The sequence below is a fragment of the Chinchilla lanigera genome, unplaced genomic scaffold (genome assembly GCF_000276665.1).
Source record: "Chinchilla lanigera isolate Chin_1 unplaced genomic scaffold, ChiLan1.0 scaffold00104, whole genome shotgun sequence".
NCBI classification, from domain to species: domain Eukaryota; kingdom Metazoa; phylum Chordata; class Mammalia; order Rodentia; family Chinchillidae; genus Chinchilla; species Chinchilla lanigera.
Genome location: NW_004955505.1, coordinates 669,071 through 813,249, shown reverse-complemented (window position 1 = coordinate 813,249; position 144,179 = coordinate 669,071). Strand labels below are relative to the sequence as shown.

Sequence of the window (144,179 nt, the reverse complement as noted above, 5' to 3'; positions counted from 1 at the left end):
CCATACTTGCTCTCCTTTAATGTTATCAAACTGTAAAAAGATTACCAATGCGGATGGTTTACTAACGAGTAAACCAGGTTCAAAAATATTCCTAGCTTAACACAGACCCATGCATTCAGAGGAGGAAATTGCGGTATCGTGTGTTGATATGTCCCAGTCAGATTGTTTCCTGTTTTGGAAACCACTGTGCTCGATCACCACTAAGATTATTCTATTCATTCCCTGTGGGAGAAATTGGCCAGCTCAGTGAAAATTGCTTACAGGTTTTTAATCCAGCTGAAGTTCAGTTTGTAAGAGTCACTAGATACCTGAATATGGGACATGAGGCTCTTTTTCTAGAAATTAAAAGTATTTTTTTTCATATGCTCTGATTTTTTTAACCTTTATTGGGGGAATGAGGAACCAATTTTTTAAATGCGCTCTTTAACCAACCACTTTAAAGGCTTTTTCCTGTCTGCCAAGTTAACAGAGTCCTACACATTTCCCGTTTTCTTGTTGTCATCAACCTTAATTAGGTTGACTTGTTGGTGTTCAGCATGAAGAGCTTCCAACAGCCTGACAAACAGGCTCATCACAGGTGCAACCTGACAAAGATGAACTTGGTGCTCATCCCCAGCTTTGGCAGCTTCGCAAATTCCACATGCAAGGCGATTGTGGATGACGGCAGTTTTCAGCACCTCTGGAAAAGCAGTTTGAATGCGCATTCCTCCTCCAGCAGCACTTGCCCAGCCATGGTAGTGGGTTAAGCGTGAGGCACAGCCATGCCTCTAACCCCCCTGCGACTTGTCAGAGGAAGGCAAAATGCAATTGTGTTGATCGATTGTATGTTCACACCAAGAAAACTTAGACTTTTGATTTCAATTTCTATCTATACTATCACGCCATCAGCCTTATTAAATTCCTTCTAGTAAGATGAGATATAACTTTTTGTTGTTTTTTGGTGCTGGGAATCAGACCCAGTGCCTTGCAGTGTGTTGCTTGGCAAGTGATGTACCACTGAGATACATGCCCAGCCTGACAGATAATATTATAGTCACAGGAAGTCTTGGTTACTCTCATTAGTAGACATGCAAAAGTTCGGGAAATAACATTTTAGCCAGCAACTTCATTTTCCTAGTCACTCTTTCTATATGATCAGCTACTAATAATTAAACTAAGTGATCTAAATGCAATGTTATTCTAAATTTTATTGTACTAGTTATATTTGCATCCAACATTCTAATCTCCCTTTTCTCTGGTAGAACTTTTTCCCTAACCACCTCTTCCCAGTAGGAGCTGCCAGGGTTACTATTAAATACCTCCAGTCGCAGTTTTATTTAGAGACAAGGTCTTGCTATGCCACTGAACTGCTCGTGGTGGGCTCAGACTTTCCATCCTCCTGCCTCTGATGCCGAGTGCTGGGAGTGTAAGTGTGCACCACCACACCCAGCTGGAAATTAACATTTCTAGCCAAACATGTTTTATGCTTTTCTGCTAAGGTTGCAGGTTCTCTAGTCCAGAGTTTGATTAGTAACAGATCCCAAAAATTCTCACACAGTTTTGTACACTCGCTCTGCCCAAACACCAGCTCATCCATATTAGACAATGCCAATTGTTTTTGCTGCATTAATTCTGGAAAGGAATTCAGTTTCCTCACTGCAGAGATTTGTTTGTTTCAGTACCACCTACTGAGAAGTGGGTGAAGACAGAAAGACTTCTCGCAAGTGTTTAAAGAGATAAAGGCCGTGCACCTGTTGCACAGCTGTAGCGACAGCTTAACAAGGACAAAGCATGCAGGGAGTGTGCTCAGCAGTTAATTTTCTCACAGGAGGTGTAAATTCTCCGCTGTTTCAAAAATGCCTGCGCAAAGGATCTGGCCCAGCAGAATTTTCAATGAGCTGGTCTGTAATTCCATGCTGTTATCTTCCTTAGTTAGTAGGAAGCTATAAAAGCAAGCTGATCTCTAAAGGCATAAAAGCTTGATACAGTCTCAGAGAATGAAAATCATCAAAAACAGTGAAGAAAGTAATATGTTCTACACTGAACACTACTCAGGTAACATAAGTGTTTACTTTGTGATTTTTCATTTTGTCCTACGTTTTTCTTCAACCATGCCCAACTGTGCTGTATTTTGCAATGAACATGGACTGAATGTTAATGTCATAAGTAACTGAACATACCTGCTTCTTTCAAATGAAATCATTTTAAAACTGGTACAATTGAAGGATTATTCAAAACTACATGGAATCTAGACATGAAGGTACGCATTTTTAATGAATGAACTAGGGATTTACCTTCTGGTAATGAAAGGAAATCTTTAATTTAAAAAATGTTGGCAGTAGACTAAAGTAAACATTCTCCAAAAAATAAGATCGCTTTCTTATTCCCTGGGGTACTGAATAAAGTAGATGATATATTTTTATTCCATCCTTGCTTGGGTGTTTTAAATATCTTTGCTGAGTTTGCTGTCATTTTCTCCCAGATGTTGTGTCAAATAAAAGATTAATGGGAGAGTTTGCAGGTTTAGAAATTGATAATAATCTGTTGGAAGCATTCACGAAAGGACGGTACAAGGTAGCACAAACATTCTCCCACCATTCTAAATTCTGACTAGGTCTAAGAGTTTCCATCGAAAATACTTCGACTATTTAAAACAATCTTTTATGCCATTTTTACATTGGAGAGCTTTATCATCAGATATTTGTACAACAACAAAGCTGATCTGCACTTAATTATTCCCCAAACCTGAGGTTAAGCTATGCAAATGCACGGTGGTCAGGGGCCTGATTACCTTTTCTAATGCATGCTCTTCCAGCTTAATGCCCCGCTATCTGTCCACCTACCACATAGGTCACAAATATTAAACTGCTGGATGCTTTGTATTCTCATACCTCAACTGTTGTGTGAAGACTTTTGACTAAGTTAGGAAAAGCTAAGTTAAGAAAAAAATAATGCTCTAAAAAATAAGCTTTTAAAAATAAATACACAGGGCCAGGGATACAGCTCAGTGGCGCAGCACCTGCCTGGCAAGCACAACATCCTGAGTTCGATTCCTAGCACCCACACAAATAAATAAACTAAATAAATAAATAGTAAATATGCACGGTACAATTCCAAATCCCAAAAGTGTAACTACATTTAAAATTTGATTGTGGGCCACTCCAAATTTTATACACGCATATACACACACTCACATGCACTTTTTTGTTCACAACAGAAGATACCATCTATATTGCCCTTCCCTTTTTCCTACATAGTAGATAGCTTTCCCAGACAGTATTAAAGAGTAAAGTAGAGGCCTACCTTCTTTTCTACTGGTTGTACTATGTTAATAGACACTCAGGCCTGATTTTTTCATAGGAGTTTATCCGCCTTAACCTATCAGTCACCTTCCCTCAATACCCTTTGTATCTCTCTTTTGTAGCTCCCTGATTTCTTGCCTGGAGGAGCTCTGGTGTTGAACGCTGACTGTCCGTTAGAACCACCTGGAGAACTTTTACAGCTGTCCTCTTGTCCAGGTGACCTCACACCAATGACGTCAGAGCCTTTGGGAGTGAGACATTATGCTTTCAAAGCACCCCAGGCAAGTTCAGGGTACAGGGAGCTTTAGGATAGCTGAGAATTTTGCACGCTTATATCCTTGCTCTGTTGAAATTTCTAATCCCCTTTTATTTATTTTTACTCTCCCACCCTCATCTGCCTGGTTCCTCCTCATTCCACAAATTTTATCTCACAACTTGCTTCTAATGGGAGGCCTTTCTTACCTGGGGAAAGTAAGTTATATGAGTAAACAGAATTCTAAACAATGAAACTTTCAGAAACCTATTACTTCATATGTATAAATTACCTTTCCACCATTTGATATCTATGTGATAAACATTTTGAAGACTCAGTTGTGTTCCTCAGACTAATACCATACTTAACACTTATTAACTGAGTTAATTATCATTGTCCCATTTGTGTTAGGTAATTTGTGTACATTATCTCATTTAATCCTTTCAACAATCTTTAGGAGATAGTCAAATCCCATAGTACTCATGAAAAAAATAAAACTTGAGCAGTTGAACGAATTTCCCAGATACATACTAAAGCTAAAGGTTACCTGCAATATGAATTTTTAAAAACCCCGTTATATAAATATTCACAGATGTGGGGAACCACTCAGACTGCTTCAAAGCTCAGGGGTGTCTATGGATACCTTAGTCAGGATATGACCTCGTTGTTAGGACAAGCACACAGTAGGACATAGTTATGTAACCATGACAACACAGGTAAACACGCATGTGCTGACTATGGCACCATGAGGCAATGTAACTATGAGATAACAACCTGTATAGGAATTAGACAATAAAGATGCAGGCAGCTCTTGTACTGCGCTCCATGCTGCCTGCGGTTGTTGCTGATGTCTTACACCCATGCATTCTTTAACCTGGGGACCTCACCTGTGAAAATCTCCCTTGGGCCTCCTGAAATGGTCTGACAACAGGTTTAAAAACAAGTAGAAAACTGTAGATGAAAAACTTTAAAACCTTTTTGACCAAAAACATTTTTGAAATGTATCTTTAAAAAAAATTCTAGCCAGATGTGGTAGTACACATGTGTAGTCCCAGTTCTCAGGAGGCCGAAGCTGGAGGATTGCCACAAGCTTGAGGTCAGCCTGGGCTACATAGTAAGTTCAAGACCAGCCTGAACTATATAGAGAGACTGTCTCCAAAAAAAAAAACAAAAACAAACAAACAAAAAAAAAAAACTGATGCTATGCAAACTGTTCATCATGGAAGCAGAAAAACAAAAATTTTGAAAATAACAACTAATAATGTTATGACACACCAGGGTTTTTGAGAAGCATTAATGATTAAAGTAAGGGACATTACAAATTTATTTTGCTTTAAGTTAGAAAACACTTCATTTACTATTTCACTATATACTTAACCCCGCTGGTAGAGATTTTGGGTCAGATGTTACCCATTACAATACGTAGGAAGAGTTCATATCTCTCAGAACAACTACCCCATCCAAAGGGTTAAGGGAGTGCATTGCAAAATAAATATCAACCAAGCCTTGAACAGGATTTCTAGACATTTTAATGTTACAGAGTCTTCAATCACTGCGTGGTGATCTGCATCCATGTTTCAGAGCTAGCGCGGACACCACACCCTTTTTATTAACTCCCTTTCCTCTCCTCACCCCTCCCTCCGCTCTCACAGTCTATTTTTGCAGCCTACACTGTGTATTGACCTTCTGTGTGATCACCATACGTAATCAGCAAGATAGGACTTGTGCGGTACAAGAGCCACGCCTTAGTTGTGTTGGGAACGACTGCTTGAAGTGGCGGCAGCCTAAACATGTGCACACTCTGCCACAATATCCTGCATTTAAGCATTTCATAACAAGTAAATACAACTGGAGGCGCATATGAATGCTTCTTCGTGGTTCATACCTGACCCCCGGATCACCTCTATACCGACTGACTTGTTGATAGATTAAAACACTTGACTTGGCATGCGTGGGAGGGGTTTTGACTGCAGTTTAGAGCGTTTCTTCAAATTAAAAATGAAAAACAAGAAAACAATTGTTCTGTCTTACTAAGAACTGAGCAGGGAAAACAAAAGCCTTTTTCAAATGTAAACTCATAAAAGCAGGAGTATGATCAAAACAGAAGTGTCATACCCGCTCTTGCCAGAGCTGCTGTAAAGGAATCAATAGCATAACTTGAGTCACAAGATCCTACAAAAGCAATATTTTGGTACTTTTTATTTATTTAAATATTTTGATACCGGGAACTGAACTCTGGACCTTGTGCTTGCCAGGAAGGTACTTATGCTGCTGAGGTATATCCGTAGAACCTATTTGGGTACGTTTTAAAGTTAGATATTAATATGAAAGGAAAAAAAAAAAAGGAACACACACACACACACACACACACACACACACACACACACACGATCCCAGTAAAGGAAGTAGGCAGGAAAAGCCCCCACTATGGGTTTCCTGGGTTCATCCTAGGTCACCACTGTATTCAGGCCTCCAGTAAGTTTTAATCCTTCTGAGCTTGTGTGCAGTCTGCACTTTGCAGGTCTTTCTAGCTGCAAGGCTAAGCTTCATCCCTTTTCTTGAAGAAACTACGAGGTCACTTAGCGTGGTTTCATAAGCTGCCAGTATCGGAGTGTTGCTAAATTCTGATGTTCAAGTCGCTACAACAACCTCCACATACATAAGGGCCCCATGGTGTGCAAAAAAAGACAAAAGTATATCACAAGATACAATGGCCTCTGTGAACCAGTCAGCTCCCTTAACCTGAATGTGAAGAAATGGAGAGTCAAAGAGAATTTATTTGCTTAAACTTACACTAGTTACCAGCCAACTAGAGTAGAATTCAAATACGAATTCCCATCAAGTACATTTTCCTACTCCTAGTTATTTATTTTCGTAGATTTTGTTCATGGTATTTCATAATACCTTTTATGATAGCTGGTCACATCTCAGTTATCACAAAACTAGGAGTAAGACCACAGCCAAAGTGTAGCACACATTAAGTTAAATTTTTTAAAATTATGTTTTAAAAAGTACTGGTTGTTATTTCGCAGTCTTTGCCAATACCAGGTTACCTCTCTTCCCAGCATCTGGGCCTAGGTGGCATGATGTCCACTAAGCGATCTGCTTCTTATCATAATTTTGCAATGTTATTTCAAGTAGTGCCTCCTCCCTGAGCTGTCACTGTCATCTTTTCCAGTATGACTAACTACTGTGCTGTGTGTTCCAACAAGATGGTACAGTATCCCCAGAGGAACTACCCAATAATATTAGGAATTTCACTTGCCTACTTAAGGCAGTAGACTCTAAAGTCTTGGTGTTTTATGCCTCTCTCTTGCTTGGCCTCGGTTGGTTGCACCTGGAATATATCCAGCTGGACCTAATCCATTCTGGTTTTTTTTTTGTGTGTGTGTGTTTTTGAGATAGGGTCTCATTGTGCAGTTCAGGCTGGCCTTAAGCTCACTTTGTAGCCCAGGCTGGTCTCAAACTTGCAATGATCCTCCTGCCTCAGCCTCCCGAGTGCTGGGATTACAGGCGTGCGCCACCACGCCTGGCTGGACCTAATCCATTCTGATAACCTTTCTTAACAGACTTGGTTTTGGCTTTATTTATAATTCTTTTGTCAAACACTAAGTAAGTGACTTCTCTTTTTCTTTGGGAACCTCAAAGACAAACTGATTTAGATGTTAGCTTCCTGCCACTGTGTCAGCTCCGTAAGTACACACAGTGTCTTCTGCAAATGCAACTCCAGGAGGTCCACTGTCCCGGGCACCTAGTACGCACCATGGATCGCCCCATCACGTGCACTGTCTAATCGTGTTACTTTTTCAGTTCTAACCTGAGCTTTACATTGCGAACAATAGCTACTATTTTCTCTGATTTCAAGTTTAGATATAAGTAAAAGTGTGGGATACCTGTTCTAAACTGTGACCTTGACTTTGACTTCCCTGTGACTAACAGCCCAATTCCTTCTGGATATTTAATGTGTGGAAGTGAATGATTGAATGATGCAATCAGAAATAAATAAATACTCTCCAAATCCCTCTCACACAAAGATAAACCTGTTGATCCCGTGCCTTGATTAGGACTACTTTTCTCATTTGTTGTCTTAATTGTTTCCTTGGTTTTTCTCTAACTGCGGATCCCCGTCTTCATCTCTGCCTCCAAAGCCACTATTTCTTTCTCTCAATGGTCTAGGATTATGGAGGATTGCAAGGCTTATAAAATATGCCAGTTTTTTTATATCAAAGTAATAAGGGACTGATTGGCACGTTCAGTTCCTTGTTGCATGTTTATTGGGAACTCTGGTTAGAATTGCACTTTGCAAACTAAACTGACACAGATCATTAAGAGACCACCCAGGGCTTGACCGCTGACGGGGGCCTTTGTTTCAGCACTGGGAGCTAGGCGGAGGCTCAGTGAGGACAGGAACCAGAAAAAGCATAGGAGTAGGATACCAGCTGGTGCTGAACAAATGGAAGCTTCCAAACGCAGCCACAGTGCAGCTTATCCTTTCCCAAACCCAGCCTCAGCAGAGAGCTCTGGGCTGTTGATGTTGCTCATCACCTTTTCCACAGGCCTTTCTTGGGTGCTTAGGAAGGATCTGTGGCTTCGCTTCCCTTTTTCTTTTTTCCTTATTGAACTGCCTTGGACATTCATTTATTAATTACATTTCAGAGTCAGCAAGTGAACAATTTGTTCTGAAATCTGACGTCATCCAAAGATGGTCAGGCTGTTACAGAAAGCTCTGTGTCACTGACCCTCGCTGATCCAAGGACAATATCTAAGGCAGAGCAATCCAAATGTCTGCATCCTTACCCCCGGGAATTAACCCAATGGAATATTCAGAAATGTGCTCCCACTGCTCTTTCACTACTTTACAGTATTAAAAAGCAGGAAACACCCATACAGTTATGAATAGGGGTTGCTTGAATACGAAATAACACATCTTCACAAGAGACTGTCATCAACTAAGGAAAAAACAAGTTTAACAGGAAACTGGCATTATTATTATTATTGTTGTTATTGTTATTGTTATCATTACGATGTATTTTAGTCTCTTTCTATAACAGAAAGTCTCTTGCTATAACAGAAGACCACACACTGGGTAATTTTTTATAGTTCCTGGGAAGCCAAGGCTGATGGACTCACCTCTGAGCTTGGCCTTCTTGCTACACCATCCCATGGGAAGGCAGGTCTTGACAGGGAGAGAAAATAAGACAAGCAAAGGGGACTGAGCTTGCTTTTCTAACAAGCCCACTCTATCCCTGACAAATCCACTTCCATGGCAACCAGTCCATTTGTGAAGGCAGAACCCTCGTGACCAAATCTCTTCTCATTAGGCACTAACTCTCAAAACTTGCTTGGGGGTTGAGTTTCCAAAGCATCAACTTTGATGGACACATCAAACTATAGCACCATGGAAACATATTTATTACATGCTTTTCAAAATGCATGCTGTTTATTTTATTATATATATGAATATGAGCATAACAAAAATGGGAAGAAAAAAGCAAAACATTAACAGTGGTTACCTCTGGGTGGTAACGTTATGGTAAATTTTATTTTGTAACTTTGTAATTGGTTGGTATTTTCCTATGCTTTTGGTGAGTAAATATAAACTTTATAGCTAAAACATGAATGAATAAATAAAACAGGCAGAGAAGAAATTATCTGCTGATACTAGGAGCATGGAAATTTCTTTCCTGTCACGCTCCCTCAATACCATTACAGTAAATTTATTGATGTCTCAGATTTCACAGAGATGCATTTCTCTGTCCTTCTTCTGCATCTTTTGCTAAAATAGAAATATACCTAAAGGAGAACCATTAATTTTATTAAGCATTTATAGCAGAGGAGGCCAATGCTTTTTAAGCCAAAACTTTCTGAACTCAATTTATTGAGTCTTGGCTCAAATACAAAATAAATGAAATGGAATGCAACAGAAAATATCTGCATTCTTCCGTTAGTAAGGGAAGGTTTTATATCAATGATGCTTTAAGTCTTATAGTTGTGGAGGGCCACAGAGGGCAAAATGGCTCTTTTGCTTTTATTTTAGCAGTGCTAGGGATCAAACCAGTGCCTCGTGCATGCTAGTATCTTATCACCAAGCTATGTCCCCGCCCCAAAATGTGCTCTTTATGGAAGGGCCTAGTCGATGCAGTTTAGAAGTCATTGACATAGTGTGAACACATAGCACACTTCTAAAACATGTTTTGCTTGTGCTGGAGGAATGTGAGAGGTACTGGGTCCTTCCAGTGGATAAAGAAAGGATAAATCTATGGGACTTAAGGGTGGAGAAAGAAAGACGAACACATCAAAAGACACAATTTGTTCTGTGTTGTCCTCAGTGGTCCTTGTCTCTTTGGAGAACCTGAACTTGACACACAGCCCCATTCAGGAGTTTCCCAGAGAACTGGATATTTCCCTGCCCTTGCAGTTGTAGTAGATAGAGGTTTGCAGTTACTAAAATTCAGACTATTGGATCAGCATAACTCATTGGGATTCTTAGGATATGACTCTGTGTTGGTACCAAACAAACCAGACATGTATTTTGTGGCATGAAAGAAGTGTTAATCTTAATAAGCTCCTAGGAGAACACTTCATAACAACCAAATGCTCAAGTACATTGATATATTTTTGAGTGGTGTGGGGAAGAATATCCATGCTTTTATTGACTACCTAAGATCCAAGATTCCAAATGCTAAGAAATGAAAATTTATCCTGATAATTACATTGTGTTAATTTTTGCTCTAATCTTTATAATTTCCTCTCTTCTATGGGCTTTAGATTTGTCTTGTTCTTTTTCTAGAAGCTGGAGGTGCAACTTTATATTTTTTGTTTGTTCTCATTCTGATTTCTTGATGGGAGAATTCACCAGTATAAATTTCCCTCTTAGGACTACTTGGATAGTGTCCCCTAGGTTCCAGTATGTTGCCTCTGTATTCTCATTTATTTGCAGATATTGTTTAATTTCCCCTTATTTCATCTGTGACCTGTTGGTTGTTTGGGGGGTATTGTTTAATTTTCAGTGTTCATGGAGTTTTTAAAATTACTTTTACCATTAATTTTTAATTTCACTGCACTATAGTCAGATATTATGCTTGGGATACTTTCAATTCCTTTACATTTACTTAAGCATGTTCTGTGGGCTAGTATATGGTCTATTTTAGAGAACATTTATGTGCAGCTGAGAAGACTATGTATTCTGATGATGTTCTGTGGAATAGTCTAAAAACATCCACTAAGTCCATTTGCTCTCAAAGTCCATTTGGTTCAGTTCTGTTTTTCTTTGCTGACTTTTTTGTCTAGTTGATCTATTTCTTTGTGACAATGGGGTATTGAGGTCTCTTGTTATAATTGTGTTATTGCATATTTGATTTTTCATGTCTAGTAATAATTGTCTTATATAATTGGGTGCTGCTGTATTTCGTGCATATATACTTATGATTGTTATCTCTTCCTCTTGAAATTTTCCCCCAATAAGTATGTAGTGACCTTCTTTATCTCTCTTGATCTTGGTTTGAAGTTGACATTGTTTGCAGAAAAATAGCTACTCCTGCTTTTTTCTGGGTTCCTGTTGTGTGGAAGATTGTTTTCCATACTTTGATTTTGAGTCTATGAGTTTCTTTTTGCATTAAATGTGTTTCTTGTATACAGCATGTTGTTGGATCTTGCTTCTTGATCCACTCTGCCGTCTCTTTCTTTGGATTGGTGAATTGAGGCCATTTACACTGATGGTTATAACTGATATGTACTGGCTTATGTTGGTTATGGTATTTTCCTGATGTTTGTTCCCTGCTTTCCCCCTCATTTAATTGCTTGCCCTGCCTGGTAATTTCTTTCTGTTGTTCTTGGAATTGTGGTCATTTTTTTCTCTATCTAGATTATCTTTTAGTACTCTTTGTAGCACTGGTTTGGTGTTCATAAATCTCTTCTTTGTCATGGAAGTATCTTATTTCTCCATTAATTTTGAAAGATAGTTTTACAGGGTACAGCAATCTGGGTTTGAAGTTATTTTCTTTCAGGACCTGAAATACTTCACTGCAAGCTCTTCTTGACTTGAGGGTTTGTGTTGAGAAATCTGCCATGATTCTGATGGGCTTTCCTTTATGGGTGATTTGATTCTTTTCTCTAATAGCTTTTAATATTCTGTTTTGCTGCTGAATTTCTGGAATCTTGATTATTATATGTCTTAGTGTAGTTTTATTGCTTATCAGTGTTTGGAGTTCTAAATACTTCGTCTATTTGTTAAATTCTTTTTGACACTTGGCAAGTTTTCTGCCATTATTTCTGTGAATATTTTTTTAATGTCATTAGTGCTGTCTCCAGATTTTTCATTCACCCCAATCAATCTTATGTTATTCTTCTTTGCTTCATCTTGTAGCTCTTGGATTGATTTTCCATGGTCTCTTGCTAATTTTAAGATATTTTTCTTTTCCTTATCACTAGCTGTAGTTCTCTCTTCAAGATCTGAAATCCTATCCTCTCCCTTGTTCAACCCATTGCATATACTTTCAGTGGAGGTTTTAAACTCTTGGATTTCTGTTTGGATCTGTTTCATGGATTCCATTTCTTTTCTATGCCGGGCATTATTAGTTTCCATCATTTGTCTAAGATCATCTATTGTTTTATGTTTGTCTTCTCTAACATCTTTGATTTTAAGCATCATTTCTTTCTGTAGCTGAGAGATGATTTTCTCCATAGCCTTTTCCACTTGTTTTTTCACTTCTGCTGCTATCATTTCAGCAAGTTCCAGTGTTTGTTTTCTAATATCATCTATCCCCTTGAGTTCTGGGCTTGCCCTGGGTGGGCTGGGGATCTAGGATTGCATTTTGCTTCTGTATCTTGTCATTTTCTAGTTTCTCTTTTTTATTTTGTTTTCCATGTTGGCACTTGCCAGTTTCTTATGATATATAGCTTTATTACTAGTATTTAGGATTCCTTAGAGGGTGTTTGTTCTTCACAGATGTCTTCTAGATGTAGGTGGTTTCTTAGAGCTATCTCAAGGCCCTCGTTTCCGAATTTGTAAAGGATGAAAGATTAGTATTTGGCTCAGTGCACAATCCTTTGGTACTGGGTTGTGGTGGTGACTATGACCTCATACAGTCACGGTGTTATCATACCATACAGGGGAGAACAACTGTTTATAACATGTCTGACATCCTGGCTAAAGTAGTACAGTTAGTAGTGACAATAGTTTCATGTGCAGTTTAACTACTGATAAACTATGGCAACCATTAACCATTAACCTCTGACCACAGGAATAAACTCTAAATTTTTTTTTTTTTTTTTTTTTTTTTTTTTTTTTTGTTTTTCTCCGGTACCGGGAACCGAACTCACGACCTTGCGCTTGCCAGGCAGGCGCTTTTGCCGCTGAGCTAAATCCCCAGCCCCTAAACTCTAAAATTATGTAACAAAATCAAACTTATATACTGTGCACTTGCATGCAGTGATTTTCCCCTTACATGATTTTACCCTTCTGTTGGGAGCAGAGGTGCTAAGATGGTTAGGCAATGGGCTAAAGTGATGACTGAGATCAAATATAGTCGAGTCAGGGCTGGATATTAAAGGATGATCATCCAAGTTTTGAGAAACTAGAGGACACAGGAGGGAAAGACTAAAATAGAATTCAAAGGAGTAGTCAGAAAGGGCAGAGACAATGTTTACTCCCTTGAAAGTTTAAATTCAAGAGGAAGTTGAGGAAGGAAAGAAAGTGAGTTTAGAGAAGAGAATGAAAAAAAAAAAAAGGTAAGAAACCTAAACATTGAAAAAAAGAAGGGACAAGAGAAAGAGAATGCAAGTGAACAGGAAAGAAGAAAGAAAGAAAAAGGAGATGAGAGAAAGACAGGAGAGAACAAAAGGAAAAGGAAAAAACCCAAATACAAAAATAGCCACGAAATACAGAAGACAACAAGATGACATCCAACCAGACAGAAGAGAGATAGCTAATCAGACGGACAAGGGAGAACGAAAGCAGTAAAATACCTCTGGCATTTACAATTCTGTGATAGTGTCCATATTCAATCCCAGGAATGTGTTGAGTATGGAGAGTATCTTGGCCTCTCTGTGTGGGGCTGGGACTGGACTTCTGCTGGTGGAGTTCTCCAGAGTCTAACTGCTGGCTCCTCGCTACTGCTTCAGACACTTCCACACTGTTGGTCTCTGCAGTTATTCTACCCTGCAAAGGTGTGTGTGCGCCTGTGAACCTGGGACCATGCTGTGGTCCTGTGTCTCAGATCTTGGGGTTCCTGTCAGTCTACTCACCAAAGGTGTGTGTCCTTACACTCCTCTCAAAGACCCCGCCATCCCTGAGACAATGGAGGAAGCACAGAGTACAGACTCATGTTGCTCTTGCAGACCCCACCATCCCAGAAGGGATGGAGGAAGCGCTGAGCACGGACTCACTCTCCTCTAGCAGGGTCCGTGTCCCAGAGGGTATAGAGGACACACGGAGCATGGATCTGCTCTCCTCTACCAGACCTCAACATCCCAGAGGGGATGGAGGAAGTGCGAGTGCAGACTCACTCTCCTCTAGCAGGACCCACATCCCAGACCTGTAGTTATTATTTTATAGCTCATGTTTGAGACATATAATGATTACACTCATTGCAGGTGCTTCAGGTCTGGCCATAATGCTTCTTAAATCTTCTTACATCCCCTTCTGTCTTTCTTTATTATTGCTGAGACAAAGTATCTGACACCCAAAGTTAAAGGATAAACAGTTTACTTTGGCTCCCAGTTTGTAGAGGTTTCAGTCCATAGTTGGCTGGCTTCAAGGTAGGGTGGCTTGAGAGAGGGCATCATAGAGGAGAAATGGTTCATGGCAGGTGGAATGCAGCAAAAGCAGCAAGCAGCACATGACAAGGGATGACACTCTTTTTGTCCCTTATATCCTGTCCAGCTACCCACCTGGATAACTCTCACACCCAGGAAGGGGTAGCCTTAATCCTAGCATCACACCATGAATCAATCTCAGCATCACATCTTTCATCCCAGCATCACACCCTTCATCCCAGCATCACACACTCTGAATCCAGCCACCTCCAAAAAGCCCCATCTATGATGCGTGAGGTTTGGTGGACATCTATATACAAGCCATAACACCTTTTCTCCCCCTATTCCCATCAGAGGTCTCTTGGTCCCCTTCCAGTTTAGAAGAGATCTATCTCCCTGTTTCCTTTTATCAGTCTTTCATTTTGCTCTATATTTGTACTTTGGATTACTGAAATTAGAGAAACAATACAGTAGTTATGCTTGTGTATCTGATTTATTTCACCAAACATTATCTTTCAAGGCATATTCATTTTCTTTAAAAAGTCTTGAATTTGTCCTTTTTCATAGCTAAGTAGTATTCTATTACATATAGATCTCATATTTTCTATATACATTCATCTGTTGATGGAAATATAATCTACTTCCAACATTTAGTGATAATGAATTGTGCTGCTGTAAGCATTGGTATGCAAGTGTTACTGTGATGTGTTATCCTTAGATCTTAGGTAAGATATCTGAAGGGGAATAGCTGAATCAAATGAAATTTCTATTTTTAGTTTTTTGAGAAATCTCCATACTGATTTCAGTAGTGGCTGTGGTAGTTTAAATTCCCATGAAAATGTAGAAGGGTTTGTTTTTCACTACAGCTTGACCAGCATTTGTTATTATTTGATTTCTTAAAGATTGCCATTCTCTATGGAGTAAGGTGAAATTTTAGTATTTTAATATGTTTATTGGCCAATTGAAATTCTTCTTCCTAGAAATGTCTATTTCTGTTGCCCATTTTTGATTGGGTCTTTTATTTTATTTTGGGGAGGTCTAATTGTTTTTAGTTCTCTATATATTCTAGATATTAGTCCATAGGCATTTTTGAAGGAAACCAAATCTCTTGAGTGTCATTATTATTCTAAAAGTCTCAGGGCCACACCTGTCACTTTTCCATACATCCTTTGAATTCTAACAATTAGAATCCTTTTAGTTCAGACAGTGAGGGGTCATGACAAATATATTTTTGAATATTACTATTGGCGCATCTAAAATGCTTTACTTATGTTTTTTATTATTGTATTTCACAAAATCTTGTAGCATATCATCTGTTACAAACAATATCCAAAACTGAATTACAATGTTGGTTTTCCATCCAATAGGTTACAACCCAGGCAAGAATCTAAGAATATTTTTTTACCTAGTTCTAACATTGGATTGTTCAGTTCTACATGACCATTTTGTAGTATTTTGACTAGTCAAATAATTTTTTACACTGATATCATCTTCTCATCTAGATCAAGGTCTTCATTCTGTGCCTTTCTGTCATATCTTGCTCCATCTCACTGTCACAACTCCTTTGGCTTACCTGATCCACGTCATCATTAGGAGTCAAGTCGCCTGATGACTCACTTCCAACCTCCTCTGAAAGTTGTAAAAGCAGATTTTCATGTGACTCTGTACTGAACTGGGTTAATTCTATAAGAAAAACCAAAAGAAAACATTTAATGAAACAAATTATAAATACACAAAGATGTAACATGGTGCATAAGGTGGGTAAAACCTGTTGGTACTTTGACACACGAGCATACACCTTGCCAGTCATCTACTAAGTGGATGAACACAAAGGTTGCTTCCTGTATTCTCCAAGCACAGTTCCTGAAATGCACAGCTGGTTACCATTGGGCTAAACTAAGTATTTTCATTAGAAAAGTATGGTATGGATGTGTACTATCCAATTTGAGGAACTGAGGGGATTCTGGGCGTCTTTTGGTGGAATATTTGGGTCTTCAATGTAGCGAATCATGTATTCTGTAAATAACGATAATTTGACTTCTTCCTTTCCTATACGTATCCCTTTTAGTTCTTTGTTTTGGCTGTTTCAGGTGCTATGTGGAAGAGCAGTGGTAATAGTCACATCCTTGCTTGCTCCTGATTTTAGAGGACAAACTTTCAGTTTTTCTCCATTTAATGACTGATTGTTGGTTTGTCACAAATGGCTTTTACCAGATTGAGCTAAGATTCTTCTATTTTTTTAGGTTTTTTGTTTGTTTGTTTGTTTTTACCATGAATTGGTGTTGGATTTTGTCAAAAGCTTTTTCTTTATCTATTGATAGGATCTGTGGTTTTTGTCCTTCTGTTTATGTGCTATATTACATTGCTGTATGTTGAACCATCCTTCAAAATCTGGGATGAAACCAACTTGGTCCTGATATATGATTCTTTTGATGATTTCTTGCATCTATTTGCCAATATCTTATTAAGAAGTTTTGCTCTTATGTTCAGTAAGGAGATTGACCTGTAGTTTGTTTTTTTCAGTTGGGTCTTTTTCTTATTTGGGATCAGAAGTGGTGCTGGTTCCCAGAAATTGTTTTGGAAGCTCTTCTTCCAATTTCATTGAAGAGTTTGGGGATTATTGGTGTTATCCTTCAACTCTTATAGAATTCAATAGTGAATCCATCAGGTGCAGGTTTTTCTTACTTGGTAGGCTTTTTATTACTACTTCAACTTCATTGCTTGTTATTTGGTTGTTCAGAATTTTTATGTCTTCTTAGTTTAATTTTGCCAGTTCATATGAGCCTAGACATCTGTCAGTTTCTTCAAGATTTTGTAGTTTGTTGGAGGACAATTTTCCATGGTAGTTACTATCTTCTGAATGTTGACAGTGTCTGTTGTTATTTTTCCCTTTTCTTTTCTAACTGCATTGATATGACTTTTTCACTTTTGGTAACTTTGGCTAATAGTTTATCTGTTCCTTTGCTTACTTTGGCTAAGGATTTATCTATTCTTTCAAGGAACCAGCTCTTCTTTTCTCTTTTTTTTTTTTGGCTGTAATTTTATTTTTTTCCATTCTGATGTTTATGATTTCCCTCCTTAAATTTGGTTTGATTTTGGATTGGTGTTGTTTTTGATTATCTTGAGTTTCATCATTAAGTGATTTATTTGGGCTTTCTCTGTTTTTCTAACGTGAGCACTGATTGTAGTAAACTTCCCTCTTGGGACTGCTTTCACTGTGACCTATAGGTTCTCATGTGTTGTCTTGGCATTGTTGTTTGTTTCCAGAAATGATTTCATTTCTTCCTTGATTTCTTCTATGACCCCCTGGGTGTTCAGGAGTGCGTTATTAAGTTTCTAGTTGTTTACAGATTTCCTGTGAGTTCTTCTGTAATTGTTTTGTAGGTTCAGTGCACCGTGGTCTGATAGTGCATGGTGAGTGCTAGAGAGGGTGTTGCAGGGGGGCAGCTGTCTGCAAGAAAGAGAAGTGATGGGGAGAAGGGGTTGTTATTTATTTATTTATTTATTTTTGGTACCAGGAATCGAACTCAGGACCTTGTGCTTGCCAGACAGGCACTTATCCACTGAGCTATATCCCTGGCCCGGGGTTGTTATATGCAGGTGTTGATTATTTGTATCTATTTAAGCAGATTTTGTGGAATAGTATGTGGCCCATTTTGGAGAAAGTTCTATGTGCTGTTGAGAAGAGTATGTATTGTGTTATAACAGGGTAGAACATTCTGTAGATATATATTAAGTACGTTTGCTCAAAGGTGTGGTTCAGGTCTGCTATTTCTTTATTGTTTTGTCTAGTTGATCTGTGTTTTTGAGAAAGTGGGTATGATTTTGTTGGCGTTCATTTGATCTTTTATGTATAGCAGTATTTGTTTTACAGAGATAGGTGCTCCAGTATTCAATGTATATACACTTACAAGTGCTATCTTTCCTTGTTGGATTATTTCCCTAACTATATTTAGTGACTTTTGCATGTCCTGATCAGTCTTAGCTTGAAATGTACTTTGAGAATAAGATTGCTACCCCTGCTTGCCTTCAGGGTTCTGGTACACGAAATACTGTTTTCCACCCTTTGATTATTTTAGTCTATGCATATTTTTTTTTGATCAGATGAGTTTTTTCAATGCAACAGATTGTTTGATCCCAATCTGCCAATCTGTGTCTCTTCACTTGGGAATTGAGGCCCTTAACACTGAGAGTAATTACTGAAAGGTGTGGATTTATTCCTGACAGTGTGCTCTTTTTCGGTTGATGGTTCCCTTGTTGTCCTTTGTTTGTTTGTTTATCAATTTGCTTTGCTTGTTGTATTCAACCCATCTGAAAGTTTGGCTTTTTTGGTTTTGCTGTCCCTATCTAGAATGCTCTTGAGTATTTCCTGGAGTGCTTGTTTGGTGTTAATGTAACTCTTAAGTTATTCCTTTTTCATGGAATGTCCTTATTTCCCTATCAGTGGAACCTCTGTTGAGGAACTTAATTCTTTGCATGATTCTGGTTGCAAGCCAAATTAGTTGTGAACCAAATCAAATTTCCCCATAAGGTCAACATAGAACCTGACTACTCAACTTGATTTAGTTCGTGATCAATTTGGTTTGCAATCAGAATCATGGAGAGAATTAAATTTGTGAACCAAGGTGCCACTGTATTATTAAGTTGGTGAAATGAGGTACCACTGTATTTTGAAAGCAAGCCTTGCAAGATAGGTTAATTGGGTTGGAAGTCTACTTTTAAGGTTTAAAATACTTCACTACAGACTCTCCTGGCCTTTTAAGTTTGTGTTGAGAAGTCCACTGTAATCCTAATGGGTTTACAAATGATTCTCTATGTTTTTCTGGCAGTTTTTAAGATTCTTTACGTTTGGTATCTGGAATTTTGACTACAATGTGTCATGGGACTTCTTTTTGCATTGTAATTTGTTGGTGTTCTGTAAGCATTGCTTGCTTATATGTTGAAATCTTTTCTCATACTTGGAAGGTTTTCTATTATGATTTCTATAGACAGATTTTTTATTCCATATGTGTTCTTTTAGCTTATGACTCCCATTAACCTTAGTTTGGTCTTCTTACTCTCATTTGGAAGCTGTTGGACACATTTTTCTTGTTCTCTTACAGGTTTTATGGCTTCTCTGAGTAATTGGTTATAATTCACCATTTTGTTCTTAATTTCAGAAGTCCTGTCGTCACATCTGATGTTTCTGCAATTTATGAATACTATACAATTTTTGTTTATGGAACCTCTGTTTGATATTGTCTCATGAGGTCTGTTTCTTTGGTAAATTTGTCATTCATGTTTTGAACCTTTGGTCAGCTGTTCTTATTTTTTGTTTCTCCCATATCTATGTTGGTTGTTTTGTGTGATAATTCACTTCTGGGTCACTCTGAACTCACCAAGTTTCTTTACCTTCTGCTTGATCAATTCATAAAGTGCCAGGGTGCACCTGGCATGTGCCATTCACTTGTTTATCCACCCTGCCTGGAGTCCTCCTTGGGGGTGTGAGTCTGGTTTCCCTCGCTCACTGTGAGCTGGAGAAGAGGCGGCAGAGGGGCAGCGCTCCCCAGTGTTTGACTGGGAAGAAGGGGAGAAGGGGTTGTTACACACAGAGTCTGTCCAGGAGTGCAGCCTGCCATACCCCTTCATTCCCTCAGAGGCTTTGGGATTTTCTCAAAATGGCGGCTCCTGGAGGAGTGAGGATGGGGGCAGGGCCGACCAGCTGTGATGGAGCCTCTTTCCATTTTCAACTACCCAGACATTTGGATTGATATACATGGTTGTCTTTCTGATTAATTTTCTGTTTCAGGTTGTAAGTCCCTCCTCCATTTCAAATTACCTGTACTTTCAGTAAATCTCTGGGTATCACTGATGCAACTCCTCTTTGAGTCAGCCTTGTTGGATCTCCTTATGACATTAAATGTTAACGGCAAAGTACTTTGTATGGGACGTGGGGATATAATAAACTGTCAGTGGTGATTCTGAGGAAGCAAAGAAAGAATAGGGCAGTGTTTGTACACCTGGGTGATGAATTCTTATGCTAGGCCCAGACCTATTAAAGCAGAACTCCACGGGATAGGACCTAGAAATGTATATATTTCAATATTCCCAGCTCTCTGTGGTTAATAGACTAATTTTGAAAGCTACTGGCAAACAGTAAGGGTTGCTGCTGTCCTATTGACTATTGTGGGAGAGAAGAAACCAAACCCCCTAAAAGTTGAAAAGTAAACAAGGACAATATTCTGATTGAAAGGTTAAATAAACTCACACCTTTCTTTATACCTGTGTCGATCTCCAGGTCTGATATGGGTATGATCCTCCAGCTACATTCAAAATTGACACACTAATTTAAATAATCACTTCAATTAAAAGCTAAACATCTGTAAAAACAGATGCTAACATAAGCATCCAACATATGTTTCTATAAGACTTAACGCACACATTGTAAAGGCAAATAACCACGCCTCTGTTGATCCATAAGCAATGTCTCCAGCCAGAACTGTGGGCTTATTGGGAGGAGGATGAAAGCTGAGGGCAAGGTTCCCCACTCCCCTTGTCCTCCTCTTCCCATCAGTGGGCCTCTCATCCTGTTTCGGAAAGGAGCCACCCGGGGCTACAATCCGAATCCGGAACCCACAGTTTTCTGCTTTGGCAGGCTCGGTGGCCCGTGTCTACTTCTGTACATCTGTAATTCGATAAGATTAAGCTCTGGGATATCCATGCACATTAACTCGACTGTAAATCAGAAAAAAGCAAATGAAATTGCTTCCATTATGAGAAATGGCTGAGATTTCCGGAAACTCATTGGTTCCCCTGACACCATGCGAAGTATTTACTTGATACTTTTTCAATAATGTGTGTTCCCTGGACTCAGTGTCATCACATGTTCTTAGATCTATTCTGTACAGCAGCACCACCTACTGCGTTAACACTCACGTTTATCATTCGGGGGAAACATTTCATTATATGATGCAATTTAAAGAACAATTGATTTTCTTTCTTTGAGACTGAGAAACAGCCAGTTTTCCTTTCACAGGGTTGTTTTTTGGGTATGTTCATGACAAGATAATACTGTAATCTTTTTGAAGCACTTTATAATTTACAAAAGGCTTTGCCAATGTAGTCTTACATGTTTGAGTCTTGGGAACCGTTATTTTATTCAGTTTCATTTTGGTAGACAAAAATAAAAAAAAGGGCAACATTAAAGAATTATCTGCCCAAATGTATACAGACACCAATTGCTGCAAATGGATCGTTCTTTCCAATGCACTAATCACTCAATTATCTTCATGACTTGAAGTTCAATATTTTTATTATAAAAGGTGATCTGATCACAATGTATGTGTAACAAAGAAATAATCATTTTAACCTTTGGTTTTTTATTCTAAAATTAAATGTGATAGTTACTTTACAGAAGGTTTTATTGAGTCAGATCAAGGAGGTAATTTATTGATGCACAAGCTAGGAAAGAATGTTTTATCACAAACTTTAATATTTGATACCTTCTGAATCTACACAGAAGTATTAGTCATTGGTTTCAACAATTCTTTTTCAACAAGTAGCTTGAAAAAGTAAACTACCATATTTAACACAAACACCATACTGCAAGGTTTTGTCATGAGTAGTAAAAGGAACTAGGAGCTCTACGTAAAAACTTAGAAGTAATTAAAACAGTAATAATAAAATTCCCACTGAATTCTACAGGATGAGATACAACCACAATAATAATTACATAGTGTGTTTAATTACACTCTCAAATCACTAATTAGATAGTCCAAACATCTTCCCGTCCTTGTGTTACTTCTGACAAAATAAAAGTACAGAATGATTCCATGGCAAGGTCTTATGAGTAAGTCATAATAAACTGAGATTAAAACCCACAGCTCTGATTCTGTTATTCCTAGATCTTTCCTCTACTGTCCCAGTTTTAATGCTAAAACATTGTTATTTATGGTTCATAGTTATCATCTTTGATTGATTGTTTTTGCTAAGATTTCCCACCCCTTTTTTGTTTGTTTGTTTTTGTTTTTGTTTTTTGTTTTTTGGTTTTTGGTTTTTGGTTTTTCTCCGGTACCGGGAACCAAACTCACAACCTTGCGCTTGCCAGGCAGGCGCTTTGCTGCTGAGCTAAATCCCCAGCCCCTCCCACCCCATTTTATGTACACCTCATTTTTATCAATTGAAAGAACTTGGAAGACCAACACCAGACTATTGGTATGATTCTATGGCCATGTGTCTACTTTATAATACATATGGAGGAAAATAAAAAGATGCTAGAAGAGCTATAGAGAAAGCGAGACATGGACACGTATACAAGCCATGAACACGTATGTGTGTGTGTGTATTCCCTTATTCTCTGAAAACGAGTTCTGTAGGTAACCTGTAGTCTTTCAGAACGCACTTATTATTTTGAACTGAAATCACTGAGGATTCAAATGGAAGCACCCAACTATATTTGTGGAAATAAACTAGACAAGAACTAGCAGCTATCTGTGCTTGAACGAGATACAACTGAAAAACAATTTTGGTTTTGGTTCCAATTTGTCACACTACTTCAGCACCAGGAAACTTTCTGTGAATGACACCTGGTGAGATAAGGCAGCATTAGATATTTTAAGTACAGGTTTCAGAGTCTGAGAACTGGTGTTTAAAGGCCAACCCTGCCACGCAACCTGGGGGAAAATCCTTAACTACTGATTTTCCTCACATGTAAGATGAAGTCGGTTAAGGACATAGCAAGGTTTGCCCAGCTAAAAATCTTTACACAAAAATTTTGCTTTGATGTTTTTGGGAAGAGAGAGGAAGAGGGGTGTTTGAGGTGTGATCACACTATACTGATTCAGATGGGGCCTGAAAGCTCAGCACTCAAATGATCCTCCTGCCTTTGCCTCCCAGGTAGCTGGGATTACAGGTGCGCAGCGCTGTGCCTGACATACAGTATCTTCACTGATAAGGAACTTGGTTTGCTCTGGGGGGCCACTGGACCCCATCCTTTATCCCAACTCCCGTACTCTTTCCTCCACCTTGTAACTACTCTTAACCTCATGTGGTATAAAGATCAAATAAGATGGTGTACAGGATTGATTGTAGAATTGAGCCCAGGGTCTCCGGCTCATGAATCCTAGGCAAATATTTACCCCTGAGCCAAACCCATAGCCATGTACAGCAATTTTTTATAAACTTAAATGTATGTGTGGTTGGAGAGGAGCTGTTAGGGAGGGATTATATAAATATATATTTGTAGTGACTAAGGTGAAATGGCACAAGTAACTCAAAACTGAAAGGGATGTAAATCAGGCTCCTGACGGCCAGTTGGGAAACAAGCACCATATTCTTGTGGCTTCCTAGATGCAACATGTATTACAATTAACTTTGAATGCAGGTTAGTTGGATTTTTGTAACTGAGACAACTATTTATATATTATCATGTGGTAAATTATGGCATTCAATACATGTGTAATGTATAATGATAAAATCATGGTTATCAGCTTTCACTGGAATATTTGTAACTCCTTTGTAGGAATGTACATTTTCTAGGTCCAGGACATAAGTTGTTTTATTTAATATTTAGCAACACATTATACCTTGGTAAATTATGGCATTCAATATGTACATGTTCACCAGGTGACCTTGGCTGTGTACAATTTCTCACAAGAACGGGGTAGTGGGGCTGGGGATTTAGCTCAGCAGCACAGCACCTGCCTGGCAAGTGCAAGGTTGTGAGTTCGATTCCCGGTACCAGAAAAAAAACAACAACAAAAAAAGGGGGGCTAGCTACCTGGCCTTGGGAGAGTAATATTATGTATAGATAGCCTTGAGTGCGCTATCAGTGTGTGTGTCCTTGAGCCTAGCCAAGGCTGGGAATGATCCAAGTCACTTTTGTTTAAGGACAGTTCTTAAGGAACTGAGAAACTAATTGTGGTGCAGCATTTTTTCTCTCACCTGGGAAAGGCTCATGCAAGATACTTCCCAGAGACTGCCCCTTCATCTTTGCTGCTGTCCCCTGCCTCACTGTGCGGTAATATGCTGCTTGACTGCTCATATCTGCTGTGCTTTTATAGAAAAATTTAATTTCATCTTTTTAAAATCATTCTGTTACTCTTCTCTGTTCATGCAGATCTGAACCTCAGAGTTCTGTAGCCACACCTACATGCAGCTTTTTGCAGTCACAAATCGCAAGCAAAGAATTTTTTAAAACCTCAGTAGTTAAAATGATCAAAGAATTCAAAGAAGATATAATAAGCAGCTGAACAAATTAAGGAAGCCAATGCAGGATATGAAAGATCACTTCAGTAAAGACATAGAGGTTCTGGAAAAGAACCAAGCGGAAATTCTGGGAATAAAAGTCTCAACAACTGTGATTGCATTAAATCTGTATAATAGTTTTGGGAGTATGGCCATTTTCACTATGTTGGTTCTTCCTATCCATGAGCAGGAAATACATTTCCATTTTCTGACATCCTCTTTGATCTCCTTTTTCAGAGTACTGTAATTTTCAATGTATAGATCTTTTACTCCTTTGTTAGATCAACTCCTAAGTATTTCATTTTTTTTTGGATGCTATTATAGAGAGTGTGCTTTCCTTCATTTTGTCTCTCCGGCAAAGCTTTTTCTGCATCTATTGAGATGATTATGTGATTTATGATTTTGTTCTGTTAACATATGTAATTCAATGCTTTACAAATGTTAAACCACCCCTGAATCCATGAACTGAATCCTACTTGGTCATGGTGTATAATCATCTTGACACTTTGTAGCATTCTGTTTGCCTGAATCTTATTGAAGACTTTTGCATCTGTGTTCATTAGGGAGATTGGCCTGTAGTTTTCTTTTCTTTGTTTTTCTTTTTTTTGGTTTTTTTTCCAGTGCTGGGAATTGAACTCACGACCTCGTGCTTGACAGGCAGGCGCTGTGCTACTGAGCTAAAACCCCAGCCCCTATAGCTCACTGAAAGGAAAGGTATATGCCTATACTGTTTGATCAATTTTTCATGCCTAGATCTTGTAACATATACAACTAGAAGATAACAATATGCAATGTATTAACCACTGCTACTCTCCTACGAACTTGTTTTGGAATCAGGGTAATACTTGCTTCCAGGAATGAGTTTGGAAGTATTGTTTCCCTTTTTTAAATTTCCTTGAAAGAGTTTTAGCCTTAGTGGCATTAATTCTTCTCTAAATTTCTGTATTAACCAATACAAGAAATTAACCGATAACACAAGCGCACCTCACAGAATGAGAGAAAACACTCCTAAAATTCATCTGGAACCAGAACAGAGCTAGAATAGCAAAAGTAATTCTGGGCAACAAAGACAAGTCAGGACACATCACAATCCCTGACATGAAAGTACACTACAAAGCTACTGTTATAAAATCAGCATGGTACTTGCCAAAAACAGGCCTGAGGATCAGTGGAACAGAACAGAACATGGAGACACAACTCCAAACACACTTAGTCACCTTATCTTTGACAAAGGAGCCAAACATGTTCACTGGAAGAAAGACAGTCTCTTTAATAACTGGTGCTGGAAAAACCGGCTTTCCACACGCTGAAGACTAAACCTAGACCCATGCCTGTCAAATGCACTAAACTAAAGTCAAAATGGATCAAAGATCTAAATATTAAAAGAGAAACACTAAATCTACTGGAATAGAAAATGTTAGTAACCCTACAGACATAGGTGTAGGCAGAGACTTCATAAACAAAACCCAGACAACAGGGGAAATACTACAAAGAATCAACAAGTGGGATTTTACCCTATTAAAAAACTTTTGCACAGTAAAAGAAGCCAACAGCAGTGTGAAAAGACAACTCACAGAGTGGAACAAAATTATAGCCAGCTGTCCCTCAGACAAAGGACTTATATCTAAAACATATAAAATACTGAAAAATATCAGCCTCCCACCCCCAATTCAAAGACCCAGTCTAGAAATGGGCATCTGAGATAAACACACACTTCTCAGAGGAAATATAAATGGCAAATATATATATGAAAAAGTGTTCAACATCACTAGTAATTTGGAAGATGAAAATTAAAACAGCATGGAGATTCCATCTCACCCCAGAAATAATGGCTACCATCAAGAAATTAACCAATAACAAATACTGGTAGGACTGTGGGAGAAAAGGAACACTTCTCAGCTATTGGTGGGAGTGTAGACTGGTGCAACCTTTGTGGAAAGTAGTGTGGAGATTCTTCAAAAAAACTAGGATTAGAGGTCCCATTCAACTCAGCTAGTCCCCTTTTGGGTATCTTTCCAGAAGAATTAAAAACATCATACCACATCAATATATGTGAACCAATATTTATAGCAGCACAATATGTGATACTGCAATTTTGGAAACTAAAAATATTTTTATTAAAAAAATTCTCAAAATTGCTCAAAATGCCCAACAACCAAGGAATGGATAAAAAAAGAAGTGCTTTTTTTTAAAAATATAATGGAGTACTACTCAACCATAAAGAAGGATAAATTAGAAACTTTTACAGATGGTTGCAACTTGAGACCATACTCATAAGTAAAATAATCAGACCCATATTTGTAAACATCATATTGTCTCACTAGTGTGAGAAGCTGAAAGACTAAATAAGATCCAAAAGGTACAATGGATATTGTGAATTGGAAAGAAACTTTTCAAAAGAAAGGAGAAATGTATGGGGGGAAGGGGAAAGGAAGGAAGAGAAAAGAAAAAAATATATATATATACATAAAATAGTTAAAATAGTTATGCAGTCAGTTTCTCTTAGTTCACTGAACAGAAAGATTTGTGCTAATATTGTCTGGACATTATATCATGCCTAAAACTTGTACTCTGAGTAACTACTATGAAGATAACTATGTACAATGTATTAATTATTGTTACTCTCCTGTTGGCCTCACTTGAAACTTTTATTCTATTTCTATTTTTCTTTTTTTCTTTAAAAAAACTAAATACTAAAAATATTTTTATTAAAACAATTCTCAGTAAGTCAAAAGAAAAACTCAACCAAAAGTCTTGGCAGGAGACAAGAAGAATCAGAGCAAAGGATGTTGGGATCTGAAGTGAAGACAGACTACAACACTCAGTTAATAATATTGCACAGAGCAAGGAATGACAAACCAAGAAAAGATTATCCAAGGGCTCCTGGGCACTTCTAACAGAACAAAGGTATCATCAGCTGTAGGAAGTGTGTAGAGGCTTTGGTATCAGCAGTCTTTTCACTGAAATAATTGCAGCCAATTTCCCAAATCTGGGAATGAGGTGGATGCTCAGGGAAAGAGGCACTTAGAGTCTCAAATGACTTGTCCAGAAAAGAAGCTCTCCAAGACACATCCCAGCGACACTGCCAGAACAAAAAAAGAGGACTGAAATCTTTAGAGAGAAACACCGAGTTGCTTACAAGGGCGAGTCCATCAGAAGAATGCTAGGTTTTGAAGAGGCCAGGAGTACTTAGAATGAAGATTATTAAGCCTTGAATTAAAACAATAGCCAACTGTATTATGATATCTTGCAAGGCTTTCCCTCAAAGGAGAAATGGTGAGGAATACCTGAAGAAATTCATAACCCCCAAGCCAGCATTGCAGAAAAAATGTAAGGGTATCACAGAGACAATGAAGACAACAGCAGCTATGAGGCCAACGGAAAGAATAAATAAATCTCACTGAGAGAAGTTAAATGAATTAAAAACAAATGAATTAAACACTAGAAAAACAACATGACAGGAATGAATGCACATCTCTGAATAATAACATTTAATGTAATGGTCTTAACTCTAGTTAAAAAGACACAGACAGGCAGATTGGATGGAAAAAAACAAACTCCATCCAGATGCTGCTTGCAAGAGACACCCTCCATCTACAAAGATGCACATAGACTCAAAGAAGAACGCAGAAAATGGTACTCCAAGAAGCTGGAGCTTGAAATTAGGTAGCCATAGCTATAGTACTCATGTCTGCAAGGTAACTGCTCAACAAAGCTGGTCAGAAGAGGCAGAGAAGGCTACCACATCCTGGAAAGGAAGTGGCAGTAACCCTAAGAGTACACATATCAAACACTAGTGCACCGAATTTCATAAAGCAAACACTCCTTTATGATTCCACTTCTGTGAGTACTAAAGGGAATCAAAGTCATGACAAAAAGGACAGTGGAATCGGGGCAGGGTAGGTGAGGAGCAGTGTGCTACTATTTAATGTGTATAAGTTATAAGATGATAACAGCTCTGGAGATGGATGATGACTACAAATGTGAAAATAAACACTACATGGTACTATTTATCTATACTTAATAGTTCATAAATTTTATGTAATATGTATTAGCAATAATTTTTAAAATTGGAAAAAAAGAACACACTGCATATAATTTTTTAGCCACAATATTTGTTTCCATTTCTTTTTCTTATTTTATCTATACATTTTTAAGAAAACAAATGTAATTTTCAATAAATATTTATTGCAACATTAGGAAATAATTTTAAAATGAGTTGTTCAGTAGTTGATACATAGTTGGCGATTTAACCGGGCATGGTGGCTCATACCTGTAATCCCAGCATTTGGGAGGCTGAGGCAGGAGGATCGTTGCAAGTTCAAGACCAGCCTGGGCTACAAAGTGAGCTCAAGGCCATCCTGAACTGCATAGCAAGGCCCTGTCTCAAAAAGACAAAAAAAAATTTTTAAAAAAATTTTAAAAAGAGTTGGCAATTTAGAGACTGAATTAATGCAAAACAAGTTCTTTGGGGTTGGCTTTTGTTTAATCTGGACAAACAATGATGAATAGGGTAGATATCATCCGTCTTTGTCCCTCTCAGACTTTACATTTTGTTGAAGAATTCAGTCACTAATGCCTAGTTAAACAAAGAAAATAATTACAGCTTGAGATAACTGCTAAAGGAGAAATAGCATGCTCAGGAAGAGGTTTTAGAAGTTAGAATCAACATAAGCACTATGACCTGTGAGTCAGAGCCAGAGGTAAAGAAGACAGCCCTAATCTCCAGGAATGCTATCTACTGAAACGTACTTGATAAACGTGGTAACTACAATGACAGAATCAGAAACCACAAAAGAGATAAAAGTAAGGTAGAAAAGAACCATCGTAGAGGAATTCTCATCGAAGAGATTTAGAAAACATTTATGGACAAAGTAATGTTTGAGTTGGATTTTGAAATAAGAACATGCTTTTTCTACCTAATAGCGTAGTGAATAAAAATAGTACGTCAAAAAGCACAGAAGAGTGAAATCACTTTTCAAATACAGGAAATGGTAAGTTGTCAGGAAGGAAGTGAAGATACAGAGGCAAAAAAGGAGATGGCTTGATAAATGGAAACTATAGTAGGACTGAAAATAAGTTTGATTTCTGTCATATAGTAAAAGGGAAATAATTCTATGCAACTTTGAGAGGAAGAAGAAAGGGTTTGCTACAACTTAAGAATTTTTTCTGTATTGATGTACTTCTTTTGAAGGTTAAGAACCTCCTTAAAGCTGTACCAGAACTATCCAAAGACCCATGGGCTGTTATGATTAGGGCCCACTTAATTCTTTAGGTAAGGTACAGGAAAGAAGGTTTTCCTTGATAATAAATTCTTTAGGCAGATTATGAACTACAAGGAGGAATTCGTGATTAATAATGATAACATAAAAGCTATGTGTTTCATTATTTTAAAAATTGGCCTAGATTTAATGAAGTTTCTTGTAAAAACTATAACCTTTCTCAGCTGTTCTGCGAAAAATTAAGTTTATGAGTTTATGCTTAAAAATTGTTATTGAGTTTATGCTTAATTAGGCTTCTAAAAAAGAAGAGGGAGAATAGTTTCATTTTGCAGTTTCTAGTATAGCAGAAAAACTAACATGAGAAAGCTTTGTAACAGCCAAATGCTGCTGACCAGATAGGTGAACAGCATGGAGTTTAGGGAGGAGTTTTTAACGCGGGCTCATGGATGGGTTTCAGGTCTCAGTAGAATAGATTTGGTGAACATCCGTGCTGCTTGTTTCAATCATATCTCATATCAAGGGAATCTTGTTTCTTAACTGGGGCCATTGCTGGCATTTTGGGCGGCACTTTGTGTGTGTGAGTGTGTGATGCTGGGGGTTGCGCCCAGGCCCTTTGCAGTGAGCTACGTCCTCAATCCTTTTTCTGCTTTTCATTTTGAGACGTGTCTTGCTAAGTTACTAGGCTGCCTAGGCTGGGACAGAATTTGCTATTCTCCTGTCTCAGGCTCCCTTTGTGCTAGCAGTATGAGTCTGCACCACCATGCTCACCCAGGACAATACTTTGGGAGGGACTGTCCAGATTTTGAAGGACACATGGCATCTCTGGAAGCCTGTGTATCATCAAACAGTAATAATTATGCCACCTTGGTCTTTATACAACCCAACACAATACCCATCCCCACATACTAGCTAGAACTGCTTGGATTTAAGGGCACGGGATATTGTATAATCCTGCGCAGCTTAAGAATGATTGATTCCCAAGTCTTTGATTGTCTCACGTTTTTGGATATTGTTTCACGTGTACAAGATTCTCTACTTACAGAGAATGGGGAGATGGACTCAATGAGACGGACTGACTGGTTCAATAGGAGTATCTGGGAAAGAGAAGCAAAAGAATAGGAGGAAAGGATCAGAAGGAGACATCCGCATTTAAACTCAGGAGGGCAGGCAGTTCCAGGTGATGCCAGAGTTCAGCCGTTGCCATGGAAGTGCATGGCTCCTCGGGCGAAGGTGGCTGTCACCAGGCGGGAAGAGGTCACAGAACAAAATGACCCGTTATTGGTGAGTTTTTCACATGTACACTGGAAAGATTCGGGATGAAAGGAGATTTGAGAGAAAAGGGAAACTGCGGAATGAAGGGACCTTCGAAAGTGAACCTGCGGGCAGGCGTGTGGCTGGGTGGGAGGCACCCACCCGTCACATTCAGGGCTCTCGGTTCCGTCCTCAGCATCACAAAGAAAAAAAAAATGAAAACAGTGAGGCTGACATTTAAAAGACGTTCAGCATCTCCAGTAGTCAGAGAAATACAAATTTTAAAAATTTGTCACGAGCCTGGTCTAGTGGCACATTCCTATCATTCTAGCTACTTGGGAGGCTGAGGCAGGAGGATCATTTTGAGCCCAGTCTGGGCAACATAGCAAGACACCATCTTAAAATAATAATAATTGAATACTATTTTTTAGCAGTTTGATAACCAGGACTAGGGATGAAGTAGGCAAAGAGACACTGCACCTCCTTGAAAGGAATGTTGTTGTCTGACCCAGAAATATTTATTAATTTCTGCATCTTACTTTTGAGAAGCTACTTTGCAGGAACACAGTTAACAGTATGGAAACTATATGCATAAAGCTGTTTATTGTACTCTTGATAATATTTTTTAAACCACTTGGAAACAAAATAAAATAGGATAGTGCATCCACAGTGCGGATGATTTGCTCTTACAATAGGACCAAGCTGGGGTGCTGGGGATATAGCTCAGTGGCACAGCGCCTGCCTGGCAAATGGGAGGTCCTGAGTTCAATTCCTGTTACAAAAAAGAAAAGAACAAGCTAGAAATACATACTTTAAGAGAAGATGTCTATAGTATATTAGTCATAATTTTTTTAAAGTTACAGAATTTAGTACAGAATAAACCCTAAATATGTTGATATGAAAATGGAGAAAGGGTGAACTTTTGGGCCTCAAAGAGATCAATCAATGAATAATACTATATTAGAAGGATAGTCTGTTATGTTAGGGGTTCAGTCAAACATTTTTTGTTTTTGTTTTTTTCCGGTACCGGGAATCGAACTCACAACCTTGCACTTGCCAGGCAGGAGCTGTGCCACTGAGCTAAATCCCCAGCACCTGGCCAAACATTTTTTTAAAATTACTCTTGGGAAGTGGTCCTGTCTAGTTTTGGAACAATTGAGAAACAGCATTTAGAATTTCATAGGCAGTCCCTAGCTCCTGTCTTCTCTCGTTGCCTAAGAAGTATCCTTAAAACTATTCACGCTGTCTCTAAGCACTGCCTGGAACCAGTGTAATGTTTTACCAAACACAGCCCCGCCCTAGCCTTTGGCTATAGATACAGGACTACACGTCATGACAATGGATAAAGGTAAATAAGAAGCAGCAAGCCCATGTGAAGAGTTAAGGCCATAATTTTAAAAAACCCAAGACAATAAACAATTGCTTTGTGTGGATGCGTGCACTGCAGAACCCAGAGCACAGAAATCACGCCTTTAGCAGACACTGATACGGTATTTCTGGTCTTTACCCCTCCGCCCACTGGAGTTAGTGCCTTTTGGTAGGAGGTCACACCTGGGAGTCACCAGTGACTGCACCCCTCACTTCCAGTTCCACAGGAACCGTAAGTAGGTGGGTAGGGGTGCAGCAGGGTGGGGGCCCGCACATCCGCCACGCCCCTGCTAGTTCAGTTGTTGAGCCAAGAGGAGGTTGCAATCCTGTACAGAATGGAGGACAACTTCATTCCAACTTCTTACCTTCCGAGGGCTCAGCCTTACTCTTACACAAGAGCCTAAGGGCACTGCCTTTGGAATCACAGCCTAGCGCTCTAGTTTCTAATTGTGAGACTCGGAATGGTATCGTTGTCTTCTCATTCTCAATGTCTTTATTTGTGCAAACAGGAGGGCCACCTTCGTGGAGCTTTTGTAAAGTTTGTGTAAGACAGTCTAGGAAAAGCTTGCTGCGCAGAGCCTGCTCAGTAACCATCGACTCCTTACCTTCTTAATCATCTATTTTATGTTATCCGACTCTGACCTCTCTTTTAATTTTTCCCTCCCTGTTTAGCTTACTCTCATCATGGACCCTTTGCTTCTCTAAAGGTCTTTTCTTTTTTCTAGAAGAATGGTGATTCTTTTTCTCCCTAAATATTGTGCCCCTGTAAGTTCTAGTCCCTAGAGGGCAGCATCCTAATACCCAGTCCCGCCCACCCTGACCACTGGGCGTCTGGATGGGATCACAAAACCCAAGTGGACTCAAAAAAGCTGAAGAGACTTTCAAAGTCTCCTTTTCCAACTTCTAATTTTAAAGGTGGGAGAAGTAGATATGTAAACAAATACAAGCAGGTAATTGTTCTATTTTTCAAATCATTAGTTCCCTATAAATCAATAGTTAAAAATACATTTTATTTTGTAAGTTTTTTCACTTGTGAACTATTTCTGAAAAAAAGGAAAGAGGTTTGTGATGGCAGATCAATGTCTTTTAGCAACAAAGCTAGTTTGTAGGTCGTATTCTTTATTTCAAATAACAAAGACTAAAATAAATCTACATATTCAATTAAAATATACACCGCTCTATTTAAAAGATCTCAAGTAGATTTAAGTTTAACTTTCAACAAGTTGAAATTTGTCTGTACTTTGATATCCCAGCTAATTCTAGCATTAATCTCTTAAATATGAATACTCATTCTTCCTCAAATATATACACAGTATGCAAAATGTTCACACTTACATAGACACAAATAGAAAGTACAAAACAGTAAATATCATTTACTATTTAAAATATGAATTAAAATATAAACAAATAAAACATCATTTTTTTTTTTTTTGGTGACAGGAATCGAACTCAGGACCTTGTGCTTGCCAGGCAGGTGCTTGTGCCGCTGAGCTATATCCCCAGTCCATAAATGAATAAATACAGCGATACCTCAGTTCATGAACTTAATTCTCCACAATTCTGGTTGCAAACTGAATTCGACAAGAACTGACTTAAATTTCCCCATAAGCTCAACATTGAACCTGACCACTGCATTTGATTTAAGTCAGGCTAATGAGCCTGCCTACAATTTCTTTGTTTCTGTTTTGAGACAGGGTCTCACTATGTAGTTCAGCCCAGCCTTGAACTCACTATGTGGTCCAGGCTGGCCTTGAACTCTCAGTGATCCTCCTGCCTCAGCCTCCTGAGTGCTGGGATTACAGCTATGTGCCACCACACCTGCCTATGATTCTTTACAAAAAACAAGAAGAATTTGTTTTTAATAATAATTTCAGAAAATGACCTAGTAAGTCTAAGACTAATTCTCTGATACAGAATTTGAATTCCTCTAGCCATTCACAAAGAGTAGAAATTTGATAGATTGGTTGATTGACTGATTCTTTCTTTGAAGAAGTACTTTATTTGTTCTCAGTATGGTTCAGGTAGAAGACTAGAAGAAAATCCAAAACCAAACCAACAGCCAAAAGCAAAATCCATAGTCCTTGTCCTTATGAAACCCATGATCTACTGTGAATGTGGGTGGGAGATTAGAAATAGATGTTAATCAAAGAAAAATAAAATTGTAACTGTAATAAATAAATAAGAAGGAGAGGTAGGTAATTTATGAAAATAGAGCGGGAGAAGAAGGTTAGAGACGGCTTCCCTGCGTGACTAAAGGCAACTGAGTCTACAGAGCGAGCGGCTTGGCTAAGGGAGAAGCGGAAGGGCAGCAATCTGGGCCGCGGGAGCGAAAGAAGCTGTCAGGGGAAGGAGCAGCTGCCCCCTCGGGCGAGGAGAGGGGGACCTGGAGCAGAGAAGGCTTGGCTGAGGAGGAGACCTGAGGAAGAGAATCGGTATGATGCAGGGCCTTGCGGCAGCTTAAGGATTTTAGTCTTCCCCGTGAGTTACTGCAGGTCACCAAGGGAATTAGATTTGCACTGGGAAAAATGTCAGTCTGGCTACTGCGACTAGAACGGGTAGGCCCGAGAGAAGCGGTGCGCGTGAAGAGCACGTGACATGTGTAAAAATGTTCAGAGCAGCCCACTGTCCCTAGTGGCCCCAAACTAGAAACAGACCCAATGTTCATCAGAGTAATGTGCGGCAGAAGCGTGCGATGGCTTACTACGGAACGGTGGGAGGGAACAAACTACCGCTGCCCACTGCAACAGAGGAGAACTTCATGCAAAGAATTATGCATACAGTGTGGCTCAGTAGGTAAAAACATGGGAAAAAGTCACACAAAGCGAAGGTGCTTGAGATCGGCATAGCGGTTACAGGGTGGAGAGGGGGTAGTGATTGGAAGCAGCATAAATGGACTTCCTCGGTACTCCCTGACGCTCTTTCTTAACGTGGGTGCTAATTACACAAGCGCTGCATGTGTGAGGATACATCAAGCGGAGCGGCGATGAACGTTTACATGTATACTGTGTTCATAATATGATTGGTAGCGTTACTGAAGGGGCACAATCAGATCAGCTGGAGAGGCATGGTAGTAGTCGAGATAGAAGGAGAGTATTCCGGGATGAAGATGTAGACTGACTCAAGAGCTATTTAAAAATTAACAGGATATTTTTGTGTGTGAATTAGGTATGGAATGTGAGGCATGAGCTGTCAGAGATGATTCCAGGGAGGAACTGACTTCGGTAGGACAAAAGGCCATCTTCAGTAAGAAAGGACAGAGTACAGAATGAATGAGAAGTTTTCATGTTTGGTGGTAGAAAAACAAAGGATCCGTCAATCACCAGCTGTGGGAAAGCAAGAAAAGGCGGGCTGGTCTTATTTGGAAGACAGAGAAAGTTTAAGAAACTAGCTGCTGCGAGTGGAAAAGTGAGTTAACTAAAAAGATAAGAAATAGGGCTCGGAATGTAGTTCAGCGATAGAGTCTAGCATGCCTGAGGCCTTAGGTTCGATCCTCAGCACTTCCAAAAAAATTAAAAAATCAAACAAAGAAGTAGAGTAGTACACTTTGCTGAGTACACTTTTGAAGTTGATCATCATACATGTATAGTGACAATTTTTTTGTTTTCTGAGACAGGGTTTCGCTATGCAATGCAGGCTGGCCTTGAACTCACTATATAGTCTATGCTGGCCTTGAACTTGCAGTAATCCTCCTGCCTCAGCCTCCCAGGTGCTGGGAGTACAGGCATGTGCCACCACACCTGGAAATAGTGACAGTTTTATCTTGAAGAGCAATTTGATTCAGCAGCACTTAGCTGCTCTTATGCAGGTATGAAACGAACCAGTGTGCCGAAGGTCTTAGGTCTCCAGAGTTGCGCTACTCCCTCCCAAGCATACTTCCCATCGTCCCTGCAATCGCCTCTGACCATCTCTCTTCCTGTGTTTCTCTTCACTGTTTGTTTTCCCCCGAAGTGTCTTCCTCCTCCTTTATCCTCTATCCTTGTGCTCAGTACATGAATGATACAATCATGAAGAGAACATACTGACGTGGTTAGGAACACCCAGAAGATGTGGGCTAGGGGAAGCTGAAGTGAGAGGCAGCTTGGTGGCTTAGTATTTTGGACACATCATTTGCATATAGTTGCAGGCTTTCGTAAACAGCAGGGCTCATCCCACAGATAGTAAGTCCACCCAATTTTAACAACGTGGAAGCTAACTTTTGGTCCCTTGGGAAAATAGCAACGAAAGCAAGTTTTTTTTTTTTTATCTTTAGCATATCAGTATTTCTTTTCTGCTAATACCTCAATTTATTTCTTCATTCCATCACTCTATCATTTATTCCACAAATAATGAGCAATTACTCTGCATGAGACACGGAACTAGTTGTCCTATAGGAATTTACACTTGGGACCTTTCAACCCAAAAGGGCTACCTCTCACCTGAAGTTATCATTCCTTTTTCTATGAGTCAGTCAAAAACAATTGTTTCTGGAGGAATGCTGATTAGACTTTCACTTCTTTAACTCATTCCAATATGTACTAACTGGTATTAACTATATGCCAGCCTCTCTCCTTAGCACTTTATAAGCATCAATACACTTAGCACTCCCAAGGTGCTGTGACTTACGTGCTATTATTACCTCCAGTTTAAAAATGAGAAATGGAGAGGTGAAGTAATTAGCGGGGAGGGGGCCAAGGTAAGACTCAACCCAGCAGGCTTGCTCCAGAGCCTGGGCTCTTAATCACTGCACAAGCCCATACCCAAGGCATGTGGTGTGGAGAGAGAGGTGCTCTATTTCCAAGGAACACTAATGAAGGTAAAGTTTTCTATCTCCTTTGAGCTGATGTTTTTGTTCTCATCACCAGGAGCCAGTAGGCATTTGGGTTGTTCTGTTGATACTGAGTTTCCGATAAACAGTACAGAAAGCAAAAGTCTGTTCATGGCTCTAACTTGAAGAGAGAGCCCCTGGTGATCCCTGGGTTGATGATAACGATGGTATGGTAGCTATGACTTCCTGGCCCCGCTCTATCTCACATCAAGGATGTCGAGAACTACCCAGTTCACAGGGAAGGAGAAAGGTCTGTGCTTTGGGATGGCAGAGAGAGAAAATGTGGTCCAGATGATCTGCCTCGGCAGTGTAATTTCTAATTTTTGTTGACTTGGAATTAGAAGAAATGCTTGTGGAAACTTTATCGTCAGCATCCCATTTAGAAGATTAAAACCAATGAGTTCACCCATTTTCACTTACAGAAGAAAACACATAAAACAAACAGTATGAATTTCCCAAGATGCTGAAATTTCTATTTTTCAGAAAAGACAAAAAACCTTAACATTATGATTTACTTAGCAGTGTTGGTTTAATATACAAGGATGTGAGGGAAAAGGTACAGTCTTTTTAAATTTCCCTTTCAGTGACTTTTTTGTCTTTTTTTTGAGACAAGCTCTGAGTTGCCCAGGCTGGGCTCAAACTTGTGATCCTCCCAGAGTACCAGGATTACAGGTGGGTGCCACCGTGCTTGATTTTCTTTCAATGGTTTTTATTTGTTCTAACCAAGAAATAATATTTGGTTGCTCACATCCATTTATGCGCCATTGAACAAATACTTTCCCAGTGTCTCCCATCTGCCATGAATTGTTTTAGGTGAACACTGCAGTAAGTAAGACGAGCAAGAATCAAAGCCCATAGAGTTCACAGGTAGGGAAAGTGACAGCGAAAATCAATTAACAAGTAAGCTATTAAGATAAACTGAAATGAGCTGCATAAATAAAACTGGGTGATGTCTTGGAGATAGACTGTTTGAGGGACTATTTTATATTGAATAGTCTCAAGATTATGTGAGAAATAAATAATAGATTGAATAGGAGAGGTACATTCTACACAGATAAATAATAAAAGGTAGCATGTGATAAATGCAATGACAGGATTTCATTGTTTTGTTTTGTTTTGTTTTTTTTGTTTTGTTTTTCTCCAGTACCAGGAACCGAACTCACGACCTTGCGCTTGCCAGGCAGGCGCTTTGCCGCTGAGATAAATCCCCAGCCCCAATGACAGGATTTCAAATAAAAGTCCTTTGCAAGCAGAGAAAGGAGAAAGTAATACATAACTGGAAAGAGTTTTAAATGTCCTTAAAGCTAGGTAGGGTTTTGCTAGATAACATATTGGCTGAGAAGATAAAATTAAGGACTAAGAAGAAAAGTAAAAGGGAACACCCACCATGCCCAGCCAAGGGAATGAACAGCAGAAGAATAAAGGAAGGAAAAAGGAGACAGCTGTTTGGAAGCAGGGGAATGAGACTGAGTCAGCTAGAGGCTGGGGATATAGCTCAGTGGCATAAGCACCTGCCTGGCAAGCGCAAGGTCCTGAGTTCAATTCCCATACAAAAAAAAAGAGAGAGAGAGAGAGAGACTGAGTTAGATCATGGTAGGCCACGAAATAAGTTTCAACAACCTAACAAACTCCTCAGGCAAAGCTTTGAAGATATTTCTCCAAAGATGATACACACATGGGCAATAGCATGTTAAAGGATACTAGCATCACTAATTTTGACAGAGCTATCACTTCAGGCCCATTAGGATGGCTCTTTTCTCAGAAAAGTAAAAATAACAAATGGTGAGGCCATGAAAAACCTGGAGCCCTTGTGTGCTCCTGGTAGGATCATAAAATGGTGCAACCTCTGTGAAACTGTATGGTGACCCCACAAAGACATGTCAAATTCAGCAGTTCACTGCTGGGTGAACCAAAGAAGTAACTGTGCTCTCATGTTCATGAAACTCTACCCACAACTGCCGAGAGGGATAAGGAGCACCTAAAGCAAAATATGGCTGAACATTATTCACCCTCTGTGGAAGGGAATCTTGTCACATGCTGCAACATGGATTAATCTTGAGGACATTACGTAACTGAAGACAAACACTGCATGTTCCACTTATCTAAAGTAGTTAAATTCATAGAAATAGAATGGTAGCTATCAGGGGCTGAACAGAGGGATAAAAGAGGAGTTGTTTAATGGATAAAGGGTTTTAGATTACTGGAGATTTTACAACCATGCAAATTATTTAAGATTCCTGAGCTATACATTAAAAAACACTAAAGAAGAAAATTTTTGTTGCATGTTCTTTACAGTAAAAAAGAAACTCTATTGTTAAGTCCTCAAAATCTGTGAGTTCTGAAGAATAATGTGTGTGTGTGTGTGTGCGCGCGCGCACACGCGCGTGTATGTAGGTTGCAGAAAAAACAGGTATCTGCTTGGGTCTTCATTAACCTCATTTATGTAGACCCTGTCTATAAGGAACTTGGAGACTTGGCCCGTACTGAGCAACAAGGTAACCTAAACAAAGGAAAGTTGGAACCAGGCCTAGATTTAGTATCTGCATGTTGAAAAAGGTCTCATTATTGCCACCTTCCCTGTAAAAGACCTTTTGTGACTCTTGTGAGTCCTAACATGCTTCTTTAGTTTTATACATATTTACAATCACTAGGCCTAATATACTTTATCAGTACATTCAATAAAGATGAATTGTATTTTATATGTAAAGTTGCCTCCCTCTTCTATGGATTAAATTTAAGGCCAAGTTAATATACTTTGTATTTAACAATGGTATACTGCTTTATTGTTATGGAATCTTTTAGGCATTGAGTCAAACACACATGAGGTGGGTACTTGATCACCTTACCATTTGTATGGATCACAGGAACTAAGGCAGACCTTTCTTCTTTAGGTGATACCGGGGATCAAACCCAGGTCCTTTGCACTGGGTACATCCACACTCACGTATTTAACTTGGGAGTCTTGTTTATTAGCTTTTATGATTACTGCTTTTTCTTTTCTAATTTTCTTGCTATAGTTGCCATCTGCATTCTGTGTTAAAATGAGCAATATGCTTTTGTGTGTACAAATCTGACTTATTCTACGTGATCTGGATTGCAGATGATATTTCCCATGTATCAAGACAATATACTAACTGCATGGGTTCCTATTCGCGAAGTCCAATGGATTGATTTTACCTTGCCTTATAAAGTAGACTAAAATGGAGTGTGAGGATAATCATGCCCAGAATGAAGAGAATCCTGCTACCAAAATATGTTTATTGCTTAAAGGTTACACCAGAATGGTCTTAGCAGGACATACAACAAGAACTGAAAAGATACTAAAAAACAAACATATGGAACCACAACATCCAACAGGCTTTTATCACTGTTCAGTACTGATCTACTCAAACAGTGCCTGGTGCAAAGAGCCAGTCTGTTTGCTTGTCTCATGATACCTGGGACGTGACAGCTTTTACTGACTGAATTAGAATCAGTTTGAACATTTCTTCTTCAAAACATCCGAAAAGTTGCCTTATGTTTGCCTCACCCCATAACTTATAATGACTACACGTGATCTTAGCCAAAAGGCCAAGACACAGTCATAATTTATAATGAAACATCCACAATTTATTTTGAAAATTATAACTTATGTTACATGAATTCTCTTTTAAAATGGAGAAATATATTGGTTTGGTTATCCCCCACCATACACACACTGAAATTTCAATTTAAAATGCTAATCATAATTCAAGATACAATCCCATCATGGTACATGTGCAGTCCCATCACTTTAGAAGGCTGATACATAAGGATCACAAATGCGAGCCCAGCCTAGGAAATTCAGTGAAATCCTGTCTCAAAAATAGACAAGTAAACAAAATATCAAAGGGCTGCAGATGCAGTTCAGGCTGAAGGCCCTGGGTTCAATCTTCACTACCACGAGGAAGGTTAATAATGAATGGCCTACAATAATTAAAAGGAAGGTGATACAGCATTGTATAGGCTTTTTAATCAGACATTGCTAGGTTTAAATTTCAGTCTATAGCTTGGGTACTGTAAGAAGCTGGATAAATTACTTAACCCTTCTGTCTTCACTGGTGAATTAGTTGTGTGAAGCTTTGATGAGTTAACGTAGCAATGTTTTGTGCTCACTTGATAAATAATAAGCATAGCTTTACTTTCTTTGTGACTGAGTATGCTTATTTTTCTTATTTTCATTGGACTGTAAGCTTGTGACAGGGACCATATTTTATTTATTCCTAGAACTTAGCACAGTGCCTGGTATAAATTAGAACTTAATAAAGGTTTAGAATTTAAAAAGACAATTAAATTTTATGACTCTTGTGTACAACGCCACACAAGGTTTTGCATCCTACAATTTATAATTGAGGCATGAGTACCCATAAGCTCAACACAGACACATGAAGCACTGGGCATTTTCCATCACTGGTATTATTTGTTGTTTCTTTGATTAATCAAGGATTTTTCATGGTGATTAAGGAATTCACAAGGAATGTTGAGCTCAAGTAACTACACTGAATAGAGATGCTATTATAATGTATTCATATACGGCCACTTTCTTGTTTACATATGTAGTGATTTTTACCATGAAGGTCATTTTTCACACTGTTGTTAATACAGGCCAGCTGCTAAGTAGAAAATTGGTTTTGAAAATTCTACAATAAAAACTGTAAGGCCTTATGCACTTGGTAGTTGTGAAATCCACCAACAATGAAAGAGGGATTTGTTTTCAGTGGAAATATTTCATACATCTTCCTGAACGCTCTTATCTGGCAAATAGAAGCACAACTCCAAAACATAGTCAGCATACCCAGATGTGTGTTAGCAGAACTGTCAATACCCTGAGTTATGTGAAAGTGATTTGTCTTCAGAATAAGGGTGATTTCTGCTCATAAAGGAATTACATCAATCATTTAATAATCTTTGCTTCTTTATGTACATCTCAGAATGGCACAGAGGTCTCTTGATTTGGGCTCAAACGTATAACAAACTCTTGTGGGCTTATGGAATCAAAAGCTATTCCAAACATTCTTATAGGCTCAGCCAATTGCCAAAATATGAAATTTTACCTGGAACCAATGTCATAAGTAAAAGCTAACATGTTCATTTATACTTTTACTGACAGGCTGAAACTTGAAACAAAGACGAAATTGCTGTTAAGGCAAAAGCATTCCCACTTTAAGGACATGAAAGTTTGGGTGAATTTTCAAGATATATTATTTTTCTTGAGATTACTCAAGAGAGATTTTTATACACTATTTTGTTTATAAGAACATACATCATTTTAGATTCATGCCTAGCATAACAATGCATGCTGTAGGAATAAAATGTGACATTTTCATTGAGTGCAGATTATTTTCCACACTTGAATTAATGCTCAAAACATAATTTTATAATAAAGCTCCATAAACATAGGTTTTTTTTTGTTTGTTTTGTTTTTTTGTTTTTGGTTTTTCTCCGGTACCGGGAACGGAACTCACGACCTTGCGCTTGCCAGGCAGGTGTTTTTGCCGCTAAGCTAAATCCCCAGCCCCAACATAGCTTTTTTGACCAAAAGAGTACATACGTCAAGGGTTTAGATAACAAAATATAGTTTAAAATCTGAAATTTTTTTCCTTTCTTCATCTATTTTGTGTTGTATTCATAGATGCTATTTAATTCCATAATCTTTTTCATGTTTTTCACAAGGCATCATTATATGAATTGTAAACTATGACATATTCATAGATTGTTTTGGAAACAGTTGAACGGTACATAAATACAAATTCTAGTTAGGTCTTTTCCCTTCTAGGTTAGAGGTTATTGGTCCTGAAAAACATCTGGAAAAGAAATATGTACATGCGTGAGTGTGCATAAGCACACATAAAATTAACAGAACACCCGTTTGTCTTAAAACTTTAACATTTAAATTGTGTAGAGTTTTTGTTTGCTGTGTCTTGTGGTTTGTTGTATCTTGTGGGTTCAATAGGGCCCACACACATGCTGGGCAAATGCGCTACCACTGAGCTCAGCCCGATGTGTAGAGTTTTTAGTACATAACTTTAAACATCCTTGATCCTGCAGGCTGAGAAAGGAGTAATTTTCTACTTTAGCTCATTGGTAGCATAAATTAAATAAAAAGTAATTACAAAGCTAACATTTGTTTTAGCTTTATTTTCAGTCTCAAAGTATAAAATATCAGGTCCTACATGTTTTAATTTTTTAATTATGAAAAGTATGCATATTTCATGTGAAAACATTTTCTTTTTGAACTTTTAAAAGGTAATGTTAGATGCTTGTCTCAAGCTTTCCTTTTCAGCAGTAAAAACTGAGCAACTGCTAATATAGATGTTAAGGTCAATAGGTAGTTTTTGTCAAGTTTAGGCTTTGGTTCCATGCTTTCTTCTAAAAAATATTCAATTCCCGCCTCACTTTCCTCATAATAAGTAACAGCAGACAATGGGATAAATGAACAGCTAATGATACTAACTGAAAAACTTAGACAAATATACTGATTATTTTATATTGCATTTTATCTTTATACAAGATAGTTATATTTATTGACAAAATGTCCTAGTTTTCTTGGAGAATTAAAAATGTGGAAATTCTATGATGTTCTATAACAATCACCATGAATGACTTCCAAGTTTTGTACGTCATCAAAAAGTCTAAGAATCACTGACGTAGCAATTATTATGCCTATGTCTACATTACACATAAAACCAGTATTTCCAATTTTTAACAGCCTATCAGCAAGGTAGCATAGAGAATGAGAAATTAAACCATCAGTCCTGGCTTTTGTATTTCCAAGGGCACACAAATAGGTAGGCTCTATTTCATATGACTGATACATATGTATTATTTCTAATGATTTGTAATAAATTTGCCTAAAATGTAATGCACTGCCCTTCTAGTTACTGCTACTCAAAGTACATTAATATTGAGGAAGACGGTGAGTTGCTAAAAGATCTGCCAGCTCCCTTGGCCCATTTTCAACAGATACCAATGATCTTTCCACATTTCCCGCAAACAATAACCAAACAGCTGTAAGAACGTTACCAAATATATTTCCTTGTCAATGTTTCATCTAATTTTTATACTTCTTACTATTTTGGCCCTCACCTTGCCGTCGACCAGCCCACCTCAGTTTAGTACTAGAACCCGTTACATACAGTTTAATGGTGGTAGCAGCAGTGAGTCAGGGTCAGGAGACACTCACTAGATCCCCAGATCTGTCCCTAACTAAACTGCATAATTAGGCTACATCTGAGATCCAATTTTTCTCAATATCAAAATAGAAAAAAAAATTTGTCTCAAAAGATTGCCACAAACATGAAAATGAAACGATGTAAATGGAGATTATACATTATAAAGTACTATTCCACTTGATCTTAGCCAAAAGGCCGAGAAGCGATTAAAGTACTATTTCAATCTATGCTAATATTATTGTGATTTTAAGAACCTACTGATTATAGTACTTTTTCTTTTTTTGAGGCAGGGTCTCACTATGTAGTTCAGGCTAGCTTTGAACTCACTATGTAGCCCAGGCTGACTTAGAACTCTCAGCGATCCTCCTCCCTCAGCCTTCTGAATGCTGGGATTCTAGGCATGCGCCACCCCACGCCAATGGACTCCTCCTTCGGGCACACACACACAATAAAGCAGTATTTCTAGACAGAAATTGTAATAGATAATGCTGCTAAGCAAAACACCAGGCTGAGACAAACATTGTTTGGAAACCCTATTTCTATATTGGCAATTCTCTTTTAAAAATGAAAGGTTTTATTAAGAAATACGCAAGAGTCTCATTAAAATTATTTTTCATGTCCCTGCATTAAGATGTTCAAAGTTTAAAAATTTAAAAAATGCCATTGTGTACTTGTTTAGCCATACTTTTTTCTCGCAACCACTGCCCTCGAAATATTTTTTTATATTGAGATTATTTGTTAAACTGTCAGGTATTTTGTATAAGATTTAGTTGGCCACTAGCAATAACAAACATGATAGCTATTAAACCTAGTATCAATTGAGAAGAGACTCAAATGGTACTCAGAGCCCTAATGCTTACGCACCTGGTATCAGCCCAAATGCGGCTCATAAGTTTGCACTTCGAAGATATCTCTCAAGTTAAAAATGTCAGGCACATCACATTATACATAGTAATCTGATATTCACCATGAATTCACCTAGAAAATCCTGTTTTACAGGTAAATTAGGCTCTCACTAAGAATTAGCTTAAGCCATCATGACTAATCTCACATTAAGCATTTGTTTATTTTCTTCTGAAAAGGTAAGCCATCCGCTTCACCGATGCTAAAGTTCTATAAAATATTTCTTGCTGGCTTTGTTTTTTCTGTGCTTAGCGTGACACACCTCATGCATTGTAACAGGGCATCTGTGAGTCTTTACCTAAAACTTAACCTTTACAGCATGTCAAATGAATCAGGACGTCTCATCCTCATTTCTGATTGTTTTCAGCACAGAGTCTTCCCCTAGAATTTTGCACAGTTCATTGAGTCTCTGCTGCATTTTGGGAACTCCGGCTAGCTGAGACTCTAGCTTTTGTTTTTCTTCACTCAATGTTAAACGGATAGCAGTATCCAGTTGTTCAAAGCGCCAACTTCCTTCACCATCAAACTGTAATAAATGAGTGTGGTATTTCCTGCATGATTAAAATAAAATAATGTTATTCGCCATCATAGTGAAAAGCAGTTTTTGTTATAGGTTTATAATTCTAATTGATAGTCAAAGGCAAATTTTAAGTCAAGTGCCGAGTTTCCGCTTGATTTTCAAGGCTGTTATAAGGAGTTAAATACCATAATATTCTAAGATTCCAAAGTCATTAACTTAATTTCTAGGATATTATCAATCATTATATGAAATTTATTTCTATCCTGAATGTGTAAGAATCACAAAGGAAGACCGTGCTATTTGTGTGTCAATTTGTCTTTATAACCTAGTATGGGCCTTTCTTAAATAATATTCTCAGAATGGAAGTAAGCAAAGGAAACCAAGGAAAGAAAGTAAAAAAGAAATAAAATATGGATTCATTCTTTTACCTTTCTTTGGAAATGAGGTTACAGAAGTAAAAATTTCTCAATAACTTAAGTTTAAAGACATTTTATTTTATTATTTTTAGTTTTTTTCTGGTACTGGGAATCGAACTCATGACCTCGCGCTTGCCAGGCAGGCGCTGTGCCACTGAGCTAAATCCCCAGCCTCTAAAGACATTTTAAAAAATGAACTCATTGATAGAAATCTTTTGAATATTCTTCCATATCTTCATGTAATTTAATTTTTTCATAGCTCAGTGACAGAGGTGGGAATTTCACAGTGCTATGAGATGATGATGATGACGATGATGACGATTTTTACTGTTTTCTTTCTGGGTACTGGGAATTGAATTTAGGGCTTCGCATTTGCCAGGCAGGCACTGCACCGCTGAGCTACATCCCTACCCCTGCAAGGTTATTTTTGATGCTGTAGGAGACAATCCATTTCTCCGAGGCGGAGGCCGCTAATCTTTAGGGGATGTGTAGAGAGAGTAAAGTGGAGAGCTGGTCCCACAGCGAGCCCCCTGGATGGTGTCAGGGGGCTTTGCTCTACCAGCCCAGCAGCCTTCAGTTTTTCTGTCTTCTTTTATAAATGTCTTACTTCCTGCTTCCTGTGAAGCTCTCCGTTATTATTTATGAAGACCAGTAAACATTTTTCAGAAAGTTTCTACCTCTTTATTTTAAAAACCTGAGATATAGTTCTCCTGACATAAATTTACCCTTCAAAGAGTAAAATTCAGTGATAATGCAGAAGCTCCTGAAACCATCACCACTACCTAATTTCAGAACATTTTGTTCATCCATAATAGAAACCCATACCCACTAGCAGTTCTTGCAAGTCTTCTTCTGTCCAGGGCCTCTCAGCCACTGATCTCTTCTCTGTCTCTATGAATTTCTCTGCTCTAATTTTTTGTGTACACAGAATCATATAGTATGTGGCTTTTTGTTACTGGCTTCTTTCACTTATCAAAATGATTTCAAGGTTCATTTATTTGCATGTGTCAGTACTTCACTGGCTTATAACTAAATTATATTCCCTTGTGTGACATTGTACATTCTGTTTACTCATCACCTGATGGACATCTGGATTCCATACCTTCCCTGCTATGATTTAGACCTGGAATGTGTTCCCCAAAAGCCTCATGTGTCTGGATCACCGGGGAGCTGCTCTCGTCCATGGGTTGGTCCACTGATGAGTGTGGATGATAGCACTGTTAGGAGATACAGGCGGCCGCTGGGGCTGTGACCTGGAAGGGGGCGTCTCCCTCCCTGGCTCCTCCTTCTCTCTCTGCTTCCTGGCTGCCATGATGTGAGCGGCTTCCCTCCACGGCAGGCCCTTCTGGCATCTCCTTTCTGTACTTGAACACGCCAGCCATGGACTGAAACTTCTGAAACTGTGAACCAAAATAACCCTTTCCTCCCTAAGTTGTGGGTGTGGGTGACCGTCCCAGCGATGAGAACGTGACTGATATACCACCCCCCTTTTTTTGCAATGATCAAACTCAAAGTCTTGTGCATGCTAAACAAGTGCTGTACCACTACAACCCTCAGCCTTAACCCTCTTTAAATCCGATGTTTTCAAAAAGGGAAATTTAGCTAGTTTAGCTGAGACAGTAGGGGACTGTCCAGCTGAAAGCTTAAATTTGATAACACGTGACACAGGTTACTTGTCTTTTCCTTATACCTTTGGTTTCTCCAGAGTTCCAAAACTCTGATCTCCTAACAGCTGGCACCACCCCAAAACCGAATTTAAAATGCCAAAAATCCTGCTATTACAATATTAAACTTAAGGCAACATAGAAAAACAAAAGCAGTATTGTATACGATAATAAAGAGAAATACCGGCCAAGAGTCCATCTTATTTATTTCCTTCTCAAATTTTCTCAGGCTTCTCTAGCCTTAGATCCACAGCTGGAAGCAATTTTAGGTTGTGGTCACTCATACCTTGGGTGAGCTCTACTTTTAATCTATAATGAAGGTTTTATCACTTTCTGGTCCTACAGAGGCTTGACTTCTACATGGGAGGAACAAACTGTGTAGGAGTCACATGCCCTGAGAGTCAAAGGCATGTTCTACACTATTAGCTAAAATAGTATTTCAAGGTCTAGGATAATAATAATAATTTAAAAGAAATAACTATTTTAACTGTGGCTCATTAGAGATGATCTGTAGATTTCTTTTACAAATAGGATAAAACACAGGAATAAAATAATTCAATAAGGTATTATTGTTTTACTTCTTTAGACACCGGTATCAATTTTAATCTTTATAATTAACAATTACCCATTTGTTGCTATGGTGGAAAAGATACTGAATATTTTCTTACTTCTGAAAACTTGTCAGGGAAAGTAGGAAAATAAGAAAAGAGAAATGACAAATTTCTGTAAAATGATTAAACTAATTCACAAAGAACTAACATGGTGTTTAGTTTATGAAGAAATGGACTGTAAGCAGCTGCAATTAAAATATGTTTTCCTGGTTAAAAGACATAACATTACAAATTTTGCTATGTGCTTAGAGAACTGTTTGTTCCTCTAGTTGAGAAAACAATGACTGAAATATTTCCAGTGTCTGTTCAGGCTAATTGAGTGAGGAAAAGAATGACAGGATAGCATAATAAAGCCATTGATGAAGGTCAGAAAAACACCAGCTCTAAGAGATAACTGTTTTATGCCAACATGTGGGATCTGGGAGCTGGTTTGGAAATCACAAGTCCAGGCCAAAGGGGCTCAGCAGTTCCGGTCTGCGTCTGGGTCATCCCTAATTCCGAGGATTTATAGGGAATGTCATAATTGGCTTAAAGACCCAGGTTCTGCTGATTTTCTCAAGGCAAAGTCAGAAGACTCATATCCATTGACATGAATTCTAACGCACGCTGGACTAGGTCCAGACTGCCTCTGGAGGGATTAGCAAATCCCATCATCCCAGGTGTCACTGATTCTTAACAATGCTGAGAGAAACCTCAGTGTTAGGGTCACGTTAGGAAGTGCTCTACTTTCAGATCCACTCTCTGGTGGAGAAAACATTCTCAAAAAACTGAACGTTTAAATCAAATATTATACTTTCAATAGAAATGAAACCTAGAGTCAAAAAACACTAAACAGTAAATACTGTTCCCGCATAATTTCAATGCGAACATTCTCTGTAAGAAAAGAGGCACACAGGGTTTCAAGGATGAGCACAAACACTGCTACTAGTCTAGTCTGGTAGCCATGTATGATGACAGTTTTGGCACGGAATCTGATCAGCCACCTGTCACAATGTGGAGGGGAGGAGGGAGGGAATACAGGGAGCGGATGGGGGAGGGGTGGGGGAGGAAGAGGAGAAGGAGGACGGGGAAGAGGAGGTGGCCTGAGCAGCCCCTTGGGAAACTGGAGGCCACAGCACATACAAGAGTGAGTCATATAGCTACTAATGTGCCAAAAGGAAAAGATTTTGATGGATACAGCAGAAATACACATGTAGGAATGAACAAGTGTTTTGATGGCTGTGTTTAAAACACACTGTGAGCTCTTTTCCAGTGGGGACCACTGAATCATGGTACACAGCATGTTATCATGTAAGCTAATTTTCTCACGTTTCTTATTCTCAGATTCACTGTAAAATGGTAGAATTAGACTACTTATATTCCACAGTGTTGCTATGAGGCTTATAGAAAATGAACCTGCAACAAAACAGGTGCTAAGTCTTCATTAGATATTATTACTACAATAATAGAGCAATGGAAAAGTAGGAAAGCTGTAAAAATAGTGGCTTCTTTTTAAAAGAGGGAAATGCCATTAAATTTCATGAAGTATTACTTATAAAAAGTTCAGCTCATTTTTTCTCTTTTTTGTTTTTTTTTTGAGGCAGGGTCTTACTATGTAGTGCAGGCTGGGCTTGAACTCGCTTATGAAGCCCAGGCTGGCCTTGAACTCACAGTGGTCCTCTTGCCCCAGCCTCCCAAGTGTTGGGATTATAGGCCACCATGCCTGGTTCAGCTCATTTTTACTTAAAATAAAAATAAGCTTTTCTTCCTATGTGTTCTATAACTTTGTCACTTGGGGAAATATCAAGTTGTCCTATATCTCCCCCGCGCCCCATTTTAAAGAATGGACTAAAAGAATGATATGAAAATACATAAATATATTCTTTCATTTCCTAGGATATGCTAGGGTTATGATAAGTATTTTAAGTTCAAATAAGTTATTGGATTTTTCTACAACTTCTCAAAATTACTAGAAAATGATAATGACCAAATAATACATCATAGTTATGGTAGGAGAATGGAAGCATCCAAGTCCTATGTGACTAAGGTACCACTTAGAGTGCAGGCGAGAAAGTAAGTGAAATACTTCATGTTCCACAGTGAAAAGTTTTGCAAAGTTCTTTAAAACAACATAAAGAAAAATCATCCATCACAGGTCAGCCCGCGATGGAAACACTTACCACAGAGAAGGCCTGTGTGTTATAGACAGTAAGGATATCCCAGCCCCTTTCGCAGCCTGAAATATCTTTCCTTCAACGTCAATGCTGATGGCGCTGGTACATTCATCTAACAGTGCATATTTGGGTCTTTAGAAAAACACAAACATTGATTATTTTTCTCTTTGACACATCAATCTTCCTTTGGCAATATTAAGTTGCAATACTGACAAGTCCAAACCAGTAAAGAGGCGTACGACACTATTAAATGTGGTATGTGATAAAACAAAGAAGTAGTCAGCTTTTTTCCACTTGGACTAAATACCACATTTTCCTTAAATTCCTGCTCACAATATAGTAAGCCTTATTGTCATGCAGCTGAATAAATCATAAATATGAGGGCAAGGGAAGATGAGGCAGGTCACCAAGTGCATTTTCCTGCAGAAGGCAGGTTAATTCTTGATGACAAGGTTTGATTAATTACACGAGAAACATTTACAGTAGCTAATTATTAAACTGGCCATAGTCCTGTGAGCATAGATACAAGAGGATTATTTTATGAACAGCATGAATACCTGAGCATTACTAGTGGAATTTCATTACTAGAAGACTCTGCAAGAATGAACGTGCCTACCTACGGGTATTTAACTTCACACTTTTGATGGCTTGGACTAAAGATGTCCCCGCAGGGGCTCATGTGTTCAGAGGGAAGACTTGGTGAGTGATCAGATCCTGGGGGCAGCGATGTGCTGAGTGTGCTGAGTAGCGCAGTCTGCTGTGAGGAGGTGGTGCCTTGGGAAGGATGCGTCACTGGGGTATAAGCTGGGAGATCTGCCCTTGTCCCAGTCCCTTTCCTCTCCCTGGCACTTCCCTTACTCTCTGTTTCCTGGTCGCCACGGGCTGAGCAGCTCTCTTCCCCGGTGCTGTTTCTGCCTTGAAGCCGACTGACCGTACACTCAAACTTCAGAAGCCACGAGCCTAAATATACCTTTTTTCCTTAAGATGCACAAGTCGGTATTTTGTCCTCATAATGTAAAAGTGACTGTGATTGTGAATGTGAATGTTAATCTTGGCCGTCAACTTGACTGGCTTGAGAGCCACCTCAGAGAGTAGTGAAGCACAGTGTGGGCGTGTGTGGCTGGGTCACGCAGATGAGACTTTGGGGAGTTTATCCGGTTGTCAAGTCTCTTCCTCTCCGGCACCCCTCCCCTGTGTTCTGCTCCCTGGCTGCCAACAGGTTAGCAGCTTTGCTCTGTCACATCCCTTTGCCACAGTGTTCCTGCTTTGAAGCCAGCCAACCATGGACTGAAACCTCTGAGGCTGTGAGCCAAAACAAACCTGTCCTCCTTTAAGCTTCAAGTGCCAGGTATTTTGATCCAGCAAAGGAAAGTTGACTGATGCTGTAATCAGCCGAAAACTATTGGGACTACGCCTAAGCATCAAATTCTTAGAGGAAAAAACAATAAATATTTTTGGGGTTGTATAACATGAATAATAATATAATATACATAATGATAATAGATAATAACACAATAATATAAATATATACAATAATATAACAATATATAATATTATGTAGACCAGCTTGGGAGCCAGGCAGAGCCCAAGACAGCTTCAGGGGCCTGGGGGGCCACTCCCCGCACTCCCCCCGTCTTCAGGAGCCCAGCTGAACCTTGGACAGCCTCGGGAATGCCAGTGAGCTGCCCCTGCCCCTGTCCCATTAGTGTGGGAGCCTGGCGGAGTCCCAGACAGCTTTAGGGATCTGGGGGGGCCTGAAAATCCTTACTTTGAAAAGTTTTACTCTCATAGGATGGAAAACACAGAGGAAATGGACAGATTTCTAGATACATATGAATTACCAAAGCTGAATGAAGAAGATATAAAAATCCTGAATAACTCAACATCAGCTGGCAAAATTGAAAATGTAATAAAAGCTTGCCAATGAAAAAAAGCCCAATTCTACAAGAAATTTAGAGAAGATTTAATGCCAATTCTTCTCTAACTCTTTAACGAAACTGAAAGGGAAGGAATTCTCCCCAACTCATTCCTGGAGGCAAGTATTATCCTGATACCAAAACCAGTGAAAGACCCAACCAAAAAAGAGAACTACAGGCCAATCTCCCTAATTATCATAGATGCAAAAATTCTCAATGAAATACTAGCAAACAGAATACAATGAATCATCAAGAATATGAATCATCAGAATACAGTGAATCATCATTATACACCACGACCAAGTGGGATTAATTCCAGGACTACAGGGATGGTTCAATGTACACAAATCAATTAATGTAATATACCATGTCAATACAGCTAAAGACAAAAATCACATGATCATCTCAGTTGATGCAGAAGAAGCTTTTGATAAAGTCCAACACTCATTCATGATAAAAACCCTACAGAAAATAGAAATAGATGGTCTTTACCTCAATCTGATAAAAGCCATCTATGACAAACCAATGGTAACCTCATACTAAATGGTCAAAAATTGAAAGCTTTCACTTTAAAATCAAGAACAAGACAAGGATGTCCACTGTCACCACTCCTATTCAACATAGTTCTGGAAATATTAGCCAAAGCAATTAGACAAGAGAGAGATAAGAATAAGGATAGGAAAAGAAGAAGTGAAATTATCATTATTTGCAGATGACAAGAGACTGTATATAGATGACCCCCAAAACTCCACTAAAAGGCTTATAGATTTAATAACCAAATTCAGTAGTGTAGCTGGATACAAAGTCAACACTGAAAAATCAATAGCATTTCTGTACACAAACAACAAACAGAATGAGAAATTAGGGAAACTACACTTTTAATAATAGCATGTAAAAAAATGAAATACTTAGGAATCAATCTAACAAAAGAAGTAAAAGATCTATACAGTGAAAATTATTGCACTCTGAAAAAAGAGCTTGAAAAGAATTTCAGAAAGTGCAAAGATATTCTGTGCTCATGGATAAGAAGAAACAACATTATGAAAATGGCCATCCTCCCAAAATTGTTGTACAGATTCAATGCAATCCCAATTAAAGTACCATCAGTATACCTCACAGATATAGAGAAAACATTTCAAAAATTCATCTGGAACCAGAAGAGGCCTAGAATAGCAAAAGCAATCCTGGACAACAAAAACAAGGCAGGAGGCATCATAATCCCTGACTTGAAATGGGTATCTGAGATGAATACACACGTCTCAGATGAAGAAATACTAATGATAAACAAATATATGAAAAAATATTCAACATGAAAAAATGTTCAACATCATTAGTCATTTGAGAAATGCAAATTAAGACAACACTAAGATTCCATCTCACCCCAGTAAGAATGGCTACCATCAAAAAATCCACCAATCACAAATGTTGGCAGGGCTGTGGGGAAAAAGGAACCCTTCTCTACTGCTGGTGGGAGCGTTCATTGGTGAAATCACTGTGGAGATCAGTTTGGAGATTCCCCACAAAACTGGGATTAGAAGGCTCACTTAATCCAGCTATTCTCTGTCTGGGTATTTTCCCAGAAGAATTAAAAACATCATACCACCGCAATATATGTGCACCCATATTTACAGTAGCACAATTTGTTGTAGCTAAATCGTGGAAACAACCCAAATGCCCATCAACAGAGGAATGGATAAAAAAGATGTGGTATTTTTATACAATGGAGTATTACTCAGCTATAAAAAGAGATAAACTCGAGGCTTTTGCAGGTAAGTGGATGCAACTGGAGACCATACTCATAAGTGAAATAAATCAGACTCACATGTGTAAACATATTGTCTCCCTAGTGTAAGAAGCTGAAAGAGTAAATAAAACCTGAAGTGTACAATAGATAATATGAAAGGGAAAAAAATTGCTCAAAGGAATGAACAACTGGGATGAGGAAAAGAAGAAAAAGAAAGATTATTATTTTCTTATTCTCTTTAATGGTTTGATCAATTTTCCATCCTTACATCTGGTAATCTGAACAACTTCATTGAAGTTAACACTATATAACAATCACTGTTAATTCCTATCATTTGGTTTGAAATCCCGTATCATTTTTAATGTTCTTGCTTTGTTTTGTTTGTATTTTACTATTGTTTTTTTTACTAGTCTCTTTACAATAAAAATATAAATTATATGATATTATATTAGGGGCTGGGGATTTAGCTCAGCGGCACAGCGCCTGCCTGGCAAGCGCGAGGTTGTGAGTTCGATCCCTGGTACTGGAAAAAAACAAAAAAACAAACATATTAATGTAATATAATATATTTTATAATTACAATATATATTATAATTAAAATATAATTAAAAATAATTGTAATTATAGTATTACTGTATAACATTATACATAGCATATAATAACAGTATAATGTATAATAAAATAACAACATAAATGAGCTCAATTCTTCATAGATTTTTTAACGTTGATAGTGAATGTGTGCTATTCCTTCTGCTTATTCCTCTCCATTTTTTATCAGACCCTTGTTCTCATCTTTCTCTGTCCTTTTCCTTACTTTTTTTATTTTAAAGGATAAAGAATGAAAACAAAGTAACAAAAACAAGGACAAAAATAAAACAATACAAAAACTATAAAAACGATACAGAATTTCAAAACAAGATCATAGGAAATCAATAATGGTTGTTATATTACTTACTGTTATCTTCAAAGTAGTTGCTCAGATTACCAGATATAGGTATGCAAGACTGATCAAACAATTAGACATTACCTGTTCCTTTCAATAAACCAATAGAAATTAGTAGTACAATTGTCTTAGCCATCTTGTGTATATGTACATATTTTTTTCCTTTCATTATTTCTTTCTTTTCTCCTCTCCCTCATCCCAGTTATTCTTTTCTATTGAGCAGTTTCTTTCCCTTTCACAATATCTACTGTGCCTTTCAGATTTTAGTTACTCTTTCAGGTTCTTACACTGAGACAATATGGCGTTTACACATGCGGGTCTGATTCATTTCCCTCTGTCCTTTTCTTTTACTATCTCAGTTCTGTCTAGGACTTTATGTGTGTATCTGGTACTCACCAACATGATTTTGCTTAGATACTGGGACTAATGTCAATTCCTACACTGTTATGTATGATTCACTTTAGGGCTGAAAATTCAGTTTCAAGAATTTGCTAGGATAATTTTCCTCATGGAGTTATTTTTAAATAAATGACAAAAGACAAAAATGAAATCCGTGATAATTTTTCATTTAGCATAAATACAGTACTTACTCAGCACTGTAAGTTACTTTTCGAAGATGGGTTTGCTTATTAATAGGATCCTTTTTACCTATTCTGGGTAAGTAGCCAAGGATAATAGGTAAAGGAGTCAAAGGCAATGTTAACACCTCGTTAGACTCTAAAAATGTCTGCCAGACAAAGAACTAAAAGACCTCCGCATCTGCCGCAGGACAACATGATAAATGTAGCTTTGCAGGGTGGCTTTTGCTTAATGCTCTGGTATAAGTATCAAGCATTACTTCCTATCTGAATTGGTTAGGATTTTGTGAGTGATTTAAGGGGAAAAGAAGAACAAAGGAAAATGTAAAAGGGATAAAACTGTTTCTTTGTATAAAGGTCTTTCTAGTAACCAATTTGTTTATTTTTATATTATTTTTCAGAATCTTTTGAGCTAAATAGAAAACTCAGGCCATTTTAGAATTAGAAAAAAGTAAATGTGTATTTTATGCTAGACTAGCAACCTCTAGTCTAGCAGATGTAAATTAAATCACATACTTGTGTTTCCTTGGCAGGAGTGCGTGTGTGTGTGTGTGTGTGTGTGTGTGTGTGTGCGCGCGCACGCACATGCCCACTTAAGCACATCAAGGAATATAGCTGGAATCTGCTACTGGTGTGACTAAATGAAGTATTAGACAGTACAGCTTCTCAGGTTTTCTTTCCTTTTTCCTTTGCTACATCACCAGAGAACGGGATTTAAGAAGGACCCAATCCATCCCCCTCAAGGCAGGACTCTATGGTCATTCTTTAACTGTGAAAATTAAAATCCCCGCAGAGCACACGGTGGCAATGTGTACCTCTCCCTGCCAAGTGCTCTGTTTTGTCCTCTCCAGTCTTCCATGGTACAGTGCAAAACCGTATTTTTTTTTTTGGTTTAGTTTTTCTCCGGTACCGGGAACCGAACTCACGACCTTGCGCTTGCCAGGCAGGCGCTTTGCCACTGAGCTAAATCCCCAGCCCCACAAAACCGTATTGTTAATGCTTGGAGGAATACAGCAGGTAGTTCCTCAATGTTATACTTTCCTTCACTGGGTTTAATTTTAAAATACCTTTTATCTTTTCTCCTTTACCTCTCTTCTTGCTTTTTCAACAGATACTTTCTATTGATCTTACATTTTCATTGATCCTACTATGGTTCACAAATTTTTTTTTCCATTTATATTCTCATAATTCAATCATAATTTATTATCACATTTTACCCACAGTATGTTACATGCACAAAATTTCAGTTATTTATTCTAAATTACAGGCACTTAAAACCTCTTTGGGTTAACGATATTTTATTGATGCATCTTGCTCTTTATTGCCAGGCTTATCTTAACACACCGAGAAATGCATGGTCTCATTTTACATCATATCGCTTTTCACCAGCTATGCTGGAGATCACATTACTGAATATCTATGGACAAGGCCCGAACACATTCAGGGTGACCAGGGTAACAACGGGTCATCAATGCTAAGCGTAAAGTTTACTCTTGAATCTCATCAGAGAAAGCAGCATTCCAAAATACACTTCACTAAAATTTTTGAGCAAAACTTGGTTTGTACTTTCTTAACTCATCATATTCTTAAACTATGTGCATTATTACGAGTAGCATTATATTTACACAACTCATAATTTTTCTCACTATAAAATTCCAGCTAGACAAGAAAATATATACTATCTGGTTTCACTGATATGAAGTTATAAAACAGGTGAATTAATTTTTGATGACTGAAATCAGAACAAAAGTTTTCTGGGGGGCGGATATCATCAGAAATGGGCGGGAGGAAATCTTCTGGAAGAACAGAAATGTTCTCTATCTTATTTCAGGTATTGGTTACAGAATGTGCATACATTTATCAAAAATAATTTAACTGCTTAAAATGTATACATTTGGTACATAATTTTTAAACAAAATAATAAACCCTGGCTAGCTGTTACATAATAATACAGAAAGATACATAATAGCATATAAAATAAAAGGATATGTTACAATATGCCTTATGAAAATAGTTACATTAAAATGATCAAGTCTGTAATCAACTTTTGTGTACCAAGACTGGTAAAAAATTTAATCAAAAATTTTAATAGTGTTTTTATAGTTAACAAAATTTTTAATTCTTTTTATCTACCTTTTCTACTTTTATAAAATAACAGAAAATTATATTTTAATGGAATGTTTAAATCATATATTCTATGTTACAGTCATACAAAAACTGAATGTAAATCTAATCAAGCTTTTTGTTCTAATTTCTAGTTTATAAGAAAAATGGGAGGAAGAGGAATAACAGTCAAAGGATGTCATGCAACCCTCACAGGAATCTGGAATGTGCGCCATTCAGTGTGACAACCGACCTAGCTTCTTCAAGTCAGTGACTTTAAAGGTGGTGGGGGGAGGGAAAAAGGGACTCTTTAAAAAAGAATCACTTTTTTCATAAAATAAAAAAAGCTCAAAAAAGAATCAAGGGATAATAAAATTAAAAATGTGAAACTTAGATCTTAGTTCGAACAAATCAAATATAAACAGGTTTTTAACCATTAGAAAAACAATATGAAGCAGGTGTTAGATAACTTTAAATAATTATCAGTTTAATTATGTATGCTTATGACATGTCAGTATGTAAGAAAATATCCTAATATTTCAGACATTTATACCCAAGTGGTTAGGGGTGAAGGTTCACAATGTCTTTGACTTGCTTAAAACTAGCTCAGGAATTAAAAAAAAAGAAGAGTAGGTAAATCAAGCATGACACACACTGTGTTGGGCGTTTGGAGCCACTGCAATGGGAATAAGCAGCTCATTTTACACCCCCTCTTCTGATGAAGTCCTCGAATTTTTCCAAACCTAAAGTGTCTTTTAGATGATGGCAACTAGTTTCTAAGCATTCAGGAAGGAGAAGCTGAGATCTGTTTCGCTCTTCACTGGTTTCTTTAAACAGTTCTCTAGGCAAGTAGAAACGGCTGCTCTCTAACTCATTTGATAATGTTGACTCTGCCCCAAATTACGGCACAATGCCTGTTTCCTTGAGTGCTGAAAATGACTAAGATAATTCTCGATAACTTTATGCTCGACACAATTCAGGTTCTTACTGCTAGAGACCTAAGCAAAGAGAGAGGGAGAGAGAAGAGGGACAGGGAGAGGGAAGGAAAAGAAAGGAGAGGACGAGGGAGGGAAGGGGAGGAAAGGGGGAGGGGGAGGAGAGGGGAGAGGAGGTGGAGGAGGTAGAGAGTTGGGGGAAAGAGAGGGGGGGAGGGGGAGGGAGAGGGCGTGGCAGGGGAGGTATTTCTTTTTTAGAGAATAGGACAACTAAGAGGAAGGAATCAGAAGGCTTTCCTATTTCTCTCCCATGTCTTGTGCTTGGTATCCTTAAACTCAAAAGTCTATGAAGCTGGTGTTACAAAGGGAAAAGTTTTAACAAAGAAATTAACTCCTGCATCCTGACTTTTCTGAATCCACTAAGTTCCCTGTGGGCTGATTCGTTATTCCACTGGGTATAAGCCTTTGACTTGTGAAGGAGTGAGCGATATTAGTTTAAGAGGTTACTGAATGGTTGGAAAGTTTATTTAGTTTGAATTTACTAATCTCATTCACAGGTATTCCTGAATGCCTACCTACTAAGTTTACACTAGCATAATAGTGGCTATGTGTTCTTCACATTCTGAAGTTACTAGTAATCCCACCTTAAACCTCAGCATACATTAAAAATTTAATTTGGCCCTCTGTACATTATTTCATCAGAGGTTACTCAACACGGAAGAAGTAGAAAAAAAAATAACCTAGCACTCAGGAGGCTGAGGCAGGAGGATCGTTGTGAGTTCGAGACCAGCTTGGGCTACCAAGTGAGCTCAAGGCCTGAACTGCATAGCGAGACCCTGTCTCAAAAAGAAAAACAAAACAAAACAAAACAAGACATTTCACAGTGTACACTTTGAGGACTCGTCTTTCCGTCAGCTGTTCCTTGGTGCCTGCGTGCGGCCCACGGTGCTCACACTCCTTGTGTGGAGCTGTGCGTGCACAGAGCACGTGCAGTCCCTCTTGCCGCCCCTGCCCCGCCCTCCCCCGCCCTCCCCCTCCCCTCCTGATCCTCCTGCCCGGTGAGCATGATCTGTCTCCCAATTTCATACCTTAGATCATGCATTTGCTCTTTATAATTAGGGTTTCTCATATAAGGGAAACCATGTATTGGTTCAGCTTATGGAACTGATTTATTTTACGTAACGGTATGGTCTCAAGGCACATCCATTTTCTACCAATGACTCAAGTTTATCCTTCTTTACGGCAAAGTAGCCCTCCTTTGTGTGTAAATACCACACTTAAGATATTTCAAAGTTAAGATAAAAGCAGTGGCTCTTGTTTTGGCTATTATAGCGTAAGAGGAGCTACCCGAACATAGTATACTTACCTATGATAAAACATACGAGCCATGCCCATTCGTTGCTTTTCGCCTCCTGATAGGACATCTTTCCAGTCCATAACAGCATCCCATCCTAAAAAAAAAGGGGGGGATAGATATTTTGTTGAATTATTACTTTTTCTACGCTAGACAAATGATTTCTGGCAAGGCCTAATTGTTAACATGAAGAACCTAGTATTTTGCAAAATATACCTTTGGACAAACTACACGGCTTCATGTCTAAACATTTTGTTTTAGATTAGATAATCTTTTAATTGTAACCATTCATTATAATGGCAAATCATTATTTGAGGCAGGGCCTCACTCAGGAATTTGGGTTGGCCTTGAATTCACTATGGAGCCCAGGGAGGCCTCAAACTTGCAGTGATCCTCCTGCCTCAGCTTTCTGAGTGCTGGGATTACAGATCCGTACCACCACGCCCAGCAATAACAAATCTTAAGAATTCTAAACACTGACCCTTAAAAGCTGTGCTTGGTTCTAAGTAAAACAGAAAGGTCAGTGGACTTCTACTTATTTTGGAGGGAGGTGGAAGAAGTGATAACAAACCTGCATATGTAAATTGCAAGGCCTACGAAGGCTAAGAGAGGACCTAATTTAAATGGCACCCATATGCCTGACATTTCACGTAAGGTTCTTCAGTATGTATTATATTCCTTATAAAATAGATACTATTGTTTCTATACAAGTATTACATAGATCAGTGAGGAATTCAAAATTTACTGAGTAACAGACATATCTTAAATTAACAGTTAGCTATCAATGAAAAGGTTCATTTCTCAGCCTAATGTTTTTATACTTTTATCTGAGCAACCTATCTTAACTAAAAATAAAACCACGGTCCCACTCCTACAGTGCCTGATTTTCAAAGAATAGGACTGTCAAAACTTGACAAATACTTAGGGCAACATTTCCAAATCCTAAGTATTTGGGACGTAATTCTGAGAAAAATTCCATGCTTTTTTGCCTTCATATTTCTCTCTCGGCTGACCTTTCGTCATTATTAAAATTTATAAACAACTTGCTTAAAGGGAAGGAAAAAGAAGCCTTTATTTTCTTGTTCCCTGGGTATCTGAGAGGACAAATTATCATAATGATTAATTTTATCATTTTCTGATCAGAAGAATATGGGATTCTTTTTTAATATCCAAAAGTTCAGAACCTTTGAGAGAAAAATATATTTATTGTTAAACGCAGGGGGCACATCTGTGTTTCTTAATATCTTTTTTCCTTTAAAAATTATTACAAAGTTCACTGCATTGTAAGTCTAAAATTATAAGAACTAAAAACAGTGGTTATCTATTAATGGGTGCCTGACAACCAGATGAAGAATAGGAGAAAAATTCTGGAGAATATGTTTAATTTTTGCACAATGTGAAAGGATTACTTATTCCAAAAATTAAATAAAGAAATATATTAAAAATAATAAAACCAAAAGTATTTGGAGTAAAAGGCTCTCCCTTATTTCCCAATGACCCTCTCAATTCTACCTTCCAAAGTAAATCACTATTCATTTTCTTGAGTAAACTTCCAGAATTTATCTATGTAAAAATATAGCCATGTAACTTTAGGAGAAAATCTTTCCTGCTGCTGGGGAAATCTGCTGAAATAATACTTTCACTGTGACTGAATTTTATAGTATTTACAAAATATAAGTGATGATGTGAAAAATAGATTCAGATTGCTACACAGTGGAGAAATAGTCTAAGCTTAAAATACTTTTCCCCTGACCACTAAGAACAGGGCACAGAAATGCATCTGAGCCAAAGAAAAGTTTAACTTTGGCTGCTTTAATAAACCATGTTCTTTGTTCTACTACACCCTACGGGTTTCATGAACAGTACTGTGTGATCAATAACACATAAATCAGAACTCTTGAGTCATAAGGTCTTTGATGCTGAGACTGAGCCAGCTTAGAAGAAAATTATTTTCTTGCTTCTCAGAGTTGCACAAACTTCTTTAGTTTATATCTGTCTACTCTTTCATAGTTTGGAAGCTTTTGATGGGCTGAAATGAAGTTCTGATTTCCATTCTTTACTAAGCAAAGATGAGCTAATCTAAAAAGAACTTCAGGCTTCTTCCAAAGTAAGTGATGTACTTACACACTGAAGTATTTTTCTGGCTTTGCTTAAATGTTTTCTGTTTAAGGATTAAGCAAGTAAAATTAATTTCCTTGGGAAATTTTTATATGTGAGGATATAGTAGTTCTTATTAACGTCTAAAAAGCTATGAGGTAGCACAGCACATAGCCTAGCCTAGCAATAAACAGTGACTTAAAAGTCAGATCTGTGATTTCCTGTGCTGCCACTAATTATAGGACTCTACTAACCTGAATTCAATATGTAGAATGGGGATAATAAAACCTACATTGGTGGACTAATATGAATATTAAATGAAATAACATATATGAATTGTTTAATATTCTGCATTATAAACACTAAATAAACCATAACCATTATAGTTATTAAGTTGGAACATTCTTCTTTCTAAAATGGGGTAGGGGAGCATACACCTTGTATCACCTGCCCTAGGCATGAGAGTATGACAGTCTGGTTTGCATTATTTATAAAACTAGTTCTAGAGCTTCTTCATGATTTTCAAAAGAACAGAATATCTTTATTTTAAATTTCTATTTGGATTATTGGATTTTAAACCTACTCCGAATAACTTGTCCAAGATATTTACTTTTTTATTTTTGGTACTGGGAATCGAACTCAGGACTTTGAGCTCGCCAGGTAGGCACTTGTGCTGCTGAGCTATATCCCCAGCTCTATCTTGCCCAAAATAAAGATGTAATATTTACTTTGCCACAGTACTTTGTAATCAGGAAGAAAATGATCATATAAAACAATAAGACAATCTGCATTTCTTATATGGTAGAAATTGCAAACACCGTAAAAATCAGTATAATAACATCTCTCTTTTCTGCTTCACTTGCTTATTATAAGCAACAAATGAAATAATATATAGAAGTTGTCATGTAAAATATTAAATATCATCAAAGACAAAATATTTTAGTACCAACATCATCAATGTAAAAGAGCCACTCATTATTAACTTTTGTGTATTCATGTGTCATTGTGCTAAATCCTTCAGCTATACTCTTATACAACCTCAAAAACCTTACAAAATCTACTTATCCCTGTTTTTCACTTTAAGATACAGAAAGTGGTGGAAGCTATGATTTGATCCTAGAACTCTGAGTTCAAAGCCATATTCTCAATCTACCGCACTGCTGCTACTGATAGTGTAAACGGACTGTGAAATGGAACATACAAGCCATGCAAATTAAACCTGGAAATCTGGCTTGTTATTTCAGTGCTATTTCTAGGCTCTCAAATTATGAATTATCAAATTATTTCAAAGTGTGATTATATTTTAGAAAATAATAATTTAAACATACATGCATAATGACATGTTCTTTCTTTTTTTTTTTTTTTGGTTTTTTGGTTTTTCTCCGGTACCGGGAACTGAACTCACGACCTTGCGCTTGCCAGGCAGGCGCTTTTGCCGCTGAGCTAAATCCCCAGCCCCCAACATGTTCTTCCAAAATCTCATATTCTGATAAAAAGCACATTATAGAAGCTTGTATACATTATTTTATGATGCTTCAGAGAAAGAAAAAATTGAGCTGATAAAATTATGGGACTGAAAATGAGAAGAAAGTTCTGTGACAATCACTTATGAAATTATTGCATTTAATATGAACAGAGAGCTGGGCAGGTGAATATTTCTCTCATAGATTTTACACAGATCTAGAATGGTTTTGGTTTCAGGGATACTTGTATATTTCAATATAAAAGAAAAAAATCCTTTTATATGCTAACTGCAGTACCATGGAGATTTGATAACTTAGTAAGCTACATCAAATATAATACAACTGAGATTTCATACTATTACAAAGCTTTTACACAGCAATAGAAATCACCAACAGTGAAAAGACAACCCACAAAGTGGGAAAAACTTTTAGCCAGTTGTCCTTGAGACAAAAAACATATAAAGAATTGAAAAAAAAAATCAGAACCCTGAAATTTAAAGACCCAATCCAAAAATGAAGAAAGATGAAGAAATGCAGATAGCAAATACCCGAAAAAATGTTCAATATCATTCGTCATTCAAGAAATGCAAATTAAAACAACACTGAGATTCCATCGCACTCCAGAAAAAATGGCCACCATCAAGAAATCAACCAATAACAAATACTGGAGGGGCTGTGGGGAAAAAGGAACTGTTCTCCATGGTTGGAGGGAATGCAGACTGGTGCAACCACTGTGGAAATCAGTGCTGAGCTTCCTCAGAAAGCTAGGATTACAGGTCCCATTCTACCCAGCTGTTCTTGTTATCTTCCCAGAAAAACTGAAAACATCATACCACAGGGATACATGTTTACACCTGTTTATAGCAGCACAATTTGTAATAGCTAAATCTTGGAAACACCCTAAATGCCCATCCACTGAGGAATGGACAAATATAATACAAGCCCGAAAGGGGCTGTCAGTAGTGGAAAAGCATTGCAACTCGTTTTTGAGAGTTTATGTTGCAATGGTCATATATATTCAAATTAAACCATAAACTACATATAGATCCATTTATCTTTAAAAAGAAGTTACACGCATTTAAAAAATGATGGGTCTACCTCCTTCTCTTTGAACTATGTGATACAGGTGGACACTGTGTAGAATACACTCCAAATCCTGGTCTGTGTAACCTTTACCATGCATATCCTCCACTGAGTCAGGGTAAATGACTTGATCCCGAAGGCTTCCAAGAGACATATACGGTCTGTAAAACAGCGAACGTACAAGGATCAAGGGCACAGTCACTTACAAGCATCAGGTGTCAGTGTGACATTCTGGTTATCTGAAAATAATAAAGCGAGCTTCTTCAACTTCTTTTATTGTAAAGAGACAAGAACAAAAACAAAACGAAAACAAAGACAAAAACAAAACAACACAAAAACTACAAAAATGATACAGAATTTCAAAACAAGATGATAGGAAATCAACAGTAGTTGTTGTATTACTTATTACTTTCAAAGTAGTGCTCAGGTTACCAGATATAGGTATGAAGATTGATCATTACCTATTCCTTTCAATAAACCAACAGAAATTAGTAGTACAATTATCTTAGCTATCGTGTGAATGTGTGTGTATATATATATTTCCCTTCCTTCTTTCTCTTCTTCTTTCCCTCATCCCAGTTATTCTTTCCCATTAAGCAGTTTCTTTTCCTTTCATAATATCTATTATACCTTTCAGTTTTATTTACTCTTTCAGGTTCTTACACTAGGGAGATAATACAATGTTTTACACATGTGGGTCTGATTTATTTCACTTATAAGTGTGGTCTGTAGTTGTATCCATTCACCTATAAAAGCCTTGAGTTTATCTATCTTTACAACTGAGTAATATTCCATTGTATAAAAATACCATAAAGCAAGCTTTAAACCCTGCGTTTGTAGCACTGTGTCTGTAACCTGTTGATGAGTACTTCTCTGCCAGGCACTGCAAAATAATATCTTGTTATGTATATATAAAAACTTATTCAGCTGGGCATGTTGGCACATGCCTATAATAGCACGTGAAAGGCTGAGGAAGGAGGACTGCTGTAAATTCAAGGCCAGCTTGGGGTATCTACTGAGTTTAAGACCAGCCTGCACTATATATTTAGACTCTGTCTCAAAAAACAGACAAGCAAATAAAAATAAAAATAAAATAAAAAAGCTGGGTGTGGTGGCACATGCCTGTAATCCCAGCACTCAGGAGACTGAGGCAGGAGGATCGTTGTGAGTTCAAGGCCAGTCTAGGCTGCAAAATGAGTTCAAGACCAGCCTGAACTGAATAGTGAGACCTTGTCTCAAAAAGACAAAAAGAAAAGCAAAAAACAAAAATGTATTGAGACATAGATGCAAGAAAAGTTTCCACAAGAAATCATTTGACATTTGTAGCAGAGAAATAAATCTATATTCTTACTGCACTTGATAACAGTTGCCTTTGTACCTTAAATTTCTTTGGGTTAAACATGATAAAATTTGGGGGTTTGGCTCAACGGTGTAAAGAGACAGGAAAAAAAATGTCATCCTTAATAAGAAAAATGAAAACTAAAATAATATTGAGTTTCAGGTTTATCAGAGTGGCAAAATCAACAGCTTGATAACTCACTCCTCTAACTGGCCAACAGGAAAAATAGGAGCTTTTGTGGTATGGTGAAAATGCAGAATAATACAACCTTTGGATGAGATCTGGCAACATGACCTGGCATTTGCTCTATAACTACTTCTATGCACTGACTTACAATATACACTTATAAAAATACCAAAAAGAAAAAGTGCATAGAACTATTCATTAAAGCATTAGTTGAAACTGCAGAAGATCGAAAAACACTGAAATGCCCAAGGGCAACTGTCTGAATAAACTATATATGTCCATTATGTAGCTATAAAAAAGACAAGGAAGGTCCCAGAATTGATATAGAAAGATGCCCACTATATATTGTGAAGCTGAAAATAAAATGCAAAAGTCGATATATAACAGGGTTTCTCAAGAACAGTACTAAGACACTGAACTAGGCAATTATTGCCAAGAGCTGTTCTGCATGTTGCAGGCTACTTAGCAGTACACCTGGTCCCTACCCACTAGATGTCACTATCACTCCAGTGGTGGCTAAAAATGATGTCTGTGTATTGTCCTACGTCCACTGGGATCAAGATCATCCCCGGTAAGAACCACGGATATATCAGTCACTGACCTTCTATGTATAAGAAGCAAAATGAAATATACACATATATGGTTATATCTACCACACAAGAAGAGTGTATCAGAGTAGGGAATACGGATAAAGCCCGAGGCAGAGCGGACATGGGAGGGAATGACACTCTAAATACCCTTGCTATGTAGTTTTTACTTTAGAATCATGTTGAAATGCTATTATTCAATAAAAATAAAATCAAACCAACAAGAGAGGAGGGAAGGAGAGAAACAAAATGATTAAAGAGTGTATGAAATTGATAAGTACACAGGCAGAGGAATGTAAAGGTAGGGGTGAACTGATCCAAGCAGCTTTTGAATTTAGCTATATAACTTTAGACAAAGACTGAAAAGTTACAAAGAAACCTTGAAACTTATTTGGGAAATTTATTTTTTGTAATGATACAGGTTTTAAAATTCTGAGAGTTTTTTGTACATATTATAGGATTGATCAAATGAGTACATTTTGATAATGTTAGAAGCTGGAAGGACTGGGGACATAGCTCAGTGGTAGAGTGCCTGCCGAGCATGTACAAGGCCCTGAGTTCAATCCCCAGTGCCACAAAAAAAAAGAAAAAAAAAAAAAGAAGCTGGAAATCTCACTGGAAGAAGTGAATGTGGGAAGGCAAGAAAAACTAATATTTAATCTGAATTGTAATTCTGATAAGCATTTATGATTTAAATCACATTAATTTTTTGTAGCTCTTCTCATGTCTGGAAAGATCAAATAATATTCTTTGAGAGACATAACATCATTTGGGTAACGCAGTGGGTTGAGTTGTGGATCCAAAAAATACCATCTAGTCCGAATGCCCATACCTTGTTTTTCTCTTTTGAGATAGGGTCTCCCTCTGTCGCTCAGGTTGGACTTGAGCTATGTAGCCCCGGTTGGTCTCAAGCTCAAGGCAATCCTCCTGAGTCTGAGATTACAGACGTGTTATGGTTGATACATTGTGCCACCTTGGGGAGTCTAGAGGTTTGGCTAAGTGACTCAGCAGTTCTGCCTCTCGGGGTGAAAAGGACACGCCCTTACCCTTCTGGGATGTTGTTTATTGTGTTAATTTGAGAAGTTTAGAAGGTTAACTATGCAATTCAGAAGGGGTCCAGGGTGCTTACTTTGTATTCATCCTGAGCCTGTGCAAGGGGCAGGCATGCAGAAGGTGTGGGTGTGGAGGACCACCCCCACCTCCCCAGAGCGGGTAGACTGCATAATAAAAGGAATTGAGGAAGGACTGGCCGCTGGTTCTGCGGAGGAGCTCAGGTCTTCGCCTTCAGCTCGGTGGTCTCCTGGCTTCTGGTGCAGACTATTGGGCTTCCGTCTGGACTCTTCAGCCTTCTGGTGTTGGCTCTCCGGCCTTCGTCATAGATTCTTCAGCATTCCGTTGCAGACCCATCAGCCTTTTGATACGGACTTGCGCGGACACTGCAGCGAGCTCCAGGCCCGCGGCTGGGCTCTTCAATCTCCAGCGTGCAGACACCCTCTGCACGCTTCCTCATCCAACTCTGTAGCTGATCATTGTAAGCCAAACTTGTAATTCCTTGTACATTTGTTTATCTTGTATCATGTCTGTTACTCTAGTAAAGCCTGACTGATACAAGACGTGTACCACCACACGTGGCGGAAAATCCACAACTGTGGCTGTGACTTTGTTAGAAACAGCGTCTTTGGAGAGTAACTAAGGTAAGGATCTTGAGACGGGATTATCCCGAATTCATCAGATGGACCCAAACTCCAATGAACCCTCTTATAAAAAGAGAACACAGGAGAGAAAAGCACACGTGAAGAACGAGGTGAGCCTGGAGATCTGTGGCCACAAGCCAAGGAAGCTTGGTACTACCAATGCCAGAGACGGCAAGAAGTAATTCTTCCCCAGAGTCTTCAGGGAGCGAGGGGCCCGCCAACACTTTGATCTACAGCCTTAACGATGTGAGAAAATAAAATTCTGCTCTTTAAGCCACCAAGTTTTTAGTAATTTGTTAGAGCAGCCCCTGGAAATTATTAAGGCAGTATTCCTTCAAAAACGTGACAACCTAAATCATATCAGGAGGAAACTATCAGACAAACCCAAATGAAACAGTCCTGCACTTCATAAACTCATAAGCAAAACAAACAAAACAAAATGCTGAGGAACTCTTTCAGATCAAAAGAAACCAAGATTTGACAACTAAATGATACCGGGTGCAGAAAACAAGTTACTATGAACAAGCTTAAGACAACTGGCAAACTTGATTATCATTTAGATATTAATATATCCATGTTAAATTTCCTCAATTTGATAATTATACTGTGTTTTGTTAAAGAATAGCCCTGATCTTTAAAAATAAACCCTAAAGTAGTTAGGGGTGATTTAAGATTACTGCAATTGATTTTTTTAAAAAAAGAATAAATGATGTGTTTGTGTGTGTGTGTTGTGAGCATCTCAAGAGAAAGAGATTTTTTAAATCCAAAATGTGTTTCATGGATCAAATGTCTACCTGTATTCCCATATTATGAAAGTCATTTAGTTGAAGAACTCATAACACAGTTACTTTATAATATATTTAACTAGGCATACTTTTATATTTCAAATATTAATATGTACATATTGTGCAAAATTAGATTTTTAAGATAAATCTTCACAAACTCTGCCATATTTTGTTTACATTGACATATCACACACATATAAAATTCACCTTTTCCCTCCAGTACTGGGGACTCAGCTCAAGGTTACTCTCCCACTGAGCTGTATCGCCAGACCTTTTCATTTTTTATTTTGAGACAAGGTCTCCATGAGTTGTCCAGCCTGCTCTCAAACTTAGAATCATCCTGCCTCAGTCCCTGAGTAGCTGGAACTACAGATGTGTGTCACTGTACCAGGTGATTAATACTTTTAAAGTGTACAACTTAGTGTTTTAAAGTATACAAGCTCATGTTGCCATCATCACTAATTCCAGAACATTTTCTTCAACTTCCAAAAACATCCACTACACAGACACTTTCTATTACCACCTCCTCAGCTCCTGACAACACTAATGTTTTCTGTCTCCGTGGATGTGCCCATTCTGGACATTTCAAATATACAGAATCTTATAGTACCTGTCCTCTCACGGCTGACTTCTTCCTACTAACATATTTTCAGGTCTGCGTTGCAGCAAGAAAGAGGGACTCATTTCTTTTTACTGCTGAATAGTATTCTGCTGCAATGGCTGTGCTGCATTTGATTAATCCAGTCATCTGTGACTGGATATTTCAACTGTTTCTACTTTGGATCTTATGGATGAATCGCTGGGGAAACTTTTTAAAGAACTGTCAGACTATTTTTTCAGTGGCTAAATCATTTCTGATTACATTTCTTTGGATGTGTTTTTTTTTTTAAATAGTTAGAATCTTTATCTTTTTTTTGCTTATGTACATCATTTTAAGTACTCAAGTTATCTCTAAATTTTTATTTTAGTGCATATTAATTGTACAAAATAATAGGTTTTTTCATGACATTTTATGTATGCATGTGATCGGCCTCGACAGTATCTCCTCTTTATCACCCTCCTTATCCCCGTCACTTTTCTCTTGACAAAGTTTCCCTCCTATCTTCATGTCACTCTGCCCCCTGCCAGCTTCCACATCTGAGAGAAACTGCTCAATACTCACATTTCTGAGTCTGACTTATTTCACTTACTATGATGATCTTTAGTTCCATCCATTGCTCTGCTAGTGACACAATTTCCTTCTTTTTCATGGCTTTATAATATTATCTGAAACTACTATCTAATAAAATATTAGCATAAAATAGAAATTCAACTAGGAATAGAAATTCAGTTCTAGAGCCAACAGTTTTAATTAGACACTCTGAGGTTGCTTGGAAGAAGAAACACACAGCAAGCTCTGGAAAGAGCACTTTTGCTGCCTTCCAAAGTGAAGCCAGCTTAAACTGAACATAAATCAGAACCATAGCCTTGCACCTCAGCATAAAACCCAGATAATAGTCCAAAGGACACTCCCGACAGAGTACACAGCCAAGATCAACATGATAAAAATGTCTGAGCACTCCCTTCACACATGGTATGATTCTACCATATCCCTCCATCAATGGCCACTGTTTTATGCAATCACATTTTATGCTGACATTTCAGGGAAGAGAATCACGGTTCCAATAACAGGACTTAAAGAGATGGATCCAGAGTTGAACCCTAATCTCACCATTTACTAGTATAGTGATCATAATTCTGTCCTACTTACCTCATTTGTAAAGCAACTTTTAAAATTCCATTTGTTATAAGGGGAGAATGAAGCAATAGGTTTTTAATGATGCTACAAGACGCAATGTGGTAAAATCACTTAGTAGAGTCCAGGCAGGAGAAAGGCACACAGTCATCATGAAACAAGCAGTTCATTTCTACATAGGCTTACGTTGTCTACTTAGGTAAAGATACAACATCTTAAAAAGGAGCAGCTTAGGAATGTAGCTCAACTGATGAACACCTGCCTGACATGCACAAGAGGACCCTGGGTTTGTTCCTCAGTACAGTGAACAAACAAACTTGTAAAAAAGAGCAGATGAAAACATAATTTCTATTTAGTCAGGTAAGAGACTGCTGCTTTATGTCCCAGAGTGAAGTACTTTTACTTAATGCGATTAACAATTACTAAATCCACAGTTATGTTTTTTTCCCCCAGTACCTGGAATCAAACTCACAACCTTGCGCTTGCCAGGCAGGTGCTGTGCTGCTGAGCTAAATCCCCAGCCCCTTAAATCCACAGTTATATAGATTTGAAAGATCCTATTTTGTTGAGAACTCAGGGCGGTGCCGCAAGTTTATCCAGAAGTGTTTCCTTTAGAAACCAGGGCAACATCTAGTTCACTGGAGCACGCTACGGAGCCTGAAAGGTATCAAAATGCACTAGGCTGACAAATACTTTCTTTGATATAGGAATTCAGAGGAGCAAAACATTGTACCTTCTTCAGGAGACTAACTTAACATTAGTTATAATTTCTTTAGGTATTTTGTAATTAGCCATTTTCTCTGATGAAAGAAATAGAAAATGATTTCATGAGACCTCAATTTTAGGAGAAAGCAAAATGAATTATATTTTTGCAGTGCTTAATTGTTTATGAGATTTTCAACAGTCTAATAATGTTTTAAGCATACACTCCTGAAATTTTAAAAAAATCAAAAGAAAGCATCATTACCAGATACTATTTTTATTCAGTCAGGCAAGGATTTCACTAAAATGCCAAATCATAAATATTTTATGATGCTAAAGAACTGCAAATACAACCACATAGTTTGTTATGAAACCTACTGTTAAACAATATGATGAAAATATGAAAGTTGTTCCCTTGGAAAATTGCTATGAATCAGAATGTTGGTGACCCTATATAAACTATTTTATGAAATTATATATAAAGGACATCAATTACTGTTTTATTAAAACTAAATTTTTCTGAATTGTTTTACAACCAAGTAACATGTTAAAAATAGTACATTCAATATATTTAGCGAAGTACACAGCAACTAAGCGTACTTAAGTATTATTAATACAATGATTTAAAAACATGATTGTGATGTTAGTCACTACGGCATTCCCTGGAAATGCTGGCAAGAAGATTCTGGAGAATGTTAAATCAATTTGGAAACATGAGGAAATGAAAGAGCATATGTACAATGTTTATATGGTTAGTTTGCATGTGATTCCCTTTCCAGTTCCAAGACGTAGAATTTAACATTTTGAGCTAGCTTAGGTTTCTCTAGTTCTACCAGTTATACATAATAAATAAGGACTTAAAGTTACCCTTTAGTAAACCTTCCTTTCTAAATATATAGGCCTATTCAGATTATCTTGTAAATACTTCAGATAGATCAATTACTGACATTCATTCAAATGTTCTGCCCATCCCTTATTACTTCTTGAAACAAGTCTCTACTTTCTTTGCAAGAGATACTCTATTTTGATGATATCAAGGGTAAGTGTGGACTATGCCATAATGCACTGTGAAATGTAAGATTTGTCTGCTTCATATCTCTGGAAGTATTTTGATTTAAAATTAAGGGAACAGTTTTGAGAAGTTATCTAAGATTTTTATAGAGAACTATCTAAAATTTATCTAAAGAAGTTATCTACAATTTTTATCACCTGGATGACTTCAATCTCTCTAAATTTTCTCATCTATAAAATAGGGATACTAACACCAATCTTATAGGATGTCATAGAGAAAAATGAGAAAACTTGTGTAGAGTAGCGGCTAACACACAGTAATTGTTTAACACTATATAATTTCAAAACAAAAGTAATAGGTGAGACTCTTAGCCCTTGCTTAAAATGCTCCAGAATCCATTAATTATCTTATAAGGTCACAACATACTGAAGATGAAATCAGTTTTAATTCATTAAATTTTAAAATTATATAGGCTGTGTCACTAAAGGGCAAAAATTGGAAATGCCATAAAAAATGAACATTCTATGATGAATGTGATCATTATGTATGCCTAAAATGTACTGATAAAAGTTAAATATAGAAATATTTAAAATAAAATTTAAAGAATGACATTTTGTTTTTCCTTAGAAAGTTGAATTACACGGTGGGCTTGTGCCCAGCTAGAGATGGTTGTAGAGGAGAGACGCACTGTAACATACACAAAGAATCCTCTAGGGGACTGAAAAAAACAGTGGTATGAAAGAATGCAAAATTCTGCTACCCGTTGTCAGTAAACACCAACTGTCTCCTGTCATTCTTCCTTTCTTCTTTCCTTTTCTCCCTCTTTTACACCATCTGTTCCCCCCAATCCCACCATATATTTCAACTTCTCATTTTGGTGAATCTTAGCGCAGTACACTATTTTGTTAGCAGGTGAACTAAATAAATACATTAAAGGGTTTCTCTGTGGGCTTTAATGATTGAGGAAGAGAAGATCTGTGGGATAAGTAAGTAACTATGCACTATATTTCCTTGAAAATACGACCTAAGCAGAAAATAAGCCCTAGCATGATTTTTAAGGATGCTTATAATATAGGCCCTACCCCTAAAATAAGCCCCAGTTAAGACTGTCAACCAGACCCATGAACTTAGTTCCTATTGCAACACATGATCGATGTACTAAATCATAAAATATTATTGATATATAATTAAATATAAATACATAATATTATTGACATTAACACTTAAACAAATGATAATATAAATTAAAATTAAGTATTTGTAAATGCACAAGCAGGTGCCTTTGGAAAAGAAGTAAACTCCTGTGTAAACAGGTGAACTCGAGATTTAGAGCCAAATGACCAATCAGAAGACAGACACAGTACATGAATAATCTGCATACTTGATAATGAATGGACGTGATCACGTCTAACATGAATCTTCATAATTCAACATGTCATGTGTGGTAACGGACATGCTTCATGCACCCATGGGAAATAAATGTTTTCCAAATTTTGGTGCCTGCAATTTTTCATCACTTTTGTGTGGGCATTATTCCTAACCGTCATCCTGTTTGTAGCCACTGCTGTCTCCTAAGTCTTCCATTAACGCGTGATTTCATGGGAACCTCGTGAAGCCCAGCCTGTGGGAGACTGTGACTTGAATGAAGAATTCACGGGATAAAATTCCTGACAGCTGTGTTGCTAATACACTACAAGCAGGCTGCATGGACAGGAAGGGCTCATTTATGGAGGGCTCTACTGCTGGAGACCCAGGCTAGGGTTTCTACAGGAAATGGAGTCACAAGAAATACAAGCCAGAGTTTGGGGTTTGGAGAGTTTTGACAGTGTCCCAGATGACGACACGGCTGTATTTGAATAAACAGATTTCTATACATGCATAAATACAGATTTTTGTACATGAAAAAAGAAGACATCCCATGAAAATAAGCCCTATTGCATCTTTTGGAGCAAAAACTCATATAAGATACAGTCTTATTTTCAGGGAAATACAGTAATAGGTCATAAATCAGTGGATTAGTGAAAGCAGGACCAGGGGGTTATAAATCTACCCTAAGGCCTTGGGAAGACAGAAGGTTCACTAGAATTGACGAAAGAATTTAGGATCTGTACCTAAGTGAAAGACTAGGCCGGGGGGTCAGGAGAGCTAATATAGCTGGGACAATGAGTTTCAACCACTATTTTAAGAAGTACAGTCTCACTGCTCAGGAAATTCAGTCTCCAACAGACTTAAACTGCCCAAATATTTTTACAGATTCCATTAGAGCAAAACTGATTATCTCACCACATGCCATCCTATAGATTGAGTGGCTCACCTACATTTTAGATAAAATGTTTCTTTCTTAAGATGTATTAAATGCACTAATAGTTAACATATCCCACCATTACTAAAGATACGGTGAAAGGAAACTGTTTTGAAACTAATCTATATAGCACAGCTATTTGTGTTCTTGAACTAAGGTTTGGATTTTCTTTTATCTGGTTCTCATTGTCAGTACTGCTAAAGTATTAGAAGACATTTAGTGGGAGAACTCTGAGGTGATTTCGCAATTTCCCAGGAATGCAGGTTCCCAGCTTCCAGTCACAGTAGCATTCTTTGTAATGATCTAGTTAGAAAACAAGTGCTTTGGTGTGCTATGGAGAGCCTTTCTCTTCCAGAGCTCACTTTTTTCTTTGTATACTGCACGACAAGATTAGAAATCTATGTTCACAAACCTATCCCATTTCCCCATGACAGTGCTAGTGAACGTACATGTGCGCGTGATCAAAGAATAAAGAGCTCCATCTGCGACCAAGAAGCATTTCTCTCACAGAATGTGAATACAGGGTTATCAGTGTAAGCTTGTTTTATGACTTGTGAAAACTGTTCTTACATCTCAATTCAATGCTGGTTTTTATTTTTTTCCTGCTAAACTAGTAGTTAATCTATATTGTTGCTATAAAGTAAAAAATTACATTATAATATTTATTAGAGTATCTTAAGAAGAGAAGTTTAAGATTATTTACTGACAAATATCTTTGAAATAGACCATATAGAGTTTTCTTCCAACTAATGAAATCACGTAAGATTATTGTCAAATTTACTTGGAAAAAATTGGCAGCTATTAGAATATAAGAAATGAATACTACATTTAGACTCATGGTTTATATATTTATTTAAATAAATTTTATGACTTTTGTAAGCTCATAAAAATTTTAAACATAAATACAAATTTTTATGATTCTAGAAAGTAATGAGGTAATAACTTTAAAAATAATCATTATGAAAACGCTTTCACCTTCACAACAGATTTCTCATTCTTATTTTTCTCCTTAACTAGGCTGTAGTTGACCTTTTTGGTTAGGCAACAATAAATTTCATAACTAAGACAAAGTTTCCCAGTGATTTACATTTCTTTCAAAATAATACAGTTCTCTGTCTGTAGAAAAAAATGACTTTGTACATTTTCATGAATTTATTCACTACTTGGAAACATCTTACATCACTTAGGTCATACACTCAAGCACTGTATCTTTCATATTACATATGAAACCTGTAGAACTAAAATATATAAAATGTATTTATATACTTTCATTTGTATTAATAGAGTTCTACAAGAGGATATTTTCCTCATGATTCTATGTCTTATCATTGAAATACACAATTAAAATGTGTCTATTTAATGTGTTAATGTCTGAAACACATACTTTTGGCAGTATAATTTAGCTGTCAGAAATAGAAATAATCCCAAAAGATTTTAAAGCATAGACAGGAAGAAACAATGATTCTAGTGTCACAAGATGCTATATATATTTTGTGTTTAACATGAGTACCAGCAGGACAGTGCTCATGTTCAAATTTTCAGCTAACGTAGTCCTATACTCCAGATAACTTCTATCTTTACAGGTCTTAATTTAAAGAAAAGAAAATAATTTTAAAAACCTCACCTGCCTATCTGCTACATAAGGTCTAAAAATTAGACTAGTGGGTGGAATGGTAGCAGTATCCTTCAACAAAGAAAAAGGGGCAGAAAAGACATGAGATGGTGCTATACTTGATCCAACGTTTGAGTGTGCTCTAGTACTGCACTCCTGGCCTTGGAGCTCCGTAAGGTTCCACAGAACTATCCTCTGACCCGATGGAAACACACTATGTGATGTCTACTTAACCAGCAATGGTAATACACAGGAAAATTACTAGACCAGATTAACATAAGTAGTGTCTTTTCTTCAAACCTCATTTTCTTCTGTCCATAAGAAATATTCCAAATTCTCAAGTGTATAACTTTGTGTTTAGACATTTCTAAATTGTTACAAGGTATGATGGCTAAAGATTTTAAAAGACTGTTGCATATTATATTCATTGTTAAAACTTTTAATTAAGGTAGCTAAAAGAATTAATCATGAGCATAATCATAAAAAGGTTATTTTACCAAGGTGTTTAAACATAAATGACAAATTTTAGAATATATGAATGCAGGACACTTGATGGAGAAATCTGTATACCATCTAAATACTATATTTCCTGTGAGAAGAGATAATTGAACATCTAAGGAAATCGAGGTATTCTTTGAAATACTTTGCTATTTCTTCTGCAGTTTTTGAGTATTTATTATGTCTAGTTACATGTGAAAATGAAAATAAGTGGTATTGTTTCAGAGACTATTAAAATCACAGCAGTAACAAAGCTTTTCAGGATAACCTAACCTTAATTTCCTTAGTACATTCTCTCAATGAAATGTCCTTAAAGAAGAGCTTCTGGAATCAGGACAGTTCTAGAGCGAAAGGACATTCTTCCTTGTGGTACAGGAGAAGGACTTACCTCTGTGGGATGTAGAACATATGCTGGGGAGGTGGTTTATAAAGGACTCCTTCATACACAGGCCAGAGCCCACTTAGAATTCTGAAGAGAGAGCTTTTTCCACAGCCATTGGGACCAGTTATCAAAAGATGCATTCCTTCTTGCACCTAACATCAAAAATAAAATTACAAACTGCAATATTTAAAAATAATTTCATCTGTCGGCATTTAAAAGTGATTCGATTTTTTTTAAAAAAACATTCAATCACATGATCGCCTTGGATGTACAAGAAATCAAAGAAAAATACAGTATTGGGGCAAGCACATTAAGTTTGGCTTTGACAATTCTTTAAGGACAAAAGCATCATAAAATAATTTAATTGCAAGGAAAATAGATATTCTTGGAACAAGTACTGGCTTTCCAACGTTTTAACTGAGGTATTGTTATCAGATATACACACATATAAAAAAATAAAACTACATGGCAAATAAGACAAATCATAAAATTTAAATTAAATATATTAAAGTTAGTATAGTTATATTAATATTTGGCTACATTTACACTGACTTAAACTGTAACTGAAAGTCAATGATGCTACAAAGCGCAGTTATTGAAAGAGCCCACTGAGTGGCTTCATTTTGTACTTCAGCGGTCTCAAATGCTACACAAATCACAGAAACGTACAATCAACGAGAGACGATGACTCTAATTCTGCTTTATTCACAGATGTAGAAAATATGTTCAGAAAACTGACAGGAAAGCGAAAACTGCAATTTAGTTTTATGTCTAGGGATGAATTAAAATGTACTATCAGTCATCTGTAAGCACAGGTTCCACTTCTAGGATTCAAACATCTGTGGATTAAAAATATTTGAGGCAAAAGACATCAGTACTGAACATGTACAGATTTCTTTCTGTGTACCATTTCAATTAAAGGACCTGAGCATCAGCAGATTTTGATATCTGCAGGTGGTTCTGCAACTATCCCTCAAAGATACTGGGGAAAAGCAGTATAAATACAGAAAATGTATCTTATCTATAAACAGAAATATTCCATGTATGTAGTATTCATCAATAAAACACAAGTTGTTTTATCTCCTCTCTACTGGAGACTTCTTTTATATTCTGTATTATTTATGATTTGAACACTTAAATTTCATGAGTTTCCATTTAATTCAGTAGGGAGGAAGACTTGTCTTACTATGGTATTTAAAGGGTAATGTAAAGAATAAGAAAGCGGAATGCACTAAAATTTTCATTTATATCTTCTAAGAACAAATAATGTTTTATGATAAGTGATATAAAAATGAATACATTTTGAAACCCCAAGAGGCAAAAATCTACAGGATATCTATAAATGTAACTTTGTATTCAATGGATACAAATATCCAAGTGTCAATGATGTAGAACACATGATAATGAAATCTAAAAGATGAAAGAGTATTATATTGCTAGTATCCCAAGAAAATCAGCTCACTGAAAGGAAAGGTATATGCCTATACTGTTTCATCGATTTTTCATGCCTAGCTCTTGTAACATATGCAACTAGAAGATAACAATATGCAACGTACTAACCACTGCTACTGTCCTACAATCTTGTTTTGAAATTTTATACCATTGTTTTTCTTGTTTATTTTTCTTTTCTTTAAAATTAAAAAAAGATACAATTTCAAAACAAGATGATAGGAAATAAACAGTGGTTATCATATTGCACATTGTTATCTTCAAAGTAGTTGCCCAGATTAGAAGATATAGGCGTGCAAAATTGATCAAACAATATACGCACTAACCTGCTTTTTAAATTTAAAAAAAATCTTTTCTTGCCTTGTTAAAGGCAAAGAAACTCAGAACCATGTTGACTATAAAAGGGGACGTGCTTGTTTCTGATCTCAGGGGGAAATTCTACAGCATTCTCTCTTAAAGTATGATGCCATCTTTGGTGATTCATAAACACCTCTTATCAAATTGAAAAGGTTTCTCCTATTTTTAATGTTCTTTGGGATTTTTTAAAGCATGAATGGACACTGAATTTTCCAAGGGTTTTGAGTACATCTATTGAGATAATCATGTAATTTCTGCCTTTTACTTTGTTATTATGGAAAGTAACACTAATAAATTTAGAATGTCAAATATCACCACCTTCCTAAGATAAAGTCCACCTGGTCATGACAAGAAAAAAAAAGAAACTGGAAAGAATTAATGTTATGATTCACTTGTGCTCTTTCTCTAGAGAAGACTGAAGAATTTTAAATGTGTAGAAGAGTCAATACTTTCAAATGATTTTTTAAAGGTATCTGCGACAGTGAGAAGCACATTTTAATAGGATCATTTTCTATCAGGAACTTGCAGAAATTTAATACTGCTTGAGTGGCAGTTAAAGACTTTTTTTTTTGTTTTTTTTTTTTTTTTTTTTTTGGTTTTTCTCCGGTACCGGGAACCGAACTCACGACCTTGCGCTTGCCAGGCAGGCGCTTTGCCGCTGAGCTAAATCCCCAGCCCTGTTAAAGACTTTTTATATTCATATTTTCTCAGCATAAGTTATCTAATGCCTGTAAACAACGAGTTCTGGAGAAAAAGAATTCCCACATTTATTGAATTTTCTTCTGCAAATTATATTTCTAACTTTGAAGGCCAACAAAAGGTTTAAAATTTCTTCTAGAAACCTACTTATTTTTCAATCAATACAGAAGAAATAAAAATTTCTATCATGTTTTAGGGACCCAAGAACTGAAGTATAACTTCCTATCTAAATTAGAAATAAATAACTACCAAGGCGTATACTATAATAATGTGTATCTTTCCGGGATTTCAAAATTTGTAAGATTCTTGCACTACGTTAAGTATTTTTAGTTCATTTTATATAAAAGAAGCAGAGCTCTGGAGTTTTCAACACAGAGTGTGATGCATGATCCTTTCTGGTTCATAAATGTGATGACTGGGAAATTCACTCTCTTGTGTGACGTGTGCTTCCCTAAACTTTGACATGGCATCAAAACATTACCTACCTGATGTGGGGTAGGGGCAGAAGAAAAGAAAGAAAAAGAAAAAAGGGACAGAAAAAAAGAGTTCACTTTCTTTATGCAAATAAATGAAGCAACAAGAACAGATATTAATACCTAACTGGACCAAAAGACAAAAAAGCTATATGAAAGTTATACATTACAAATGGCCAAGCTACTAGCAGATAAGAAAATAATGATGTACCTAATGGCATGAGTACCTAATTTTCCGTGGTTTAGGGCATCTTACCCTCGCCTTTCCACTTCCAGCAACCCATTTTACTTGCAAGTGCATCTTTAATAATTAAGCCCAGACTGAGGGCCATTCTAAAATCATTAGCACACGTACTATCATGTTTTAAATCTGATTATCAGGTTCAATTTTTGGACTTGTTTGAACTAGGCTCAACTGCCTTCACTACAGTCAAACAAGATGGATGTCTGAATGATGCAATGTTTTAAATCAGGGCTTCAAGGTTTTGTTTTAGTATTTTAAATCTTGATTTTTGTAATCAGGATGTGGGATATTAAATAACAAATTACTGTTAACAAAATTAAAAACTAAATTTGAATCCATGAATGTTACGACTATTCTAATAGTACATGTGGTTACTTAAGTAGGAATTGAGAAAGCACAGCAGCGGAATGAAACTTGCTAGTGAAACTTGACCTTTACCTTCATATTTTAATAAGTACGTGACACTGTAATGTTGTATTTTTTAGTAATTTCTACAAAGAAAAAATTCAAATTTGCGTCCAGATGCTCGTTTCTGAGAAAACTTCTTATTGTTCCCCAAAGTTACCTTGCATAGGCTCAGTGCACTGTAATTTTGATTCTCAACCTGGTAATAAAGCAGCAGAAGTCAAATTTCTCTTTTTCCTCTGCTTTCTGGGCAAGTAACTGCTCCTGCCATTGAGCCACTGTGCATACCTTTCTTGATTTCCCCTCCTTTCCACATGCTCCTCCAAGTATTTAACTTAAGGTACAGGAATTCTGAAGCTGTTTTGTATTAGTGCGACGGCAACAATCAGAAGATTCTCGAATATCATCTTACTTTGAAGTTTAGCCTGGAAGCCACCACTTCTCCTGCTGGTGTAATTATGGGAACATTTTCACAAATAATTCCATGATCCACATCAATAACTTTTCCTATAATTAAGAAATAATTTCCATTAAAAAAGCTATCCCAAGTTACTGCTAATGAGTAAAGTTAAACACAGCATAGTGAGTGAACTTAACTATAAAGGTAATTCATGGTAATAAACCAAAGAAAAATAGGAAAATCTATATATGAGGCAATGCTAACATAAACTTGTATATTTTGACACCTGCTTAGATAATTCTGAGAAATGATTTGATACTAATCTAATGTCATCATCGTTATGATTGCACAGCTACCTTAATTTGCTATACTCCAGACACACATGGTATAACTATTCTGCTTCCCTAAATAACCTCTCATACAAAAAAATACAATGGCGCAAAAAAGAGCATTAAGAAGTTGAATAATATATTTTAAAACATGGTAATAAAACAAGCTTAAAACACAGGAAATAAAAAAATGACATCCGTTCTGATTCTGTTAGTTGAATTTTAAAAGCAAACATTTCATTCTACCATATGTGCTGTTTCCAAATACAGCTCTAGAATTTTTTTCCTAAATAAACATAACATTGTGTTGTTAGGGTAATGTTAGTTATTACTCACCCCTCAAATTACAATACTAATTTTAGGGATAGCTGTTTAAATAATGTTGGTTATCTAAATCTGGCTTCCTTGAAACAATTAAAACCTATGTTTTTAAAAAAATCTTTGGTTCAATTGATAAAAGAACACTTAAATACAGGGCTCTCTGGACAGAATAATACTGAAGCAGTTGCGTTTCATACCTTTGATTGCCAGTGTGTCACTGAGGGGTAAATGTATGTTAGCGTCATCCTTGCTATGATTTCTGGGCTCTTCAGTGGTAGCCATTCTCTTATAAACGCCTCTTTTTACTTCATCAAAGACCATAAACATATTGTGCACTCGAGCAGTATAGCCTGCTAATTCGGTTACCTAAAATCAATACATAAAGAGACAAATAAAGGTAATATATCTAAGGCAGACTTTTAAACAAATATGTAATTATATAAGCATCTTGATTTCATGTTAAAGATTCTATTTTATTATACACGAGAAATCTATAACACATCTGATAACTAAAACAAACAACAGTAAAAGCTTACTAACAGTAACACAACAAGATGTCAATGTAAGTTCAATTGGATTGTAAAACACAGAAAATATATTCATCCTGTCTATGGATCAAAATGAAATGTGAATATTTCAGGATATTATTTATCCTTAAGGATCTTTTACTCAAATTTCTGACTTGGCCCTTGTTCATGTGACAAATTTCACTTCCAGAAAGCTAGAAAGTTTGTAAAAATTCAAAGAAATGACAATCCTTTATTCTTGGTTTTTTTCTGTTCAACATAGAAGATTTTAAATTAAAGAAAAGTACTTTTTCCTTATTTATGAAATGAATGTTTCTGAGCCAAACTCATTGCCAAAACTCCTACTGGGCCAGAGAAATATCTGTGCTAGAGGATAGCAGTTTTGAAAGGGAGCTCAGTGAAAAGCTTCAAATCCTCTTGGTACAAATTCAGCTTTATTTCAGGCCAAATTCATACTGCTAAAGAAAAACATTAAACATGTAGGCTTTTTTTTTAAGGTAAGATTATAAAAATGAGATAAATCTCTGCCTTAGCCCATAAGGTGCCTCCTTGGTTCTAACCTTCCACGTGTCCAATTTCAGATAATATTCTGTGGTTTTTCTATGAAGAAAATTCCTTGTTACCAGGGTACTATGAAAGGTGACTCATCTCCTACCCAGACCATTATTCAACAAAAGAAAAGGACAAAAACTGGGAAACTGCTATCAATAAAAAAGGCATGTCACTAAATTATAATGTGTGACACACCAGTTCTGCAAATAGTTAAAGACAGAGAAGGAAAGCCCAAACTCTGCACGGAAGGCAAGAAGAAGATAAAGTAGCAAGAAGCTTTTATATGTGATTGGTGAGACTTCTCCAATGAAGGAGGTGTCACGTTTTGCTAGATACAGAAGAAGTATTCTTAACTAACACTGACCGAACGCTTAATATACATTGTCTTAAGTATTCTATGTTCATTAACTTGCAACAGCCCTACAAAGTTAGTCCTGTCGTTACTGTCATCTTACGGACAAGGAAACGAAGATGCACAAGAACTTGTCCAAGGTCAGATAATTTTAAATGCTGAAACAAGAATGTAAATGTAGGCACTCTGAGTTGAGTTCACAGATGAGAAATTTTTTTACAATTTAAAAACAAATATACTACAGGCAAGAGAAAGAGGAATAATGGAGCGTTTAGCAGCAACACAGCTAGGAGATGCTGTTCATCTTGATTACGCTCAGCAGGTCTGGTACAGAAAAGGTATGTTCCCCAAATTCTAAGTATGTCTGTTAATTTAGATTTTGCTTGATTTCCATATGGCGTATTTTATTTTAATCAAACTGACAAAAAAATGCAAGTACCTCTTTGTATGAAGACATGATCCTTTCAATAGCATCAGCTCCAGAGGCCAATAAATTGCGAGCAGTGGTGAAGGCTTCGGTCCGTTCACTAACCATAGCTTGTTTCTGGCCATCCTCTAGATCTAAAAGCAAATTCCAAAACTACTGAGCTTTTCCGACTAACTTAATGTCTTATGTTATACAAATGCTGTACCACTTGGTAGGGCTATATCCCTCCAGGTTATGTACCCAAAAGAATGAGTGATATATTTGCGCATTCATTGTGGCCCAGTTCACAGTAGCTAAGCTGTGGAAACAGCCTAGACGCTTTTCAGCAGACTAATGGGTAAAGAGAATACGGTGCATATACACACAATGGAATATTAATCAGCTATACAGAAGAATGAAATCAGGTCATTTACAGAAAAACAGAACTGGAGATTGTAATGTTAAGAGAAATAAGCCACAATTATAAAGGTAAATATTGCATATAATCTTTATAAAAGAAACTTGAACACATACAAATGAGCAAACAAATAAAAATAAAGGAAGATGACAGGAAAGTAGACTTTGAGGAGATGGGGAAGGGTATTAAAAGGAGTGGGGAGAAAAGAGATGAGAGTAATGGGGTTGAACATCATGAAGCTGTGTTATATGCCTGTCTCAATTTATCCAAACAGTACTGTTGTTTTACTAACAAGCATCAATTGAAAAAAAGGGAAGTTAAAGATCTGCTCCACGTCACAGCCTAGTAAACAAAACAGCCACGAACTGAACCCCAGATAATTTGACTCCAGGGCCCACAGGGTATGAAAATACTACATATTGATAATTGCTTCCACTTAAATTTTTAAAATTTGCCAAGGACTGTTTCAAAGTAAGAAATTATATATAAGTATATTATATATAATTTCACAATAATTTTTAGTGATATATATTACTATTGTGATTAATAATATACAAAAATAAAGCCTATAAAATTTATGTAATTTTCTCAAGGGTGAGTGACTGCTAAGTAGCAAAATTTGCTTTTTTTTTTTTTGAGACAGGGTCTCATTGTGTAGTCCAGGATGGCTTTGAACTTGCAGCCATCCTCCTGCCTCAGCCTCCCAGGTGCTGGGATTACAGGCATGCACCACCACACCTGGCTTGCTTTTTTCTTTTTCCTTTTTCCTATTTCCTGGTTCCTCTTCATACTACTTTTTCTCCTTTTCTGTTTGCTACTCTCTCAAGTATTCATTTTCCACCTCCCTTTGCCTTAAAATGTACGTATTATGAACTTATGCTCCTCTAACATAAAGAGAAATTTAAGGGATTAAGTATAAATTAAAGTAAAATACTGGATTAGACAATATGGTATGTAATTCCAGGACTTAAGCCTCAAAGATATATTATTTTCTATAAAAAATTATTTTACCCAAGTCAAATATTTTCATATGTCATCATAGGTCAAGTATATTTAAGAACAATATGCATATACTTACAAACATAAAACATATAATAACCTTAGAGAAGCTTCTGAAGCATATTCTCAAATAATATTATCATATGATTTCATTTTTTCTTCTGTAAAACTTTTGCATTGCTCTTCTCTGTATAAATGTTTTTTGAAAAAGCTTTAAGATATACTTTGTTTCACTTACAGCAATTAGGTTACCAAAATTTCCATCTAATATAACATTCCTTTAATAGGGCTTTTTCAGTATTTATTCTTAAGTATCTTATTATATTTTTTAAGTAAACGCAATAGATTCTCCACATTCACTGTTTACTTTTCACGAGTCTCTGTGGGGTTAATTTGCCACCATTAATAGCCACATTTTCTTTGTTCTGTTTTGAATACTCCAGGGTTTTCTATCACAACCAAACACTGCTAACAGAACTACACCATTATAGGATTGCTTCCAATTTACATTATATATATATAAACTTTTTAATGACTTTTTTTTCAATACTGAGGATTGATCTCAGAGCCTTCCTGAGCTATAGTCCAAGACCTTATTTAATTTTCTACTTTGAGAGAGGGTCTTGCTGACATCCTAAATTTCCCAGGCTGGCCTCAGATTTGCCTTCTGCCTCAGCTTCCTGGAGTGCCAGGATTACAGTGTGTGTCACCATATCTGGTTCAGTGGCTATGATGATCATGATCACGACCATCATCATTATTGTTTTCTTGAGACAGGCTCTCACTATGTAGTTCAGGCTGGCTTTGAACTCACTATGGAGCCCAGGTTGGCCTCAAACGTGCAGTGATCCTCTTGCCTCAGCCTCCCCAGTGCTGGGATTACAAGTATGTACCACCACGCCCGGCTTCAATAACTAGTATTTTAATGAATAACATTTTAATGAATATTGTGTCAAATTTCTTAGAGAAACACATCTTAAAACTATAGGCTTTTAAGTGTCTTTTTTACTCTAATACTCTTTTGAAAAGGTATTTATTTCACCATGAAGGGTTTATGTCTAAAGTACTATTACTAACAATACCTTTTCAATATAAACTTTTTAACGGTACTTTTTTGATGAATTTTGGAAATACACAAACAGATGTAATTCAATTTTCCCAGTGGTTTAAATATGCTTCTATTAAAAAGTTTAGTTATGGAGTATGGTTGGTATGTGTACAGTGCTTACATGAAGAAGAACTGACCAATCATAACGTACTAAAATGAACATGTTTTTTGTCTTTTTGAGACAGGGTCTCACTATGCAGTTCAGACTAAGCTTGAGCTCACTTTGTAGCTCAGGTTGCTCTTGAACTTGCAACAATCTTCCTGCCTCAGCCTCCTCATTGCTGGGAATACAGGTGTGCATCACCACATCCGGCACTTAAAATGAACAGTTTTAGATTAAGAATGACTCAAATTTTACAATGCTAAAGCATTGAATTACTGTTTCAAAATATTGAAAAAAACTCTAATTTAACTTGTTTTTATTAGCTTACCCTACACAAATAAATATTAATCACTATAATAACTATAAAAATAGTGTGCGCTCTGTTACATTATTCTTTTTTTTTCAAAGAGACAAAAAGAAAACAATAAAACCATACAGAATTTCATCATTACAGATGATAGGAAATTAACAATGGTTACTATACTGCATATTGTTATCTTCAAAGTAGTTGTTCAGATTACCAGGTACAGGCATGCAAAATTGATCAAACAACATAAGCACTTAACTGTTCCTTTCAATGAACTGATAGAACTTGGTAGTACAATTATCTGAGCTATCTTGTGCATACATTACCTTAGCTATCGTGTGTATACATACATATCTTCTTTTCTTCCCTTCCTTTTTTTCTTTTCCCCTCTTCCAGTTGTTTTTTTGTTTAGGCAGTTTCTTCTCTTGTTTTCTACCTAATAATTGTCACCATACATCAAATACAACATGCTCTGTATTTTATAAACATCATTCTTTAAATCCAAACAATAGTTCTCTGAAGGAGCCTTTCTGATTCTCATTTTACAGCTAAGGAAACTGAGGCTTGGAGAGTTCATTGCTATGACTCAGGGGATCTAAACAGGACGAGCAGCAGCCAAGATCTAAACGGAGCTCTTGCCTGCTACGAAGCCTGTGCTTTTGTCTGGTTCCTTCAACACTGTGCCCAATTCTGCTCAAGCGGCTTTTAAAGAGAGAAGATGATATTTTATTTTGGACCAACAGTGGAAAACACTGCTACTTCATTAGCGATCCTTAGTATCCACCAGGAAAGGGGAACCTCTGGAGATACCAAATCTACAGGTGCTTGGGGGCTGGGGATTTAACTCAGTGGCAAAGAGCCTGCCTGGCAAGTGCAAGGTCATGAGTTCGATTCCTGGTAGGGGAAGAAAAATGAAAAACAAAAACAACAACAACAAAATAAATCTACAGGAGCTCAAGTACCTTATATAAAATGGGGTTGTAGTTACACACAACTTCCGTTCTCTTACATACTTTAAATCATCTCTAGGTATTACTCGTAATACCTAATACAAATATCAATACTGTGGAAGTGGTTATTCTACCATGTCCTTTAGGGAGTAATGACAAGAAAAAAGTACACGTTTGTTAAAGACACATTTTTTTTCCAAATATTTTTGATCTGTGATAGGCTGAATTCTTGGATATGAACCAATGCACATGGAAAGGTGACAGTAATTCCCCTCCACTCCTGCCAATTAAGATCCAAGCTCCTGTCCAATGTTTTAACATTGTTTCCTTTGCTCTTCTTTCTTAGTTATTCCAAAGGATGAAAAATGTTGGTAAAAGCTGCTGCAGCAATGATAGGGTGGAACTGGACAACTATAGCTTGATAACCCCTATAAACCACACCACCAAATCATGCTACATAGGAAGTTATCTATACCACCTACAAGTAGAGGAGACCTCACACCATAGCATTTAAGAACTCTGGAACAACATTCTTGATTGTCTAATGTACTCAACCAACTTTTCAAATCAAAAATTAGGGGAAACTCAGTTATAGAATATTATAGATTAAATGCATGGGACATGAAGAATGAAACACGTTCTTCTTGGTTGTACTTTACACTTTTTCTGGAGGAACTGTTTTGAGGACACATGTAAGCGAGCAAACCATTCTGTATCAGGCAGTACAGTTAAAACTGCTCAAAGCCGAATACTAGAGACACTATCAGAGACCTCTAAACTACTTCAGAATTGGAAAGGTCCTCTGAGTTACTGGTCTCCTTACTGCACACTGCAAAGCCTGTCATTTTTTTTCTGACCACTAAAACTTGAGACACTGGTAACATACAGTTTTACCCACCTAACATTATCACTGACACCTCCACGAGAAACAATACTAGGCACATATTTAATATTAAGCGTAAATGTCATTACCACCATCTGCAAAGCCAGTTGCAGTGATAATAGGTATAGCCACCATAATTAGTCCACAGCCGCTCCAAACATACTTCATCAAGAACTGCTCTATCATGATGTACCACAAGCGTTTGGATAAAATAAGGTTCATCTGATCCGCTAAAGCTTTGTAACTTTTCTGGAGTTGCTTCATTTCTACCTATAGGAGGAAACAGATTAGAATTAATCCAGCATAAGCTATGAATATACCACAGAGGCACGAGGACTTTATATAATTAAATGGATATACTATATTACTTTTACTTAGTATAGTATTATTTACAAGTCTTAACAACCAATAAAGGCAGGTTAATACTATAATTAGTCATTACTTAGTTTTGGTTACACTCACATTATTTGAAATAATTAAGTATAAAATGCATATAAATGGGCTAGAGATATAGCTCAGTGGTACAACACTTGCTTAGCATGCATATATATATAATTTATAGTTATGTTTCAAAATTATAAGACATTAACATTAAATGATATTTTGTAACATGTATAATGTTAGATCCATATTATTATTGATCACATCAAAAATATCTAAAAATAAACATATGACATATATATGATTAAACTTCACTATTCAACATTGAATTTGTCTTTATGGAAGAAACTTACAGCACACCATAATTGACTCTGTTGTATTCAATTATTCAAAAACAATGATAAATCAGCATAATTAACACACCATACGGAGCCCCATTTTCAAGTGGGAGTAGACGTCCTAACTTGTCCAGTTGGTTCTGGTATTATAAAACTCTGATAACTGCTGATGCTTTATAAAGTAAATAATTCTGCTGGATCATAAAAATACCATGTTCGACTTTAGAATGTCTTAATATTTCATTTGCCAACTCATTCCACGTGCATCACCTTCAACGTTTACTTTTAGGCACTACAAGTTTATTTAATTGGGTTAATTTTAATACAACTTAAAATACTCTTCTGGAATTTTCTTTCTCCCATTCATTCACTCTTTTTAGTTTTTTCTTTAAAGCTAAACAAAATTTAATTTCACCTCCTTTTTGTGTCAAAATGTTCATGCTGAATTAAGGGTAATGGAAATGTCATTTTGTGAGACAGTCTCCTATAATTCTTAGAAGAGGGCATTACTGATCAGACATGAAAAGCATGGAGTTTTCCCCCTCGTGAACAGCAAAGAAACAACAAATATCCTCCTATATTTTCTGTCTCAATAGGAAGGTGTTTATTCTTAGTTTCCAAATACATATTTTCTCCATGTTCTAGGACCATCTACTGCGTAGGATTTAAATTTTAAGAAAATACTTTCAGATAATTTTGATTGTATTTGAGTGATTGAGTCTATGTAGATTGTTTCTTGGAGTGCTGGAATTTTATTCTGATGAAACCTTAGTAAAATCTGCACTTATAATTCTTTAACAACTTATGATTTAAAAGGGCAATGAAGTACCTATTTATACAAGGTTAGATATCAGAGGAACGCAAAATGCTACGCAAGTGGGTCCGTTAACAGTACAGCAGATGGTATGGCATCTAGCGCTACAGTGGCTAAACAGTCTCACATTTCACTCATCACTGTAATTTCCATCTTACCTTATGTCCTCTGTAAAACGCAATTTCTTCCACATTGGCTATGATTCTGGAGTGTACGTATCGCAAGTAGCCTTTTCTATGAGCTTCCTCAGCCACCAATTTACCAAATTTGGGAGAGCAGGCTTTCAACACTTTAGCCGTGGCATAGATCACAAGTCCTGCTAGCAGGGTAGGCCCAGTGGGGCTTGCACCTCTGGAGGTAGCAGTCTGGATGAGTGTGTAGGAGGTTAGAATTACATCTAAAATAGGTTTGGTCAGGTTGGAATACAAATGAGCCACGGACTGGGAGAACATCATGATATCCTCGGTAAGAGACTGGTCAGGGTTTGCCAGCCTTCCATCCATATTGCTCACCTTATAATAAGTCTGATTTGTAAAATAGGTTTTATAAGCGTAGTCTACAAGGCGAGTTCTGAAGGCCAAAGCCAGCTTGCACTCCAGGTACCTTATTGCACTGTTGACGAAGGTGGCGGGGATGGCAATCATAAGCCACTTGACTATTTTGAAGATGAAAGTCCGAGGCTTCTTTTCCACAATGCTTTTCACGATTTTCCCATCCAGACCTGCCACATAGATAGACAGAAAGGTCCTTGAGATGAGGGCCACTGAGTGGAGGCAGAGCCACCCCGTTTCAGTGGTCACAAGTTTTGGAAAAAGAATTTTCCGAAGTTCCAGTAGCTGTTGGAAAAAATCTGCATTCACTCCCGGAGAAGGGTTTTTACAAACGGTCTCGGTGCAATGCAGTACTTCTCTGTGCTCTGCAGCCCGGCAAGCTTCTTTTTTCTTCCCTTGGCCAGACTGCTTCAAACGCTTGCCAATGATGGGATAGAGGGTTTTCAGAGCATATGCCGCAGCCACCAGGCAGGCAGCCCTCTTAGCAATACCCGATCTGGTCCATTTCACTCGATCAGAGGCTGCGTTCAGCATATGTATCATTTTCCCAGTTACTCAAACCAGCTTCAAAAAGAACTCGTTTTAAAAGAACAGCTCCATGGGAACCCTCAGCAAATGTTTCAGAAAGTGCCACAGCATCTCAAAGCTTTCAGTGTTTCTCCTCTACCGTCTGATTATTTTGTTCTGCTGTGACAGATGCGGCAGGGCTCAGACTCCGCTGCACGGAGGGAGGATGATTTCCTTAGAAGCTCTAGCGGCGCCAGGCTCCTCCCTCGCTGGCCCTTCATTGGCTGTGAGGACAGTGAGACCTTGGAATCCTTGCTGCTTCCCTTTGAACCTTGAAAATGAGGAGCGAGCAAAAGGAATTACATCCTTAAACAGGAGTTCAGAGAGTCAAATGTCTATTTTTGGAGAGGTCGAATCGGGCCAGCTGCTGGTGAACAAAACCTGCCCTAGCTACTGAGCATGCTCAGCGTCACTTGGAAACCTGCACGAGTTTCAGAATATACATCCCCTCTCCACGGAATTTTCTGTAGATACTACAAGGGGAAGACAAGCAGAAAGGAAGATCTGCAAGAGCTGTAATGAGACTAAGGAAAAGAAATCAGGGAGGTAAAGGAGGATGGACAAGACGACTGATGTAAAGCAAACAGGAAAAGGGGTCAGGGAAGAAACTGACATGGGGTAGGGGCACTGCAGAAAGCAAAGTAGCAAACCCTAAACACTGGGATCTCCTCTCCTCTCCTCTCCTCTCCTCTCCTCTCCTCTCCTCTCCTTTCCTTTCCTTTCCTGTTTTGTTTATGATTTTACATACGGCCCCAGAACATATAAGTTGTAACAGAGGGTGTTCCTTGTATGTAAATAAATAGGTGAGAAGTTGTCCACAGTACAGAAAATAATTCCTTATTGCACCTGTAGCCCTTCTCCCTTTTCCTACTGTAGCCTTACACTCACTTCTTATAATAAAAACCTCCCAGCTCTGCATCTGTTGTTTTCAGTAACACAGCACGGATGCACTCCTATTTGTTTATCAGGTGACTAGTAAATGAACGAGACCAGTGTTTCACTTCCACACTCCCTTGTGCTTTTACACGGAGTTATACAGCCCTAAAATCAAAATGTAACCATTTGGGTGTACGAGAGGAGTTGGACAATGAAGGACAAAAAGCTTTTTGAGGTCCTTACTCGTTGTCTTTTACAAAAATTTTACTGGAACACAGTCACATTTATTTCTCTTGTCTATGGCTTCTTTCATGCCATAGCAGCAGAGTAGAGCCGCTCCAACAGACACTAAAATATTTACTATCTAGCCCTTAGGGAAGTTTGCAAACCTCAGCACTAGAATACAAAGCCTGCCCAATGTTGAATGACCTTAATTATTCAGTTTATTGCGAAGAAAGTACCATGTTCTCTTTGATAAGTACAGATATTCTTAAACTCACTGCATGTTTCTTCATTTGTTTACATTCAGTTTAGCAGACTACTGTCTGAGTGACAAATTCACACAAGGTTGATATCTGGCCATATCATATTTTTATCATTGCATCAAGACTTTCTGTGTGTAAGGATCATAATAGGGTCACAGTGGTTATTGTCAAAACATTTTACTTCTCAGATCAAGCTTTTAGTACAAGCGATATAAGACAGCTTACATTGGTACATCTTAATCACTATGTCACATCTCCTGTCAGCTAAACACTATAGCAGGACAGCTTAGGGGCCAGAGTTAGCCTAACTGGGGTGACGTCAGGATGTTCAGGCAGAACATGGTACACAGAAGGATACCTGCATTAGACAGCAGCTGGCATCCAAGACAAGTGGCTTGCATTACTGGCAAACAACCAGGGCAGCCCCATCAGGGGAAAAGCAGGGGAGTGGAGAATCTACAGGCAAAAAACACTCAAGATCCAAACAGGTCAGCACTGAACTATAGGTAGGCCAGTTTACCAACTTGTAATAAGACTAGGGTGAGGAAGCAGATTCTAGCTCAATATTTCAGCTGTCACACATAACTACCCGATACAGTACTTGTTTCTAAAACATGTCTTTTCTTAGAAGGAAAACCAAGTAAACATCTTGTCAAAACATGTGTCTCGTATATTAATGTTTTCTAAGTCTAGTTTCCCACTTCTATTGCCTCCCTGGGAGTAGGAGGAAAGCAATGACTAGTCAGGGACAAGAGCTGGTTCCATTCAGCTCTCAGTTCTTGACTCCTCAACAAACTGGTCAGCCTCTCCTTTATGTTGAAAGTAAGAGAGGCTGACACACAGGGTTTAGTTACTGAAAACCAACAGCCACTCATGCCATGCAGAGGTCTAATTTACTCTGACATGCTGAATTCACTTGGTCTAATTCAATTATAGATATATGAGAGTAAATTTTTGTTATAAAAATTAGGATTTATATTAAACAAGATGTCTACCCTGGGACACAATTCTATTTTTAAGTGGTATGTCCCAGTGACTTAAGGGAAAATGTGTTATACCATGAATTCACAGGTTATACACTGGAAAAAAAAAATCATAGGAACTGAAAAAGATTTTACTTTGTGTATTTATTTGGGACAAGAGTTCTAGTTTTTAACTAATATATGAGGTGTAATCAAAAGTACAGTTGTTTAAATTTTTTAAAATTATGCTAAAAATCACATTGTCATTAATCTACCTGAAAATACTCCCCCTTGCTTTGAACACAGTTATTCCATCATTTTTGCCACTTCAAAGCACTTCTGGAAGTTCTCTTTTCAGAGTGTCTTTAGTTGTGCTGTTGTGGGTGCCATGATGCTTTGAACTGACCCAAAAAGTTTAGCTTTCACAGTCATTTTGACCTTAGGGAAGAGCCAGAAGTCACATGGTATGTTTTTATGAGCCGGCCTTTCCTTTAGGTGGTATCTGGCAGTAATATACACTGTATTTTTGATCACATTTCATCGCACCTGAGCCGTATCCTACTGTCTCTCTTGGGATGGGAATCTCCTGGGTTGATTACATAGTTTTTGCATGAATATGGAAAGTATCATAGAACAGCACAGTTCTAGTTGCACTTAAAACCATACAAATTGTTGTTTTAAAAAGGGAAGTATAGTACTTTTTACTTGAATAACTACATTAAAGAAAATATACTATGTATTTTATCATATAAAGCATGACAGGTTGATGACTTTGTTCTATGCAACCTATTCGTTTCTAATGACATTAACGTCTTCAAAAAAAGGACTTCCAAAACTGCTTCAAAAAGAAGCAAGAACAATGGACTAAGTGTGTTTGAAGCAAGGGGTAATACTTTGAGGGAAATTAATCGCTATGCGTTTTACCGTAATCAAATTTTTAAAAACAAACATTTACTGTATTTTTCTGTCACATTAGAACAGTTTGCAAGAAAAATGCTTTGTGATACAAACATAACACAAAATGAACAGTAAAATCCAATTCTTGTTTCAGGATTACTTTTTATCTAGTAAGGAGTTTAAAGTCTTTGGGCCTTCAGAGGTGTATCAAATTTTGATCTGAGCTGTCTCAGAAATTCATATGAACAAAATACACAGTAAATGGCTCCAGTGCTATGTTTCTTTTAACAAGTGTTTCACTAAATATTAAAACCGCATATTAAGAATACGTAAAGAATTAGTAATAACACATGGTAACGGACACATAACTTTTAGAGTTAGAGATCTGTAACTTTGTCCATGCTTCTTGTTCTTTTCCAAGTCAGCTCCGCCTTGAAACAGACAACAGAGGCCAGAACAGCATCACGGTGATGATGGTTTGAAACGCTATGGCTGGGGCCACATCAGGTATGTCCATGTGTTTAAATGTACCTTAGAGGGGTTTCGAAGCCGTGATGAGCGGGATTCAAGCCAGACTGCAGCCTTACTGCTTCCCCCACTTCTGTCAGGACACTGCCAGCAGCTGTAGAGGCCCTGCGCAGAACGTTCTCGAAGCCCAAGACCGGAAGGAGTCGCTTCCGGTGCGCAGTGGCTGTCGGGAAGGAGTGCGCGCCTCGGGTCGTAGAGCGGCGCGCAAAGCCTATTGGGAGGTTGCGCCTCTAGCGGAGGGTCTGGGGGATTGCTGAAGCAGCAGCGCGGCCCAGACCCTAGACGTTTGAGCTCCACCTATTGGGGTGTTAGTGGCGTCTCCGTGGGAAGCTTTGGAGAGATGAACTGGGTCGGGGGGTCACGGTAAGTATCGCTCTGGAGCTGGACACGCCAATTCTCGCGTTCCGGGAGGTTCGTTCCCATAGTGACGCCCCTTTCCTAGGCCCGGGCAGGAAGCTGCCACTTGCCCTTGTCCGCACTAGGTGAGCTTGTCGCACCATCGCCAGTTTGACCCCACCGCCTTTGCCACCGTTTCTTCTGCTGTGCGTGAGGTTGCCTACTGCTCTTCCTGCCCTCTCTGCAGCCGTTCGTGCTTCTCTGAAGAGCCCGCCCAGCGCCTGAGCCCCATCCTACTGCCTTTCTTGGGAGGCGTTCTTTGGGGTTGATTGTATGTTCTGTGCTTGAATTTGGTAGCAATCTCTCTTTTTTTTTTTTAGGTCTTGGAAATCGAACACAGAAATCGAACTCGGGAATCAAACTGAGGACCTTGCTTTTGCCAGGCAGACACTTGTGCTGCTGAGCTATATCCCCAGCCCCTAAATTTGGAAAGTATTAAATAGCACAGTCCATATTGCACTTAAGTATATGGCTGTGCAGCAGTATCACATTCCAAATTAGTGTTTTAACAAGGCACGTGTAGTGAGTACTTTTTGCTTGAATAGCTATCTTAAAATTTACCATTTATTTTGTATTAAGGATTTATCGCATATAGCATGATAGGTTGATGATTTAGGGTGGTTTTTTTTGTTTTGTTTTGTTTTTTTGGCTTTTTGAGACAGGGTCTCGGTATGCAGTTCAGGCTGGCCTTGAGCTCACTTTGTAGCTCAGGCTGGCCTTGAACTCACAACGATCCTCCTGCCTCAGCCTCCCGAGTGCTGGGATTACAGGCTTGAGCCATCATGCCCTGCGATTTAGTTTTATATAACTTACCATTCCTACTGACATTAGAGTTCCCCGTGGTGAAAATCATGTAGGCCCAGAGTTTCACTGTGATGAAAAGCATTGCAAAAGGGCTGGGGATATAGCTCAGTGGCATAAGCACCTTCCTGGCAAGCACAAGGTCCTGAGTTTGATTCCCGGTACCAAAAAAAAAAAAAAAAAAGAAAAAAAAGTAAAAAGAAAAGCGTTGCAAGAGAATTGTTTTGATGGAAATACATAGCCATTGGGTAATTCTGTGGTTACAAGTTGACCTAAGACAGTACTGGCATAGTTAGAATATAACACTTAAATTTAAAAAATGTTTAAGAGGAACATGGCTTTTGTGTCCATCAAGTATTGTAACCATACCTGATAACCTTAGCATAAGCATTTACTGTATCCTATTGAATATATTAACGTTGTACTTTAGAAATTTAACGGAATTAATTATTGTGATTGTTCTCACCGCACATTTGCATTTTGGAGAACAGTAAAAATTCACTTAGAGCCTTCAGCAGGATTTAGTTGATACATGATTCCAATATGATGATTGAATTTGATATTTTAACATAAATATTAAATAAGACCAAATGAAACAATTTTATAAAGACTTAAGCACTATTAAAATGTAGGTGCTGCTTTTATGCTATTATATATGACAAACTTCTCCGGCTATCCCGAGAATAATTTTTGGAGGGTGCAAAAGTGATGATATGTAGGAAATGTATTCCAGAATTTTCTTGAAATGAGGTCCTGCTGCAGCTGGAGGTTTTACCTACTAGGCAGCTGAAGAAACTACAGAATAGATGCACATGTTACAACTCCCCAGGGCAAGAATTTTACTCAGATTAGGGGAAAATCTATTTTTAAATGTAATCAAACATAGATACATTATAAAATGAAATGTAAAATCCTGTGAAATGTTGAAAACTGTGTAGTTCCAAGTGAAACTTCCTTGAGAGGATGGTCTCCTTAGGGTTGAGAGGATGGTCTCCTTATCAGCTCCATGCTGATAATGAAAAACTCAGTGCCTCCCCTTTACTATCAGAGTAGGCAAGAATAGGCAAGGTCAGTTGATCTTGGCTGTCTAATATGTAAAAGACCTCAGTCTGCAGCAGTGCTTTGTTAACCACTACCAGGTGATTCAAGTTACTATAGAATTTTTAATCCTTATCTGATTGCATCTGGAGTACCTGTCTACTCTCCATTACTATTTTTGATGGAGAGCCTATTTTTAATTGGTTAATTTTATATTTTGTATTAGAATGAATTTGAAGATTCCTGCACTTTTATATTAACTTTGGAGAAAAATTTACAAGATCAGGCTACTTATTTGTTAAATTCTACTATGTAAAAATAAGGAAGATACTCTTAAGTTGTTGGTGAACCTATGACATGCATGCCTTAGTAGGCTGTTTGTATGATTGAAAGCACCATCACTGCTCTAAGTGATTTGGCTTCGAGAGTACTTGTGAAGATAATTGGGCTAAATAAAAACAGAATGGAGAGGAGGGGTTAGGGGGTAAAGGTTGATTAATGGATACAAAGTTACAGTTATATAAAAGTAAAAAGTTTTCGTGTACTATTGAACAGAAAGCTGATAGTGGATAAAGATAATGTACTGCATATCTCCAAAAGCTAGAAGGAAGCATTTTGAACGTTTTGAGTGGTTTCATTGTAAATTATAAATGTTTAAGAAATACATCTTTAACCTGACTTAAAAATATAACATACACATACCAAAATATCATATGATACTCCATAAATATGTACAATTCTTATGTTTTTATGTATCAGCTTTAACAATTAAAAACAAAACGTCTGACAAAGTTTGCTGAGCTCACCAGGTACTTCATTATCTGTTAAGAGAGTATTTTATCAAGTAACAATAATGCGCTTTATGCAGAAGTCTTGATTGATGTTTTGCCTTAAATTTATTAACCAAATACAATTTTGAATAAGATTACAGGCAATTTTATAAAGGAAATAGAATGTATTCATATTGAAAAAAGTACTTTGGGGCTGGGGATTTAGCTCAGCGGCAAAAGCGCTTGACTGGCAAGTGCAAGGTCGTGAGTTTGGTTCCTGGTACCGGAGAAAAACCAAAAAAAAAAAAAAAAGAAAAAAAAGAAAAAAGTACTTTTTTCTGAAAACAGCAAGTAACACAGTATTAGAGAAAAATGCAGCTTGTTTATATTAATAAATGCAAAATACAATTTTTCAACTTACAGTCTTTGCTTAGCTTTCTGATAATGATCGATATAATGAATATTTTTGCTTTACTATCTTGGAGATATATGTATCTGTATAAAATTGTAATGTGTTGTAATTAAATTTATTTTTGAGAATACTTTTATATAGAATATTTTAGAGATTTGACAACCAATATCAATATGTTGATACATAAATAAAATTTTATTGTGTGTATATACATATGTATATATACCTGGATATATATACACATGCCTATATAATTTTAGTGATATTATTAGCTTTCCTTTTACTCTCAAATATCCGATTTGGACAGTAAATGAAAAAACTCTGGTATTTCTAGACATAAGGAGCATTGAATAAATGTTACTTATTTTTAGGTAACAATACTATAGTTAGAATGCTAAGGTTAACCCAATTGGTTGGATGGAATTATTTGGAAGTTTTTTGAGTTTTGGTAATAAAGATCCTTTGGACATGTGATATGCTTGGTATATAGTCAGTAGTCAGTAATCGTTAGCTGCTAAAACTAATATATTTATTACTACTGAGTAATAATACTCAGTAGTAATAATACTTAGTAGTAATTACTATTACTTAGTATTGTGGCTAAAACATAAATATTCTTGACACATTTCAGGATATGATCACACTGTCATCATCATTACTAGTAAAATGTTTCTTTTAATAGGAACAAACTAATAAGACTTACTAGTTACTTCTTTAACCTTAACTGTAAATTTTGTCCAGTTCATTTTCTACCCTTATTTCTTTAATATTTTAAAATATTTAGAATTCTGAGGGTTTTGTAACTGTATCTTATTAAAATTGAAATCCATAGCTATCTGTGAAATTGGAATGTTTGTATGGAAAATGTACATTTTTAACTATAAAATGAATTGCTAAATTGCATCTAAGTACTACATTATTAAATTTAATGGAAATATATTAAATTTTCTGAGAATATATCTAAATTTTAGAAACAGTATTAGTGGAACTATGAATAAATTCATTTTCTTCCTGGTTTAAAGGTATATGAACAGCCTGAAATATACTTCTGTCTTGGAGTGTCATTATAATTTCTAAAATCTCTTCTAGTATATGATTTAGATTGTTCATGTTTAGGAGTATAGCCTGTAACTGTGGAGTAATATTTTCTGTGTGAAAATACTAATTTAGTCCTTAGAACTTAATTAGGCTCTGTGATTTTGAGTGTCACATAAATTTCTGCTATGTTTCATAGATTTTAAAATTCTTTTTTTGTAATTTGTACATCTCTAAAATCCTTCCTCATGTATTACGCGAGAAATGCTTTTGAAAGACAACATTCTAACATACATCGTTACTATTCCTAACACATCAGGTTGACCTCCTTTAGTTTTTTGGAAAACCAATGTAAGTACTTTTTCTAGGCTAGTTACTGTCTTGAATCTTAATAAGTCTACTAGCTAGTAATGTTACATTTTGATATTTCATGCTAATATTAACTTTAAGGTGACAAAAAGCATGAAATATTGTTTTTCATTTTCTATTCATTGATCCATTAGCTTTCTTTACGTTTTACAATTATGCTTAGATATTAGTACAAGATCCTAACATTCTGAAGCAGTTTCTTTACATAGCATCATGACTCCTAGGAAAATAAATTAATCAGTGAACAAACAAAACAAAGAAGAAAAGGAAACTAAAAGAACAATTTCAGACTGATAATGTAATACATTTATGAGTATGACACCCATAATGTTTAATTCCTACATAGTTTCATTAACTCCTGTATAGTTCTGTAGAATTACACATTAGTGTTTCTTTGACAACCTTGTTTTTATGTCTTTTTTTCTTATTTAAACAGTATTTATCATTTTCCTTTAAATCTTATTAGAAAGAATATCAAAGGGTAGGAACTCCTGATGAATTCTGTAGTCAGCATGGTTTTCCTTTCCAGTCTCCTGTTTTCTTTCTCCTCTCTTCTCTTCCTTCTTTCGCTCCCTTTAACTCTTTTGCATTTCTCTCATTTTCTTATTTTTCTTTCTTAGCAAAGAATAATGTAGTGAATATCTTTATTCTTCCTACTAGAGTGAGTAACTTACAGTGTTCTGTGAATAACTATGAACAAGTATGGCCTATTGATTTTCTTTTAAATGTGTAGGTACAATGGCAGTTTGTGTTGTTCATTCAAGCGTTCGTTGAATGAGATGGTTGCAGTGTATTTCTTTAAAAATTCTGTGTTCCAGAATAACATAGTAATTACCATTAAAACAATGAGCCTCATTCCTATCTTGTGTCTCACCTCTCAATTTCTGGTAATTCTCCTTTTAGGACAAAATTAGAGCAACACTGGTAAAAGTTATTTTTGTAAAGCATATATAACTCTCAGGAATAAATTGGCTTTTAAATGGAATCTTGAAGGAATTGAAAGTTTTGAATATAAAAATATAGTGGGAAAAATTCCCCTACTAAGGAGAGAAGTGCTGTGAATATATTTTGCTTTGATTGGGTATGTGAATTCTTGAAGTAGAACAGTAAACAAAGGTGCAAGTTAAATTGGGACCATGCTAGGGGAAAGCGTGGCCTGATGTGATAATCAGAGCTGTGTTTTAGGCCGCTTGCCTGTTTAGTAAAGTGTGTTGGAAAATAGTTACATGAAATCAAAGACATACTTTAAAATTAATAAATCAAAGAAATACATTAGAACTTAAAACATGGCTACATATTTAATACTAGAGTAGTCAGTGTAGACTGGTTTTAGTGAATACCTTCTGGGAAATCATTTGCAAGTCCTTTTGATTATGTGCAAATTTTGTGGTGTGATTTATTTTTATCACATATGAAATTGCAGATAGTTTCCCGCACTTTTTAGTGAGTCATTACTATTTTATTTTTGTAAGAAAATCATATAAAGCAACTTTCAGGAATTTTCTTATTATCATCTACTTTAACTTGATTAAAGTTAAAGTAGTGTGAGCTCTTAGAAGACATTTGTAAAGCAGTGTGAGCTCTTAAAGAGTCTGAGCTCTTTAGAAGACATTTGTAATCTTTAGCAGCCTAGCACTGAGCTCTGTGTCTGTCACAGAGACTTCAAAAAGAGGAAACAGCAACCTCAAATTGGCCCAATGAGGGGCTGGGGATTTAGCTCAGCGGCAAAAGCGCCTGCCTGGCAAGCGCAAGGTCGTGAGTTCGATTCCCGGTACCGGAGAAAAACCAAAAAAAAAAAAAAAATTGGCCCAATGAACAGGTTTTATTTTTCAATACTGGGTGTTGAACCTAGCACCTTCGCACAGATCTACCTCTCTTCACCAAAATTTTTGTTTTTTGTTCTGAGGTAGGATCTAAGTTAGCTCTACTTGAACTGTGATCTTCCTGCGTGAGCCTTCTAGAGCACAAGAATTACAGGCATCTACCGGTTTGGAGCAGGTTCTTGACTCATGTTACAGAAATAGAATTGCAGGATGTATCAGTGTGAAACACTGATAGGTTTATCTACAGCTAGAAGAACTGAAAGGAACACTCTCTGATGCAGGGGTTCAGAGTAGCCTGCTCAAAAAATCATGAGGCCAGCTTTGAAGGCGAAGTTGGTATGGGGCAGGATTGGTTGGTCATTATCTCAGTGCCATGGTTCTCTGGAATCCTTACAGCTTCAAAGACAGTGTGGTTCCCATGAGATTACTGCTTGTTCTTGAGTGTGAGCACATCATCAGGTGGTGTTCCAGGTTCTGCTTTTTTTGAGACGATTGCAGGTTTAGAGACTTCTAGGTGTCTCAGGGAAAGGAGGTGATGGGGAAGGGACCTGGAACTGGATGTTGGACAGCTGATAATGAGATGTTCCTGTGGATCCTGAAAACTAGTTGTTCATATCATAGTATACTCAGACTTGAAAGTAGATGAGAGAATCAGGAGTTGGTAACTGTAGAGCAGCCATGGGCAGAATGCACTGTCCAGGCGTGGCGATGGTGCAGGCCGTGGTACCCAGCGTTCAGTAGTAGCAGCAGTGGTGTCCTTACGAGGCCAGTTGTTCATGCTTTGGCGTGATCCTGCAGCTGAGGAGACTACCTTGTTCATGCTCTTTGCAAAATCTGGTTCCTCAGGCTTCTCATGAGATTTGTTGACTACGCAGTTTCCTTTTAATAAGTATTTATTTTTTGTTTGAATCAGTCAAATATGCTTTTGTTTGTAACTAAGAATTTTAATGCAATCGTCTCTAATACATGTAATTACAAGTCACTATATTTTTGTTTTTGTTTTTTTTTTTTGGTTTTTCTTGGTTTTTCTCCGGTACTGGGAACTGAACTCACGACCTTGCGCTAGCCAGGCAGGCGCTTTGCCGCTGAGCTAAATCCCTAGCCCCACAAGTCACTATATTGAGTAAAGAGTTAGAGTATATGGATATACAGTACTTTAATAACAGAGATAGCCTTAATAATTCAAAATGTTCTCAAATTGACCTTTGACATATATGTCAGACTCCTTTTTCACTTTCACTGTGGTCAAGTTATTAGTAGGCTGATCTAGATATTATTGGGCTCAAATCCATAAATTTTTTCTCGGGTCCATAGGGATAGGCATTATGTAGTATGCAGAATTTGGTAGAAACTATAAGTGTCCTAAATAATGGAACACCAGTCTGGACAAAGCTGATGTAGGTATACATGAAGAACATTTTCAGAATTTGACTTGTCCCAATTTTATTGAGCTCTGTAACATGGAACTAATTATGCAGCAAAAAATAATGGAGAATAAACTGATCTCTAAAATGTGCCCTAGTACTTGGTGAGTTAAGGCAATATAATTTCCTTCCATCTTCATTGGTTAAGTTGGAATGGCAGCAGTGTATTTATGATGCTGTTAGAGCATAAAATGAAGGGTTTTTTTGGGTCAATAAGTGCAAAATGAATAACTAATACATAACTAATAGAAAATACATTAAGTGACAAGTTTGGTAAGTGAAGGAGTCTGGGAATATTCAGTATCTGTCATTCATTATGCATATGAGAATCACTGGAAATAATACACATCTTTGCATACTCTCAGTTGACATATTGGAGGGGCTGTGTAAGGTAATTTTGGTTAAAAACTTCCAAATCAGACTTTGTGGATCTGAGTCCTACCAGTATCACTTTTTAGCAGTGTGACCTTGGGAATAGTACTTAATTTCTCTCTGACTTAATTTCTCATCAGTAAATTGGGTTCAGAAATAGAACCTACCTTAGAGAGTTGCTGTGAAGATTTAACGAGTTTATACATGTGCAGTGTCTAAAGTAATTAGAATAGTGCAAGATTTTTAGTACTCATTATTAGCAGTTGTTATTTTGATATTGTACAATCTCATACACTTAAGATACCTTTTATCATTTTATAGTTCTTACATAATGAATTTGACACTATTTTCATACATACCTAAAAGATAAGCAGAATGTTTTATATTATTCCACTGTTAAGGATTAGTAAACATCTTATAAGCATTAAATATTGCACTCTTATTTTGGCACAAGGATCATCCATAATGACTAGATTTTTTTTTTTAAGAAGGTGCTATGGTCTGAATATTTGTGTCCCCCTCCCCTTTCATACGTTGAAATACGAACCACAAGGGTGGTGATATTGGGAGGCAGGACGTTTGGAGGTGATTAGATCAGACAAGCAGAAACCTTCCTGATTGAGATTAGTACCCTTGAAGATAGCCCAGAGAGATAGCTCATCCTTTTACCACGTGAGGACACAATGAGAATACATCGTGAAGGCGTGTTCTATGACCCAGAAAGCAGATCCTCACCAGACACCCGATCCTGTTGGCGCCTGGATCTTGGACTTTACAGCCTCCAGAACTGTGGGTGATACATTTCTGTGGTTTGTTAGTGTGTGGGCAGAGAGCTGTGATACCTTTTCTCAATTATCATAAAGATCATATCTCAATCAAGTTCACATTTCCTTAGATTCTAAATAATTTTTATCTGCTCTTTATTCCCTTTTGATTCCAGTAGAATTTTGAAATACAAAGAAAATAGAAATATTGTCCATGAACATTGCTACCAATTAAGACTGTTTCCATGATATAGTCTTTTCAGTGGATTAATTTCTCTTTGTTTACCTTGGTTTTGGAATTCATATTTATTTTTGTACTAAATTATTCATTTTAAGTAGATCTTGGATTTCCTAAGAAAATTGGGATTAGGGCCCATGTAAAAGAGAAAGCTAGCTCACCTCTTTTACCATATGAGGACACAATGAGAAGCATCATCTCTGAACCAGAAAATGAGCCGTGACCAGGCATCAGACCTGCTGATCCGTTAATCTTGGACTTCACCGCTTCCTAAGAATATCTTCAGCTTCTTTGCAGGAAATAATATAGTGATCAGTACAGGTTTAGATTTTAATTTTAAATCATCATTTCAACTAAAATGGCAGTCATCTTAGAAACCAAATCTGTAATCACTCCATGTCTTATCTTTGGCCCCTTTTTAGGACCAGAGTTCTGATCAAGCAGGAAAAAAGAAAGCAAAAGGTAAGGAAAATTTTTTGTTTTAGCTTTATGCAAATCGTGTTCTTCTGAAATATTTTTCCACCATTAATAAATTCCCCTAAGTGAAACTGGAATATTTTCTTCCAACTATTTTTGCTCAGGCTGACTTCAAGATAATTGTTGATTTTTGCAGTCTTTCTACTTCTAAGGTACATCATAAATTTGTCATATCTCACTACCTATAGTGTTAGCGCTATAATTCGAGTTGTCTTTGAATTATAGAGTGCTGTCATGGCCTTGCGTTCTACTTCCATTTATCTTGTGTTACCACAGTGACTGTACTACATAGGAAATTTGAGCACGCGTATCCTTACTACAGAAGTGTGTGTCTTGGAAATTTCTGTACATGGGTAGTTGGAGACGTGTATAAGACTGTCACTGTTATGTCTAAAATAACAAAAAGAGGAAGAGAAAGAAGTGCACTGAGAGGGAGGAGGAATGGAAGGGAACATGCTGGACATTCACTGGCAGTAACTGTTAAATTTTGGCACATCCAAGTAATGGTTCAGCACTACAAATGTGTCAGCTACGTGTAATTAGTGTAGATCACTCTCAAGTACCTAATATTGAGCAAAGAAAAAAACAACTCATAGAAGAATCCATGCAGTAACATTCCTTTTACAAAAACTTTCAAAACAGCTGGGGATATAGCTCAGCGGCACAAGCGCCTGCCTGGCAAGCATGAGGTCGTGAGTTCGATTCCCAGTACCAAAAAAAAAAAAGTTCCAAAACAGGAAGACAAACAAGAAACCAAAACCCAGTGTATCAATATGACCAAAAGTAATAAAATGCAAAGAAAAACAAGTGACAGTTTTGACATTTGGCCTGTCTGGATCCTTTCTCTTTCCTGCTCTCGCTTCCTATTGATGTCTCAGCCTGCAGCACCGTATAGCTCTTGATCACGTCAGCAACGAACTTTATGTTGTTGAGTTGAATAATATCAGTCCAGCGTTTCAATATATCATCATTGACACAGTCTGCTATTCCCTTCGTGCTGAGACAAATTCTTCCCATGCTTTCTTTGACACTTTCTCTAGATTTTGTCTGATTGTCCATATTTTCAAGTTGTTCTCCTATTGTTTCTACCAAGTGAGATTTGACAGAAAAATTGAGCCTAGTTTTGACACATACCTTTGTCCTTTCTAAGAACACAGATTCGAGGTGAGCACGGCGCTCTGCAATGAAGGGATACTCTTTTGTGTCAGTCTTTACTCTGTTCTTGTTCCTGGAGCCTTCTATTACTACCCTCTTTGGCTAAGTCTGACTCACCCCGAGCTTAGAAATCACTTCCTAAGAAACTCCCTGTCTTCCTGTCCTCCCGCTACTTGGCCTTTTCCTAAACCATAATTTACAGGCCCTTTCTAAGGGTTTTGTATCCTCCGTTATCACACTTAGTTATAATTGTGCTGTCTTCCACGTTCTGATTTTGTTCATCCCAAAGTGCAGTGCTTGAAGAAGTAACATCTTAATTCCAAGATACCATCAATTAAAGATCTAACACCGACTTGGTGATCCTAAACATCCTAAAGGTATTTCACTGCGCGACCACAGTGTGATCTTTTAACAACATTTTTGTCCAATTTAGGGTTGTAACTCATTCACACGAAACATGAATGTATATGTTTTTCTATGATTTGTTTTGTAAAACAGGACATTTGTTCCTTTTGGTTGATACCTGGCAAATCTCTTACAGTTTTTACAAGTGTTTTAGTGATTTTAAAAAATGGTTGTAATTGACAGAATTCCAAGATGTTAATGTGAAAAACCCTTAACCTTTTAAAAATACAATAATATAACCACTTTCAAACATAACTATTTGCATTAAAATTTTTGCCACCTTGGAATTTTTTCATTTATGACAATTCACATTTATATAAACAAGCTTAAGGAGTTGTATTATTAATTCTTTAGTGAGACAGAACATTTTTTAAGAGAACTTATTATAGTGTCTAATACATAAAAATTGCTCAAAAGTAAATATTAAATAAATGCTTTTGAACTTGATAAATTAAAGGTGTAATTTAGAAAGAAGATAACAAAGATAAGGAAGAATAATTATAGTTCACACAGCCAAGAAAATAAAAACTGCATGAAATGTGATAATTATGTGCAGGTCAGGAGTCACAGAGGGATAGAAGGAAGTAAGTATTTTTTAGATTAGTTCTTATAGACCTGCTTTTCCTTCCCACTTCAGTTGACTTTTAATGGCACCTAGCTATATCTTTTAAGGCTTTTTGTGTTTGCAGGATAGCGTACTTAGTAGGAAAACAAGTTTTTAACGTGGCAGATTAGCAGTTTTATCAGTTTTTTTCTGTATACAGATAATTTCTCACCTTTTGATACCTAGGAATACCTTTTAAGGTTCCAACTTAAAAGTTATGGTAACAAGAGAAAGATTATAAAAAGCTATGAAACTTAGAATCTTTAGGCATGGTTCAAGTTCGACATTATTGACTTTAATTTGTATGTAAGAATATAAGGGTAGTGTCACAAAAACGTGAAATTACTAATGTGTTAATAGCATTGTGCTTTTTATTTATGATTTTACCTTAAACCACCTACTTGGTACATTTAATTTTTTTATGTGTTTTAGGAATACTTTGAAAGGAATCGGTTAAAATCAAAAATGAAATTACTGGGAGCTTTGTCTCCTGTCAAAAATTCCACAGTCAGTTTAGACCTGCTTAACCTTTATATAGTAAATCAGATATCTTGTAAGAAGAAAGCACCTGGTAAGTCTTCCTGTTACCATTTTGCTTTGACATTGATGTGATTATAATAACATTTAACTTTCTAGTTAGTCTGAATTTTAGAATTCAAAGCATGTAGAAAATTCATTTTAAATTTGGTTGTTCTCTTCAATTAGCACCTTAATATTTGCTTTACATCTTTTGTTGCTTAGTCCATTTGTGTTTGTTTTGGCATTATATGTGTGTTCTATAAAATTTATTTATTAGATCATAATTTACCATGGTGTAGCATCAGTTATTGTATTCTTTCTAGGCAGAGAGTTACACATATTTTTACTCATTTTATATCTACTCATTCAACTAAAAGGAAGGATGATGAAATGGGCCTCCAAGGCAACGTGAATCAGGGACTTGAGTACTATTCAGTTTCTTTTTCCTGTAAGCTATTAGCTTTCTGCTCTCAGATTTATCGTTAAGGCTCAAAAAACATGGCCTTAAGTAATGTATATGGCTAATTTCTCCTAGTTTGGCAACCAGAGAAAGAGTTGTTTCTTTGTCTCCAAATTTTAAATTCTACTCATGCCCAAGGTCCTAGTAATGGAACAATTTAACTTAAAACGCAAGGGTTGGATTTTATTACTGGTTTGTTTGTCATCAAATGACTACCCCTAAACCAACTCTTTTGCCCAGAGAGGGAGAGTTTTAAAGGAAGATACAGTCTGCGTTAGATACATATTGTGAGAGTAGGTATAAAAAACATTTATCAGAAATGATGAGTAGGTAAAAGTACTGAACCGACAAAACTGTATATCTTCTATAAAAAGGGACAAGTCTTTACATTTTAAAATCCAGTGAGGGAGATAAAACTCAAAAACAAAGTATGCAAAGTGCTATAATAGAGAAAATATGTAACATGATGAAACTTTACGACAGAACATCCTCCAACAGAAGGATAAAGTAGAACTACATTAGTAGGGCCCCATTCTTGAAGGGTATGTAAGATTTAAGGAAAGGTGAGCCAGGCCTGTAGTTCCAGCATTTGGGAGGCTGAGGCAGGAGGATCGTTGCAAGTTCGAGACCAGCCTGAGCTACAAAGTGAGCTCAAGGCCAGCCTAAATTGCAGAGACCCTGTCTCAAAAAGACAAAAAAATAAATAAATAAATAAAAAGATTAAGGAGAGGTGTTTTAAATTATGTGACGGTTGTTAATACTGTATTGACTTTTTCTAGCATGTCTAGAAAGTATTTCAGTAAAATTTCTTAGATTCATATTTACTTAGTAACTGTGATATATCAAATAATGCTTTAAAATATTTCTTTAAATTATAATTTAACATTTTTTCACTGTAGAAATTGTGAAGAAACCAATCCATGTGAACATGAATAGAGACATAAAAATGCCTCTAAGACAATTTGAGTTAGAACTTCCAATGTCACCTCAGTATATTCCTTCTAAACTCTGCCTTGATGATACAGAAAACAAGTAAGTTTTTGCTGGTATTTTATTACAAGGTATTTACATTACTTATTATCAAGACTTTCATTTATTGTAGCCTGAACAAGGTACTTACCTTCTTACCCCAATTTTTGTTTGCCTGATGATACTATAAAACTATTAGGACCTTTATTAAATGGCCTACATATTTTGTACACATTTTTATCATGAAAATGTTTATTTAATCCTCATAAAACTCAGTAATGTTATGACTCTGGAATGATTTACTTATAATTTGGTATGTTTCATATGGTTGTGTAGAGCACTATGAGTTTTAAATATATAAAAAGTTAATTTTACTGCTTTTTGTATTTTTCACCTTAAAATTTTCTTTTCAGTAATATACATTGTCAAGAACTAGGTAACAAGGAAGGATGTGGCCCAGTTCAGGTAGGACTTTAAAAAATGTTTTCATAAGGTATTTTAACAACTGTGACATCCCACTGAATAAATTTTTGAATATTGGAGAAAATTCACCTTTAAAAATTTATACTCTTTCAAATGAGTATTAAAAAGCTTTCCAAGGTAGAAAACCCATACCTTAAGGATATTTTAATTGACTGCTTATGAGAATCCTTTGGGGTACGGGAAGTGTGATAGGCGTGTATGCGTGTAACATTTGATTCTGCTTGCTAGTGAAGAGTTGCAGAAGGCAATTCCCTTAGGGGATTCTGTTAAGTTCACAAGTTTATTGAGCAGTTTATCTCTTCAAACAATTGTTTATATCAAATAGTGATATTCAGTCCTTACATTTATCCCAATGATTTTTCTTCAAAGTGTGACAAGTATTTCTTAGTAAACAAAACTTTAATGAACTTGAAATGCAGATTGTGATTGAAGCTTGAAATTTTGTTTAATGTTTCGTGCCATACTGTTAGCTCTTCTTTCTTCCCATTGATCTGCCAGAATAGTAATAGCAGCGACACTAAAATCATCCCTTGAGAACCCTACACCCTGACTTGTGGTTAGTGGTATTCAGATCTCCTGTCACAGAGAGTGGCAGATAGGCTGGAGCCTGAGGTGGACAGGAGCAAAAGGCAGCGATACACAGGGAAAGAAGTACTAAGTGCCGGCTCTGATGACCGCTTTCATTAGTGAATCCCATGATTGGCTTCCCTTTCCTTAGGACTTTTTCTTTGGTAACCTATGCCCTCATCACTTACTGTACTTTTACTATTTTTAAATTAAATTTACTGGTACATTTTAGGTACATAATGATCACGTTCATCATAGGGAGTTTGTACCTGTACGTGACGTATCTGGATTCTTTTTCTCCCCTTTCTCTCACCCTCCCTTCAACTCCTCCCCCCCCACTTATTTTCAAAGACGTTGTTTCCATTTTTTCCTTCATTTCTCATTTTTTTTCTGACCTCTTTAGTTTGTACAGTTTTAAATGACTTTATCTTTTTTTCCTCTAGTCATCACAAATTATGGACTCATATAGTGTGTTTGAACCTCAGTTCGGCAGAACAGAAAACTGCAGTTTTACTCCACCATCTTTTTCAACAGAATTATCTCCTGATCGACATATTCCAAAACAGAATTTCACTCCCACAGCAGTGCCTTGTCCTCTGAAGGTTGCATTTGGAAAAAAGCAAAATGACCAGGTATCTTTGAATTATTAAATTTTAGCATTTACATCAGTGTATTTACATGATATATTTTTTCCTCTTTTTATTTTTATTTTATTTTTTTTCTTTTTGGTTTTTTTCCGGTACTGGGAATCGAACTCACAACCTTATACTTGCCAGGCAGGCGCTGTGCCCCTGAGTTAAATCCTCAGCCCTTTTTCCTCTTTTTATAGATTTGAAAAATGTAGATTGCAAATTGGTACAAATTTAACCAAGTTAGATAAATTATGAACATAATTCATCTTTGGTCAAAAAAATTTTCTGCAGTGCAGAAGTTTATGAATCCAAAAATAGGAGTGTTCTATATAAACCTTAGAAATTATCATTCTTTTAGAGGATTGTTAATAGAAAATTGAAAGTAGTTCAGTGTGTTTTACAGTAGTTATGTTTATAATCACTATAAATGACTAGTGATATGGTGACTATACAGGCATTTTAAAAAATTTAAATTTCTAGATTTCAAAGTTTTAAATTCTAAAATATCTGCTAGAATATACATACAGCCAGGCATAGTGGTGCACACCTGTAATCCCAGCACTTGGGAGGACGAGCCGGGAAGATCGACATGAGTTTGAGGCCAACCTGGGCTATACAGTGAGTTAAAACCAGCCTACACTACAAACTGAAATCCTATCTCAAGAAATGGAAAAAACAAAAGAAAACAAAACAGAATATACATAGAAATGATCAACTATACAGACATAATTTTAAAATAAAAATATTAAGTTACTGTATAACGATAGTGGCAATGAAAAAAATAGTTATGTAAATGTCTTGTTAAAACTTAGTTCTTTCTTTTATTTTTTGGTACCTAGAATTGAACTCAGGACCTTGTGCTTGCCAGGCAGGTACTGTGCCACTGAGCTAAGAATTAGTGCTGGCCTAGCAAGCATGAGGTCCTCCCTTTGGTTTGCAGTACCCCCGCCAAAAAAAAAAGATTTGTATCAGGTGTGGTGGTGTATACCTGTAATCCTGGCACTCAGGAGGCTGAGGCAGGAGGATCATTGAGAGTTCCAGGCCAGACTGGCCTCCAAAGTGAGTTCAAGGTCAGACTGAACTGCATAGTGAAACCCTTTAAAAAAAAATCAGACTTAAAAATAAATTAGTTTTAAATTTGTCCTATTTTTAGCATGTACTGGTTTTATGCCACATTTACTATATTATTTATAAATAAATCCAAAATAAATATGTAAATTCACAAACTATTACATATACTGTGTTAACATTATATATTGTATAATATATACGTCAGTTTTATTAAAGTTTTTATCAAAGTATGTTTTATTGTTCCTTGGTGAGGAGAAAATTAGCTATTGAATTCCTGTGATCTGTTAGCCTTATTAAGGGCCAAATAATTTTTGAATGATGTAATGAAAGACATTCAATTATCCTTTTACTTGTAAGACAAAATCTTGCATTCCAGATCAAATTATGATTCATTCTCGCTGCTGTATAGTTTGTAGGACAGATTCTAAAACACTGTGATTGCTACTGAAACGACCTCCTCTAGCCTATCCATTGTATACACTGCAGGTGAGTGACAAACTCTAGACAGGTAAAAAGTCACACCTAGTAAGGCAGAAGACCGAGAAGAGTGGCTGATGCCCTTCAAGTCATACCTGAAGCATTAGCGAAGTGTTTAATAGCTTTTTTGGAGAGATTGCTAGAGCAGTTAGAATTAAAGTGTTATATTTACATTTCTCTCTTTTATTTTTCTGCCCGGGGGGCTGGACCCAGGGCGCCCTAGTCAGGTACACTGTGTCACCACTGAACTCCCCCCCACTTCCTGTTTGGCAGTGTGTTCCTGTGTCACTTCCGGTGACTGTATCTCTGTGGCTCAGTCACTTTCTTTCTGAGCCTGAGACGTATCAGTTAGATGAGCCTTAGCATCAGCTGTCTCAGATTTCAGTCCATTTTAAAATTTTTCCACCAGAGACATTCAGTGTCTCTACCTTTCCTTTATTCCCTTCTTGTTTTTTTCCTGAGACAGTCTCCCTGTTACTCAGCGTAGTCTCAAACGTTGACACAAGTGATCCTCAGCCTCGGCCTTCCAGTGTGTGTGCTTGGATTACAGTCTGCACAACTGTGCAAACCTCGACTCTGCTCTTCTTTCTCTGTAAATGATTGCTTTGGATTCCCCATTTCTGTGTTTCATGGGCTAAAAGTGAGAAATGCTGTAGATATCCATTATTATTAGATTCATGTTAGGTTAGCCTATAAGTTATGTGTCTATCGTACCTTCCACGGTAAAAATGGATGCTCACCTGCTTCCCATTGTTCTTCACAGACCACCCTCATTTTGCACTGAGTGACATTCACACTCAGGAAAGTAATGTAGTGGTCTAAAATTGCTCAGTAAATGGAACAGCTGAGATAATTATGGCAGTTTCCTTGAAACAAACTATTCTTTTCTTTCAGAAAATTTAACTCAGATCATAGTGTTACTTGTTTTGTTTTTGTCACCTTTTCATACTGAGGAAATAGTTCACTATATTTTCTCTGCCATCTTAATAATCATTCAGATATTGACAGTGATTTCATTGTTAGAAAAGTATCATGTTTTCAATAGGACTAAAATTTCTTTTGGACTACAAGTACACTGTTAAATAAAGATATAGTACGCTTAAATGATATTTTTGATAAATAATTTAAATTGTATGCATGTACATTGACTATTTTGACATTTTCTTCCATTTCTTTTCAGCTCAATAATGTTAAGTGTTCTGATTCCTTAATTTCCAAATTAAGTGAATGTCAAGATGGTCTCAATTCGCCGTATGAAGTAGCAAAATTTGGAGCATTATTTGAAGAGTTAAACAAGTAAGCAAAGATGCTGTGGGAAGTAAAGAATTGTAGCAGTCCATGCTCTCAATTATTAATTTGAGGGGTCGCAAACATTTTTCATTAGAAATATAAACAGACCGAAGTAATATATTTTAGAAAAAAATCTCTATAAAGGTGAAATGTATCATTAATTAAAATAAGTACTTTTTTACGTTCTTTTAAGACATATTAATTGTGCCTATTAATGGGATTCACTGTGATGCTTCTGTGCGTGTGTTTTGCCAATCAGACCCAACCTGCCTTCTTCCACCTTCCCAGCTGACACGTCCCCTTCCTCCAGTAGTCAGTGTTCCACTCTGGACTTGTGCTAACTTGCACATATGGGAGTCGTGTGGTACTTGTCTTTCAGTGTCTGGCTTTTTTCACATAACCTAATGTTCTCCAGTTTGATACATTCTGCTGCAAATGACAAGATTCCATTCTCTATGGCCGAATAATAACTCATCGTGCATAGGTATCACATTTTCGTCACGTTTATCTTAGCCAGCGTGAATGGTGCTGCAGTAAACATGGACGTGCAGGTGTCGCTCTGATACGCTGATTTCATTTCCTTTGGCTGTGTACTCAGAAGTGGGATAGCTGATGATATGGCAGGTTTTTTAGGTTTTTTTTTTGAGGAACCTCTATACAGTTCTTCATAATGGCTATACTAGTAGGCAACGGTTGCTATTTTAACATTCTTTCCAGCATTTGCTATTTTTTTTTTAATAGCCAGAAACTGGGGTAAAATAATACCTTATTATTATTTTGATTTGCATTTCCCTAATGGCTAGTAATAATGAGCACTTTTTCACATTTGTTGGCCATTTCTGCTGCTCTTTCTGAGAAGTGTTTGGTCAGATCACTTAAACACTATTTAATGAGATTACTTTTAAATTACTTTTCCTTAAATGTTTAGAGTTCCTTATACATTGTCGCTATTAGTAACCCTTTGTCGGGTGAATAGTCTGCACGTTTGTCCCATTCTTTAGGCTGTTTCTTGTCTTCCGTTTCCTTTGCTGCACAGAGCGTGTTAGCTCGCTCTGATGCCATTTCTTAGTACATGACTGCATTTCCTGTGCTTCTAGGGTCTAATCCAGAAAATCATCGCTTATACCAATATCTGGGAGTACTTCCCCTATGTTTTCTTCCAGTAATGGAAGAGTTTTGTATCATACATTTAGGCCTTTGATTCATCTTAAGTTGATTTTTGCAGAGTGAGAGCAGTCAAATTTTGATTTTCTACATGTAGATATACAGTTTTCCTAGCACCACTTATTGAAGAGGCTTTTCTTGCTCCAGTGTGTGTTTATGCCCCTTTGTTGAAAATTAGTTAGATGTAGGTGAATGAATTCATTTTTGGAATCTCTGTTCTGTCCAATTGGCCTCTGTTTCTGTTTTTATGCTAATGCCATGTTGTTTTGATTACTGTGGCTCTATAGCATATCTTGAAATCAGGTATTATAATGACTCCAGCTTTGTTCTCTTTGCTCAGGATTACTTTAATAATTTGGGATCTTTTGTGCTTCCATATGAATTTTAAGATTATTTTTTCTAGTTCTTAAAGAATTCATTTGTATTTTGATGGAAATTACATTGAATCTTTAGATCACTTTGTGTAGTATGGACATTTTAACAGAATTAATATTTCTAATCCAAGAACATGGAAGAGCTCTCTTTCTCTGACTTCAAGTTTTTTTCATCGGTGTTTTATAATTTTCATTGTAGAGATTTTTTCCATGCTTATATTTATTCCTAGGCATTTTATTTTTTATTTTTGGTGGTGAATAGGGTTGCTTTCATTCTTTGCAGATTTATTATTGGTTTATAGAGAAGCTACTTATTTTTATGTTGACTTTTGTATCCTTTGCTGAGTTTACCAGTTCTAATAGTCTTTTGGGGAAGTCTTTAGGTTTTCCTTTATGTAAAATTAGATCATATGGAAACAAGGATAATTGCATTCTTCCCTTCCTGTTTGTATGCTTTTTATTACTTTCTTTGCTGATTACACTGGCTGAAGCTTCTAGTATGATTTTGGATAAGAGAGGTGAGAGTGGGCATCCTTATCTTGTTCCATTTCAGAGGAAACGCAGATTATTTATGTCTTCATGGTCCAGTTTTGGTAGATCATACTCAGAAATTTGCCCATATCCTCTGGTTTTGCAGTTTGTGAGCATGTCATTTTTCATGATACTCCCTAATGATCTTTTTTTAATCCTGTAACATCAGTTATATTGTCTCTGTTGCCAACTGTGATTTCATTTATTTGGGCCATCTCTTATTTTCTTAGTTTAGCTATAGGTTTGTCAATTTTGTCGTGCATGGTGACACATGCCTGGAATCCCAGCATGCAGGAGAACTGTGCAAGTTTGAGGCCAGCCTGGGCTACAAAGTGAGCTGAAGGCCAGCCTGAACTGCACGGTGAGACCCTATCTCAAAAAGACAAAAAAAAAAAAAAAAAAAAAAAGGCCAAAAAATCAATTTTGTTAATCTTCTCAGAAAACTAATTCTATTTCATTGATGTTTAGTATTGTTAGTCTCTATTCAATTCTTCTCTGAACTTTAGAATTAGTTTTATTGCATGATTTAGATTTAGTTTGTTATTTTCTAAGTCTTTGGGACGCATTATTAGGGTGTTTATTTGAAATTTGCCATTTTTAAGCTGTAGCATTTATTCCTGAAAAGTCTCTTTTAATGTTGCTGTTTTAATTTATTAAAACATTTGCTAGTATATGTTTATGTACATAGTGATTACATTCGTTTTTGGAGGTTGATACATGTACATATTGTATCTTTATCACTTTTACCTCCGAATTAGTTTTTTGAGAAGATTAACAAAATTGATTTTTTGGCCTTTTTTTTTTTTTTTTCCTGCAATCAAACAACAATGTCAGTACTGAATTCCAGAACCTGTGACACACAATGAAAGCAGTTGTAAGAGGGAAGTTTATAGCAGTGAATTCCCACATTAGAAAAACAGAACGCATTCAGATAAATAACCTAATCATGTGCTTCAAGGTCCTAGAAAAACAAGAACAACTTCAATCTAAAACTAGTGCAAGGAAGGAATTATAAAAAGCAGAGCAGAAATCAGTGTAACTGAATCAATGGAATCAATGTAATGTTAAAAAAAATACAACAAATCTAATGTTGAGATCTGTGATCCATTTTGATTTTAGTTCAGTGCATGGGGAGAGGTGGACATAAGTTCAACCTTTGGCATGTGGATGGCCAGTTTTCCTAGCCTCATTTGGTAAAGAGGCTAGCTTTCCTCCAGTGAAAGATCTGGCCCCTTTGTCAAAGATTGCATAGCTGAGTATGCCTGGAGTTGTGTGAGTATCTTCTATTCCACTGATCCACGGTCCAGTTTTATTGGCCAATATCATGCTGTTTTTATGACTAGCTTTGTAGTACAACTTGAGGTCCAGGATTGTGATGACCCCTGCCTTGCCCTTGTTTCTAGAATTGTTTTTGCTATGCTGTGTCTCTTCAGGTTCCATGTGAAAGCTAGGATTGTTTTCTCCAGTTCAGTAAGAATGTTACTGGTATTTTGAATGGTATCGCTTACATTTCTATAACAGTTTTAGAAGTATGACTCGTTGGCCTGTATTGGCCCTGCCTATCCAGAAAGTCTGGACTATCTTTCCATTTTGTGGTATCTGCTCCAGTCTCCTTTTTCAGAATTATTACAGTTTTTGTTGTTATAGTCTTTCACTTTCTTGATTAGGTTAATTCCTAAGTATTTCATGTTTCTTGATGCTGTTGTGAAATTTATTATTTCTCTAATTTCTCTCTCAGTGGTTTTGTTATTGTCATACAGGAATGCTATTGATTTTTAAGTGTTGACTTCATATCCTGCTATACAAGTGAATTTGGTCATTAGTTCTAGGAGTCTTTTGGTGGTTTTTAGGGTCTTCTGTGTAGAAAATCATATCATCTGCAGATAATGTAGTTCCATATCCCTTTTATTTCTTTCTCTTGTCTAATTGCTATAGCTTATATTTGAGAACTGTGTTAATCAAAAATGCTGATAGTGGACATCCTTGTCTTGTTCCTGATTTTAGAAAGTTCAACTTTTCTCTGTTAAGTATGATGATGGCCAATGGTTTGTCATAGATGGCTTTTATTGGATTAGGATAAAGACCTTCTATTCCTATTTAGTTGAGGGTTTTTTTTTTTTTTAAATCAAGAATAAATTTTGAATTTTGTGAAATGCTGTTTCTTTGTTGAGATGATTACATGGTTTTTGTTTTTTGCTTCTGTTTATGTGGTGAAGTACATTTATTGATTTGTATGTTAAACCATCTCTGCATCTCTATTTTTTTTTTTTTTCCTCCGGTACCGGGAACCGAACTCACAACCTTGAGCTTGCCAGGCAGGCGCTTTGCCGGTGTGCTAAATCCCCAGCCCCCATCTCTGCATCTCTATAATGAATCCTAGTTGGTCATGATGTATGATGTTTCTGATGCTTTGCTGCATTCTGTTTGCCAGTATTAAGGACTTTTGCAGCTATGATCATTAAAGAGATTGGTCTTTAGTTCTCTTTTTTTTTTTATTGGGTCCTTTTCTGGTTTTGGAATCTGGGCAATGCTGGCTTCCAGGAATGACTTTGGAAGTAATGGTTCCCTTTCCATTTGATTAAAGAGTTGGAGGAGTATTGGTATTAGAGCCTCTCTAAAGTTTTTGTGGAATTTGGCAGAGAATCTGTTGTGACCTAGGCTTTTCTTGGTAATTTTATTTTAGTATTTCTTCAGTTTTATTGACTGATACTGGCTTTTAAAAATTTTTTATATCATCTTGGTTCAGATCTGGTAGTTCATATAAATCTAGGAATTTAACCATTTCTTATGAGTTACCCATTTAGCAGAGTTCAGGTCCTCAAAGAAGTTAACAGTAATACTCTGCATTTTGGCAGAATCCATTGTGATTTAGCCTTTTTCATTTCTAATTCCCTGGATTTGAGTCAAGGGTTTGTTTCAAAGAACCAACTCTTCAATTCATTGATTCATTGTATTTTTTTAACATTACATTGATTCCATTGATTCAGTTATATTGATTTCTGCTCTGCTTTTTATAATTCCTTCCTTGCACTAGTTTTAGATTGCAGTTGTTCTTGTTTTTCTAGGACCTTGAAGCACATGATTAGGTTATTTATCTGAATGCGTTCTGTTTTTCTAATGTGGGAATTCACTGCTGTACACTTCCCTCTTACAACTGCTTTCATTGTGTGTCATAGGTTCTAGAATTCAGTACTGACATTGTTGTTTGATTGCAGAAACTGTCTAATTTCTTCTTTAATTTTCTGTGTGATCTAATGATAATTTAAAAGGGTATTATTTAATTCCCATATGGTTGCACACCTTCTGCGGTGTCTTTTGCAGTTGATTTCTAGTCTCACTGCACTGTAATCTGATACTATGCATAGGAAAATTTCAGTTCTTTTGCATTTGCGTAAACATGCTGTATGGTCTAATATGTGGTCTGTTTTGGAGAAATTACCATGTGCTACTGAGAAGAATGGGTACTCTGGTGATTTTTAGGTCCATTTGTTCAAAGGCTTGGTTCAACTCTGATACTTCTTTGATGATTTTTTTTGCCTAGTTGATCTGTCTGTTTGTGAGTGTGCTATTGAGAGGCCCCATTACAATTACATTGGTGTTCCTATGATTTATCATGCTCGTTAGTTTTTGTTTCATGAAGTTGGTTGCACTGGTGTTTGATGAATATATAATTCCCGTCGAGCTGTTCCCTTAACCAATATGCTGTGACTTTCTTTATCTCTTCTGATCAGTATTGGCTGATTTCATCTGAAATTAGGATGGCAGCCCCTACGTTCACTATGTTTCTTGTAGGTTCAGCCTTCTTTCTTGGAGTCCTGGGTCAGGAACCAGTGATAAAGTGCAGGTTGCCCCATCATTTTTTCTGCATTATGTTCTGGCTCTTCAATTTCTCTGCAGACTACAGCTTTCTCATCAGATCCTTCCTGGGTCCCAGGATCCTACCTGTCTCCTTCTTTTCTTCCTTAGGTTATTATTTTCCGGTGTCTGGATTGTGAATCTTGGAGAGGCTGATTTGTGGCTCCTTACCACTCTGCCATCTTCCTGAAAATCTCTTTTTAAGTTCTTTTCATCATTTTTCTGTTATCTCTAGAATTGAATACATTCAGTCCCCAAATCAGATGCTACATGCCTGATTTTTTTCAGCAAAAAAATCTGTTCTGGTTGCTGTTGCAATATTTGACTGTGGAGAACACCTATTACTTTGCAGTTTTTCCTTGTTTTTTATGTTGTACCTTTCTTGCTGGTGATAACCATAGATTACACATATCTCTATTCTTCAGATCTATTAGTGATTGACTCTTCTGTGTTAGAATGCTTAAAAACCTGAAATTTTCATACTCAAGAGATCTGTAGAAGAGTACATTAGGTACGTTCCCACCCAAAGCAGTATTATTTACTTAAATATTAAAAAGCATAAATGTTACTAACTGCCTATTGCTTTCTAAAGATTGAACTTTAATGTTGGTATTTATAAATGACATGGACTATATCTTTCTTGGAAAATAATGTTTTATTTATTCCAAAGTCCAGGAAATGGGAATTTCCTTACAACAAGGCCTGGTATATCTTTGGATGAAGATTGGAAAAGCACGAATGAAAGACAGGCAGACCTCATTTTTGGAAAACAAGCAGCACAACCTATCTGGGGAGAAAATGGAAAAGAAATTTCAGATTTCCTTAAAGATGTGAACCAGCCAACTCCGAGTATTCTGCCAGAGAATGGTGGCTCTTTTGTTGGCCCGAACATGATCGATTTGTTAAGTATAGACCAACAGATGATGCAGAAAACTTTTGACAAGCGTGGTTGTGATAGTTTGGGAAAGGCTTGTTTAGTTGTGAATTCTGATGAAAACCATTCCACTGATTTACGCGTTCGGAGCAGTTTTACAGTTCCAGAGTCAACTTTTAGTGATTCTGCTTTTCATAAAACAAGTGGTCCAGAAAAATGTCAGCCAGTCAAGAGCTATCAGAAAGAGCACAACAGTAATGAAATACGTGATCTCAGTATTGTTTTTGAAGATTGTTATCCAGCTAGTTATGAAAAACAAGGTTAGTAGTATACTTAGAAAATTGAATAATTTATGTTTCATTTTTAGCTTTATTTTATATATTTCATGTGTATGTGTATATTCACACATACATTTGGCCCTCTATAGCCACAAGTTCCCCATCAGCAGATTAAACTAACCATGCAGTATTGAAATAATTTTTTTTTTTTTTTGGTTTTTCTACGGTACAGGGAACCGAACTCACGATCTTGTGCTTGCCAGGCAGGCGCTTTGCCGCTGAGCTAAATCCCCAGCCCTGAAATAATTTTAAAACATTGAGTATTGAATACATGTGTTGTTTTTTTCTTGCCATCATTCCTTGACCAGTACAGAATCAAGGCTACTTGTATAGCATTTACATTGTTGTGTAAGAGATCTGGAGAGTACCTAAACCATACAGGGGGATACGAGTAGGTCACATGGCAGATACTAAGTCACTTGAAGTAACAGATTTGAGCATGCATGGATTTTGGTATCTGTAGAAGTGGTTAAAGGAGGTCCTGGTCCCCTGTAGTTGCTAAGAGATGACCATGTAGTTTGTGTGTTAGGAGAATGCGAAGCCAAAAATGCAATTCCTATCATATGACATTGGGGCCCAGTGATTTCCCCTCCGTATGTCTCACAGTAAGGCACTTTGGTTAAATGAAAATAGACTATGCTAAATTTTTAACTCAATAGTTTTGTTTTTGCAGGAAAAAATAAAAATGATTACCAAGAGAAGATGCCACAGAAAAATAACCAGGAAGATCCAGTGAACTCGGTGTAAGTTTTTAGTACGTTTAGGGAACTGTAGTAGGATGTAGCCTGTTGAAGAATCAGCTAGTGCAAAGTGACATAGGCCTGTCCCTGAGTGTGAGCCACCAGGCCACGGAGAAGCCTTGCTGTACCCACAGTCTCGGTAGTATCACTCTCCCTGAGAATACAGAGTTCACGCTTGCCAGTCCCCAAATACCTCCTTACCTGAATATCCCACGTGAGAAACTGCCTGATGTGTTTGTATATCCACCAGAATGTCAGTTTACTTATTCACACTAAGAAATAGAAGGCTCATGTGTGTAGGACTGCTTCCTGGCATGAAGAGCACGACTTCCTTAGGACCTCCTGGGAGGGTTGTGTGGTTGGTAGAAAATCAGAACAAAGAGTAATAGAATTCCTGTCCGTGGCATACATATGCATATCAGCGCCAGTTTACGTGACTGTGTGTTGTGGAGCTGTCTCTTCATTGCCAGTGTGTACCTGTCAGAGACTCCCTGCATCCTCTGTGTTCAAGATTACTCTTTTTTTCTTCTACCCTATCATTGGGGCATTTTTATGTGAAAACAATTATGCCCCATCAGATCTTGGTGCAGCTTCTTGGTGCTGGTGTAGAAAATGTATTTAATGAGCTTTTAATTTAATCTATTGTTGCTTGATATTTCACTTATTCTTTAGTTTTGGGGGCTGTTTGTTACTGACTCTTTTACATAATGGTCTGCAATTACAGTGGTAGCTTGGTTCACAGACTTAGTTCTTTACGATTCTAGCCGCAGACAGAGTTGGGTGAGAACTGAATCTAATTCATTGGGTAGGCTCAGCGTTGGCCGAATGGGAAAGTTTGATCTGGTTCTCGTCCAGTTCCGTTTGTGAATAGAGTTGAGGCAAAGAATTAAGTTCGTGAACTGAGGCGCCCCTGCACAGGTGAAGAAACGTTTATCTCAGCTGGTAGTTTCTGAACAGTCCTTCCTTGGCAACAGTTAATCTTTTGTTTACAGTCTTCATTGTAACAGGGCCTGTGCTGTAGCACAGGGAGAGAGTGCCCCGGAGAAACCCTTCTACACTGAACCCCGATTTATCATACCTTCGTAACGGAGAATAATTAGCTAGAACATATTTTTATCCAGGATATGGTTTCCTAGGGAAATCTTTTAAATATCTGTATGCCCTTTTTGTGGGAGTAGCATATGCAATTAAAATGTAGACTCTTAATTGTTCTCATTAGCATACTAAGTTCTTTGCTTTCCAAATATGCAGAAATTTACAAGTGAAAAACTCTGTGTAAGCCCTTGAATTTTAAAGTGTTAAGTGCTTCAGAATGTGGTCCCTAAACCTGTCTGCAGATCTACACGTACTTGAGAGGGGTGATTGTAAACCAGTAGAATGCAGTTTGACCCATATATAATAAATAAGCTCCTTAGCATGGAGTTTACACATACTTATTTTTTGAAAAGCTTCCAATATACTTTTCTGAAGCCAAGTTTTAAAGTCATAGTTGAAAGCGATAACTTTAAGCGAGAATACAACAAACACTAATACTGTGTCATTTATAACCCTTAGGTGCACTAGCCCTTTGGAAGAACTGCACCCTACCCAGGCAGGGCCCTTTGGACTTGCTGAGGTGAAGCACACTGTCATGCTATCTTTCCTATGAAGTTATGTATGTTTCATCGTATTTTAATACTTAGAGTTTACACTACTTTGACATAAGGTTAGCTTGCATTAAAAACTTTTTCTGGATACTGTTTTCCTCATATTTTCTTACACTTGTAAACTCATGACTTAGATTTAGAAGTAAAAGCACCTTTTAAACTGTAATGTTCTTGATACTAATCTAGATATATTTTGCTTTTTTTTGGTACTGGGAATCAAACTCATGACCTTGTGCTTGCCAGGCAGGTGCCGTACCGCTGAGCTGTACCCCAAGACACATTTAAATGTCTTCTCTATGAACTATAAAATTTCTTAAAACATAAAAATGGTTTAGGTTTTAATGTGCTATTTTGGACATAGGTAGAAGAATATGGAGAAGCAGGGCTATAGCTCTGCGGCACAGGCGCCTGCCTGGCGAGTGCAAGGTCCTCACAAAAAGGCTATTTTGTTGTTGTTGTTGTTGTTGTAACCATATTAGAAGCTCTGTGTAATTCACGGGACTGGACTCTTAAAATACAAATAAACTCACACTACATTGGAGTCTAGAAAGCTGGCAGCTGAAAGTTGGTAGGGCTAATCAGAAACAAAATGCTTTTCGTAAAGCCTTAAAAGGAACGAGGTTCAGTGAAGAAATTCTTTGGGTAGAGCAGGGGTGGGTTTTAAATTTGTGATACCTCTTCAGAGTCAGAGGTACAGTGGGTCCTGGCTTAGGTCTTCGATTCTACCAGAGGAGGCAAGGCACCGGTCACTGCAGGAGAGGAGAAGAGGAGAGCAGCACCGGGGCGCTCAGGGCTGATATGCCAACTGAGTAAGCAAACTCAATGTGGGCTCTAGTTTCTATGGAGAAGAACTAGTGTGGAGACAGAAGAGCTAAGTCACAGGTAAACAGCACAAAACACACCTCTTGACAGTTGAGAATGAGGAAGTTGTGTTCCCGTGATCCTCTTGTTGGAGGTGGAAGAGAATACGAGGAGCACAGGTACACGTTTAATTTTATGGTAGAAAAGGAAGATTTAAGTATGATCGTTTAAAATGGGAAGGTAATTGCTGGAAAAACGGAGGCACATGGAAGAATTTAAAAACTCAAAGAAGTGGTGTTGTCATATGAGGAATCCTGATCAAAGGGGAGAAAGCGGAATAGAAGTTCTGCATCAAATGTAAGGAAGGAAATCTGCTTAGAAATTACTAACGCATTAGTTATGAGACAGCTGACTCTTCCTACTAAGATTGCAAAGCGTATCACATTGAGAAGAAGAAATCTATACATTTTGTAGGAACTAGGTGCAGAACATCGTAACAGAGGTTAAACATATATAAAATGAAGAAAACCTGTAGTATTTGAGCAATGACAATGAAAATGAAGTAAACAGCCATTCAGAAAAGAGCAGAGTAGAAGATAAACGCGTTCCTGACAGCAGTCACGAAAGCCTGCTGCAGAGAGGGAATGGGAGGTGGAGAACTGCGAAGACAATTTCTGTGGGCCTCCTACTGTATGTTAATCTCTGCCTATAATCAGAGATTAAATTGTGTGTCCAGACCAACCGCAAGGGAGGCTAGGAAGTTAGTCTAGCTGTATGTCCAGGAAGAATCAGGTTTCGTGGATGGCTAGACAGTTTGTCCTTTACCCCATCTGTCTGAAGTAACTCAGTATCCTACCCACAGAGACTATATAGAAAACATTTTCTTTTAATTTGTGATATATTTACAAGTGTAATTCATGTAGTAGGCCATAAAGAAAATATAAAAATTTAGCAAAGGAGAGGTTCATATCTAGTTTCTAATCAAAATTTAAAAAGTTTGAAGTTAACCAAAACATGCTGCTTAACTTCCTTTAACGTCCTGGAAATTAAGAAACACTCTGGTTTATTTGAAAGGAAATAAAAATAAGTTATAAGTTATATAGAGAGTGATGAAAATAAAAGCCTATATTGTGTTTTATAGAAAATTTATAGTGCTAAGCTTTTACTGCTTTTTCAAAAAGCACATAAATAACAACTGGGTGACTCAAGAAATCAGAAAGAAAAAAGAACAAAGTAGTTTAGGTTCCTGTCTCTCTTTATCCGCACTTACTATGATTACTTGAAGCCTTTTATTTTTTTTTTTCTTAGCAGGTGTCTATTCTATTGCTTGCTATTTCTAAACCAATTTAAATCTCATCTTGTAGTTCTCAGGCTAATTTCTTTTTGTGAAATCATCTTTGTTGAATTAAAATAGTATAAAGAAAGAGTATTATAAAATGAATTGATAATATTGATAGAACAGTTACGAGTGGGTGTTATCATGTACACTTGGAAATTGCTAATATTTTTATTTTCTTCTAGATTATGAAAGAAGGAACATGTTCTTTAAAAGGCGGGCCAGTATCTAAGAAAATCTGCCAGGGTAACTATATAAGTGAATTTTGTTCTTTGGAAAACTAAAAATTAAATAGAAATCAATTAAATTATAAGGGGTTTAAAATTTTTTACCAGCAAATAAGTATTTTCTAGGTATCTTAGTTTGTACTAGCAATGCAATTGACTTTGAAAAATTACTTCATATCTTTTACAACATATATATGATGAATATACATAAGGTAAATGTATAGTTTAACAAATCCTGGAACAAATATCCCTGTTCTCAACTATGTAGTTTAAGAAATAATGTAAGTACTGTACTTTTGAAAATGTCCTCGATTCCATTTCCTATCCTGCCCCCTAGAGGTAACTATTATCCTGAATTTGTTCTTATTTCTGTATGTGTGTGATATAATCACATACAGACTTTCCATTGCTTGATTTTAAATCTGTATGGTGAAGGAACTTTATCTGAAACTGTCTTTTCTCCATCCAGTATTATATTTTGATGTTCATCCTGTTTGATATTTGTGCCTCTAGTACATTTTATTTTTTGTTACTGTTATATAGCATTCTGTTTTGTGAATGTACCAAAAAAAATTTTATGTGTCTCTGGCAATGGTATTTAATTGTTTTAAATATTTTTCTCTTTGCTGTTCTTGATAGTTTTTCTGGTATACATTTATGAAGTTCCTCTAGCGTATGTCTAGGAATAGAATTCCCAGTTCTTATGCCAGGCACATCTGTACCTCTTTTGATAAGCAGAATTGTTTTCTAAGATGTTTATGCCTGTTTAACCTGCACCAGCAAAGGACAGTCTTAGTCACATTGTTTCACTGCTACTATGCCAGTTCTCTGTCATTGTTGGTAATCTGGTATCATTGTAGTTTTAATTTATATTTCTCTGAATACCAGTTTAGCTAATTGGCTATCTGTGTTTCATCTGTGAAATATATCTCATGTCTTTTTCTGTGTTTCTTTTAGTAAGCCTGGTTTTCTTTATGGGATGTGTCTTTTATATATCTGTATCTATCTACAGTTGTACCTGCCACATCCCTCGTAGGACTTCTTTCATTGTGACCCATAAGTTCTTATATGTTGTAGTGACTTTATCGTTTAATTGTAAAAACTGTCTAATTATTTCTTTAATTTCATCTGTAACTCATTGGTTGTTCAGGAGAGTGTTATTTAATTTCCATGTGTTTATGAAGTTGTTGTGATTTCTTTTGTCACTGGTTTCCAATCTTATTGCACTATGGTCTGGTACTATGCATGGGATAATTGTGATTCCTCTGCATTTACTTAAATTAAGCATGTTCTATGAGCTAGTATGTGATTTGGAGAACCTCCTGTGTGCAGCTGGGGAGAATGTGTATTCTGAAGTTGTGGGGTGGAACACTCTGTAGACATCTACTAAGCGCATTTATTCAAAAATGTGGTTCAGTTCTGATATTTCTTCATTGATTTTTTTTGTCTGGTTGATCTATTTGTGACAGTGAGTATTGATGTTGCCCATTAAAATTGTATTAGTGCCTATCTAATTTTTCATATCTATTTGTGTTTTTTATAGTTCGGTTCACCAGTGTTTTGTGCGTATGTATTTTATGAGTGTTATCTTTTTCTCTTGGGTTGTTCCCTTAACAAGGATGTAGTGACCTTCTTTGTCTCTCTTGATCAGTCTTGGCTTGAAATCCACTTTTTCTGCAGATAGAATAGCTATCCCTGCTTTTTTTTCCCAGTTCCTGTTGCATGGAGTATTGCTTTCCATCCTTCGACTTTGAGTCTATGAATTTCTTTTTGAGTTAAATGTATTTCTTGTATACAACATATTATTGGATCTTGGTTTTTAATCCATTCTGCCAATGTGTTTCTTTGATTGGTGAAGTGAGACCGCCCACATTGATGATTGTAACTGATAGGTAGGACTTGTCCTTGTCATCTTATTATTTTCCTGTTGTGCATTACCTTTCTTTCCCTTCCATTTAATTACTTGCCTTTTGTGGTGGATTCATTCTGTTGGGATTCTTGGAACTGTTGTCATTATTGTCTTTTTCTAGACTATCATTTAGAAGTCTTTGGAGTGCTTTTTTAATGATCATGAATTTCCTTAGGTGTTCTTTATTATAAAAGGATTTTATTTCTACATCAGTTTTGAAAGATAACTTTGCAGAGTACGTCATTCTTGGTTGCAGATTGTTTAGGGTTTAAATTATTTTACTCCAAGCTCTTCTTAAGGTTTTGTGTTGAGAAATGTGCTATAATTCTGATGGGCTTTCCTTTATAAGTGGTTTGTTCCTTTTTTCTAATGGCTTTTAATATTGTGTTCTTGTGTTGAATTTTTGGAATTCTATTATATGCCTTGTGGTAGAATTTTTTTTTAATCATGGCTAATTGTAGTTATATATGCCTCACTTATCTGTATGTCAAATTCTTTTTCCCTGTCAGGGAAGTTTTCTGCCATTAGTTCTGTGAACAGGCTTTTTATGTTGTTTGTGCTATATCTTGCTTTTGCATTGACTCCAGTCAATCTTATGTTACTCTTCTTTTCATTATCTAGCAGGTATTGGATTGATTTTTCATGGTCCCTTGCTAATTTTAGGAAATATTTCTTTTCCTGATTGCTAACTGCAGTCCTAGCTTCTAGATCTGATAGTCTGTCCTTACATTGGGTTATTCTATTGTGTATACTTCTAATAGAAATTTTAATCTCCTAGATACCTGATTGAATCTGTTTAATGGATCCCATTTCTTTCCTATGTTGGGCATTCATGGTTTCCATCATTTTCCTAAACTCTTCTATTTCTTTTTTATCTATATCTTCTCTAGATTCATTGATCATGCTCTTCATTATGGTCATCATTTCTGAAGTTACCTGAGAAATTATTTCTGACTTGATGTTTTTCTAGAACCTTATTAATTTGCTTTGTGACTTCCACCGTTGCCACTTGGGAGAGTGTAGGTGGGTGGCTTTTGAATTATCCCTGCTTATCACCCCCTGTGTTTGACTTTGGTGAGCTGGAATTAAGGGGGGGTTTCATCTTGCTTATGTATCTTTTTATTTTGTTTCTTAAGTTCCTTTACTGATTCTTGTACATTGTTTATGGTAGGTATCTTTATTGCTACTATCAAGAACCCTTAGCAAATGACGACTACTCAGGGTTGTCTTCCATATGTAGCTGCCTTTGCGTTTTGAGCTGTTGCGAGAGCCTGACTCTTCAATTCACTGGGGATAAGATATTGCTGCCTATTTTGCCTAGCCCCTGGTTCTTTGGTACTGGCCTGCACTAGTGTTTATGTCCCTCAGGCATTCTCAGTCTTGGCATACAAGGAACAACACCTGATTGGAACAATTATGTTACCTTGGCTAAAGTAGTACAACATTAATAATAATCAAATACAGCCTAAAAAATGACAAATTATGGCAACTATTTGTCACCTTAACCATATCAACAAGATTTATAGTTATATAACAAAATCTAAAACCAACCAGAAAATTGTGTACAGTGAATATCCCTCAATTTGGTGATTCTTACCCTATGGAGAGAAAATTTTAAAGGGTTAGGGAAAAAATAGAGAAATAAAAGAAAGATTAGAAGCAAGGCTGGAGGATAAAGGTAGATTACACAAGCTTTGGGAATTGATGAAAAAGACAGGAGTAAAAGAAAGAAGGAAGAAGCAAATAAGAGAACAAATCAGCAAAAAGAAGAAACTGGAACCAGGTTTCTCACTCATACAAAAACAAGAACAAAGAAGAAAAAGAGAAAAAAGTAGAAAAAAATAAAGAAAGTTAAAAAAAAAGGAAGCAAAACAAAAACCAAAACATGTCCATGTCTCTGCTGTCACTGGTTGAGAGAGAGAGGGCAGAGAGAGCCCAGATCCATGTTGATTAATCTCAGCAAGTCGGCAGTAGAATTATGATATTGGTAGGTAATCCCAGAAAACTTGGGACTTTAGCTCCACTGAAGTTCAGGCTGCTTCTGGTGTCTGGCTGTGAGGCTTGGGCTTGAGATTTTTAGCCCACAACACTTGGGGTGCCTCCTGCTGGCTTGAACTTGCTTCCGTGCTGGCTCCATGACCTCTGGCAGCTTGAACTCAGCTCCCTGACTCCTGCCATCTTGAACTCAGCTGAGCCTCACCCTGACACTTAGAGCCACTAAATGGAGCTAGCCCATAGCTGCTGTGAACTCTGAGCTCTGTTGACCCCTTCTAAAATGACCACTGGCCAGTTGCCCTTTTTCTGGGGGCATGTGAACCCAAATAACTCACCAGCCTCTGCAGTCTGCAACATCCTCTCTCTCCTCTGCTCCACTGGTGCATTTCTCTGTGGAGGCCTCTAAGGCTTCCAGTAGTCACCAAGCCTCAGCAGGTTCAAGCTGCCCCTGCCGTGCTGCCAGGCAGCGCTCAAGGAGAAAGCGCTGCTTGCCACCTCGCTCTTCTGCCTTGTAGTCCCTGTCTTCTCTCTCCCCATGGGGTGTAACTCTCACTTCAGGTTCTTTCTGGGTCCTGGGACCCACTTCCCTCCTTCTCCTCCTGTTCCTCGTGTTGTCACTTTCCAACATCTGGATTACAAATATCGGAGGGGCTGTTTCTCTGCTGCTCACCATTCCGCTGTCTTCCCAGAAGTCTGATCCTGGCCATTGTAACGGGATGATGATATACCTTTGTGATACCGCTCTTTAAAAAGAGTGAATCTGATGAATGAATTTCATAATTGGGGTCACCATAGCATTCTTGTAATAAATTCCACTGAATCATAGCGCATTATGGAAGTCTTTGTTTCAATTTTTTTCTATTTTTTATTTATTGTAGGATTTTTGATTCATGAGATTTATTTTCTGTAGAAATCGTTTGTCATATTTTGATATTGATGTTATATCAGATTCAAAAGAATTTTAAAAGCTACCTGATTGTTGAAACTGAGACTAGCTAAAAGCTTTTTGGACATTTGAATCGTTTGCCTCTTTTCCATCGGAATTTCTCTACTGTGTTACAGATCCTCATCACGCATAACTAGATTGTGCATTTAATCTGCTGACCAACTTCCGTCAACGCTCACTTTTCAGCAGTCTGCCCAGCTGGGGGTCTTAGTGCATAACTTGAACTGTAGCTTCCTACTCAGGCATGCTGCTGCACGTTTTTAGCCCAACACTCCGGAAAGCTGAGGCTGGGGGATCACCAAGTTTGAGCCTATAGTGGGTAATTTTAGCAACTTAGTGAGATAGTGTCTCAACATAAAACTGTTTTTAAAAATTCTGAGGATGTAGCTCCATCCAAAATCCCTGTGTTCAATCCCCAGTACCACATACACAGAGACTAACTTTTAAGAATATCTAGGTGTACCCGTGCATGTACTATTTTTTGTCTTGTCTTCTTGGAAAATGTTTATTCACTATTTAAAACTGCATTTCTTTATTCACATTTTCACTTTAAATCTGTAAATTTTCCTTTAACTAGAGCTCATCATACTCGAGTCTTTACTATTTTTTTGTATCTTCTGTGACTTCTGTTACCATATCTTGTTTTCTGACTTTTGGAAAAAAAATTCTTTCTTGACTACATCAGGAACACTTTGAGGCTTACGGACACAGGTCCCTAGTAATTAGCATAGTGCCTTACATAGTTGCTCAGTAAGTGTTCAGCTGAATTTCCATTTTCATCCACCTGTCCTTTGCTGCCTGTGACAAGTAAGATGTTCATGCTCTGCTGCTGCTGACTGGGTTCATAGTAACTGTGCACTCAACCTCTTAGGAAAGGTCCTTAGGTTGTGTTCTTAGTAATGAAATCTTACCTTTCACTTTTCTGGGTTATATTTTCTGCTGTCAGACAGAATTTGTTCTCTGGAAATAAATTTATTTTAAAGGTAATGAAGGGGCTGGGGATTTAGCTCAGCGGCAAAAGCGCCTGCCTGGCAAGCGCAAGGTCATGAGTTCGGTTCCCGGTACCGGAGAAAAAAACCAAAAAAAAAAAAAAAAAGGTAATGAAATAAGTTTCAGAGTTGGGATGAGTGTTTGCTGCCTCTCAGCTGGCTGAAGTTAGATAATATTGTGGAGAGAGTCGTTCCAACCCGAGGCACAGACGCGGAGTGCGGAGGGTTTATTGCGCGTAGGAGGTTAGGATTTGATATGAGCTGCTCTGCCTTCCACTGCCTCTTGCTTTTCTTGATAGGGAACCGTTTTTGTAAGTAAGGGGACTGGAATAGTCGAGTTACTGTTAACTCTATAGTTTTTAAATGGGGTAGGGGGTCAGGACTTACTTTGTAGTCTACTTTTAAACTTAAATCATAAGATAATGTGTTAAGCAGATAGTGCAAGGATATAATATTGGGTGGTTTGAATAGATGTTTTTCATACAGTTTTGATTGCAGAATGAAGTTTCATTTGCTTGATTAGAAACATCTGGTGCTTTGGGACTTAATAAACTCAGCTTTTTCCTCTTTCTACAAGTTGACATTTTAAATTATTTGTTCATAACAAGGTTCATATATTGGAAAAATCAGTGCAGCTTTCCCTGTTCTGCTGTTCTCCCCTTGTGTACCTCTTTTTTACTTTAGATGCAGATCTTTTAAAGGTAAAATAAATCCCAATGTCATCTAGAAATGCAAGGTGCTATGTATACACTTTTAACTAAGTCTGCAGTTTTTAAATGCTGTTGTTTTGTTAGCTAAATATACATCTACAGCTGCGTATGTTCTGCTCTGTGGATTTTGTGCAGTATTAATAAATACCATTCTTCATGCTCTGAACCTTCGTTTTCAGATCTCGATTCTTCCCAGGGCAGTCAGTGCTCCAGTTACTCTCCCAGGCCAACGGAGAGCTGTTTTAGTTCCAGTTCGGAGATGGTAAGTTGTGCTTCTTTTTCACTTATTAATACATATGTATTAATTTAGAGTTCCTTATTTTTATGCTGGTTTACTTTTACATTATGAAAAAATTTGAATCAATAATAGAAGTAGAAATAAGGGACTTATAGTAATTAGAAAAATAAAATACATCCATTCAAATAGAAAGTCTCGAGGCATATAAAAACTACATAATGTTATTAAAACTAAATCTCACGTAATTGGAGTAACATATTTTGAGTAGCAGTGCTGCATTTCTAATACATTACAGATGTAAATGGAATTACCCTCTCTGTACTCTCCCACCCTCATTCTTCCTACCTTTTATCTCTGTTTTGTCATCCAAACTGCCCTTGCTACAGAATGACGCCGGTGACTTCTGTGTTGCCAAATTCACTCGATACCTTTCAGTGTTTATCTTGTAAGAACTCCTAGTGGAAGTAGAAGGTATTCTGGTCTTTTAAGAACATTTGTGTCTCTTTGCTTGTATGGTCACATAGTGTCTTGTTTTCCCTGGACACCTCCGTGAGTGCTACTTTATGCCTTTGCGCCCTTCTCCTCTGCCGTGCCTCCTACGTAACTGACGTTCACGGTTTGAAACAGGACCTTTTCTGCTAACCTGCCCTCTAAACTGGTAATGACGTTCTGCCCTCCGCTGACCTTGCTTCCTGTCCCAGTGCTGGCAGTTCCCAGCAGTGTGACTTCGTCCGACCCTTCCTGAATTGTTCGGCTTCCCGTGGCACCTGTCATCTCGGATACTTCGTAGATGTCCTCACTCTATACTTCATCCTGAATACCCACTGGCTTTCCCCAAATCAGCCTTTATGCTATTTCTCATATCAGAATCTTAGCCCAGTATAACCTTGTCCTTTCTTCTTCGTCTCATCTGCGCCCCCAGCCACATTTATCACTTCGTCTGTCCTGCAGTTCTGTCTGTAAAATAAATTGCAAGTGTACCTACTTCCCTCAGCTTCGGGATTGCCGTGAACTGTTGTGCTTGCGTTGTGAGACATCGCTTTACTTTTCTTGTCCCATTTCCTTTTCTAGCTCTCAGACACAGTTTTCTCTGAAAGCAGAAAATGAATCACGCTACTCCCACGTGTAAATATTCGGTGGGCCCCTGCTCTCGTACCCTTCCGCCCCGCACTGGCGCCTGAGCCCAGTCCTTTATTTTGCGGCAAAGTCTCACCAAGTAGCCTAGGCCGGCCTCGAGCCTCAGCCTCCCAAGTGGCCGGTGTGACAGGCGTGGGTCTCTGCTCAGCTGGGGCCTCGTTTTACTCTAACATGTGGACTCTGCAGAGGCTGCGGCCCCGTGCGGCCTGCTCCTGGCTGACTCTCTGTTCCTTCTCTTCCCTTCTCCTCGTCCACACGTTCTGACCTTTCACTTTCTTCAGTTTCCTAGCCTCTTTTCTTCTTCAGGGTTTTTAGACCTTGTTTCCTCAGCCTTGGGCCTAGTCATCCTGTAGAGCTCAGATTAAGTATGTCACGTGTTCCAGACGTCCCTTTATGGCCCCTGAGTTTGTTTTTAGCTGCCCCGTCCTTGTCCTTCCTAATGCTTCTGTCAGGCGTAGGTACACGTGCGTGTGGAGGAGCGCTTGACGGATTTCGCTGGCACCTGTTACATGTGCACGAGAACAGCGGCCGTTTTGTTTCGCTCACATTTCAGATGCCGTTTAGCGAATGAATATGTGTTTATCGCTTTCTCCAGTTTGTGCTCAGTTTGAATGCTATTTCTTGAGCTTTTGCTATTTCATTGCTGACCACCCCAGGCCTAGACCCCGTTCTAGTTTTTTACTTTTATTTTTTTGCAGTAACTTTGCCCCCTGCCTTTAGCTTGAATAACCAATACTTTTTAATATAAGATTTTTACAAACATATTTACATGAGATATGTTCTATTATTTCCATTAATGGAACATACATTTTCATGAAATTGAAAACTTCACCGTAACACATTGAAATCTAGACCTCTTAAAAGGTCAAGGTTGTCTTTTTTAGATAACAGTTGAGATATCTATTGCTGTTAAGCTTTTCTTGATTTCCTTTTAGCTGATACTCTTCTTATATTATCTCCTTTGGATATACTGTATCTTTAATGGGATGGGCCATAAGTATTTTTTTGACTTAATGATTGAATGAATAAATAATAAAAATCACATGTATTAGTTGTTCCCTTCAGAGATTTTACCTAAATCCCCTTTTCCCAAAAAACAAACAAAAAAAAAACCAAAAAAACAAACCTCCAAAACAATATGATAGGAAGGTAATAATGGTTAATACATTGCATATTGTTATCTTTAAATTACTTACTCAGTATGAGATATGAGCATTTGTCTATCATTTCTTTATGAAAGTTTAGTAGTATGATGCACCTATGATTACAGATATTGAGAAGAGAGAAGATTCTTCATCTCTTTTTTAGCTCTTTTGGATTTTTATTATAAAAATTATTATTATTGTTCTTGCTTTTTTAAAATCCATAACCAACTGGGACATGTGGTAGATTGAAGACTCTTTAATAGTACATCTGCCGGGCGTGGTGGTGCACGCCAGTAACCCCAGCACTTGGGAGGCTGAGGCAGGAGGATCAATCTGAGTTTGAGGCCAGCCTGTGCTACAGACTAAGCTCAAGACCAACCTGAACTGTATAGCAAGACCCTGTCTCAAAAAAAAAAATTAGTACATTTGCTTTGATTTATAACCAGCTAGAATCCCTCCTAAATTTAGCAGTTCCTTATAAAGTGAACGTTAAAAGATGTTGTGTTTTAAAGTGATTGCTTTTTTTAAATGTAAGATTATTTACAGCTAAATTATTTCTTTTAGCCATCTGAAGATGAAGACCAAATACTGCAACAAACTGGAGACTCACATAAGATATCCACCCAAACCACAGAAACAAGTAATGATTTTTATCTAGAAAGGACCGTGGAACTTTCTGATAATAGGATTGTTAGCAACAACGCCACATTTCACAACCAAAATGAGAAATTTTATCAGCATTCAATAAAAAATAATGCAGATCAGTTTCCACAGTCCCAGTGCAATTTAGCACACGCAGTGGAAAACAAAACCAGTAGCTGCATTGTGCAGGTTGTGAAACGTGACACAGGGGTGCAGACAGAGACAGAAGCTGCGACGGAAGGAAAATCAGATGCTGCCGTACAGTGTGATATACGTTCGGCATGTGCGTGTGGAAGGGCTGTGTCTTCCCCCCGCAGTGTTGAAAGGTGCGCTCAGAGTATTGCGGCAGATACCACTGGAGGGCAGGGCATCCTCACAGACAGCTAATACTCCTGTTCTACGGTCTCAACCTAAGAGGCAGCGTTTCTCTTGAAAGCAAGAGTACGTGTACTGAACTCCCTGCTGTGCAACAAGGAATGAGAAAATGTAGCTAACCAATGTACGTAAGCAATGTGTTACGTACATGTACCTACCCCTCAGTGAAAGTTTTCAGGGTATATATTTCGGTTCTTTGTAAGGCATTGTAGTATTTATGCATTTAATTTTTACATGGGCATTTCTTTAATGGCTTTCGTGTACCTAAGTTTTCAGAGAGTTATACTTTAAATTTCTAGAAATTATACTGTAAATGTATTATCATTCTCATGTTTATTCCTCACTACATTGTAATGATATGCTGTTGTTTCTGGATTAAAATATGCTTCATTACTTTCTTTCTTGTGGCATTTATTTTAAAACAGTGCAGTTGTATCTTGCAGAAAAAAATGTTCTCTTCCAGGATTTTAAAGTAGAGAATTTTAGCTAATATCGAATGTGTTTCATGCCGTCATTATAAAAACTTGGTCAGCTGCTTCTCTTTAATGTTACACCCCATTTAAAATTCTGAGTTGAGTAAAGAAACTGTACAGATACTGCACTGCTATTGGCCAAATGAAGGATAAATTTGAGACTTTGCAGGAAAATGGACACGCCTGGAAAATACAGTGTTGAGTGAAATAAATCAGACGCACAAGCTTGAATGCTGTATGGCATTTGTCATTTGAGTGAGGCCAAGAACAAGTACATAAAGGGAAAAATAAAGGATTAATGGGAGGATACAGGGAGGTAGATGTTCTGCAGATGGTAAGTGCACCAGGAAATCCAGAGCAAGGGGGAGGGGAAGTAAAAAGATTTAAGATGGGTCACGTACTGTACCAAGTACCCACCATGAATGTAAACATTATCCACTGTAGACGTGAACTAGAAATAATAACAATAAAAGTGCTAATGAAGAGCTGGGCATGGTGGCGCCGACCTGTCATCCCGGCACTCGGGAGGCTGAGGCAGGAGGTTCATCTTGAGTTCAAGACCACCCTGGGCTACATAGGGAGCCCAAGGCCAGCCTGAACCGCATAGTGAGACCCTGTCTCCAAAAAAAATACTAATGAAAATGGGGAAAGAGGACTTAGAGAGGGAGGGAGATGGATGTGGAGGGGAAGAAAATTAAAAAGAACCAATGTGTTACGTACATGTACCTACCCCTCAGGTGAATGTACTTAACACATGTACTGTACCAATAAAATAAAATTTAAACATGTGTGCTCTAAGTCTATACCTGTTTGTATGTACAGACGATGCTCAACTTCTGATTGGTTACATCCTGACAAACTGGTCGTATGTTGAAGATAGTGTATATAAAAGATGCTTAACTTACCACACGTCGTCGCGTCATACAGTAGCACGTGCTGGTGCGTTTGTTGTTTACCCTCACGACTGCATGGCTGACGCTGCGGCTTGCTGTCGCTGCCCAGCACCGTGGAGTACTGCCCTGCACATGGCTAAGCCAGAAAAAGACCAAAATTGAGATTGTTTGCTGCTTTCTTACCACGATAAACTTGAAGCATTGCAAATTGGAGACTATACTATAAAGTACACAGCAGAGGGCATTCTCATACCTAAACCAGGGAGAAAACTGGTAGAGGCTTCTGTGTTCTTAAAGAAAAGAAGGATAGCACATTGCACTTTTATGTAGACATATAGTTTGTGGCACATAGGTGGTTCGATGCAGAACAATTTAGAAATGCCAGTAATTAATGTTAAAGTAATATTGGTCTTCAGATTTTTAGCTAGTTTCGGGAAGTTATTTTTGCTGCCTGCTTTCATAAAGAATGATTATGTCGTGCAAGAGGAATGTTGGTTATACATTGACTGATTTTCCTGAGCTGCATTTTGCACAAATATGGCCTATTCTTACAGCAGCAAAGACCAACATGTGGAAGAAAACTGTACCGATGATGTGGACTGAGCTGTGATTCTTGGTTTGGTTTTAAATTTCAAGTGATTTTTTCCAAATAGGAATCAAAGTTTGGTAATATTGAAAACATAAATATTTCCACCCGGTTCTGTTTTTGCAAGATCATAATGTAGCGGTTAAGCTCAGTCAGGTCAGAACGTTCACAGCTTACCTATAATTCGCAGCACAGTGAAGAATTCTGATCACACCCAGAAGGAGGCCTGGTCTTTTTTTTTTGCGGGGGGGGGGGGTGTTTGTTTTTTTGTTTTGTTTTGTTTTGTTTTTCTCCGGTACCGGGAACTGAACTCATGACCTTGCGCTTGCCAGGCAGGCGCTTTGCCACTGAGCTAAATCCCCAGCCCCGAAGGAGGCCTGGTCTTGATTTCTGCGCGGTGACTTCTGCCGTGGGTGTCCAGCCTTTGGTTCATGTGGGCTACATCCAGTGAGAAGGAGCTGGCTTGGGCTGCATATAAATACACTTTGTTACTTTTAAAGGAGTTGTTTTTATAACATTTAAAAAGGGACAGTAAGCCACTTTGGTCATGGCTGCTTGGAATGTCATACTTGAGTATTTTTATTTGCCTGGGGAACTTGGGTCAAGTTAGATGCACGTAAATCCTTGCCTTATGTTGGCACTGGAGCTTGTCGAAAGATGTGCAGGAAGCCTGACAAGTGCATGAATGGGTTATCTTTATAATTATAAGTCAGATGTTAACGTTTCTAATATTGGTTTGGTGTTACATTTCTCTAGTCTCCGATTTTCCCTCCTTCCAAAAGCTGGAAACTTAATACATGGATCTAGCAGCATAAGACACAAGTGAGGAGAGAATTAATGAAAAGAAATGTATCCAAATATCAAAAATAAGGATAAAAAGTTTGAGAGAGTATGTTAGACAGTAAGGAGGACAGAGTAAGAACCTCTGTCTGTGTTTAACTGAGTTACTGGCAGTAGAGAAGAGAGGACGGAGTAGAGCAGTGGTGGCAAACCTATGGCACACATGTTGTTTTTCTTTCAAGACAAAAGATGTTAATGTGTGAACATTAATGTGTGATGTTAATGTGTCCTCCACCATTCTTCACCCTGAGAATTTGGAGAGCTGCACTGGGTGCGGCAAACTTGATGTCAAGGATGCTATTTACAGTCTTGTGTGAAGAATTGGATGGTATCTCCAAGGATCTTAAAGGGTATTGATTGCAGATAATCTTTGCTAAAGAACAGGGCATTTAAGAATGTCAACTGTGTTTTCCTACAACAATTTTACAGGATTACAAAGGTAGAGAAGGGTTTATCTTGATACATTTTATGGATGTTGCTTTTGTCTAAAGATGTAAACTTCAGGATGATTTGTTGGAGACCCAGAAAGTTTTTAGAAAGTATGTTCACAGAAACACTGCCTGCTTGGGCCAAAAAAGACAGTATAACATGAGAAAAGGCCTTTGAACTTGTGAAGTAAATGTTGGCAGGAAGGAAGCTGACAAAACTAGCTACAAATACCAGCATTTTTTAGTGAAAAGGGATGGCTCAGAGATTGGAACCATGAGATCTGAGGGTAGAGCTACGGCCTGTTAGGATGCTATTGTGCACTCCTAGGCAGTAATCAACAGCACATGCCTGGCTGGATTTCAGAACTGCTGTGCCCTAGTGACTCCTGTCTGCTGTTTTTTCTCCTCCTCTTCACGTCAAGTCTATGGTCTTCAACTGTTGTATTTTGGTATGTGAAGGAGAAATCGTTGCTTTGGTTCCCTGGGTTTTTAGGTTGAGAATTCATATACTTTGTGTGCTATACTTTGCTGTATTTGGTAAATGGAATTTGAGGAGTCTCAGTTGTACCTGCTGCAAATCCTGGATTTGAGCCTTCCCTTGATGCCTTAATAGGTGTGATTTTTGCTTTGATGTGGTGTGGTCTAGGGAAGTGAACCTTATAATTTTGCATGTGGAAGGAATATAAGTAACTTTTGGCCAAAGAGTATGTTGGAATTTCATTCACATTCTTTCCCCAAGAGGTGGAGTATATTTGCTCTTTTCTTGTTAGGGGTGAGTCTTATCAATTTGCTTTTATAAACAGAATGTGGAAGAAGTGGTGTTCCAGGACGTCAAGGCTGTATCATAAAACATGTGATGGTTTCTAGCTGGCTTTTCTGTCTCTGTCTCAACACATATCCTTATTGTTCCAAAGTTGCATTTTAGAGGTTTACTCATCCTAAAGTCCCCATGCTGGAGAGACCATGTAGAGATTAGGAGTAAGGTGCCTAAGTGGCCCCAGCTTTCTCACCCTGGCTTTTGGCCCCCAGTCTGTATATCACGTAAATGAGTGACTGAGCAAGCATCCTACCTTTAGGCAGCTCCAGTCAGCTGTCCTTGCTCGCCCTGCTTGTACTGCGTAGTTAGGATGAATATATATTGTAAGCAGCTCTGCCTGGAGGTGTTGGCTACATGGCTTGGATAACTGCAACAGTTACCTTTACCATTGTTGCTCTCTTACTGCCAGAACTTTCTGTACTACTTCTTGTTTCTAATGTGCATGACTCAAAATATGGCTTTTCACACAGTGGACCCTCAGTAAGTCCAGTTGGTGGTACTAAATGGAGCACCACCCAGAATACATTGTTTTCCTCATTGCTGTTTTTACTTTCTGCCTTTTGCTCTAGCTCATAATGCTAGTATCTAGTAACTCTCACTTTATCTCACCTTCATGGTCTGATGGTGATGATAACTATGTATTGAGCCACTATATCCTCAGGAAGAGTGCTTAATACATAGTAATGATTTATTGATTGACTGTACTTTTACCTTTAATCTTCACAATAGATCATGAAAGTTATTATCCCTCTTTTACAGATGAAGAAATTGAAGTTTAAGTGAGTGAAGTGACTGTCCCAAGATAGCAGTCAGTACTAGATTTAAATCAAAGGTCTGCCTGACTCCAAGGCCTCTGTGTTCTTCATGACTATACTTTGACTGGTTTTGATGTTATCATAGGTTCACCACAATAGTCGAACTTTGTACTACCACTGACCTCACCCATACTGTGGATTTGATTTGCTACTCAGCCATTGTTTTTGAGGAACTTACACCTTCCTTGCCCCTGATTTGTGTCTTGCTGCATTATATCCTGTGACTCATGCTGGGAGTTCCATGGAAAGAACCTTCTGTTAAAAATGGAATATTTGGAACTAAGACAACTTATTTTAGTAACAAGAGAAAAACATGTTGATGAGTTTATGAAATTAGTGTATCTTGAAGCTCTTGAACCGTTTTTGTGCTTTAAAAATTGAAATCTTAAAGAATGGGAAAGACCTCTGACCATTCTGATGTTAGATTTCCCAATCTTTGACATTTTAAGCATAACTGATACACCAGTGAATGTTTTTGTTCTGTTAAGGGGAAATCTCTTGGTCATACTGAGAGTCAACTTTCCTGTTGCATTTTTGCATAAAAACAACTCTGGGCTTCTGTTGGTCATTTTGTTCTTAGCTTTTTCAGTGGTTGAATGTGTATGTAAATAGTATTTGGTACCCATCTTTTCTTTTAAACATTTTTTATTGATATTTATGAATTAGAAGATAAAGAGAAATGGGAGAATTTAACAAGACAGCCCAAAAGAAGTTAGGAACATTTTAAAAATTAAAGTATGTTGACTGCAACATTCCTTTTTCTATTGTGATGCCATTACACTGAAGATGTGTTGAATTTGTAATTGATGGTGCTGAACTACCTCATTTTAGATGAGATCTTATTTAAAGACTTGAGTCTTAGAAGACTTATTTCCCCAAACTGCTTTTAGTTGGAAATAACTTCATCTGACTTTATAGAAAGTTACTCCCCTGAAATTACTAAGTGGTATTTCTTAAGTTGTTATATAATGGGGCTCTGACTAATAATTTCTTTGTGAAGCATGTGTGAAGTTGAAATGTTTCAGTTATACATCTTAATCTGGGAGTCTTTCCTGGATTTCACAACCAGACATACTGTATGTACTTTACAATGTTATTGACATATACTGGGGAGATTTGAAAAATGGGATAGGAAAAAGTTATCAAGTATATATATTCTAGACCAATCATATTGTTTCACATATTTATAAAATGAAATGAAAAGTATGGTTTTATTGTAAGTTTTTCCCACCTGTGTAAAATAGCTGATGAAATCATAGTAGTAATTTGAGACTCAGAGAGTTGCAATGCTGTTTACAGCTGTCTGTGGGTTTGAGGTAGGAGTGCTATTGTAGAATCTAATTTCTCTCTACTATATAGCTGTAAATTCTATTTAAACTATAAGATCTTATTGTCTTTTTTCTATGACCTATAGGGTTAGATGATAATAGCTAGTTTCATACAGCATCTCCAGACAGTCAGTCATCTGAAGGAGATTTGCCAGGCCCTGTTAAATGGAGAGACAAATTTCAGTGTCATTTGGATGGTTACTTGCAGTCTTGAACATGTAGTCTCAACATATTACAAAAATTTTCCAGGACAAAGAATGTATCAGAAATGTTTGCCAGAATTCCTAATTCATAAAGCTCTACTTTTGCAATCTCTAGAAAATTGTATTTATGGAGTACCTAGTACATGTAAATACCTGATTGTGGGAGATACAAATTAGACATCCCTCTTTTTTCATTGAGTTTTGAATTCCACAGAGAATTCACTTAACCATTTAATTGATAAATAATACAGCTTTAATACCTGCTGTACATAGGCATGTGAGAGCAATGATCACACACTGAAAGCAAATAAGCCAATCCCTAGCCTTGTAAAACTCAGGGTCTAATAGGCACTACCACATAAAGAAAATACTGGTAATATCCTAATTGGATTTATGGAAATAGAGTTAAAATGTATCATTTTGTCCGGGGTGCCCAGGTAAGGCTTTCTTGAAACAACATGAGGAGGTGGAAGAGGAAGAGGGGGAGGTGGAGAAGACAGAAAGGTACAGAAAAAATATTTGGGGCAGTAGTGACTGGGAATTTCCCTTAATGTCAGAATTAAACCACAGGCCTTAGAAGCTCTGAGAACACAAGCCAGGATAAGGGCCAAGCAGACCAAAAAAAAAAAAGGCATAGCCTATTCAAATATCAGAAAATCACAGTTAAAATTTTCTGAAAGAGCCAAAGGGGGAAAAATATTTATAGAGGAATAAGGGAAAGAATTTCATCAGACTTCTCAGAAACCACAGAAGTGTGAAATGGAGTTGAATATTTAACCAGTTAAGAGGAAAAAAACCAAAAACACCAAAAAAAGTTAACCAGCTTAAAACTGCACCCTGAGAAACTGTCCTTCAGAAGTGAGGCGGAAGTTCCCTCAGACAAATAAAAACGATAGAATCCACTGCCAATAGGCCTACCTTGCAGAAGTTGTTTAAGAAACTTCCCAGAAAAGGAGAGTGATAAATGTCAGAGGCTTCGATCTGCATGAAGGAAAAACTAGATATGGAATGAAACTTAAAGGTAGGTTAAAAAAACTTTGTTTTTTGAGACAAAGTCTCACTGTGTAGCCCAGCAGGCCTTGAAGGCCCTGTGTAGCTGTATTAGGGCTCAGTCGATGGTGTTTGGCTTCAAGGCTGAAGGGCATGTTGTGGGCTTCTAGAGTTTCTGATTGATCCATGGTCCAGTGCTGGGATTATGGATGTGAGCGCTACCCCGCCCTGGGGCGGGTAGTTTACATACAATGTAAAGGAGGGAAAGAGGTTGCTTGCCGCCATTCCTCCCTTTTGTTCTTGTCATTTTTTGCTGTCTTCCGTGACCATGAACTTTGCCCTCTGCCAAGTGCCATTCTGCCTTGAAGCCAGCCAAGTATGGACTGAAACCTCCACAAACTGTGAGCTAAACAAACCTTTCCTTCCTTAATATTGAGTGTTAGGTATTTTGTCTCAGCAATGAAAAAAAGTGACCAAGGCACTACCCAATTTGTTATATTTAATTTTTTTCATATTAGATGTCTGTGTTTATTTGTAGTGCCGGGGTTGAACCCAGCCCTTTTAAATTTTGAGACAAGCTTTGACTAAATTGCCTGGTGGAACTCAGACTTTCAATCCTCATGTCTCAGCCTCCTAAGTGCTGAAACTACAGGCATCAACCACAGTGCCAGGCTGGATTTCCCCCCACCGAGTGGGAATTGTAAGAAATAAACTCCACCATCCCAGTGTTTCTGACTATGAGCGTGTTCATACTGTGCAGAATGTTGTTTCACTGAAGCATCTCTGCTCTGCTAAGGTTCACTGATAAAGCGTGTTTCTTTAATACGAGGACATACTCAAAGAACCACTGCTCTAATGTGTGCTTGCTGAGAGTTTAGTATTCATCCACCAAAAATAAAGCATACCAAAATTTCCCTGTATGTGAAAAGTAAAGAAT

The 144,179-nt window shown here is 37.3% G+C and overlaps 2 protein-coding genes across 8 annotated transcripts; one reads left to right on the top strand and one right to left on the bottom strand.

Moving 5' to 3' along the window:
- Positions 1–43,547: 43,547 nt before the first annotated feature.
- Abcd2 (ATP-binding cassette, sub-family D (ALD), member 2) lies at positions 43,548–95,450 on the bottom strand. The gene is made up of 11 exons (XM_005407101.2): positions 95,350–95,450; positions 90,639–91,869; positions 89,037–89,217; positions 84,213–84,334; positions 82,540–82,708; positions 81,705–81,799; positions 77,672–77,817; positions 64,847–64,992; positions 60,201–60,285; positions 50,622–50,747; positions 43,548–45,802 (listed from the first exon to the last, which is right to left on the bottom strand). Exons 2-11 carry the CDS (start codon positions 91,572–91,574, stop codon positions 45,583–45,585), a joined length of 2,226 nt encoding a protein of 741 aa, XP_005407158.1. The 5' UTR covers positions 91,575–91,869; positions 95,350–95,450; the 3' UTR covers positions 43,548–45,582.
- Positions 49,504–136,262, top strand: LOC102029312 (chromosome unknown open reading frame, human C12orf40). Of its 7 annotated transcripts, XM_013505954.1 has the most exons (17): positions 49,524–49,588; positions 51,164–51,314; positions 58,055–58,165; positions 62,199–62,295; positions 95,244–95,325; positions 105,211–105,250; positions 107,862–108,000; positions 109,308–109,440; positions 109,791–109,842; positions 110,871–111,059; positions 113,788–113,903; positions 120,492–121,015; positions 121,707–121,776; positions 123,328–123,388; positions 125,742–125,802; positions 132,512–132,594; positions 135,417–136,262. In XM_013505954.1, the coding sequence occupies exons 7-17, from the start codon at positions 107,895–107,897 to the stop codon at positions 135,879–135,881; spliced, it is 1,860 nt and encodes a 619-aa protein (XP_013361408.1). In that variant the 5' UTR covers positions 49,524–49,588; positions 51,164–51,314; positions 58,055–58,165; positions 62,199–62,295; positions 95,244–95,325; positions 105,211–105,250; positions 107,862–107,894; the 3' UTR covers positions 135,882–136,262. The 7 variants fall into 7 exon arrangements, with proteins under 7 accessions (XP_013361407.1, XP_005407160.1, XP_013361408.1 ...); XM_013505953.1 differs by lacking the exon at positions 51,164–51,314 and having other exon boundaries at positions 49,504–49,588; XM_013505955.1 differs by lacking the exons at positions 49,524–49,588; positions 51,164–51,314 and adding an exon at positions 49,648–49,752.
- Positions 136,263–144,179: the final 7,917 nt, after the last annotated feature.

Bases quoted from the DNA above. Each gene is read 5' to 3' on its own strand.
- Abcd2 (XM_005407101.2), bottom strand. From the start codon at position 91,574: ATGATACATATGCTGAACGCAGCCTCTGATCGAGTGAAATGGACCAGA. The intron at 81,800-82,539 runs GTATGAAACGCA...TCTTAATTATAG, and splicing joins TGACACACTGGCAATCAAAG to GAAAAGTTATTGATGTGGAT. The intron at 50,748-60,200 runs GTAAGTATACTA...GTTTTTCTAAAG, and splicing joins GCTCGTATGTTTTATCATAG to ACCCAAATATGCACTGTTAG.
- LOC102029312 (XM_013505952.1), top strand. From the start codon at position 95,687: ATGAACTGGGTCGGGGGGTCACG. The intron at 109,441-109,790 runs GTAAGTTTTTGC...TTTTCTTTTCAG, and splicing joins CTTGATGATACAGAAAACAA to TAATATACATTGTCAAGAAC. The intron at 123,389-125,741 runs GTGAAGCACACT...ATTTTCTTCTAG, and splicing joins GGCCCTTTGGACTTGCTGAG to ATTATGAAAGAAGGAACATG.